The sequence below is a fragment of the Anopheles nili genome, unplaced genomic scaffold (genome assembly GCF_943737925.1).
Source record: "Anopheles nili unplaced genomic scaffold, idAnoNiliSN_F5_01 scaffold_11, whole genome shotgun sequence".
NCBI lineage: Eukaryota > Metazoa > Arthropoda > Insecta > Diptera > Culicidae > Anopheles > Anopheles nili.
In genome coordinates this window covers 713,294-848,425 of record NW_026525528.1, presented here as the reverse complement: position 1 = coordinate 848,425, position 135,132 = coordinate 713,294, and the positions used below count along the sequence as shown (strand labels likewise).

Here is a 135,132-nt window from a genome sequence, read left to right as displayed (position 1 = left end):
TGTGGGCTTCCAAATGACCCCATGTATTAACTTATAGCAGCTTCGCTATCTGGTTTTGGATTGGGAACGTTGTTGCCATATTCATCAAACGTCTTTATGACGACATAAATGTGATTTAAAATCAGTAGCAAATGTTTGAGAAATGGTTCACGGATTTAGTTTCTGATGAAATCAACACCACACTGTTTAAGTTTGTACGTGTGCGTCGATTTCATAAAATGTCTTACTGAATTTATCGATCATTACAGTTAATTGATCTGATAGTGAAATGATATGACATTTGAATTCTGCTGTCTTGAACATTTCAATTAAGATTGAATGAAAATGTTCTACGTTGCTAGTTGCATTAGATTTTCATGCAGACTATATTTTAATCCAAGATCATTCAAACAATCCGATCAAATCGATTGATCTACATGTTGGTTTTAAATAATAAACCTTTGTTTGTGGGCTTCTAAATGATCTCATGATTTCAGTGAAAAAAGCCTCGCAATCTGGCTTTGAATTAGGAACGATGTTGCGATATCCATTAAAAGTCCTTGTGACGATATAAATAAGCTTTTAATCTTTAGCAAATGTTTCAGCAACGGTTTTACTTTTTACTTTTGTTTGTTGGCTTCTAACTGAATGGCAAATGCTTCAGAAACGGTTTAACCTTTTACTTTTGTTGGTGGGCTTCCAAATGACCCCATGTATTAACTTATAGCAGCTTCGCTATCTGGTTTTGGATTGGGAACGGTGTTTCCATATCCATCAAACGTCTTTATGACGATATAAATTGTGATTTAAATCATTAGCAAATGTTTGAAAAATGATTCACGGATTTGGTTTCTGATCAAATTAACACCAAATTGATAAAGTTTGTACGTGTGCGTCGATTTCATAAAATGTCTTACTGAATTTATCGATCATTACAGTTAATTGATCTGATGGTGAAATGATATGACATTTGAATTCTGCTGTCTTGAACATTTCAATTAAGATTGAATGAAAATGTTCTACGTTGCTAGTTGCATTAGATTTTCAATGCAGACTGCATTTTAAATCCAAGATCATTCAACAATCCGATCAAATCGATTGATCTACATGTTGGTTTTAAATATAAATCCTTTGTTTGTGGGCTTCTAAATGATCCCATGATTTCAGTAATAAAAGCCTCGCTATCTGGCTTTGAATTAGGAACGATGTTGCGATATCCATTAAAAGTCCTTGTGACGATATAAATGTGATTTCAATCCTTAGCAAATGTTTCAAAAACGGTTTTACCTTTTACTTTTGTTTGTGGGCTTCCAAATGACCCCATGTATTAACTTATAGCAGCTTCGCTATCTGGTTTTGGATTGGGAACGGTGTTTCCATATCTATCAAACGTCCTTATGAGGATATAAATGTGATTTTCATCATTAGCAAATGTTTGAGAAATGGTTCACGGATTTAGTTTCTGATTAAATTAACACCAAACTGTTTAAGTTTGTTTGTGTGCGTCGGTTTCATAAACTGTCTAACTGAATTTATCGATCATTATAGTTAATTGATCTGATGGTGAAATGATATGACATTTGAGTTCTGCTGTCTTGAACATTTCAATTAAGATTGAATGAAAATGTTCTACGTTGCTAGTTGCATTAGATTTTCACGCAGACTGCATTTTAAATCCAAGATCATTCAACAATCCGATCAAATCGATTGATCTACATGTTGGTTTTAAATGTTATACTTTTGTATGTGGGCTTCTAAACGATCCCATGATTTCAGTAATAAAAGCCTCGCTATCTGGCTTTAAATTAGGAACGATGTTGCGATATCCATTAAAAGTCCTTGTGACGATATAAATAAGCTTTTAATCTTTAGCAAATGTTTCAGCAACGGTTTTACCTTTTACTTTTGTTTGTTGGCTTCTAACTGAATGGCAAATGCTTCAGAAACGGTTTAACCTTTTACTTTTGTTGGTGGGCTTCCAAATGACCCCATGTATTAACTTATAGCAGCTTCGCTATCTGGTTTTGGATTGGGAACGGTGTTTCCATATCTATCAAACGTCCTTATGAGGATATAAATGTGATTTTTATAATAAGCAAATGTTTGTGAAAAGGTTCACGGATTTAGTTTCTGATGAACTCAAACCACACTGTTTAAGATTGTACGTGTGCGACGATTTCATAAAATGTTTTACTGAATTTATCGATCATTACAGTTAATTGATCTGATGGTGAAATGATATGACATTTGAATTCTGCTGTCTTGAACATTTCAATTAAGATTGAATGAAAATGTTCTACGTTGCTAGTTGCATTAGATTTTTCATGCAGACTGGATTTTGAATCCAAGACCATTCAACAATCCGATCAAATCGATTGATCTACATATTGGTTTTTAATATAAAACCTTTGTTTGTGGGCTTCTAAATGATCCCATGATTTCAGTAATAAAAGCCTCGCTATCTCGCTTTGAATTAGGAACGATGTTGCGATATCCATTAAAAGTCCTTGTGACGATATAAATGTGATTTTAATCCTTAGCAAATGTTTCAAAAACGGTTTAACCTTTTACTTTTGTTTGTGGGCTTCCAAATGACCCAATGTATTAACTTATAGCAGCTTCGCTATCTGGTTTTGGATTGGGAACGGTGTTTCCATATCTATCAAACGTCCTTATGAGGATATAAATGTGATTTTCATCATTAGCAAATGTTTGAGAAATGGTTCACGGATTTAGTTTCTGATTAAATTAACACCAAACTGTTTAAGTTTGTTTGTGTGCGTCGGTTTCATAAACTGTCTAACTGAATTTATCGATCATTATAGTTAATTGATCTGATGGTGAAATGATATGACATTTGAGTTCTGCTGTCTTGAACATTTCAATTAAGATTGAATGAAAATGTTCTACGTTGCTAGTTGCATTAGATTTTCATGCAGACTGGATTTTAAATCCAAGAACATTCAACAATCCGATCAAATCGATTGATCTACATGTTGGTTTTAAATATAATACTTTTGTTTGTTGGCTTCTTAATGATCCCATGATTTCAGTAATAAAAGCCTCGCTATCTGGCTTTGAATTAGGAACGATGTTGCGATATCCATTAAAAGTCCTTGTGACGATATAAATGTGCTTTTAATCCTTAGCAAATGTTACAGCAACGGTTTTACCTTTTACTTTTGTTTGTGGGCTTCTAGCTGAATGGCAAATGCTTCAGAAACGGTTTAACCTTTTACTTTTGTTGGTGGGCTTCCAAATGACCCCATGTATTAACTTATAGCAGCTTCGCTATCTGGTTTTGGATTGGGAACGGTGTTTCCATATCTATCAAACGTCCTTATGAGGATATAAATGTGATTTTCATCATTAGCAAATGTTTGAGAAATGGTTCACGGATTTAGTTTCTGATTAAATTAACACCAAACTGTTTAAGTTTGTTTGTGTGCGTCGGTTTCATAAACTGTCTAACTGAATTTATCGATCATTATAGTTAATTGATCTGATGGTGAAATGATATGACATTTGAGTTCTGCTGTCTTGAACATTTCAATTAAGATTGAATGAAAATGTTCTACGTTGCTAGTTGCATTAGATTTTCACGCAGACTGCATTTTAAATCCAAGATCATTCAACAATCCGATCAAATCGATTGATCTACATGTTGGTTTTTAAATGTTATACTTTTGTATGTGGGCTTCTAAACGATCCCATGATTTCAGTAATAAAAGCCTCGCTATCTGGCTTTAAATTAGGAACGATGTTGCGATATCCATTAAAAGTCCTTGTGACGATATAAATAAGCTTTTAATCTTTAGCAAATGTTTCAGCAACGGTTTTACCTTTTACTTTTGTTTGTTGGCTTCTAACTGAATGGCAAATGCTTCAGAAACGGTTTAACCTTTTACTTTTGTTGGTGGGCTTCCAAATGACCCCATGTATTAACTTATAGCAGCTTCGCTATCTGGTTTTGGATTGGGAACGGTGTTTCCATATCTATCAAACGTCCTTATGAGGATATAAATGTGATTTTTATAATAAGCAAATGTTTGTGAAAAGGTTCACGGATTTAGTTTCTGATGAACTCAAAACCACACTGTTTAAGATTGTACGTGTGCGACGATTTCATAAAATGTTTTACTGAATTTATCGATCATTACAGTTAATTGATCTGATGGTGAAATGATATGACATTTGAATTCTGCTGTCTTGAACATTTCAATTAAGATTGAATGAAAATGTTCTACGTTGCTAGTTGCATTAGATTTTCATGCAGACTGGATTTTGAATCCAAGACCATTCAACAATCCGATCAAATCGATTGATCTACATATTGGTTTTTAATATAAAACCTTTGTTTGTGGGCTTCTAAATGATCCCATGATTTCAGTAATAAAAGCCTCGCTATCTCGCTTTGAATTAGGAACGATGTTGCGATATCCATTAAAAGTCCTTGTGACGATATAAATGTGATTTTAATCCTTAGCAAATGTTTCAAAAACGGTTTAACCTTTTACTTTTGTTTGTGGGCTTCCAAATGACCCAATGTATTAACTTATAGCAGCTTCGCTATCTGGTTTTGGATTGGGAACGGTGTTTCCATATCTATCAAACGTCCTTATGAGGATATAAATGTGATTTTCATCATTAGCAAATGTTTGAGAAATGGTTCACGGATTTAGTTTCTGATTAAATTAACACCAAACTGTTTAAGTTTGTTTGTGTGCGTCGGTTTCATAAACTGTCTAACTGAATTTATCGATCATTATAGTTAATTGATCTGATGGTGAAATGATATGACATTTGAGTTCTGCTGTCTTGAACATTTCAATTAAGATTGAATGAAAATGTTCTACGTTGCTAGTTGCATTAGATTTTCATGCAGACTGGATTTTAAATCCAAGAACATTCAACAATCCGATCAAATCGATTGATCTACATGTTGGTTTTAAATATAATACTTTTGTTTGTTGGCTTCTTAATGATCCCATGATTTCAGTAATAAAAGCCTCGCTATCTGGCTTTGAATTAGGAACGATGTTGCGATATCCATTAAAAGTCCTTGTGACGATATAAATGTGCTTTTAATCCTTAGCAAATGTTACAGCAACGGTTTTACCTTTTACTTTTGTTTGTGGGCTTCTAGCTGAATGGCAAATGCTTCAGAAACGGTTTAACCTTTTACTTTTGTTGGTGGGCTTCCAAATGACCCCATGTATTAACTTATAGCAGCTTCGCTATCTGGTTTTGGATTGGGAACGGTGTTGCCATATCCATCAAAAGTCCTTATGACGATATAAATGTGATTTTTATCAGTAGCAAATGTTTGTGAAATGGTTCACGGACTTAGTTTCTGATAAAATTACCACCAAATTGTTTAAGTTTGTTTGTGTGCGTCGATTTCATAAAATGTCTTACTGAATTTATCGATCATTACAGTTAATTGATCTGATGGTGAAATGATATGACATTTGAATTCTGCTGTCTTGAACATTTCAATTAAAATTGAATGAAAATGTTCTACGTTGCTAGTTGCATTAGATTTTCATGCAGACTGGATTTTAAATCCAAGATCATTCAACAATCCGATCAAATCGATTGATCTACATGTTGGTTTTAAATGTTATACTTTTGTATGTGGGCTTCTAAATGATCCCATGATTTCAGTAATAAAAGCCTCGCTATCTGGCTTTGAATTAGGAACGATGTTGCGATATCCATTAAAAAGTCCTTGTGACGATATAAATGTGATTTTAATCCTTAGCAAATGTTTCAAAAACGGTTTAACCTTTTACTTTTGTTTGTGGGCTTTCAAATGACCCCATGTATTAACTTATAGCAGCTTCGCTATCTGGTTTTGGATTGGGAACGTTGTTGCCATATTCATCAAACGTCCTTATGACGACATAAATGTGATTCAAATCATTAGCAAATGTTTGAAAAATGATTCACGGATTAGGTTTCTGATCAAATTAACACCAAATTGTTAAAGTTTGTACGTGTGCGTCGATTTCATAAAATGTCTTACTGAATTTATCGATCATTACAGTTAATTGATCTGATAGTGAAATGATATGACATTTGAATTCTGCTTAAACATTTCAATTAAAATTGAATGAAAATGTTCAACGTTGCTAGTTGCATTAGATTTTCATGCAGACTGGATTTTGAATCCAAGACCATTCAACAATCCGATCAAATCGATTGATCTACATGTTGGTTTTAAATGTTATACTTTTGTATGTGGGCTTCTAAATGATCCCATGATTTCAGTAATAAAAGCCTCGCTATCTGGCTTTGAATTAGGAACGATGTTGCGATATCCATTAAAAGTCCTTGTGATGATATAAATGTGATTTCTATCGTTAGTTAGTGTTTCAGAAATGGTTTAACCTTTAACTTTTGTTTGTGGGCTTCTAAATGAATGGCAAATGCTTCAGAAATGGTTTAACCTTTTACTTTTGTTTTGGGCTTCTAAATGACCCCATTTATTGAGATATAGCAGCTCCGCTATCTGGTTTTGGATTGGAAACGTTGTTGCCATATCCATCAAGAGACCTTATGACGATAAAAATGTGTTTTTATCATTAGCAAATGTTTGAGAAATGGTTCACGGATTGAGTTTCTGATTAAAGTAACACCAATTGTTTAAGTTTGTTTGTGGGCGTCGATTTCATAAAATGTCTTACTGAATTTATCGATCATTACAGTTAATTGATCTGATGGTGAAATGATATGACATTTGAATTCTGCTTGAACATTTCAATTAAGATTGAATGAAAATGTTCTACGTTGCAAATTGCATTAGATTTTCATGCAGACTGGATTTTAAATCCAAGATCATTCAACAATCCGATCAAATCGATTGATCTACATGTTGGTTTTAAATATAAAACTTTTGTTTGTGGGCTTCTAAATGATCCCATGATTTCAGTAATAAAAGCCTCGCTATCTGGCTTTGAATTAGGAACGATGTTGCGATATCCATTAAAAGTCCTTGTGACGATATAAATGTGCTTTCAATCCTTAGCAAATGTTTCAAAAACGGTTTTACCTTTTATTTTTGTTTGTGGGCTTCCAAATGACCCCATGTATTAACTTATAGCAACTTCGCTATCTGATTTTGGATTGGGAACGGTGTTGCCATATCCATCAAAAGTCCTTATGACGATATAAATGTGATTTTTATCAGTAGCAAATGTTTGAGAAATGGTTCACGGATTTAGTTTCTGATAAAATTAACACCAAATTGTTTAAGTTTGTTTGTGTGCGTCGATTTTATACAATTTTTTACTGAATTTATCGATCATTACAGTTAATTGATCTGATGGTGAAATGATATGACATTTGAATTCTGCTTGAACATTTCAATTAGGATTGAATGAAAATGTTCTACGTTGCAAATTGCATTAGATTTTCATGCAGACTGGATTTTAAATCCAAGATCATTCAACAATCCGATCAAATCGATTGATCTACATGTTGGTTTTAAATATAAAACTTTTGTTTGTGGGCTTCTTAATGATCCCATGATTTCAGTAATAAAAGCCTCGCTATCTGGCTTTGAATTAGGAACGATGTTGCGATATCCATTAAAAGTCCTTGTGACGATATAAATGTTATTTTAATCCTTAGCAAATGTTTCAAAAACGGTTTAACCTTTTACTTTTGTTTGTGGGCTTCCAAATGACCCCATGTATTAACTTATAGCAGCTTCGCTATCTGGTTTTGGATTGGGAACGGTGTTTCCATATCTATCAAACGTCCTTATGAGGATATAAATGTGATTTTCATCATTAGCAAATGTTTGAGAAATGGTTCACGGATTTAGTTTCTGATTAAATTAACACCAAACTGTTTAAGTTTGTTTGTGTGCGACGATTTCATAAAATGTCTTACTGAATTTATCGATCATTACAGTTAATTGATCTGATAGTGAAATGATATGACATTTGAATTCTGCTGTCTTGAACAATTCAATTAAGATTGAATGAAAATGTTCTACGTTGCTAGTTGCATTAGATTTTCACGCAGACTGGATTTTAAATCCAAGACCATTCAACAATCCGATCAAATCGATTGATCTATATGTTGGTTTTAAATCTAATACTTTTGTTTGTGGGCTTCTAAATGATCCCATGATTTCAGTAATAAAAGCCTCGCTATCTGGCTTTGAATTAGGAACGATGTTGCGATATCCATTAAAAGTCCTTGTGACGATATAAATGTGCTTTTAATCCTTAGCTAATGTTTCAGCAACGGTTTTACCTTTTACTTTTGTTTGTGGGCTTCCAAATGACCCCATGTATTAACTTATAGCAGCTTCGCTATCTGGTTTTGGATTGGGAACGGTGTTGCCATATCCATCAAAAGTCCTTATGACGATATAAATGTGATTTTTATCAGTAGCAAATGTTTGAGAAATGGTTCACGAATTTAGTTTCTGATCAATTTAACACCTCACTGTTCAAGTTTGTACGTGTGCGTCGATTTCATAAAATGTCTTACTGAATTTATCGATCATTACAGTTAATTAATCTGATGGTGAAATTATATGACATTTGAGTTCTGCTGTCTTGAACATTTCAATTAAGATTGAATGAAAATGTTCTACGTTGCTAGTTGCATTAGATTTTCATGCAGACTGGATTTTAAATCCAAGACCATTCAACAATCCGATCAAATCGATTGATCTACATGTTGGTTTTAAATCTAATATTTTTGTTTGTTGGCTTCTAAATGATCCCATGATTTCAGTAATAAAAGTCTCGCTATCCGGCTTTGAATTGGGAACGATGGTGCGATATCCATAAAAAGTCCTTGTGACGATATAAATGTGATTTTAATCCTTAGCAAATGTTTCAAAAACGGTTTTACCTTTTACTTTTGTTTGTGGGCTTCTAACTGAATGGCAAATGCTTCAAAAACGGTTTTACCTTTTACTTTTGTTGGTGGACTTCCAAATGACCCCATGTATTAACTTATAGCAGCTTCGCTATCTGGTTTTGGATTGGGAACGGTGTTGCCATATCCATCAAACGTCCTTATGACGATATAAATGTGATTTTCATCAGAAAAAAATGTTTGAGAAATGGTTCACGGATTTAGTTTCTGATAAAATTAACACCAAATTGTTTAAGTTTGTTTGTGTGCGTCGATTTCATAAAATGTCTTACTGAATTTATCCATCATTACAGTTAATTGATCTGATGATGAAATGATATGACATTTGAATTCTGCTGTCTTGAACAATTCAATTAAGATTGAATGAAAATGTTCTACGTTGCTAGTTGCATTAGATTTTCACGCAGACTGGATTTTAAATCCAATACCATTCAACAATCCGATCAAATCGATTGATCTATATGTTGGTTTTAAATCTAATACTTTTGTTTGTGGCCTTCTAAATGATCCCATGATTTTAGTTATTAAGGCCTCGCTTTCTGGCTTTGGATTAGGAACGATGTTGCGATATCCATTAAAAGTCCTTGTGATGTTATAAATGTTATTTCTATCCTTAGTAAGTGTTTCAGAAATGGTTTGACCTTTTACTTTTGTTTGTGGGCTTCCAAATGACCCCATGTATTAACTTATAGCAGCTTCGCTATGTGGTTTTGGATTGGGAACGTTGTTGCCATATTTATCAAACGTCCTTATGACGACATAAATGTGATTCAAATCATTGGCAAATGTTTGAAAAATGATTCACGGATTAGGTTTCTGATCAAATTAACACCAAATTGTTAAAGTTTGTACGTGTGCGTCAATTTCATAAAATGTCTTACTGAATTTATCGATCATTACAGTTAATTGATCTGATAATGAAATGATATGACATTTGAATTCTGCTGTCTTGAACATTTCAATTAAAATTGAATGAAAATGTTCTACGTTGCTAGTTGCATTAGATTTTCATGCAGACTGGATTTTGAATCCAAGATCATTCAACAATCCGATCAAATCGATTGATCTACATGTTGGTTTTAAATGTTATACTTTTGTATGTGGGCTTCTAAATGATCCCATGATTTCAGTAATAAAAGCCTCGCTATCTGGCTTTGAATTAGGAACGATGTTGCGATATCCATTAAAAGTCCTTGTGACGATATAAATGTGATTTTAATCCTTAGCAAATGTTTCAAAAACGGTTTAACCTTTTACTTTTGTTTGTGGGCTTTCAAATGACCCCATGTATTAACTTATAGCAGCTTCGCTATCTGGTTTTGGATTGGGAACGTTGTTGCCATATTCATCAAACGTCCTTATGACGACATAAATGTGATTCAAATCATTAGCAAATGTTTGAAAAATGATTCACGGATTAGGTTTCTGATCAAATTAACACCAAATTGTTAAAGTTTGTACGTGTGCGTCAATTTCATAAAATGTCTTACTGAATTTATCGATCATTACAGTTAATTGATCTGATAGTGAAATGATATGACATTTGAATTCTGCTTAAACATTTCAATTAAAATTGAATGAAAATGTTCAACGTTGCTAGTTGCATTAGATTTTCATGCAGACTGGATTTTGAATCCAAGACCATTCAACAATCCGATCAAATCGATTGATCTACATGTTGGTTTTAAATGTTATACTTTTGTATGTGGGCTTCTAAATGATCCCATGATTTCAGTAATAAAAGCCTCGCTATCTGGCTTTGAATTAGGAACGATGTTGCGATATCCATTAAAAGTCCTTGTGATGATATAAATGTGATTTCTATCGTTAGTTAGTGTTTCAGAAATGGTTTAACCTTTAACTTTTGTTTGTGGGCTTCTAAATGAATGGCAAATGCTTCAGAAATGGTTTAACCTTTTACTTTTGTTTTGGGCTTCTAAATGACCCCATTTATTGAGATATAGCAGCTCCGCTATCTGGTTTTGGATTGGAAACGTTGTTGCCATATCCATCAAGAGACCTTATGACGATAAAAATGTGTTTTTATCATTAGCAAATGTTTGAGAAATGGTTCACGGATTGAGTTTCTGATTAAAGTAACACCAAATTGTTTAAGTTTGTTTGTGGGCGTCGATTTCATAAAATGTCTTACTGAATTTATCGATCATTACAGTTAATTGATCTGATGGTGAAATGATATGACATTTGAATTCTGCTTGAACATTTCAATTAAGATTGAATGAAAATGTTCTACGTTGCAAATTGCATTAGATTTTCATGCAGACTGGATTTTAAATCCAAGATCATTCAACAATCCGATCAAATCGATTGATCTACATGTTGGTTTTAAATATAAAACTTTTGTTTGTGGGCTTCTAAATGATCCCATGATTTCAGTAATAAAAGCCTCGCTATCTGGCTTTGAATTAGGAACGATGTTGCGATATCCATTAAAAGTCTTTGTGACGATATAAATGTGCTTTCAATCCTTAGCAAATGTTTCAAAAACGGTTTTACCTTTTATTTTTGTTTGTGGGCTTCCAAATGACCCCATGTATTACCTTATAGCAACTTCGCTATCTGATTTTGGATTGGGAACGGTGTTGCCATATCCATCAAAAGTCCTTATGACGATATAAATGTGATTTTTATCAGTAGCAAATGTTTGAGAAATGGTTCACGGATTTAGTTTCTGATGAACTCAAAACCACACTGTTTAAGATTGTACGTGTGTGTCGATTTCATAAAATGTCTTACTGAATTTATCGATCATTACAGTTAATTGATCTGATGGTGAAATGATATGACATTTGAATTCTGCTGTCTTGAACATTTCAATTAAGATTGAATGAAAATGTTCTACGTTGCTAGTTGCATTAGATTTTCATGCAGACTGGATTTTAAATCCGAGATCATTCAACAATCCGATTGTTAACACTTATGACAGGCAAAGCGACACTTCGTTAAGTATACGCCGTCATTTAGTGAGTGCCAGGAGCCCTCAAATTACGGCGCTCAAGCACTCACAATGCACCAGGGGCTATAAATACCACTAGCGAATAATAAATCGCGCTCTTCTGCTAAAAAATCTTAAAACGACTTCAGGTAAATAACCAAGCCACATCCGAAATCCGTAAGTTTGTACATATGGTGCCGTGACCAGGATAAGCCGAATTGCTGGTTATTTTAATTTACGGATTCTCGTGAACACAGTGCAATTTTGACGCGAAAACGTACGTTGTAACACAGCAACTATTCCCGTCTATTCACCGCGAACGAAACTACAACATAACCGATCATGCCGGCATCTACTGTTATATTGTCATCTCGAAGGGCAATTTTGCTTGTCTCGCTAGATCGACATGAAAAATTCCTTATCGACTTTATATCGGAACGAGACACGATAGAGATTGAGACGCGCATATCGAAATTCGATCAACTGTCGGCTGATTTGGAAAAAATTCAGTGCCAGTTAGAAGATTCGGCAACCACCGAGGAAGAGGCTCTACACAACGCTGCTTTACGCGATGATTTTGAGCCACGTCTCATACGCGTTCACTCGCAGTTAAAGGCTAAAAGGATGGAAGCTCCTCGAAACATCAACGCAGCACAAAGCTTTGGCACTAGCCCGCTGGTTGGCATCAAACTCCCCACCATCGCGCTTCCCGAATTCGATGGTGATTACATGCAATGGCTTACATTTAGGGACACTTTTGAGGGTTTGATTCATGACAACCCTGAATTGCCGTCCATCCAAAAATTCCATTACTTGCGAGCATCATTGAAAAGGGAAGCCGCTAGGATAATCGAGTCGATCACCATAAGTGCCGCGAATTATGAGATCGCATGGAAAATATTAACAGATCGGTACTCCAACGAGTATCTGTTGAAGAAGCGTCACTTGCAGGCTCTGTTCGGAATGGCTACCGTTAAGCGGGAAAGCGCGTCGACCCCTCATCAGCTAGTGGATGAATTCGAGCGCCACAAAAAAACTTTAAGACATTTGGGTGAAAATACAGAAGCTTGGAGTAGTTTGTTAGAGCATTTACTATGCACAAAACTACCCGCCACAACGCTACGCGATTGGGAGGAACTTGCTTCCACCAATGAAAACCCCAGCTACGAAAGCTTAGTGGCATTTTTGCAACGCCGAATGCGAGTGCTCGAAACTCTGATGGTAAATAATACCGAAGCGCCACCTAGCGGAAACCCTTCATACTTCGTACCAAAGCAAACGACACTCACTCGAGTGACTAGTGTTCCATCCATCCCTCGTGATACACGCAACTGCCTCATATGCCAACATGAGCATAATATCACGAAATGCCCACGATTCATTACTATGAGTCCCGAAGATCGGTATCAACAAGTAATGTCTAAAAGGTTATGCCTGAATTGTTTGCGGGACAATCACCGAGCGCGCGATTGCTCTTCGCAATATAAGTGTCGACACTGCAATTTATCTCACCACACACTGTTGCACACGTCACACAATACGCCCGGCACATTTCCCACTGCATCCTCTACGCCAGCTGCGCGAAATGTTCCGGCACACCCATCACACAACGCAGACGATCACACGGCAAATACACAAAGACACTACGTAGCAGCACACGCAAGCAAGCACACCTATGATAACGTGTTTCTGCAAACTGCCGTGGTACACATTCTTGATGCACATGGCATCATGCATCCAGCACGAGCGCTATTGGATAGTGCCTCTCAGCCTGACCTGATGAGCACCCGGCTCGCTCATCGACTAGGTCTAAAACAAAACCCGATCAACATCACACTTATCGGTGCGGGTCAGTCTTCCACATCGGTGAAGAAATCGGTGCAGGCGAAAATCTCCTCTCGAACGAACCCGTACGAACTGAATGCTGACTTTTTGATCGTGGACAAATTGATCGGTAATTTGCCAGCACATGACGTGCATATGGACAAATGGCAACTACCGTCTAATTTTATGCTTGCCGACCCCCAATTTAGTAAGTCGGCACCGCTCGATCTTATCCTCGGTGCCCGGCATTACCACACGTTTTTCCAAAGCGGGGCGCAATATAAAATCTCGTCGAGCCTTCCTGTCCTCATCGAAAGTGTATTTGGGTGGATAGTGAGCGGCTCCGCATCCTCCTCGAATAGCAATCCTGAAATATGTAACGCGTCTTCCGTCATTTGCATGAGCACGCTTGAAGAATCACTCGAGCGATTCTGGAAAGTGGAAGAGTTACATGGTAGAGATGGTTACTCAACTGAAGAACGGTACTGTGAAAAACTATACCGTGAAACAACGCAACGAGACGATACTGGTCGTTATATTGTCCGCTTACCAAAGCAGCCTGATTTTGAAGAGAAACTGGGATTGTCCAAAGCATCAGCTCTACGGCGTTTCACAATGCTTGAAAAACGACTAGAACGCAATCCTGATGTGAAAACAGCATATCATGACTTCATGCGCGAGTATTTGGACTTAGGTCACATGACGCCAATTAATGTTCCCAGCGATCACGAATCAGGATACTATCTGCCACACCACCCTGTATTCAAGGCGTCTAGCTCTACAACGAAAACTAGAGTAGTATTTGATGGTTCCTCAAAAACATCCACTGGATACTCAATCAACGAAATCTTATGTGTTGGCCCAACAGTTCAGGATGAATTGCTGGACATCATCCTTCAATTTCGCACATACAAGGTAGCCCTTGTAGGAGACATCACTAAAATGTATCGCCAAATACTGCTGCATCCAGATGACCGAAAATATGCCCGCATTTGCTTCCGGTTCACTCCGCATTCACCGATCCAATATTATGAACTGAACACTGTAACATATGGATTATCGCCATCGTCTTTCCTTGCAACTCGAACCTTACTGCAGCTTGCAACCGATGAAGGAACCGCATATCCTGTTGCAGCAACCGCGTTGAAACGAAATTTCTACGTGGACGATTTCATCGGTGGTGCAGATTCCGTCGAGGATGCTCGTCGCCTACGAGTAGGACTAGGCGAATTACTTCGCAAGGGCGGATTTGAGCTACGAAAATGGACGTCAAATCGGTTAGATGTGCTCAAAGGATTAACCGCAGATTAGATCGGAACACAGTCAGCGCTGCAGTTTGTACCAGCCGAAACCGTGAAGACTCTTGGGATTTCGTGGGAGCCAGAACATGATGTATTGTCCTTCAAATCCACCATCGATACTGACACATCAAACCTCACCAAACGGAGCATACTTTCCAACATAGCACGAATGTTCGATCCGCTTGGCTTGATCTCTCCGATTATTGTGCGAGCCAAAATTATGATGCAGGAGTTGTGGTTGCAGAAAACCGGCTGGGACGATCCTGTCTCTGCCTCCATCGGTAAAAAGTGGAAGGATATTCAGCAAGACTGGCCACTTCTTTCCAGTTTTAAGATTAATCGCTATGCATTGTTAACTGACACCAGAGTGCAGCTACATACCTTTTGTGATGCGTCAGAAGCAGCTTACGGAGTCTGTATTTATGCTCGATGCGAAAGTCAAAAAGGAGAAGTTCACATTACTCTACTATCGTCCAAATCGCGAGTCGCACCACTTAAACGTGTCACACTCCCTCGACTTGAACTGTGTGCTGCAGTGTTAGGCGGCCAGCTTTGCAACCGAGTCAAGAAGGCGATGGGACTAGACGCAGCAGAATCATTCTTTTGGTCTGATTCTACCATCACCTTAAAGTGGATTAGCGCGGCACCAAACACCTGGGCCACATTCGTGGGTAACCGAGTATCTGAAGTACAGCACTATACACACCCGCGACAGTGGCGACATGTACCCGGCACATCGAATCCCGCAGATTTAGTATCACGTGGCATGTCAGCGGTAGACTTTCTAAAGAGCAAGCTGTGGGCCTATGGTCCAGAGTGGTTGGCACTACCCTCTTCCCACTGGCCCAACTTCATCCCTGACCCTGATGAAGATATAAATCTCGAGATTCGCCACACAAGCGCTGCACCTATTAATACAATTAGCGATCATCCTTGGTTCACGTTATGTTCAAGCTACACGCGACTGTTGCGTATAGTTGCATACTGCATTCGCTTCACGCGTAACTCCAAGGATAAGGTCAGAACTCAACGCACACCATTACACATGACTACACCTTCAGTCATCACTCCGGATTAAATGGAAGCTGCTAAAACTGTGCTATGTCGTTTGGCACAGCAAGACGCATTTTCAACCGAGCTACGACAACTGATGAAGGGCGAGGCCTTGATAAAACAATCTCCGTTACGAAGACTGAATCCGTTCCTCGACAGTCATGGAATATTGCGAGTAGGGGGACGATTGAAGCTCTCCCAACTTCCATATCAAGCCCAACATCCCATTGTGCTTCCCAAAAATCACAGATTCGCTCACCTCATCGCAATTCATTACCACGAGAAACTCATGCATGGAGGTGGACGATTACTACTCTCTCAGATACGGGAAACGTATTGGCCACTTGATGGTAGACATCTAGTAAAAAAAATCGTTCGAAATTGCTTCCGGTGCATACGCCAAGAACCGAAAGTTGAACATCAGCAAATCGGCCAGCTCCCATCGGCACGCATCACCCCCAGTCGACCGTTTTCCGTAACTGGAGTGGACTACGCTGGTCCATTTTACCTAAAACCAGTGCATCGCCGTGCGGCTGCAATGAAAAGTTACTTGTGCATTTTTGTGTGTTTTGCAACGAAGGCAGTTCATCTAGAACTCGTTGGAGACCTCACCACAGCCGGATTTCTAGCGGCATTGCAACGCTTCACATCCCGGCGCGGATTACCAGCGCATATACACTCTGACAACGGCAAAAACTTCGAAGGCGCAGCGCACGAGCTTAGTGAACTTTTTGAAATGTTCCACGATGAACAACAAAACAAAATTATTGGCACAGACTGTGCTAGCAAAGGCATCACCTGGCATTTCGCTCCTCCTAAGGCTCCTCACTTCGGCGGATTGTGGGAGGCAGCTGTGAAGACAGCCAAGCGACATATTTACCGTCATCTTGGCAGCTCGAGGCTGTCATATGAAGGATATTGCACTATCCTTCATCAAATAGAGGCTGCCATGAATTCACGTCCGCTGTTGCCCATGTCTGACGACCCAAATGATTTGGCCGCTCTTACGCCAGCCCACTTTCTCATCGGTTCCTCAATGCACGCAGTTCCTGTTCCGGACTATACTGGGCTGAAAACATACACGCTCGACGATCTTCAGCGGTGGCAACTAGTGGTGCAACGCTTCTGGAAGCATTGGGCGACGGAATACTTGCAGGAAATGCAGAGAGACACCATGAGTTACCAGCCAGCCAACGATATACTACCTGGTAGATTGGTAATCCTTATCGATGAATCTTTACCAACCACACAATGGCCCCTCGCACGTATCGTCGAGATTCATCCGGGAGAAGATCATCTCACAAGGGTAGAAAAACTAAAAACAACAAAGGGCATCATTCTCCGTCCAATTTGTAAAATTTGCATACTACCTTTAGCCGCTGAATGACCAACCATGTGCTCAACCACGCGTTAATTGTTTTCGATATGACATTCTGTCATGGGGGGGAGTATGTTTACACTTATGACAGGCAAAGCGACACTTCGTTAAGTATACGCCGTCATTTAGTGAGTGCCAGGAGCCCTCAAATAACGGCGCTCAAGCACTCACAATGCACCAGGGGCTATAAATACCACTAGCGAATAATAAATCGCGCTCTTCTGCTAAAAAATCTTAAAACGACTTCAGGTAAATAACCAAGCCACATCCGAAATCCGTAAGTTTGTACACCGATCAATTCGATTGATCTACATGTCGGTTTTAAATCTAATACTTTTGTTTGTTGGCTTCTTAATGATCCCATGTTTTCAGTAATAAAAGCCTCGCTATCTGGCTTTGAATTAGGAACGATGTTGCGATATCCATTAAAAGTCCTTGTGACGATATAAATGTGATTTTAATCCTTAGCAAATGTTTCAAAAACGGTTTTACCTTTTACTTTTGTTTGTGGGCTTCCAAATGACCCCATGTATTAACTTATAGCAGCTTCGCTATCTGGTTTTGGATTGGGAACGTTGTTGCCATATTCATCAAACGTCCTTATGACGACATAAATGTGATATAAATCATTAGCAAATGTTTGAGAAATGATTCACGGATTAGGTTTCTGATCAAATTAACACCAAATTGTTTAAGTTTGTACGTGTGCGTCCATTTCATAAAATGTCTTACTGAATTTATCGATCATTACAGTTAATTGATCTGATAATGAAATGATATGACATTTGAATTCTGCTGTCTTGAACATTTCAATTAAGATTGAATGAAAATGTTCTACGTTGCTAGTTGCATTAGATTTTCATGCAGACTATATTTTTAATCCAAGATCATTCAACAATCCGATCAAATCGATTGATCTACATGTTGGTTTTAAATAATAAACCTTTGTTTGTGGGCTTCTAAATGATCCCATGATTTCAGTAATAAAAGCCTCGCAATCTGGCTTTGAATTAGGAACGATGTTGCGATATCCATTAAAAGTCCTTGTGACGATATAAATAAGCTTTTAATCTTTAGCAAATGTTTCAGCAACGGTTTTACCTTTTACTTTTGTTTGTTGGCTTCTAACTGAATGGCAAATGCTTCAGAAACGGTTTAACCTTTTACTTTTGTTGGTGGGCTTCCAAATGACCCCATGTATTAACTTATAGCAGCTTCGCTATCTGGTTTTGGATTGGGAACGTTGTTGCCATATTCATCAAACGTCCTTATGACGACATAAATGTGATTTAAATCATTAGCAAATGTTTGAAAAATGATTCACGGATTAGGTTTCTGATCAAATTAACACCAAATTGTTTAAGTTTGTACGTGTGCGTCGATTTCATAAAATGTCTTACTGAATTTATCGATCAATACAGTTAATTGATCTGATGGTGAAATGATATGACATTTGAATTCTGCTGTCTTGAACATTTCAATTAAGATTGAATGAAAATGTTCTACGTTGCTAGTTGCATTAGATTTTCATGCAGACTATATTTTTAATCCAAGATCATTCAACAATCCGATCAAATCGATTGATCTACATGTTGGTTTTAAATAATAAACCTTTGTTTGTGGGCTTCTAAATGATCCCATGATTTCAGTAAAAAAAAGCCTCGCAATCTGGCTTTGAATTAGGAACGATGTTGCGATATCCATTAAAAGTCCTTGTGACGACATAAATGTGATTTTAATCCTTAGCAAATGTTTCAAAAACGGTTTAACCTTTTACTTTTGTTTGTGGGCTTCCAAATGATCCCATGTATTAACTTATAGCAGCTTCGCTATCTGGTTTTGGATTGGGAACGTTGTTGCCATATTCATCAAACGTCCTTATGACGACATAAATGTGATAAAAATCATTAGCAAATGTTTGAAAAATGATTCACGGATTAGGTTTCTGATCAAATTAACACCAAATTGTTTAAGTTTGTACGTGTGCGTCGATTTCATAAAATGTCTTACTGAATTTATCGATCAATACAGTTAATTGATCTGATGGTGAAATGATATGACATTTGAATTCTGCTGTCTTGAACATTTCAATTAAGATTGAATGAAAATGTTCTACGTTGCTAGTTGCATTAGATTTTCATGCAGACTATATTTTTAATCCAAGATCATTCAACAATCCGATCAAATCGATTGATCTACATGTTGGTTTTAAATGTTATACTTTTGTATGTGGGCTTCTAAATGATCCCATGATTTCAGTAATAAAAGCCTCGCTATCTGGCTTTGAATTAGGAACGATGTTGCGATATCCATTAAAAGTCCTTGTGACGACATAAATGTGATTTTAATCCTTAGCAAATGTTTCAAAAACGGTTTAACCTTTTACTTTTGTTTGTGGGCTTCCAAATGACCCCATGTATTAACTTATAGCAGCTTCGCTATCTGGTTTTGGATTGGGAACGTTGTTGCCATATTCATCAAACGTCCTTATGACGACATAAATGTGATTTAAATCAGTAGCAAATGTTTGAGAAATGATTCATGGATTTAGTTTCTGATGAAATCAACACCACACTGTTTAAGTTTGTACGTGTGCGTCGATTTCATAAAATGTCTTACTGAATTTATCGATCATTACAGTTAATTGATCTGATGGTGAAATGATATGACGTTTGAATTCTGCTGTCTTGAACATTTCAATTAAGATTGAATGAAAATGTTCTACGTTGCAAAATGCATTAGATTTTCATGCAGACTGGATTTTAAATCCAAGAACATTCAACAATCCGATCAAATCGATTGATCTATATGTTGGTTTTAAATCTAATACTTTTGTTTGTGGCCTTCTAAATGATCCCATGATTTTAGTTATAAAAGACTCGCTTTCTGGCTTTGGATTAGGCACGATGTTGCGATATCCATTAAAAGTCCTTGTGATGATATAAATGTGATTTCTATCCTTAGTAAGTGTTTCAGAAATGGTTTAACCTTTTACTTTTGTTTGTGGGCTTCTTAATGAATGGCAAATGCTTCTGAAATGGTTTAACCTTTTACTTTTGTTTGTGGGTTTCTAAATGACCCCATGTATTGAGTTATAGAAGCTTCGCTATCTGGTTTTGGATTGGAAACGGTGTTGCCATATCCATCAAAAGTCTTTATGACGATATAAATGTGATTTTAATCAGTAGCAAATGTTTGAGAAATGGTTCACAGGATTTAGTTTCTGATGAAATCAAAACCACACTGTTTAAGATTGTACGTGTGCGACGATTTCATAAAATGTCTTACTGAATTTATCGATCATTACAGTTAATTGATCTGATGGTGAAATGATATGACATTTGAATTCTGCTGTCTTGAACATTTCAATTAAGATTGAATGAAAATGTTCTACGTTGCTAGTTGCATTAGATTTTCACGCAGACTGGATTTTAAATCCAAGATCATTCAACAATCCGATCAAATCGATTGATCTACATGTTGGTTTTAAATGTTATACTTTTGTATGTGGGCTTCTAAATGATCCCATGATTTCAGTAATAAAAACCTCGCTATCTGGCTTTGAATTAGGAACGATGTTGCGATATCCATTAAAAGTCCTTGTGACGACATAAATGTGATTTTAATCCTTAGCAAATGTTTCAAAAACGGTTTAACCTTTTACTTTTGTTTGTGGGCTTCCAAATGACCCCATGTATTAACTTATAGCAGCTTCGCTATCTGGTTTTGGATTGGGAACGGTGTTGCCATATCCATCAAAAGTCCTTATGACGATATAAATGAAATTTAAATCAGAAGCAAATGTTTGAGAAATGGTTCACGGATTTAGTTTATGATGAAATCAACACCGCACTGTTTAAGTTTGTACGTGTGCGTCGATTTCACAAAATGTCTTACTGAATTTATCGATCATTACAGTTAATTGATCTGATAGTGAAATGATATGACATTTGAATTCTGTTGTCTTGATCAATTCAATTAAGATTGGATTAAAATGTTCTACGTTGCTAGTTGCATTAGATTTTCATGCAGACTGGATTTTAAATCCAAGAACATTCAACAATCCGATCAAATCGATTGATCTATATGTTGGTTTTAAATCTAATACTTTTGTTTGTGGCCTTCTAAATGATCCCATGATTTTAGTTATAAAAGACTCGCTTTCTGGCTTTGGATTAGGCACGATGTTGCGATATCCATTAAAAGTCCTTGTGATGATATAAATGTGATTTCTATCCTTAGTAAGTGTTTCAGAAATGGTTTAACCTTTTACTTTTGTTTGTGGGCTTCTTAATGAATGGCAAATGCTTCTGAAATGGTTTAACCTTTTACTTTTGTTTGTGGGTTTCTAAATGACCCCATGTATTGAGTTATAGAAGCTTCGCTATCTGGTTTTGGATTGGGAACGGTGTTGCCATATCCATCAAAAGTCCTTATGACGATATAAATGTGATTTGTATCATTAGCAAATGTTTGAGAAATGGTTCACGGATATAGTTTCTGTTGAAAATAACACTAAACTGTTTAAGTTTGTTTGTGTGCGTCGATTTCATAAAATGTCTTACTGAATTTATCGATCATTACAGTTAATTGATCTGATAATGAAATGATATGACATTTGAATTCTGCTGTCTTGAACATTTCAATTAAGATTGAATGAAAATGTTCTACGTTGCCAGTTGCATTAGATTTTCATGCAGACTGGATTTTAAATCCAAGATCATTCAACAATCCGATCAAATCGATTGATCTACATGTTGGTTTTAACTATAAAACCTTTGTTTGTGGGCTTCTAAATGATCCCATGATTTCAGTAATAAAAGCCTCGCTATCTGGCTTTGAATTAGGAACGATGTTGCGATATCCATTAAAAGTCCTTGTGACGATATAAATGTGATTTTAATCCTTAGCAAATGTTTCAAAAACGGTTTTACCTTTTACTTTTGTTTGTGGGCTTCCAAATGACCCCATGTATTAACTTATAGCAGCTTCGCTATCTGGTTTTGGATTGGAAACGGTGTTGCCATATCCATCAAAAGTCTTTATGACGATATAAATGTGATTTTAATCAGTAGCAAATGTTTGAGAAATGGTTCACAGGATTTAGTTTCTGATCAAATTAACACGACACTGTTTAAGTTTGTTTGTGTGCGTCGATTTCATAAAATGTCTTACTGAATTCATCGATCATTACAGTTAATTGATCTGATGGTGAAATGATATGACATTTGAATCCTGCTGTCTTGAACATTTCAATTAAGATTGAATGAAAATGTTCTACGTTGCTAGTTGCATTAGATTTTCATGCAGACTGGATTTTAAATCCAAGAACATTCAACAATCCGATCAAATCGATTGATCTACATGTTGGTTTTAAATCTAATACTTTTGTTTGTTGGCTTCTAAATGATCCCATGGTTTCAGTAATAAAAGCCTCGCTATCTGGCTTTGGATTAGGCACGATGTTGCGATATCCATTAAAAGTCCTTGTGATGATATAAATGTGATTTCTATCCTTAGTAAGTGTTTCAGAAATGGTTTAACCTTTTACTTTTGTTTGTGGGCTTCTTAATGAATGGCATATGCTTCTGAAATGGTTTAACCTTTTACTTTTGTTTGTGGGTTTCTAAATGACCCCATGTATTGAGTTATAGAAGCTTCGCTATCTGGTTTTGGATTGGGAACGGTGTTGCCATATCCATCAAAAGTCCTTATGACGATATAAATGTGATTTGTATCATTAGCAAATGTTTGAGAAATGGTTCACGGATATAGTTTCTGTTGAAAATAACACTAAACTGTTTAAGTTTGTTTGTGTGCGTCGAATTCATAAAATGTCTTACTGAATTTATCGATCATTACAGTTAATTGATCTGATAATGAAATGATATGACATTTGAATTCTGCTGTCTTGAACATTTCAATTAAGATTGAATGAAAATGTTCTACGTTGCCAGTTGCATTAGATTTTCATGCAGACTGGATTTTAAATCCAAGATCATTCAACAATCCGATCAAATCGAATGATCTACATGTTGGTTTTAACTATAAAACCTTTGTTTGTGGGCTTCTAAATGATCCCATGATTTCAGTAATAAAAGCCTCGCTATCTGGCTTTGAATTAGGAACGATGTTGCGATATCCATTAAAAGTCCTTGTGACGATATAAATGTGATTTTAATCCTTAGCAAATGTTTCAAAAACGGTTTTACCTTTTACTTTTGTTTGTGGGCTTCCAAATGACCCCATGTATTAACTTATAGCAGCTTCGCTATCTGGTTTTGGATTGGAAACGGTGTTGCCATATCCATCAAAAGTCCTTATGACGATATAAATGTGATTTTAATCAGTAGCAAATGTTTGAGAAATGGTTCACAGGATTTAGTTTCTGATCAAATTAACACGACACTGTTTAAGTTTGTTTGTGTGCGTCGATTTCATAAAATGTCTTACTGAATTCATCGATCATTACAGTTAATTGATCTGATGGTGAAATGATATGACATTTGAATCCTGCTGTCTTGAACATTTCAATTAAGATTGAATGAAAATGTTCTACGTTGCTAGTTGCATTAGATTTTCATGCAGACTGGATTTTAAATCCAAGAACATTCAACAATCCGATCAAATCGATTGATCTACATGTTGGTTTTAAATCTAATACTTTTGTTTGTTGGCTTCTAAATGATCCCATGATTTCAGTAATAAAAGCCTCGCTATCTGGCTTTGAATTAGGAACGATGTTGCGATATCCATTAAAAGTCCTTGTGACGATATAAATGTGCTTTTAATCTTTAGCAAATGTTTCAGCAACGGTTTTACCTTTTACTTTTGTTTGTAGGCTTCTAACTGAATGCCAAATGCTTCAGAAACGGTTTAACCTTTTACTTTTGTTGGTGGGCTTCCAAATGACCCCAAGTTTTAACTTATAGCAGCTTCGCTATCTGGTTTTGGATTGGGAACGGTATTTCCATATCTATCAAACGTCCTTATGAGGATATAAATGTGATTTTTAAAATTAGCAAATGTTTGTGAAATGGTTCACGGATTTAGTTTCTGATGAAATCAAAACCACACTGTTTAAGATTGTACGTGTGCGACGATTTCATAAAATGTCTTACTGAATTTATCGATCATTACAGTTAATTGATCTGATGGTGAAATGATATGACATTTGAATTCTGCTTAAACATTTCAATTAAGATTGAATGAAAATGTTCAACGTTGCTAGTTGCATTAGATTTTCATGCAGACTGGATTTTGAATCCAAGACCATTCAACAATCCGATCAAATCGATTGATCTACATGTTGGTTTTAAATCTAATACTTTTGTTTGTGGGCTTCTAAATGATCCCATGATTTCAGTAATAAAAGCCTCGCTATCTGGCTTTGAATTAGGAACGATGTTGCGATATCCATTAAAAGTCCTTGTGACGATATAAATGTGATTTTAATCCTTAGCAAATGTTTCAAAAACGGTTTAACCTTTTACTTTTGTTTGTGGGCTTCCAAATGACCCCATGTATTAACTTATAGCAGCTTCGCTATCTGGTTTTGGATTGGGAACGGTGTTGCCATATCCATCAAAAGTCCTTATGACGATATAAATGTGATTTGTATCATTAGCAAATGTTTGAGAAATGGTTCACGGATATAGTTTCTGTTGAAAATAACACCAAACTGTTTAAGTTTGTTTGTGTGCGTCGATTTCATAAAATGTCTTACTGAATTTATCGATCATTACAGTTAATTGATCTGATAGTGAAATGATATGACATTTGAATTCTGCTGTCTTGAACATTTCAATTAAGATTGAATGAAAATGTTCTACGTTGCTAGTTGCATTAGATTTTCATGCAGACTGGATTTTAAATCCAAGAACATTCAACAATCCGATCAAATCGATTGTTCTACATGTTGGTTTTAAATCTAATACTCTTGTTTGTGGGCTTCTAAATGATTCCATGATTTCATTTATAAAAGCCTCGCTATCTGGCTTTGAATTAGGAACGATGTTGCGATATCAATTAAAAGTCCTTGTGATGATATAAATGTGATTTCTATCCATAGCAAATGTTTCAAAAACGGTTTTACCTTTTACTTTTGTTTGTGGGCTTCCAAATGACCCCATGTATTAACTTATAGCAGCTTCGCTATCTGGTTTTGGATTGGGAACGGTGTTGCCATATCCATCAAACGTCCTTATGACGATATAAATGTGATTTAAATCAGTAGCAAATGTTTGTGAAATGGTTCACGGATTGAGTTTCTGATGAAAGTAACACCAAACTGTTTAAGTTTGTTTGTGTGCGTCGATTTCATAAAATTTCTTACTGAATTTATCGATCATTACAGTTAATTGATCTGATAATGAAATGATATGACATTTGAATTCTGCTGTCTTGAACATTTCAATTTAGATTGAATGAAAATGTTCTACGTTGCCAGTTGCATTAGATTTTCATGCAGACTGGATTTTAAATCCAAGATCATTCAACAATCCGATCAAATCGATTGATCTACATGTTGGTTTTAACTATTAAACCTTTGTTTGTGGGCTTCTAAATGATCCCATGATTTCAGTAATAAAAGCCTCGCAATCTGGCTTTGAATTAGGAACGATGTTGCGATATCCATTAAAAGTCCTTGTGACGATATAAATGTGATTTTAATCCTTAGCAAATGTTTCAAAAACGGTTTAACCTTTTACTTTTGTTTGTGGGCTTCCAAATGACCCCATGTATTAACTTATAGCAGCTTCGCTATCTGGTTTTGGATTGGGAACGGTGTTGCCATATCCATCAAAAGTCCTTATGACGATATAAATTTGATTTAAATCAGAAGCAAATGTTTGAGAAATGGTTCACGGATTTAGTTTATGATGAAATCAACACCACACTGTTTAAGTTTGTACGTGTGCGTCGATTTCATAAAATGTCTTACTGAATTTATCGATCATTACAGTTAATTGATCTGATAGTGAAATGATATGACATTTGAATTCTGCTGTCTTGAACAATTCAATGAAGATTGGATGAAAATGTACTACGTTGCTAGTTGCATTAGATTTTCATGCAGACTGGAATTTAAATCCAAGAACATTCAACAATCCGATCAAATCGATTGATCTATATGTTGGTTTTAAATCTAATACTTTTGTTTGTGGCCTTCTAAATGATCCCATGATTTTAGTTATAAAAGACTCGCTTTCTGGCTTTGGATTAGGAACGATGTTGCGATATCCATTAAAAGTCCTTGTGATGAAATAAATGTGATTTCTATCCTTAGTAAGTGTTTCAGAAATGGTTTAACCTTTTACTTTTGTTTGTGGGCTTCTTAATGAATGGCAAATGCTTCTGAAATGGTTTAACCTTTTACTTTTGTTTGTGGGTTTCTAAATGACCCCATGTATTGAGTTATAGAAGCTTCGCTATCTGGTTTTGGATTGGGAACGGTGTTGCCATATCCATCAAAAGTCCTTATGACGATATAAATGTGATTTGTATCATTAGCAAATGTTTGAGAAATGGTTCACGGATTTAGTTTCTGATGAAATCAACACCACACTGTTTAAGTTTGTAAGTGTGCGTCCATTTCATAAAATGTCTTACTGAATTTATCGATCATCACAGTTAATTGATCTGATGGTGAAATGATATGACATTTGAATTCTGCTGTCTTGAACATTTTAATTAAGATTGAATGAAAATGTTCTACGTTGCTAGTTGCATTAGATTTTCATGCAGACTGGATTTTAAATCCAAGACCATTCAACAATCTGATCAAATCGATTGATCTACATGTTGGTTTTAAATCTAATACTTTTGTATGTGGGCTTCTAAATGATCCCATGATTTCAGTATTAAAAGCCTCGCTATCTGGCTTTGAATTAGGAACGATGTTGCGATATCCATTAAAAGTCCTTGTGACGACATAAATGTGATTTCTATCCTTAGCAAATGTTTCAAAAACGGTTTTACCTTTTACTTTTGTTTGTGGGCTTCCAAATGACCCCATGTATTAACTTATAGCAGCTTCGCTATCTGGTTTTGGATTGGGAACGGTGTTGCCATATCCATCAAAAGTCCTTATGACGATATAAATGTGATTTTCATCATTAGCAAATGTTTGAGAAATGGTTCACGGATTTAGTTTCTGATAAAATTAACACCAAACTGTTTAAGTTTGTTTGTGTTCGTCGGTTTCATAAACTGTCTAACTGAATTTATCGATCATTATAGTTAATTGATCTGATGGTGAAATGATATGACATTTGAGTTCTGCTGTCTTGAACATTTCAATTAAGATTGAATGAAAATGTTCTACGTTGCTAGTTGCATTAGATTTTCATGCAGACTGGATTTTAAATCCAAGAACATTCAACAATCCGATCAAATCGATTGATCTACATGTTGGTTTTAAATCTAATACTTTTGTTTGTTGGCTTCTAAATGATCCCATGATTTCAGTAATAAAAGCCTCGCTATCTGGCTTTGAATTAGGAACGATGTTGCGATATCCATTAAAAGTCCTTGTGACGATATAAATGTGCTTTTAATCCTTAGCAAATGTTTCGGCAACGGTTTTACCTTTTACTTTTGTTTGTGGGCTTCTAACTGAATGGCAAATGTTTCAGAAACGGTTTAACCTTTTACTTTTGTTGGTTGGCTTCCAAATGACCCCATGTATTAACTTATAGCAGCTTCGTCATCTGGTTTTGGATTGGGAACGGTGTTTCTATATCTATCAAACGTCCTTATGAGGATATAAATGTGATTTTTATAATCAGCAAATGTTTGTGAAATGGTTCACGGATTTAGTTTCTGATGAAATCAAAACCACACTGTTTAAGATTGTACGTGTGCGACGATTTCATAAAATGTCTTACTGAATTTATCGATCATTACAGTTAATTGATCTGATGGTGAAATGATATGACATTTGAATTCTGCTGTCTTGAACATTTCAATTAAGATTGAATGAAAATGTTCTACGTTGCTAGTTGCATTAGATTTTCATGCAGACTGGATTTTAAATCCAAGATCATTCAACAATCCGATCAAATCGATTGATCTACATGTTGGTTTTAAATGTTATACTTTTGTATGTGGGCTTCTAAATGATCCCATGATTTCAGTAATAAAAGCCTCGCTATCTGGCTTTGAATTAGGAACGATGTTGCGATATCCATTAAAAGTCCTTGTGATGATATAAATGTGATTTCTATCGTTAGTTAGTGTTTCAGAAATGGTTTAACCTTTTACTTTTGTTTGTGGGCTTCTAAATGAATGGCAAATGCTTCAGAAATGGTTTAACCTTTTACTTTTGTTTTGGGCTTCTAAATGACCCCATGTATTGAAATATAGCAGCTCCGCTATCTGGTTTTGGATTGGAAACGTTGTTGCCATATCCATCAAGAGACCTTATGACGATAAAAATGTGATTTTCATCATTAGCAAATGTTTGAGAAATGGTTCACGGATTGAGTTTCTGATGAAAGTAACAACAAACTGTTTAAGTTTGTTTGTGTACGTCGATTTCATAAAATGTCCTACTGAATTTATCGATCATTACAGTTAATTGATCTGATAATGAAATAATATGACATTTGAATTCTGCTGTCTTGAACATTTCAATTAAGATTGAATGAAAATGTTCTACGTTCCTAGTTGCATTAGATTTTCATGCAGACTGGATTTTAAATCCAAGATCATTCAACAATCCGATCAAATCGATTGATCTACATGTTGGTTTAAACTATAAAACCTTTGTTTGTGGGCTTCTAAATGATCCCATGATTTCAGTAATAAAAGCCTCGCAATCTGGCTTTGAATTAGGAACGATGTTGCGATATCCATTAAAAGTCCTTGTGACGATATAAATGTGATTTTAATCCTTAGCAAATGTTTCAAAAACGGTTTTACATTTTACTTTTGTTTGTGGGCTTCCCATGTATTATGACCCCATGTATTAACTTATAGCAGCTTCGCTATCTGGTCTTGGATTGGGAACGGTGTTGCCATATCCATCAAAAGTCTTTATGACGATATAAATGTGATTTTAATCAGTAGCAAATGTTTGAGAAATGGTTCACAGGATTTAGTTTCTGATCAAATTAACACGACACTGTTTAAGTTTGTTTGTGTGCGTCGATTTCATAAAATGTCTTACTGAATTCATCGATCATTACAGTTAATTGATCTGATGGTGTTACAGACAATTCGGCGCGTGTTTGTTTGTTTACCTGACGTAACGGCACTGACAGGTAGGAGACAGGATAAGAGTGCCGTTACCGAAGGGACAGGGAAACATCGCAGAGATGACGCGGTAAAAAACGGCCATCGCGAGGAGGCCATTGGATTTAAAGCGATTTCAACGGAAAAACGCCAGAGAGAGGACGTGAATTTTTTTAACACCATGGCACCATCGCACCATCGCACCGCGCGCGTTTAAAGAACGACCCAACCGAATTAACTTGAATAAAGTGTTAGTGGAATCAGTTAAAAGAACACGTCAGTAGAATTTATTATTACGAACTTTAAGTTGGAGCCGAACTCCAACATTTTAAAAAAATTCACTCGCTTTCTACTTGTGAATCGGTGAACACCAGACTGAGAATGAATCGCGAAAACGATGTACCAAACCCCACCGCGAATTCCACAGTGCGACAACCTTCCGCAGTTCAGCTAGTGGAAGACACTGTTTCGATTCAGGAGTTGGTACAGCAAGCCAGGGAAGCGAACGAAAGCTTCGTCAGGCTGACCGCGCAGATCGCTCAGTTGAGCCCAAGCGTGTCGAGAGGGCTCGGAGTGTCGCTGAACGAGCAACGTGTAGGCGCGATATCCCCGTGCATCCGCACAGGAACCGTCGAAGAAGTGACATTTCCTTCGGCCGCCACCCTGCCGCGGAGATCGACGCTTGGGACGCCTTACGTCGGCGGCACCGACCGTGAACCTGGGAGCGCATCGTCGCGACCGGCCATTGCGTTTCCAGATTTCCTTCGTTACGACGTGCAAGCCGGCCCGTCAGGAAGATCGACGCTAAGGACGCCATACAATACCGATACAGAGCGTGAAGCTGTTAACGCGTCGCCGCCACCGGCCTTTGCGTTTACCGACTCTTTGCGCTACGACGCGCAAGTCGGCCCGTCATCGGCTCAGCACAGCGAAGCAGAACGGCGTGGTACCACTGGGAGAAGGACAACCGTACCCTCCCAGGGTGAACGTGATCTTCGGCGTGCCCTGGAAGACATGGAGATCGAGCATCTTCGGGAGCGAAACCGCTTGATCCAATCCTTCGAAGCAACGGATCACCAGAGAAGGACTCACCCGCCATCACGTACCAACGCCACCGTGGACAAGGGTTGCGACGAACGGTGCCACTGCGAGGAGGACGGCAAATGGCGCTGCGAGGCCCGTTGCGGCCGGCCATTCGTGAAACGCGGCAAAACGGCTCTGGCAGCCGGTTGCTACGAGAATCCCTCCAAAACGGACGAGTGCTGTGCCACGCTAATCTGCCCTTCAGAGCGGTTCACCGATGGACGTGTCGAACCGACGCCCGTCTCGGAGGAACCGACCACCGCCAAGGCGATCGTGACGAGCTGCATCTACAAGAACCGCTCGTACGACATCAACGAACGGATGGAGATCGGTTGCGAGCAGATCTGTACCTGCAACAGCGATGGTGAGATGGAGTGTGCTCCACGCTGTGCTCCACTTAACTCGACCCGCCCAGAACAGTGCGTCGTCCTGCCTGACCCACACGATCCTTGCTGTAAGCGCGAGTTCTGCGATGTCACGCTGGACGACCACGAGCAGAGCAGCGGTGTGATGATGATGATGGCACCGGCTTCATCTTCATCGTCACCTTCGACGACGGTGGTGCCGGAACGGGATGGAAAAACACCCGGACCGGAAGCTGACCACCGGTCCACCGGATGTGAGTTCAAAGGCCGCACGTACCAGCTGAATGATCAGTTCCACGACGAGTGCAACGCGCTGTGTCTGTGTACGGAGGCTGGTGTGCACTGTGCCAAGATCGAGTGCCCGTCTGAGTTTGGGTTGGACGTGCTGGATCCGCACTGCCTCAAGTGGGGTCCGGATCCGGCCACATTCCGTGCGATCGCACCCCGCTGTTGCCCGGAGCGGATGCGTTGCATCGACAATGGGACGTGCGAGTATAAGGGTCAGTTCTTCGATAACTGGTCGGATATACCGAGCAATTTGACGGGTTGCGAGCAGCACTGTTACTGTGATACCGGCATCGTCGAATGTCGACCGGCGTGTCCTGCCGTGCCAGCGACGCCACCTTCTCATCTACCGTGTAGCCCACGGAACGCCCGGTTGATGCCGATTCCGGGTGAAGAATGCTGCCAGCACTGGACTTGCAGTGTCAACACCGATAACGGTCTGGCCAGCGGCAGCGACGTGTTGAAGCCGCTGCTTATGCCGGGCACGATCGGGCAATTCCTGCCAACGAAACCGCCTCGCACGGACGCGAAACCCCCACCGGACGCGCCCGGGAAGGAACCGACGCCCTTCTACCCGACGGTGGACGGAAAACCACCGAAGGTACCGCAGGACAAACCCCACAAAAAGTACACCAAGGAGGACGCCGGTAAGAAGGATCACTTCAACAACATCTTCGGTGGCGCCCAACCTGAGGAGCCCGAGCTGGACGATGGCAAGTACGATTACGGCAGCTACGAGGACGCGATGAAACCGGCCACGCTCGGTGTGCAACGTCCCGGTCCGCCCGGGTACTATGGGCCGGAAATCAAGCCCCACTACGGTGCTGATTTTCACCTGTATCTGCACCCGGCTTCGGCAGGCGTCCAACCGGCCGGACAACCCGTTCCGACGGCACCCGGTCAGCCGGGACTACATCCTGGCCAGCATCAGGCGAGTGCGCTCGATAAGCAGCTGTTGAACGTGCTGGGACCAAACGGACCGGGTAGTTTACCGCCCAACATCCGCATCGAGCAGCTGCTGCAGCACATCCACGGACAGGATCCGAATCTGCCACCGCAAGGACCTCCATTGTTGCATGGCCAGAGCCTCCCGAATGGGCCGCCCTTTGGGCCGGTTGGATCGCAACCATCGACGGGCAACGGCATCAACTACAACCAGTACGGTGCCGGCACACCCGCTGGTGGGCTAGCGTTCTCCGGACTGCAAGTCGACCTGAAAGTGCTCGCCCTGGACGCGATCGATGCGAACACTGTGCGTGTCATTTTCCTCGTGCCGCAGGTGTACGTGGGACTGCATGGTCGCGTTGAGCTGCGATACACGCGCACTCGCAACAACGACACCGCCACATGGCAATCGCAGGTGTTCGCACCACCGGACGATCTGATCGCGACACCACAGCTCGAGTTCGAGCTGCCAGGACTGAACGCCAACACGGAGTATCGCGTGAAGATCACGCTTATCCTGCGAGACGTCAACTCGCAACCGTCTAGTCAGATCTACACCGTCCGTACGCCCTCGGATCGCGTGATCACGCCACCACCCGCGATCGGTTCCGGACACTTCCCGCACATGAGCCACCCAACGAACTTTCTCAAGGAGATCATCCAGGATCCGGAGCTGCGAGCTGCCGAGGTGAACGCGACTTGGGCGAAGATCGCATGGCGCAAGCTGGATGATGAGGAGCTCGATTACGTGGACGGTATACAGCTACGGTACCGTGAGATCGACAGTGTCGTGTACCATGCGACCCCACTCATCCACCGGGCGTTGAGTGAATACACCGTGGAGGGTTTGCAGCCACAAACGCGTTACGAGGTGGGCATTTTCTTCATACCGTTTCCGGGTCACGGTGAAGAGGTGCGGGCTGGTGACATGCTACCGATCACCACCGCCGAGCGGATCGACGTGTACGGATTCGAGGTGGTGGTGAACGCCAGCAAGATCAAAGCCACCAGCGTCGAGGTGAGCTGGTTGGGTGTGCCCTACCCTGAGGACAAGTACATCAAAGGACCGAGCTTTCTATGGCAGACGGAAAAGGAATGGCCAACTTCATCGACGCTACCGCATGATACGACGGAAGAACTACGCCGCAACCTCCTGCATCATTCCAGCACTAAATCACTTATTCAGATCGACCGATTCTCTAATTGGAACAGGCTGCTCAGATCTGTTGGATACGTTATTCGGTTTTCGAATAATTGTATGCACAGAAGAAACGGGAAAAAGACCACGACAGGACCGCTCACACAGGGAGAGTTGAAAACAGCAGAACGCGTAATTATAAAACAAATTCAACGAGAAGCGTTTTTAGGCGAGATCTGTCGACTAGAGAGCCGCGTAGTAAAACAGCATCCGTGGTCGAAACCCGTCGAAAAAAGCAGCGTGCTGTATAAACTCTCACCCAAGATCGACGAAAATGGCGTGCTGAGAATAAGTGGGCGTTTCGAAAACTGCCCTGGAATAGATGAGTCACTGCAGAAGCCAGTAATTCTACCGAGACGACACACAGGAACTGACTTACTGATTCTTTACTACCACGTACGCTACCGACACTGTAATCATCAGACCGTTGTTAACGAACTGAGAGCCAGATACCACATACCGCGCTTGTTGACGGAATATAAGCGCGTCCGGAAAACCTGTCAATATTGTCGCATTAGAAAGGCGACTCCTGAACCGCCGTTAATGGGAGGCATTCCCCAACAAAGGACGGCCATTCATCAGCGTGCATTCACGTACACTGGAATTGACTATTTCGGCCCAATGAACGTAGTAGTTGGACGTCGCCAGGAGAAACGTTGGGGAGTGATTTTCACTTGCTTGACGACACGAGCAGTACACCTAGAAATCGCTCACTCACTAACAAGTTCGTCCTGCATCTTAGCGATCCGTCGTTTTATTGCTAGACGAGGAGTTCCGCGCGAAATCATCAGCGATAGAGGGACAAATTTCGTAGGCTCATCGAGAGAGTTGAGGGAAGCCCGGAGGAATGTTGATGAGGATAAGTTGATTGCCGAGTTTACTAGTCCTGAGTTGAAGTGGAGCTTCAACCCGCCAGCGGCTCCACATTTTGGAGGGTGTTGGGAACGCCTCGTTCAGTCGGTGAAAAAAGTACTTAGTCAGTTCGAGATGCCGCGTACGCCCAACGACGAAATATTGCAATCTACGCTGGCCGAAATAGAAATGATAGTGAACTCAAGACCCCTGACCTACGTACCTCTGGACGATGATTTCGCACCACCCATAACCCCCAACCAACTGCTTTTGGGTAGTTCTAACGGTAGCAAGCCGCCCGCGTCACTTGATGATACAGCAGGGGCCATAAAATCCTCATGGAAAGCGTCGCAGCGCAACGCGGATCTTTTTTGGCGAAAATGGGTAGCCGAGTACCTTCCGACGTTGACACGCAGAACCAAGTGGTTTCATCTGGCTCGTCCTATAGAGGAAGGTGAAATAGTTTTGATAGCAGACAACAACATGCCCAGAAATTGCTGGCCTAAGGGAAGAGTAGTGGCTGTCGTCAGAGCCGCCGACGGACAGGTAAGGCGAGCAACTGTGCAGACCGCTAGCGGATTGATGGAACGACCTGCAACAAAAATAGCGGTGTTGGAAGTACGGAAGTAGACCGAGGATAGGCACGGTACAGCCAAGCTTACCAAAGTAGACGGACTGATAAGGCGATAGGGAGTGCTGCCGAATTGTTTATCGAACAGATTGCGCACTTGAAATAGGGTAAATTGCCCATCCGAGCAAAGTACCGGGTGGGAGAATGTTACAGACAATTCGGCGCGTGTTTGTTTGTTTACCTGACGTAACGGCACTGACAGGTAGGAGACAGGATAAGAGTGCCGTTACCGAAGGGACAGGGAAACATCGCAGAGATGACGCGGGAAAAAACGGCCATCGCGAGGAGGCCATTGGATTTAAACCGTTTTCAACGGAAAAACGGCAGAGAGAAGACGTGAATTTTTTTAACACCATCGCACCATCGCACCGCGCGCGTTTAAAGAACGACCCAACCGAATTAACTTGAATAAAGTGTTAGTGGAATCAGTTAAAAGAACACGTCAGTAGAATTTATTATTACGAACTTTAAGTTGGAGCCGAACTCCAACAGATGGTGAAATGATATGACATTTGAATCCTGCTGTCTTGAACATTTCAATTAAGATTGAATGAAAATGTTTTACGTTGCTAGTTGCATTAGATTTTCATGCAGACTGGATTTTAAATCCAAGAACATTCAACAATCCGATCAAATCGATTGATCTACATGTTGGTTTTAAATATAAAACCTTTGTTTGTGGGCTTCTAAATGATCCCATGATTTCAGTAATAAATACCTCCCTATCTGGATTTGAATTAGGAACGATGTTGCGATATCCATTAAAAGTCCTTGTGACGATACAAATGTGATTTTAATCCTTAGCAAATGTTGCCAAAATGGTTTTAACTTTTACTTTTGTATGTGGGCTTCCAAATGACCCCATGTATTAACTTATAGCAGCTTCGCTATCTGGTTTTGGATTGGGAACGGTGGTTTCATATCCATCAAAAGTCCTTATGACGATATAAATGTGTTTTTTATCATTAGCAAATGTTTGAGAAATGGTTCACGGATTTAGTTTCTGATAAAATAAACACCAAACTGTTTAAGTTTGTTTGTGTTCGTCGGTTTCATAAACTGTCTAACTGAATTTATCGATCATTATAGTTAATTGATCTGATGGTGAAATGATATGACATTTGAGTTCTGCTGTCTTGAACATTTCAATTAAGATTGAATGAAAATGTTTTACGTTGCTAGTTGCATTAGATTTTCATGCAGACTGGATTTTAAATCCAAGAACATTCAACAATCCGATCAAATCGATTGATCTACATGTTGGTTTTAAATATAAAACCTTTGTTTGTGGGCTTCTAAATGATCCCATGATTTCAGTAATAAATACCTCCCTATCTGGATTTGAATTAGGAACGATGTTGCGATATCCATTAAAAGTCCTTGTGACGATACAAATGTGATTTTAATCCTTAGCAAATGTTGCCAAAACGGTTTTACCTTTTACTTTTGTTGGTGGACTTCCAAATGACCCCATGTATTAACTTATAGCAGCTTCGCTATCTGGTTTTGGATTGGGAACGGTGGTTCCATATCCATCAAAAGTCCTTATGACGATATAAATGTGTTTTTTATCATTAGCAAATGTTTGAGAAATGGTTCACGGATTTAGTTTCTGATAAAATAAACACCAAACTGTTTGTTTGTGTTCGTCGGTTTCATAAACTGTCTAACTGAATTTATCGATCATTATAGTTAATTGATCTGATGGTGAAATGATATGACATTTGAGTTCTGCTGTCTTGAACATTTCAATTAAGATTGAATGAAAATGGTTTACGTTGCTAGTTGCATTAGATTTTCATGCAGACTGGATTTTAAATCCAAGAACATTCAACAATCCGATCAAATCGATTGATCTACATGTTGGTTTTAAATATAAAACCTTTGTTTGTGGGCTTCTAAATGATCCCATGATTTCAGTAATAAATACCTCCCTATCTGGATTTGAATTAGGAACGATGTTGCGATATCCATTAAAAGTCCTTGTGACGATACAAATGTGATTTTAATCCTTAGCAAATGTTGCCAAAACGGTTTTACCTTTTACTTTTGTTGGTGGACTTCCAAATGACCCCATGTATTAACTTATAGCAGCTTCGCTATCTGGTTTTGGATTGGGAACGGTGTTGCCATATCCATCAAACGTCCTTATGACGATATAAATGTGATTTTTTTTATAAGCAAATGTTTGAGAAATGGTTCACGGATTTAGTTTCTGATAAAATTAACACCAAATTGTTTAAGTTTGTTTGTGTGCGTCGATTTCATAAAATGTCTTACTGAATTTATCGATCATTACAGTTAATTGATCTGATGGTGAAATGATATGACGTTTGAATTCTGCTGTCTTGAACATTTCAATTAAGATTGAATGAAAATGTTCTACGTTGCAAGTTGCATTAGATTTTCATGCAGACTGGATTTTAAATCCAAGACCATTCAACAATCTGATCAAATCGATTGATCTACATGTTGGTTTTAAATCTAATACTTTTGTTTGTTGGCTTCTAAATGATCCCATGATTTTAGTAATAAAAGTCTCGCTATCTGGCTTTGAATTGGGAACGATGGTGCGATATCCATAAAAAGTCCTTGTGACGATATAAATGTGATTTTAATCCTTAGCAAATGTTTCAAAAATGGTTTTACCTTTTACTTTTGTTTGTGGGCTTCTAACTGAATGGCAAATGCTTCAAAAACGGTTTTACCTTTTACTTTTGTTGGTGGACTTCCAAATGACCCCATGTATTAACTTATAGCAGCTTCGCTATCTGGTTTTGGATTGGGAACGGTGGTTTCATATCCATCAAAAGTCCTTATGACGATATAAATGTGTTTTTTATCATTAGCAAATGTTTGAGAAATGGTTCACGGATTTAGTTTATGATGAAATCAAAACCACACTGTTTAAGATTGTACGTGTGCGACGATTTCATAAAATGTCTTACTGAATTTATCGATCATTACAGTTAATTGATCTGATGGTGAAATGATATGACATTTGAATTCTGTTGTCTTGAACATTTCAATTAAGATTGAATGAAAATGTTCTACGTTGCTAGTTGCATTAGATTTTCATGCAGACTTAATTTAAAATCCAAGAACATTCAACAATCCGATCAAATCGATTGATCTACATGTTGGTTTTAAATCTAATACTTTTGTTTGTTGGCTTCTAAATGATCCCATGATTTCAGTAATAAAAGCCTCGCTATCTGGCTTTGAATTAGGAACGATGTTGCGATATCCATTAAAAGTCCTTGTGACGATATAAATGTGATTTCAATCCTTAGCAAATGTTTCAAAAACGGTTTTACCTTTTACTTTTGTTTGTGGGCTTCTAACTGAATGGCAAATGCTTCAGAAACGGTTTAACCTTTTACTTTTGTTGGTGGGCTTCCAAATGACCCCATGTATTAACTTATAGCAGCTTCGCTATCTGGTTTTGGATTGGGAACGGTGGTTCCATATCCATCAAAAGTCCTTATGACGATATAAATGTGATTTTCATCATTAGCAAATGTTTGAGAAATGGTTCACGGATTTAGTTTCTGATAAAATTAACACCAAACTGTTTAAGTTTGTTTGTGTGCGTCGGTTTCATAAACTGTCTAACTGAATTTATCGATCATTATAGTTAATTGATCTGATAATGAAATGATATCACATTTGAATTCTGCTGTCTTGAACATTTCAATTAAGATTGAATGAAAATGTTCTACGTTGCTAGTTGCATTAGATTTTCATGCAGACTATATTTTTAATCCAAGATCATTCAACAATCCGATCAAATCGATTGACCTACATGTTGGTTTTAAATATAATACTTTTGTTTGTGGCCTTCTAAATGATCCCATGATTTTAGTTATAAAAGACTCGCTTTCTGGCTTTGGATTAGGAACGATGTTGCGATATCCATTAAAAGTCCTTGTGATGATATAAATGTGATTTCTATCCTTAGTAAGTGTTTCAGAAATGGTTTAACCTTTTACTTTTGTTTGTGGGCTTCTTAATGAATGGAAAATGCTTCTGAAATGGTTTAACCTTTTACTTTTGTTTGTGGGTTTCTAAATGACCCCATGTATTGAGTTATAGCAGCTTCGCTATCTGGTTTTGGATTGGGAACGGTGTTGCCATATCCATCAAAAGTCCTTATGACGATATAAATGTGATTTGTATCATTAGCAAATGTTTGAGAAATGGTTCACGGATATAGTTTCTGTTGAAAATAACACCAAACTGGTTAAGTTTATACGTGTGTGTCGATTTCATAAAATGTCTTACTGAATTTATCAATCATTACAGTTAATTGATCTGATAATGAAATGATATGACATTTGAATTCTGCTGTCTTGAACATTTCAATTAAGATTGAATGAAAATGTTCTACGTTGCTAGTTGCATTAGATTTTCATGCAGACTAAATTTTTAATGAAAGATCATTCAACAATCCGATCAAATCGATTGATCTACATGTTGGTTTGAAATATTAAACCTTTGTTTGTAGGCTTCTAAATGATCCCATGATTTCAGTAATAAAAGCCTCGCTATCTGGCTTTGAATTAGGAACGATGTTGCGATATCCATTAAAAGTCCTTGTGACGATATAAATGCGATTTTAATCCTTAGCAAATGTTTCAAAAACGGTTTTACCTTTTACTTTTGTTTGTGGGCTTCCAAATGACCCCATGTATTAACCTATAGCAGCTTCGCTATCTAGTTTTGGATTGGGAACGGTGTTGCCATATCCATCAAAAGTCCTTATGACGATATAAATGTGATTTTTATCAGTAGCAAATGTTTGAGAAATGGTTCACGGATTTAGTTTCTGATAAAATTAACACCAAATTGTTTAAGTTTGTTTGTGTGCGTCGATTTCATAAAATGTCTTACTGAATTTATCGATCATTACAGTTAATTGATCTGATAGTGAAATGATATGACATTTGAATTCTGCTGTCTTGAACATTTCAATTAAGATTGAATGAAAATGTTATACGTTGCTAGTTGCATTAGATTTTCATGCAGACTGGATTTTAAATCCAAGACCATTCAACAATCTGATCAAATCGATTGATCTACATGTTTGTTTTAAATGTTATACTTTTGTATGTGGGCTTCTAAATGATCCCATGATTTCAGTTATAAAAGCCTCGCTATCTGGCTTTGAATTAGGAACGATGTTGCGATATCCATTAAAAGTCCTTGTGACGATATAAATGTGATTTTAATCCTTAGCAAATGTTTCAAAAACGGTTTAACCTTTTACTTTTGTATGTGGGCTTCCAAATGACCCCATGTATTAACTTATAGCAGCTTCGCTATCTGGTTTTGGATTGGGAACGTTGTTGCCATATCCATCAAACGTCCTTATGACGACATAAATGTGATTGAAATCATTAGCAAATGTTTGAGAAATGGTTCACGGATTTAGTTTCTGATAAAATTAACACCAAATTGTTTAAGTTTGTACGTGTGCGTCCATTTCATAAAATGTCATACTGAATTTATCGATCATTACAGTTAATTGATCTGATAATGAAATGATATGACATTTGAATTCTGCTGTCTTGAACATTTCAATTAAGATTGAATGAAAATGTTCTACGTTGCTAGTTGCATTAGATTTTCATGCAGACTGGATTTTAAATCCAAGAACATTCAACAATCCGATCAAATCGATTGATCTACATGTTGGTTTTAAATCTAATACTTTTGTTTGTTGGCTTCTAAATGATCCCATGATTTCAGTAATAAAAGCCTCGCTATCTGGCTTTGAATTAGGAACGATGTTGCGATATCCATTAAAAGTCCTTGTGACGATATAAATGTGATTTTAATCCTTAGCAAATGTTTCGGCAACGGTTTTACCTTTTACTTTTGTTTGTGGGCTTCTAACTGAATGGCAAATGTTTCAGAAACGGTTTATCCTTTTACTTTTGTTTGTGGGCTTCCAAATGACCCCATGTATTAACTTATAGCAGCTTCGTCATCTGGTTTTGGATTGGGAACGGTGTTTCCATATCTATCAAACGTCCTTATGAGGATATAAATGTGATTTTTATAATCAGCAAATGTTTGTGAAATGTTTCACGAATTTAGTTTCTGATGAAATCAAAACCACACTGTTTAAGATTGTACGTGTGCGACGATTTCATAAAATGTCTTACTGAATTTATCGATCATTACAGTTAATTGATCTGATGGTGAAATGATATGACATTTGAATTCTGCTGTCTTGAACATTTCAATTAAGATTGAATGAAAATGTTCTACGTTGCCAGTTGCATTAGATTTTCATGCAGACTGGATTTTAAATCCAAGACCATTCAACAATCTGATCAAATCGTTTGATCTACATGTTGGTTTTAGATCTAATACTTTTGTTTGTTGGCTTCTAAATGATCCCATGATTTCAGTAATAAAAGCCTCGCTATCTGGCTTTGAATTAGGAACGATGTTGCGATATCCATTAAAAGTCCTTGTGACGATATAAATGTGATTTTAATACTTAGCAAATGTTTCAAAAACGGTTTAACCTTTTACTTTTGTTTGTGGGCTTCCAAATGACCCCATGTATTAACTTATAGCAGCTTCGCTATCTGGTTTTGGATTGGGAACGGTGTTGCCATATCCATCAAAAGTCCTTATGACGATATAAATGTGATTTTGATCAGTAGCAAATGTTTGAGAAATGGTTCACGGATATAGTTTCTGATAAAATTAACACCAAATTGTTTAAGTTTGTTTGTGTGCGTCGATTGCATAAAATGTCTTACTGAATTTATCGATCATTACAGTTAATTGATCTGATAATGAAATGATATGACATTTGAATTCTGCTGTCTTGAACATTTCAATTAAGATTGAATGAAAATGTTCTACGTTGCTAGTTGCATTAGATTTTCATGCAGACTGGATTTTAAATCCAAGATCATTCAACATTCCGATCAAATCGATTGATCTACATGTTGGTTTTAAATCTAATACTTTTGTTTGTTGGCTTCTAAATGATCCCATGATTTCAGTAATAAAAGCCTCGCTATCTGGCTTTGAATTAGGAACGATTTTGCGATATCCATTAAAAGTCCTTGTGACGATATAAATGTGCTTTTAGTCTTTAGCAAATGTTTCAGCAACGGTTTTACCTTTTACTTTTGTTTGTAGGCTTCTAACTGAATGGCAAATGCTTCAGAAACGGTTTAACCTTTTACTTTTGTTGGTGGGCTTCCAAATGACCCCATGTATTAACTTATAGCAGCTTCGCTATCTGGTTTTGGATTGGGAACGGTGTTTCCATATCTATCAAACGTCCTTATTAGGATATAAATGTAATTTTTAAAATTAGCAAATGTTTGTGAAATGGTTCACGGATTTAGTTTCTGATGAAATCAAAACCACTTTGTTTAAGATTGTACGTGTGCGTCGATTTCATAAAATGTCTTACTGAATTTATCGATCATTACAGTTAATTGATCTGATGGTGAAATGATCTGACATTTGAATTCTGCTGTCTTGAACATTTCAATTAAGATTGAATGAAAATGTTCTACGTTGCTAGTTGCATTAGATTTTCACGCAGACTGGATTTTAAATCCAAGATCATTCAACAATCCGATCAAATCGATTGATCTACATGTTGGTTTTAAATCTAATACTTTTGTTTGTTGGCTTCTAAATGATCCCATGATTTCAGTAATAAAAGCCTCGCTATCTGGCTTTAAATTAGGAACGATGTTGCGATATCCATTAAAAGTCCTTATGACGATATAAATGTGATTTTAATCCTTAGCAAATGTTTCAAAAACGGTTTAACCTTTTACTTTTGTTTGTGGGCTTCCAAATGACCCCATGTATTAACTTATAGCAGCTTCGCTATCTGGTTTTGGATTAAAAGCCCTTGTGACGATATAAATGTGATTTTAATCCTTAGCAAATGTTTCAAAAACGGTTTAACCTTTAACTTTTGTTTGTGGGCTTCCAAATGACCCCATGTATTAACTTATAGCAGCTTCGCTATCTGGTTTTGGATTGGGAACGGTGTTGCCATATCCATCAAAAGTTCTTATGACGATATAAATGTGATTTTCATCATTAGCAAATGTTTGAGAAATGGTTCACGGATTTAGTTTCTGATTAAATTAACACCAAACTGTTTAAGTTTGTTTGTGTGCGTCGGTTTCATAAACTGTCTAACTGAATATATCGATCATTATAGTTAATTGATCTGATGGTGTAATGATATGACATTTGAGTTCTGCTGTCTTGAACATTTCGATTAAGATTGAATGAAAATGTTCTACGTTGCTAGTTGCATTAGATTTTCATGCAGACTGGATTTTAAATCCAAGATCATTCAACAATCCGATCAAATCGATTGATCTACATGTTGGTTTAAAATGTTATACTTTTGTATGTGGGCTTCTAAATGATCCCATGATTTCAGTAATAAAAGCCTCGCTATCTGGCTTTGAATTAGGAACGATGTTGCGATATCCATTAAAAGTGCTTGTGATGATATAAATGTGATTTCTATCGTTAGTTAGTGTTTCAGAAATGGTTTAACCTTTTACTTTTGTTTGTGGGCTTCTAAATGAATGGCAAATGCTTCAGAAATGGTTTAACCTTTTACTTTTGATTTGGACTTCTAAATGACCCCATGTATTGAGATATAGCAGCTCCGCTATCTGGTTTTGGATTGGAAACGTTGTTGCCATATCCATCAAGAGACCTTATGACGATAAAAATGTGATTTTTATCATTAGCAAATGTTTGAGAAATGGTTCACGGATTGAGTTTCTGATGAAAGTAACACCAAATTGTTTAAGTTTGTTTGTGTGCGTCGATTTCATAAAATGTCTTACTGAATTTATCGATCATTATAGTTAATTGATCTGATGGTGTAATGATATGACATTTGAGTTCTGCTGTCTTGAACATTTCAATTAAGATTGAATGAAAATGTTCTACGTTGCTAGTTGCATTAGATTTTCATGCAGACTGGATTTTAAATCCAAGATCATTCAACAATCCGATCAAATCGATTGATCTACATGTTGGTTTAAAATGTTATACTTTTGTATGTGGGCTTCTAAATGATCCCATGATTTCAGTAATAAAAGCCTCGCTATCTGGCTTTGAATTAGGAACGATGTTGCGATATCCATTAAAAGTGCTTGTGATGATATAAATGTGATTTCTATCGTTAGTTAGTGTTTCAGAAATGGTTTAACCTTTTACTTTTATTTGTGGGCTTCTAAATGAATGGCAAATGCTTCAGAAATGGTTTTACCTTTTACTTTTGATTTGGACTTCTAAATGACCCCATGTATTGAGATATAGCAGCTCCGCTATCTGGTTTTGGATTGGAAACGTTGTTGCCATATCCATCAAGAGACCTTATGACGATAAAAATGTGATTTTTATCATTAGCAAATGTTTGAGAAATGGTTCACGGATTGAGTTTCTGATGAAAGTAACACCAAATTGTTTAAGTTTGTTTGTGTGCGTCGATTTCATAAAATGTCTTACTGAATTTATCGATCATTACAGTTAATTGATCTGATGGTGAAATGATATGACATTTGAATTCTGTTGTCTTGAACATTTCAATTAAGATTGAATGAAAATGTTCTACGTTGCTAGTTGCATTAGATTTTCATGCAGACTGGATTTTAAATCCAAGATCATTCAACAATCCGATCAAATCGATTGATCTACATGTTGGTTTTAAATATAATACTTTTGTTTGTTGGCTTCTTAATGATCCCATGATTTCAGTAATAAAACCCTCGCTATCTGGCTTTGGATTAGGCACGATGTTGCGATATCCATTAAAAGTCCTTGTGATGATATAAATGTGATTTCTATCCTTAGTAAGTGTTTCAGAAATGGTTTAACCTTTTACTTTTGTTTGTGGGCTTCTTAATGTATGGCAAATGCTTCTGAAATGGTTTAACCTTTTACTTTTGTTTGTGGGTTTCTAAATGACCTCGTGTATTGAGTTATAGAAGCTTCGCTATCTGGTTTTGGATTGGGAACGGTGTTGCCATATCCATCAAAAGTCCTTATGACGATATAAATGTGATTTGTATCATTAGCAAATGTTTGAGAAATGGTTCACGGATTTAGTTTCTGATCAAATTAACACGACACTGTATAAGTTTGTTTGTGTGCGTCGATTTCATAAAATGTCTTACTGAATTTATCGATCATTACAGTCAATTTATCTGATGGTGAAATGATATGACATTTGAATTCTGCTGTCTTGAACATTTCAATTAAGATTGAATGAAAATGTTCTACGTTGCAAATTGCATAAGATTTTCATGCAGACTGTATTTTAAATCCAAGATCATTCAACAATCTGATCAAATTGATTGATCCACATGTTGGTTTTAAATATAAAACCTTTGTTTGTGGGCTTCTAAATGATCCCATGATTTCAGTAATAAAAGCCTCGCAATCTGGCTTTGAATTAGGAACGATGTTGCGATATTCATTAAAAGTCCTTGTGACGATATAAATGTGATTTTAATCCTTAGCAAATGTTTTAAAAACGGTTTTACATTTTACTTTTGTTTGTGGGCTTCCAAATGACCCCATGTATTAACTTATAGCAGCTTCGCTATCTGGTTTTGGATTGGGAACGGTGTTGCCATATCCATCAAAAGTCCTTATGACGATATAAATGTGATTTTGATCAGTAGCAAATGTTTGAGAAATGGTTCACGGATTTAGTTTCTGATCAAATTAACACGACACTGTTTAAGTTTGTATGTGGGCGTTGATTTCATAAAATGTCTTACTGAATTTAACGATCATTACAGTTAATTGATCTGATAATGAAATGATATGACATTTGAATTCTGCTGTCTTGAACATTTCAATTAAGATTGAATGAAAATGTTCTACGTTGCTAGTTGCATTAGATTTTCATGCAAACTATATTTTTAATCCAAGATCATTCAACAATCCGATCAAATCGATTGATCTACATGTTGGTTTTAAATAATAAACCTTTGTTTGTGGGCTTCTAAATGATCCTATGATTTCAGTAATAAAAGCCTCGCTATCTGGCTTTGAATTAGGAACGATGTTGCGATATCCATTAAAAGTCCTTGTGACGATATAAATGTGATTTTAATCCTTAGCAAATGTTTCAAAAACGGTTTTACATTTTACTTTTGTTTGTGGGCTTCCAAATGACCCCATGTATTAACTTATAGCAGCTTCGCTATCTGGTTTTGGATTGGAAACGTTGTTGCCATATCCATCAAGAGACCTTATGACGATAAAAATGTGATTTTTATCATTAGCAAATGTTTGAGAAATGGTTCACGGATTGAGTTTCTGATGAAAGTAACACCAAATTGTTTAAGTTTGTTTGTGTGCGTCGATTTCATAAAATGTCTTACTGAATTTATCGATCATTACAGTTAATTGATCTGATGGTGAAATGATATGACATTTGAGTTCTGCTGTCTTGAACATTTCAATTAAGATTGAATGAAAATGTTCTACGTTGCTAGTTGCATTAGATTTTCATGCAGACTGGATTTTAAATCCAAGATCATTCAACAATCCTATCAAATCGATTGATCTACATGTTGGTTTTAAATCTAATACTTTTGTTTGTGGGCTTCCAAATGACCCCATGTATTAACTTATAGCAGCTTCGCTATCTGGTTTTGGATTGGGAACGGTGTTGCCATATCCATCAAAAGTCCTTATGACGATATAAATGTGATTTTTATCATAAGCAAATGTTTGAAAAATGGTTCACGGAATTAGTTTCTGATAAAATTAACACCAAACTGTTTAAGTTAGTTTGTGTGCGTCGATTTCATAAAATGTCTTACTGAATTTATCGATCATTACAGTTAATTGATCTGATAATGAAATAATATGTCATTTGAATTCTGCTGTCTTGAACATTTCAATTTAGATTGAATGAAAATGTTCTACGTTGCTAGTTGCATCAGATTTTCATGCAGACTGGATTTTAAATCCAAGATCATTCAACAATCCGATCAAATCGATTGATCTACATGTTGGTTTTAAATATTAAACCTTTGTTTGTGGGCTTCTAAATGATCCCATGATTTCAGTAATAAAAGCCTCGCTAACTGGCTTTGAATTAGGAACGATGTTGCGATATCCATTAAAAGTCCTTGTGACGATATAAATGTGATTTCAATCCTTAGCAAATGTTTCAAAAACGGTTTAACCTTTTACTTTTGTTTGTGGGCTTCCAAATGACCCCATGTATTAACTTATAGCAGCTTCGCTATCTGGTTTTGGATTGGGAACGGTGTTGCCATATCCATCAAAAGTCCTTATGACGATATAAATGTGATTTAAATCAGTAGCAAATGTTTGAGAAATGGTTCACGGATTTAGTTTCTGATGAAATCAACACCACACTGTTTAAGTTTGTAAGTGTGCGTCGATTTAATAAAATGTCTTACTGAATTTATCGATCATCACAGTTAATTGATCTGATAGTGAAATGATATGACATTTGAATTCTGCTGTCTTGAACAATTCAATTAAGATTGAATGAAAATGTTCTTCGTTGCTAGTTGCATTAGATTTTCACGCAGACTGGATTTTATATCCAAGACCATTCAACAATCCGATCAAATCGATTGATCTATATGTTGGTTTTAAATCTAATACTTTTGTTTGTGGCCTTCTAAATGATACCATGATTTTAGTTAAAAAAGCCTCCCTTTCTGGCTTTGGATTAGGAACGATGTTGCGATATCCATTAAAAGTCCTTGTGATGATATAAATGTGATTTCTATCCTTAGTAAGTGTTTCAGAAATGGTTTAACCTTTTACTTTTGTTTGTGGGCTTCTTAATGAATGGCAAATGCTTCTGAAATGGTTTTACCTTTTACTTTTGTTTGTGGGTTTCTAAATGACCCCATGTATTGAGTTATAGAAGCTTCGCTATCTGGTTTTGGATTGGGAACGGTGTTGCCATATCCATCAAAAGTCCTTATGACGATATAAATGTGATTTGTATCATTAGCAAATGTTTGAGAAATGGTTCACGGATATAGTTTCTGTTGAAAATAACACCAAACTGTTTAAGTTTGCACGTGTGTGTCGATTTCATAAAATGTCTTACTGAATTTATCGATCATTACAGTTAATTGATCTGATAGTGAAATGATATGACATTTGAATTCTGCTGTCTTGAACATTTCAATGAAGATTGAATGAAAATGTTCTACGTTGCTAGTTGCATTAGATTTTCATGCAGACTAGATTTTAAATCCAAGATCATTCAACAATCCAATCAATTCGATTGATCTACATGTCGGTTTTAAATATAAAACCTTTGTTTGTTGGCTTCTAAATGATCCCATGATTTCAGTAATAAAAGCCTCGCTATCTGGCTTTGAATTAGGAACGATGTTGCGATATCCATTAAAAGTCCTTGTGACGATATAAATGTGATTTTAATCCTTAGCAAATGTTTCAAAAACGGTTTAACCTTTTACTTTTGTTTGTGGGCTTCCAAATGACCCCATGTATTAACTTATAGCAGCTTCGCTATCTGGTTTTGGATTGGGAACGGTGTTGCCATATCCATCAAAAGTCCTTATGACGAAATAAATGTGATTTAAATCAGAAGCAAATGTTTGAGAAATGGTTCACGGATTTAGTTTATGATGAAATCAACACCACACTGTTTAAGATTGTACGTGTGCGACGATTTCATAAAATGTCTTACTGAATTTATCGATCATTACAGTTAATTGATCTGATGGTGAAATGATATGACATTTGAATTCTGCTGTCTTGAACATTTCAATTAAGATTGAATGAAAATGTTCTACGTTGCTAGTTGCATTAGATTTTCATGCAGACTGGATTTTAAATCCAAGAACATTCAACAATCCGATCAAATCGATTGATCTACATGTTGGTTTTAAATCTAATACTTTTGTTTGTTGGCTTCTAAATGATCCCATGATTTCAGTAATAAAAGCCTCGCTATCTGGCTTTGAATTAGGAACGATGTTGCGATATCCATTAAAAGTCCTTGTGACGATATAAATGCGATTTTAATCCTTAGCAAATGTTTCAAAAACGGTTTTACCTTTTACTTTTGTTTGTGGGCTTCCAAATGACCCCATGTATTAACTTATAGCAGCTTCGCTATCTGGTTTTGGATTGGGAACGGTGTTGCCATATCCATCAAAAGTCCTTATGACGATATAAATGGGATTTTTATCATTAGCAAATGTTTGAGAAATGGTTCACGGATTTAGTTTCTGATGAACTCAAAACCACACTGTTTAAGATTGTACGTGTGCGACGATTTCATAAAATGTCTTACTGAATTTATCGATCATTACAGTTAATTGATCTGATGGTGAAATGATATGACATTTGAATTCTGCTGTCTTGAACATTTCAATTAAGATTGAATGAAAATGTTCTACGTTGCTAGTTGCATTAGATTTTCATGCAGACTGGATTTTAAATCCAAGATCATTCAACAATCCGATCAATTCGATTGATCTACATGTCGGTTTTAAATCTAATACTTTTGTTTGTTGGCTTCTTAATGATCCCATGTTTTCAGTAATAAAAGCCTCGCTATCTGGCTTTGAATTAGGAACGATGTTGCGATATCCTTTAAAAGTCCTTGTGACGATATAAATGTGATTTTAATCCTTAGCAAATGTTTCAAAAACGGTTTAACCTTTTACTTTTGTTGGTGGGCTTCCAAATGACCCCATGTATTAACTTATAGCAGCTTCGCTATCTGGTTTTGGATTGGGAACGGTGTTTCCATATCTATCAAACGTCCTTATGAGGATATAAATGTGATTTTTATTATAAGCAAATGTTTGTGAAATGGTTCACGGATTTAGTTTCTGATGAAATCAAAACCACACTGTTTAAGATTGTACGTGTGCGACGATTTCATAAAATGTCTTACTGAATTTATCGATCATTACAGTTAATTGATCTGATGGTGAAATGATATGACATTTGAATTCTGTTGTCTTGAACATTTCAATTAAGATTGAATGAAAATGTTCTACGTTGCTAGTTGCATTAGATTTTCATGCAGACTTAATTTAAAATCCAAGAACATTCAACAATCCGATCAAATCGATTGATCTACATGTTGGTTTGAAATATTAAACCTTTGTTTGTAGGCTTCTAAATGATCCCATGATTTCAGTAATAAAAGCCTCGCTATCTGGCTTTGAATTAGGAACGATGTTGCGATATCCATTAAAAGTCCTTGTGACGATATAAATGCGATTTTAATACTTAGCAAATGTTTCAAAAACGGTTTTACCTTTTACTTTTGTTTGTGGGCTTCCAAATGACCCCATGTATTAACTTATAGCAGCTTCGCTATCTGGTTTTGGATTGGGAACGGTGTTGCCATATCCATCAAAAGTCCTTATGACGATATAAATGGGATTTTTATCATTAGCAAATGTTTGAGAAATGGTTCACGGATTTAGTTTCTGATGAACTCAAAACCACACTGTTTAAGATTGTACGTGTGCGACGATTTCATAAAATGTCTTACTGAATTTATCGATCATTACAGTTAATTGATCTGATGGTGAAATGATATGACATTTGAATTCTGCTGTCTTGAACATTTCAATTAAGATTGAATGAAAATGTTCTACGTTGCTAGTTGCATTAGATTTTCATGCAGACTGGATTTTAAATCCAAGAACATTCAACAATCCGATCAAATCGATTGATCTACATGTTGGTTTTAAATCTAATACTTTTGTTTGTTGGCTTCTAAATGATCCCATGATTTCAGTAATAAAAGCCTCGCTATCTGGCTTTGAATTAGGAACGATGTTGCGATATCCATTAAAAGTCCTTGTGACGATATAAATGCGATTTTAATCCTTAGCAAATGTTTCAAAAACGGTTTTACCTTTTACTTTTGTTTGTGGGCTTCCAAATGACCCCATGTATTAACTTATAGCAGCTTCGCTTTCTGGTTTTGGATTGGGAACGGTGTTGCCATATCCATCAAAAGTCCTTATGACGATATAAATGTGATTTTTATCATAAGCAAATGTTTGAAAAATGGTTCACGGATATAGTTTCTGATAAAATTAACACCAAACTGTTTAAGTTAGTTTGTGTGCGTCGATTTCATAAAATGTCTTACTGAATTTATCGATCATTACAGTTAATTGATCTGATAATGAAATAATATGTCATTTGAATTCTGCTGTCTTGAACATTTCAATTTAGATTGAATGAAAATGTTCTACGTTGCTAGTTGCATTAGATTTTCATGCAGACTGGATTTTAAATCCAAGACCATTCAACAATCCGATCAAATCGATTGATCTACATGTTGGTTTTAAATATAAAACCTTTGTTTGTGGGCTTCTAAATGATCCCATGATTTCAGTAATAAAAGCCTCGCTATCTGGCTTTGAATTGGGAACGATGTTCCGATATCCATTAAAAGTCCTTGTGACGATATAAATGTGATTTCAATCCTAAGCAAATGTTTCAAAAACGGTTTTACCTTTTACTTTTGTTTGTGGGCTTCCAAATGACCCCATGTATTAACTTATAGCAGCATCGCTATCAGGTTTTGGATTGGGAACGGTGTTGCCACATCCATCAAAAGTCTTTGACGATATAAATGTGATTTTTCACAGTAGCAAATGTTTGAGAAATGGTTCACGAATTTAGTTTCTGATCAAATTAACACCAAATTGTTTAAGTTTGTTTGTGTGCGTCGATTTCATAAAATGTCTTACTGAATTTATCGATCATTACAGTTAATTGATCTGATGGTGAAATGATATGACGTTTGAATTCTGCTGTCTTGAACATTTCAATTAAGATTGAATGAAAATGTTCTACGTTGCAAGTTGCATTAGATTTTCATGCAGACTGGATTTTAAATCCAAGAACATTCAACAATCCGATCAAATCGATTGATCTTTATGTTGGTTTTAAATCTAATACTTTTGTATGTTGGCTTCTAAATGATCCCATGATTTCAGTAATAAAAGCCTCGCAATCTGGCTTTGAATTAGGAACGATGTTGCGATATCCATTAAAAGTCCTTGTGACGATATAAATGTGATTTCTATGCTTAGCAAATGTTTCAAAAACGGTTTTATCTTTTACTTTTGTTTGTGGGCTTCCAAATGACCCCATGTATTAACTTATAGCAGCTTCGCTATCTGGTTTTGGATTGGGAACGGTGTTGCCATATCCATCAAAAGTCCTTATGGCGATACAAATGTGATTTTTATAATTAGCAAATGTTTGAGAAATGTTTCACGGATTTAGTTTCTGATAAAATTAACACCAAATTGTTTAAGTTTGTTTGTGTGCGTCGATTTCATAAAATGTCTTACTGAATTTATCGATCATTACAGTTAATTGATCTGATAATGAAATGATATGACATTTGAATTCTGCTGTCTTGAACATTTCAATTAAGATTGAATGAAAATGTTCTACGTTGCTAGTTGCATTAGATTTTCATGCAGACTATATTTTTAATCCAAGATCATTCAACAATCCGATCAAATCGATTGATCTACATGTTGGTTTTAAATATTAAACCTTTGTTTGTGGGCTTCTAAATGATCCCATGATTTCAGTAATAAAAGCCTCGCTATCTGGCTTTGAATTAGGAACGATGTTGCGATATCCATTAAAAGTCCTTGTGACGATATAAATGTGATTTTAATCCTTAGCAAATGTTTCAAAAACGGTTTAACCTTTTACTTTTGTTTGTGGACTTCCAAATGACCCCATGTATTAACTTATAGCAGCTTCGCTATCTGGTTTTGGATTGGGAACGGTGTTTCCATATCTATCAAACGTCCTTATGAGGATATAAATGTGATTTTCATCATTAGCAAATGTTTGAGAAATGGTTCACGGATTTAGTTTCTGATTAAATTAACACCAAACTGTTTAAGTTTGTTTGTGTGCGTCGGTTTCATAAACTGTCTAACTGAATTTATCAATCATTATAGTTAACTGATCTGATGGTGAAATGACATGACATTTGAGTTCTGCTGTCTTGAACATTTCAATTAAGATTGAATGAAAATGTTCTACGTTGCTAGTTGCATTAGATTTTCATGCAGACTATATTTTTAATCCAAGATCATTCAACAATCCGATCAAATCGATTGATCTATATGTTGGTTTTAAATATTAAACCTTTGTTTGTGGGCTTCTAAATGATCCCATGATTTCAGTTATAAAAGCCTCGTTATCTGGCTTTGAATTAGGAACGATGTTGCGATATCCATTAAAAGTCCTTGTGACGATATAAATGTGATTTTAATCCTTAGCAAATGCTTCAGAAACGGTTTAACCTTTTACTTTTGTTGGTGGGCTTCCAAATGACCCCATGTATTAACTTATAGCAGCTTCGCTATCTGGTTTTGGATTGGGAACGGTGTTTCCATATCTATCAAACGTCCTTATGAGGATATAAATGTGATTTTGATAATAAGCAAATGTTTGTGAAATGGTTCACGGATTTAGTTTCTGATGAACTCAAAACCACACTGTTTAAGATTGTACGTGTGCGACGATTTCATAAAATGTCTTACTGAATTTATCGATCATTACAGTTAATTGATCTGATGGTGAAATGATATGACATTTGAATTCTGCTGTCTTGAACATTTCAATTAAGATTGAATGAAAATGTTCTACGTTGCTAGTTGCATTAGATTTTCATGCAGACTGGATTTTGAATCCAAGACCATTCAACAATCCGATCAAATCGATTGATCTACATGTTGGTTTTTAATATAAAACCTTTGTTTGTGGGCTTCTAAATGATCCCATGATTTCAGTAATAAAAGCCTCGCTATCTGGCTTTGAATTAGGAACGATGTTGCGATATCCATTAAAAGTCCTTGTGACGATATAAATGTGATTTTAATCCTTAGCAAATGTTTCAAAAACGGTTTAACCTTTTACTTTTGTTTGTGGGCTTCCAAATGACCCCATGTATTAACTTATAGCAGCTTCGCTATCTGGTTTTGGATTGGGAACGGTGTTTCCATATCTATCAAACGTCCTTATGAGGATAAAAATGTGATTTTTATAATAAGCAAATGTTTGTGAAATGGTTCACGGATTTAGTTTCTGATGAACTCAAAACCACACTGTTTAAGATTGTACGTGTGCGACGATTTCATAAAATGTCTTACTGAATTTATCGATCATTACAGTTAATTGATCTGATGGTGAAATGATATGACATTTGAGTTCTGCTATCTTGAACATTTCAATTAAGATTGAATGAAAATGTTCTACGTTGCTAGTTGCATTAGATTTTCATGCAGACTGGATTTTAAATCCAAGAACATTCAACAATCCGATCAAATCGATTGATCTACATGTTGGTTTTAAATCTAACACTTTTGTTTGTGGGCTTCTAAATGATCCCATGATTTCAGTTATAAAAGCCTCGCAATCTGGCTTTGAATTAGGAACGATGTTGCGATATCGATTAAAAGTCCTTGTGATGATATAAATGTGATTTCTATCCTTAGTAAGTGTTTCAGAAATGGTTTAACCTTTTACTTTTGTTTGTGGGCTTCTAAATGAATGGCAAATGCTTCAGAAATGGTGCAACCTTTTACTTTTGTTTGTGGGTTTCTAAATGATCCCATGTATTAACTTATAGCAGCTTCGCTATCTGGTTTTGGATTGGGAACGGTGTTTCCATATCTATCAAACGTCCTTATGAGGATATAAATGTGATTTTGATAATAAGCAAATGTTTGTGAAATGGTTCACGGATTTAGTTTCTGATGAACTCAAAACCACACTGTTTAAGATTGTACGTGTGCGACGATTTCATAAAATGTCTTACTGAATTTATCGATCATTACAGTTAATTGATCTGATGGTGAAATGATATGACATTTGAGTTCTGCTATCTTGAACATTTCAATTAAGATTGAATGAAAATGTTCTACGTTGCTAGTTGCATTAGATTTTCATGCAGACTGGATTTTAAATCCAAGAACATTCAACAATCCGATCAAATCGATTGATCTACATGTTGGTTTTAAATATAATACTTTTGTTTGTTGGCTTCTTAATGATCCCATGATTTCAGTAATAAAAGCCTTGCTATCTGGCTTTGAATCAGGAACGATGTTGCGATATCCATTAAAAGTCCTTGTGACGATATAAATGTGCTTTTAATCCTTAGCAAATGTTTCAGCAACGGTTTTACCTTTTACTTTTGTTTGTGGGCTTCTAACTGAATGGCAAATGCTTCAGAAACGGTTTAACCTTTAACTTTTGTTGGTGGGCTTCCAAATGACCCCATGTATTAACTTATAGCAGCTTCGCTATCTGGTTTTGGATTGGGAACGGTGTTGCCATATCCATCAAAAGTCCTTATGACGATATAAATGTGATTTTAATCAGTAGCAAATGTTTGAGAAATGGTTCACGGACTTAGTTTCTGATAAAATTAACACCAAATTGTTTAAGTTTGTTTGTGTGCGTCGATTTCATAAAATGTCTTACTGAATTTATCGATCATTACAGTTAATTGATCTGATGGTGAAATGATATGACATTTGAATTCTGCTGTCTTGAACATTTCAATTAAGATTGAATGAAAATGTTCTACGTTCTAATGCAACTATTAGGTTTTCATGCAGACTGGATTTTAAATCCAAGATCATTCAACAATCCGATCAAATCGATTGATCTACATGTCGGTTTTAAATATAAAACCTTTGTTTGTGGGCTTCTAAATGATCCCATGATTTCAGTAATAAAAGCCTCGCTATCTGGCTTTGAATTAGGAACGATGTTGCGATATCGATTGAAAGCCCTTGTGACGATATAAATGTGCTTTTAATCCTTAGCAAATGTTTCAAAAACGGTTTAACCTTTTACTTTTGTTTGTGGGCTTCCAAATGACCCCATGTATTAACTTATAGCAGCTTCGCTATCTGGTTTTGGATTGGGAACGTTGTTGCCATATTCATCAAACGTCCTTATGATGACATAAATGTGATTTAAATCATTAGCAAATGTTTGAAAAATGATTCACGGATTAGGTTTCTGATCAAATTAACACCAAATTGTTTAAGTTTGTACGTGTGCGTCCATTTCATAAAATGTCTTACTGAATTTATCGATCATTACAGTTAATTGATCTGATAATGAAATGATATGACATTTGAATTCTGCTGTCTTGAACATTTCAAATAACATTGAATGAAAATGTTCTACGTTGCTAGTTGCATTAGATTTTCATGCAGACTATATTTTTAATCCAAGATCATTCAACAATCCGATCAAATCGATTGATCTATATGTTGGTTTTAAATATTAAACCTTTGTTTGTGGCCTTCTAAATGATCCCATGATTTTAGTTATAAAAGACTCGCTTTCTGGCTTTGGATTAGGAACGATGTTGCGATATCCATTAAAAGTCCTTGTGATGATATAAATGTGATTTCTATCCTTAGTAAGTGTTTCAGAAATGGTTTAACCTTTTACTTTTGTTTGTGGGCTTCTAAATGAATGGCAAATGCTTCTGAAATGGTTTAACCTTTTACTTTTGTTTGTGGGTTTCTAAATGACCCCATGTATTGAGTTATAGAAGCTTCGCTATCTGGTTTTGGATTGGGAACGGTGTTGCCATATCCATCAAAAGTCCTTATGACGATATAAATGTGATTTTTATCAGTAGCAAATGTTTGAGAAATGGTTCACGGATTTAGTTTCTGATAAAATTAACACCAAATTGTTTAAGTTTGTTTGTGTGCGTCGATTTCATAAAATGTCTTACTGAATTTATCGATCATTACAGTTAATTGATCTGATGGTGAAATGATATGACATTTGAATTCTGCTGTCTTGAACATTTCAATTAAGATTGAATGAAAATGTTCTACGTTGCTAGTTGCATTAGATTTTCATGCAGACTGGATTTTAAATCCAAGAACATTCAACAATCCGATCAAATCGATTGATCTACATGTTGGTTTTAAATCTAATACTTTTGTTTGTTGGCTACTAAATGATCCCATGATTTCAGTAATAAAAGCCTCGCTATCTGGCTTTGAATTAGGAACGATGTTGCGATATCCATTAAAAGTCCTTGTGACGATATAAATGTGCTTTTAATCCTTAGCAAATGTTTCAGCAACGGTTTTACCTTTTACTTTTGTTTGTGGGCTTCTAACTGAATGGCAAATGCTTCAGAAACGGTTTAACCTTTTACTTTTGTTGGTGGGCTTCCAAATGACCCCATGTATTAACTTATAGCAGCTTCGCTATCTGGTTTTGGATTGGGAACGGTGTTTCCATATCTATCAAACGTCCTTATGAGGATATAAATGTGATTTTTATAATCAGCAAATGTTTGTGAAATGGTTCACGGATTTAGTTTCTGATGAAATCAAAACCACAATCTTTAAGATTGTACGTGTGCGACGATTTCATAAAATGTCTTACTGAATTTATCGATCATTACAGTTAATTGATCTGATGGTGAAATGATATGCCATTTGAATTCTGCTGTCTTGAACATTTCAATTAAGATTGAATGAAAATGTTCTACGTTGCTAGTTGCATAAGATTTTCATGCAGACTGTATTTTTAATCCAAGATCATTCAACAATCCGATCAAATCGATTGATCTACATGTTGGTTTTAAATATTAAACCTTTGTTTGTGGCCTTCTAAATGATCCCATGATTTCAGTAATAAAAGCCTCGCTATCTGGCTTTGAATTAGGAACGATGTTGCGATATCCATGAAAAGTCCTTGTGACGATATAAATGTGATTTTAATCCTTAGCAAATGCTTCAGAAACGGTTTAACCTTTTACTTTTGTTGGTGGGCTTCCAAATGACCCCATGTATTAACTTATAGCAGCTTCGCTATCTGGTTTTGGATTGAGAACGGTGTTTCCATATCTATCAAACGTCCTTATGAGGATATAAATGTGATTTTTATAATAAGCAAATGTTTGTGAAATGGTTCACGGATTTAGTTTCTGATGAACTCAAAACCACACTGTTTAAGATTGTACGTGTGCGACGATTTCATAAAATGTCTTACTGAATTTATCGATCATTACAGTTAATTGATCTGATGGTGAAATGATATGACATTTGAATTCTGCTGTCTTGAACATTTCAATTAAGATTGAATGAAAATGTTCTACGTTGCTAGTTGCATTAGATTTTCATGCAGACTGGATTTTGAATCCAAGACCATTCAACAATCCGATCAAATCGATTGATCTACATGTTGGTTTTTAATATAAAACCTTTGTTTGTTGGCTTCTAAATGATCCCATGATTTCAGTAATAAAAGCCTCGCTATCTGGCTTTGAATTAGGAACGATGTTGCGATATCCATTAAAAGTCCTTGTGACGATATAAATGTGATTTTAATCCTTAGCAAATGTTTCAAAAACGGTTTAACCTTTTACTTTTGTTTAAGGGCTTCCAAATGACCCCATGTATTAACTTATAGCAGCTTCGCTATCTGGTTTTGGATTGGGAACGGTGTTTCCATATCTATCAAACGTCCTTATGAGGATATAAATGTGATTTTTATAATAAGCAAATGTTTGTGAAATGGTTCACGGATTTAGTTTCTGATGAACTCAAAACCACACTGTTTAAGATTGTACGTGTGCGACGATTTCATAAAATGTCTTACTGAATTTATCGATCATTACAGTTAATTGATCTGATGGTGAAATGACATGACATTTGAGTTCTGCTGTCTTGAACATTTCAATTAAGATTGAATGAAAATGTTCTACGTTGCTAGTTGCATTAGATTTTCATGCAGACTATATTTTTAATCCAAGATCATTCAACAATCCGATCAAATCGATTGATCTACATGTTGGTTTTAAATAATAAACCTTTGTTTGTGGGCTTCTAAATGATCCCATGATTTCAGTGAAAAAAGCCTCGCAATCTGGCTCTGAATTAGGAACGATGTTGCGATATCCATTAAAAGTCCTTGTGACGATATAAATAAGCTTTTAATCTTTAGCAAATGATTCAGCAACGGTTTTACCTTTTACTTTTGTTTGTTGGCTTCTAACTGAATGGCAAATGCTTCAGAAACGGTTTAACCTTTTACTTTTGTTGGTGGGCTTCCAAGTGACCCCATGTATTAACTTATAGCAGCTTCGCTATCTGGTTTTGGATTGGGAACGGTGTTTCCATATCCATCAAACGTCCTTATGACGATATAAATGTGATTTAAATCATTAGCAAATGTTTGAAAAATGATTCACGGATTTGGTTTCTGATCAAATTAACACCAAATTGATTAAGTTTGTACGTGTGCGTCGATTTCATAAAATGTCTTACTGAATTTATCGATCATTACAGTTAATTGATCTGATAATGAAATGATATGACATTTGAATTCTGCTGTCTTGAACATTTCAATTAAGATTGAATGAAAATGTTCTACGTTGCTAGTTGCATTAGATTTTCATGCAGACTGGATTTTAAATCCAAGATCTTTCAACAATCCGATCAAATCGATTGATCTTCATGTTGGTTTAAACTATAAATCCTTTGTTTGTGGGCTTCTAAATGATCCCATGATTTCAGTAATAAAAGCCTCGCTATCTGGCTTTGAATTAGGAACGATGTTGCGATATCCATTAAAAGTCCTTGTGACGATATAAATGTGCTTTTAATCCTTAGCAAATGCTTCAGAAACGGTTTAACCTTTTACTTTTGTTGGTGGGCTTCCAAATGACCCTATGTATTATTTTATAGCAGCTTCGCTATCTGGTTTTGGATTGGGAACGGTGTTGCCATATCTATCAAACGTCCTTATGAGGATATAAATGTGATTTTTATAATTAGCAAATGTTTGTGAAATGGTTCACGGATTTAGTTTCTGATGAAATCAACACCACACTGTTTAAGTTTGTAAGTGTGCGTCGATTTCATAAAATGTCTTACTGAATTTATCGATCATTACAGTTAATTGATCTGATGGTGAAATGATATGACATTTGAATTCTGCTGTCTTGAACATTTCAATTAAGATTGAATGAAAATGTTCTACGTTGCTAGTTGCATTAGATTTTCATGCAGACTGGATTTTAAATCCAAGATCATTCAACAATCCGATCAAATCGATTGATCTTCATGTTGGTTTAAACTATAAATCCTTTGTTTGTGGGCTTCTAAATGATCCCATGATTTCAGTAATAAAAGCCTCGCTATCTGGCTTTGAATTAGGAACGATGTTGCGATATCCATTAAAAGTCCTTGTGACGATATAAATGTGCTTTTAATCCTTAGCAAATGCTTCAGAAACGGTTTAACCTTTTACTTTTGTTGGTGGGCTTCCAAATGACCCTATGTATTATTTTATAGCAGCTTCGCTATCTGGTTTTGGATTGGGAACGGTGTTGCCATATCTATCAAACGTCCTTATGAGGATATAAATGTGATTTTTATAATTAGCAAATGTTTGTGAAATGGTTCACGGAATTAGTTTCTGATGAAATCAAAACCACACTGTTTAAGTTTGTAAGTGTGCGTCGATTTCATAAAATGTCTTACTGAATTTATCGATCATTACAGTTAATTGATCTGATGGTGAAATGATATGACATTTGAATTCTGCTGTCTTGAACATTTCAATTAAGATTGAATGAAAATGTTCTACGTTGCTAGTTGCATTAGATTTTCATGCAGACTGGATTTTAAATCCAAGATCATTCAACAATCCTATCAAATCGATTGATCTACATGTTGGTTTTAAATGTTATACTTTTGTATGTGGGCTTCTAAATGATCCCATGATTTCAGTAATAAAAGCCTCGCTATCTGGCTTTGAATTAGGAACGATGTTGCGATATCCATTAAAAGTCCTTGTGACGATATAAATGTGATTTTAATCCTTAGCAAATGCTTCAGAAACGGTTTAACCTTTTACTTTTGTTGGTGGGCTTCCAAATGACCCCATGTATTAACTTATAGCAGCTTCGCTATCTGGTTTTGGATTGGGAACGGTGTTTCCATATCTATCAAACGTCCTTATGAGGATATAAATGTGATTTTGATAATAAGCAAATGTTTGTGAAATGGTTCACGGATTTAGTTTCTGATGAACTCAAAACCACACTGTTTAAGATTGTACGTGTGCGACGATTTCATAAAATGTCTTACTGAATTTATCGATCATTACAGTTAATTGATCTGATGGTGAAATGATATGACATTTGAGTTCTGCTATCTTGAACATTTCAATTAAGATTGAATGAAAATGTTCTACGTTGCTAGTTGCATTAGATTTTCATGCAGACTGGATTTTAAATCCAAGAACATTCAACAATCCGATCAAATCGATTGATCTACATGTTGGTTTTAAATGTTATACTTTTGTATGTGGGCTTCTAAATGATCCCATGATTTCAGTAATAAAAGCCTCGCTATCTGGCTTTGAATTAGGAACGATGTTGCGATATCCATTAAAAGTCCTTGTGACGACATAAATGTGATTTTAATCCTTAGCAAATGTTTCAAAAACGGTTTAACCTTTTACTTTTGTTGGTGGGCTTCCAAATGACCCCATGTATTAACTTATAGCAGCTTCGCTTTCTGGTTTTGGATTGGGAACGTTGTTGCCATATTCATCAAACGTCCTTATGACGACATAAATGTGATTTAAATCATTAGCAAATGTTTGAAAAATGATTCACGGATTAGGTTTCTGATCAAATTAACACCAAATTGTTTAAGTTTGTACGTGTGCGTCGATTTCATAAAATGTCTTACTGAATTTATCGATCATTACAGTTAATTGATCTGATGGTGAAATGATATGACATTTGAATTCTGCTGTCTTGAACATTTCAATTAAGATTGAATGAAAATGTTCTACGTTGCTAGTTGCATTAGATTTTCATGCAGACTGGATTTTAAATCCAAGATCATTCAACAATCCGATCAAATCGATTGATCTTCATGTTGGTTTAAACTATAAAACCTTTGTTTGTGGGCTTCTAAATGATCCCATGATTTCAGTAATAAAAGCCTCGCTATCTGGCTTTGAATTAGGAACGATGTTGCGATATCCATTAAAAGTCCTTGTGACGATATAAATGTGATTTCAATCCTTAGCAAATGTTTCAAAAACGGTTTTACCTTTTACTTTTGTTTGTGGGCTTCCAAATGACCCCATGTATTAACTTATAGCAGCTTCGCTATCTGGTTTTGGATTGGGAACGGTGTTTCCATATCTATCAAACGTCCTTATGAGGATATAAATGTGATTTTCATCATTAGCAAATGTTTGAGAAATGGTTCACGGATTGAGTTTCTGATTAAATTAACACCAAACTGTTTAAGTTTGTTTGTGTGCGTCGGTTTCATAAACTGTCTAACAGAATTCATCGATCATTATAGTTAATTGATCTGATGGTGAAATGATATGACATTTGAGTTCTGCTGTCTTGAACATTTCAATTAAGATTGAATGAAAATGTTCTACGTTGCTAGTTGCATTAGATTTTCATGCAGACTGGATTTTAAATCCAAGAACATTCAACAATCCGATCAAATCGATTGATCTACATGTTGGTTTTAAATCTAATACTCTTGTTTGTGGGCTTCTTAATGAATGGCAAATGCTTCTGAAATGGTTTAACCTTTTACTTTTGTTTGTGGGCTTCTAAATGACCCCATGTATTGAGTTATAGAAGCTTCGCTATCTGGTTTTGGATTGGGAACGGTGTTGCCATATCCATCAAAAGTCCTTATGACGATATAAATGTGATTTTTTTTATTAGCAAATGTTTGAGAAATGGTTCACGGATTTAGTTTATGATGAAATCAACACCACACTGTTTGAGTTTGTACGTGTGCGTCGATTTCATAAAATGTGTTACTGAATTTATCGATCATTACAGTTAATTGATCTGATAGTGAAATGATATGACATTTGAATTCTGCTGTCTTGAACAATTCAATTAAGATTGGATGAAAATGTTCTACGTTGCTAGTTGCATTAGATTTTCACGCAGACTGGATTTTAAATCCATGACCATGCAACAATCCGATCAAATCGATTGATCTACATGTTGGTTTTAAATCTAATACTTTTGTTTGTTGGCTTCTAAATGATTCCATGATTTCAGTTATAAAAGCCTCGCTATCTGGCTTTGAATTAGGAACGATGTTGCGATATCAATTAAAAGTCCTTGTGATGATATAAATGTGATTTCTATCCATAGCAAATGTTTCAAAAACGGTTTTATCTTTTACTTTTGTTTGTGGGCTTCCAAATGACCCCATGTATTAACTTATAGCAGCTTCGCTATCAGGTTTTGGATTGGGAACGGTGTTTCCATATCTATCAAACGTCCTTATGAGGATATAAATGTGATTTTTATAATTAGCAAATGTTTGAGAAATGGTTCACGGATTTAGTTTCTGATAAAATTCACACCAAATTGTGTAAGTTTGTTTGTGTTCGTCGGTTTCATAAACTGTCTAACTGAAATTATCGATCATTATAGTTAATTGATCTGATGGTGAAATGATATGACATTTGAATTCTGCTGTCTTGAACATTTCAATTAAGATTGAATGAAAATGTTCTACGTTGCTAGTTGCATTAGATTTTCATGCAGACTGGATTTTAAATCCAAGAACATTCAACAATCCGATCAAATCGATTGATCTACATGTTGGTTTTAAATCTTATACTTTTGTTTGTTGGCTTCTAAATGATTCCATGATTTCAGTTATAAAAGCCTCGCTATCTGGCTTTGAATTAGGAACGATGTTGCGATATCAATTAAAAGCCCTTGTGATGATATAAATGTGATTTCTATCCATAGCAAATGTTTCAAAAACGGTTTTATCTTTTACTTTTGTTTGTGGGCTTCCAAATGACCCCATGTATTAACTTATAGCAGCTTCGCTATCAGGTTTTGGATTGGGAACGGTGTTTCCATATCTATCAAACGTCCTTATGAGGATATAAATGTGATTTTTATAATTAGCAAATGTTTGAGAAATGGTTCACGGATTTAGTTTCTGATAAAATTCACACCAAATTGTTTAAGTTTGTTTGTGTGCGTCGATTTCATAAAATGTCTTACTGAATTTATCGATCATTACAGTTAATTGATCTGATGGTGAAATGATATGACATTTGAATTCTGCTGTCTTGAACATTTCAATTAAGATTGAATGAAAATGTTCTACGTTGCTAGTTGCATTAGATTTTCACGCAGACTGGATTTTAAATCCAAGAACATTCAACAATCCGATCAAATCGATTGATCTACATGTTGGTTTTAAATCTAATACTTTTGTTTGTTGGCTTCTAAATGATCCCATGATTTCAGTAATAAAAGCCTCGCTATCTGGCTTTGAATTAGGAACGATGTTGCGATATCCATTAAAAGTCCTTGTGACGATATAAATGTGCTTTTAATCCTTAGAAAATGTTTCAGCAACGGTTTTACCTTTTACTTTTGTTTGTGGGCTTCTAACTGAATGGCAAATGCTTCAGAAACGGTTTAACCTTTTACTTTTGTTGGTGGGCTTCCAAATGACCCCATGTATTAACTTATAGCAGCTTCGCTATCTGGTTTTGGATTGGGAACGGTGTTTCCATACCTATCAAACGTCCTTATGAGGATATAAATGTGATTTTTATAATTAGCAAATGTTTGTGAAATGGTTCACGGATTAAGTTTCTGATGAACTCAAAACCACTTTGTTTAAGATTGTACGTGTGCGACGATTTCATAAAATGTCTTACTGAATTTATCGATCATTACAGTTAATTGATCTGATGGTGAAATGATATGACATTTGAATTCTGCTGTCTTGAACATTTCAATTAAGATTGAATGAAAATGTTCTACGTTGCAAGTTGCATTAGATTTTCATGCAGACTGGATTTTAAATCCAAGACCATTCAACAATCTGATCAAATCGATTGATCTACATGTTGGTTTTAAATCTAATACTTTTGTTTGTGGGCTTCCAAATGACCCCATGTATTAACTTATAGCAGCTTCGCTATCTGGTTTTGGATTGGGAACGGTGTTGCCATATCCATCAAAAGTCCTTATGACGATATAAATGTGATTTTTATCATAAGCAAATGTTTGAAAAATGGTTCACGGAATTAGTTTCTGATAAAATTAACACCAAACTGTTTAAGTTAGTTTGTGTGCGTCGATTTCATAAAATGTCTTACTGAATTTATCGATCATTACAGTTAATTGATCTGATAATGAAATAATATGTCATTTGAATTCTGCTGTCTTGAACATTTCAATTTAGATTGAATGAAAATGTTCTACGTTGCTAGTTGCATCAGATTTTCATGCAGACTGGATTTTAAATCCAAGACCATTCAACAATCCGATCAAATCGATTGATCTACATGTTGGTTTTAAATGTTATACTTTTGTATGTGGGCTTCTAAATGATCCCATGATTTCAGTAATAAAAGCCTCGCTATCTGGCTTTGAATTAGGAACGATGTTGCGATATCCATTAAAAGTCCTTGTGACGACATAAATGTGATTTTAATCCTTAGCAAATGTTTCAAAAACGGTTTAACCTTTTACTTTTGTTGGTGGGCTTCCAAATGACCCCATGTATTAACTTATAGCAGCTTCGCTATCTGGTTTTGGATTGGGAACGTTGTTGCCATATTCATCAAACGTCCTTATGACGACATAAATGTGATTTAAATCAGTAGCAAATGTTTGAGAAATGGTTCACGGATTTAGTTTCTGATGAAATCAACACCACACTGTTTAAGTTTGTAAGTGTGCGCCGATTTCATAAAATGTCTTACTGAATTTATCGATCATCACAGTTAATTGATCTGATAGTGAAATGATATGACATTTGAATTCTGCTGTCTTGAACAATTCAATTAAGATTGAATGAAAATGTTCTTCGTTGCTAGTTGCATTAGATTTTCACGCAGACTGGATTTTATATCCAAGACCATTCAACAATCCGATCAAATCGATTGATCTATATGTTGGTTTTAAATCTAATACTCTTGTTTGTGGGCTTCTAAATGATCCCATGATTTCAGTTATAAAAGCCTCGCAATCTGGCTTTGAATTAGGAACGATGTTGCGATATCCATTAAAAGTCCTTGTGATGATATAAATGTGATTTCTATCCTTAGTAAGTGTTTCAGAAATGGTTTAACCTTTTACTTTTGTTTGTGGGCTTCTAAATGAATGGCAAATGCTTCAGAAATGGTGCAACCTTTTACTTTTGTTTGTGGGTTTCTAAATGATCCCATGTATTAACTTATAGCAGCTTCGCTATCTGGTTTTGGATTGGGAACGGTGTTGCCATATCCATCAAAAGTCCTTATGACGATATAAATGTGATTTAAATCAGAAGCAAATGTTTGAGAAATGGTTCACGGATTTAGTTTCTGTTGAAAATAACACCAAACTGTTTAAGTTTGTACGTGTGTGTCGATTTCATAAAATGTCTTACTGAATTCATCGATCATTACAGTTAATTGATCTGATAATGAAATGATATGACATTTGAATTCTGCTATCTTGAACATTTCAATTAAGATTGAATGAAAATGTTCTACGTTGCTAGTTGCATTAGATTTTCATGCAGACTGGATTTTAAATCCAAGATCATTCAACAATCCGATCAAATCGATTGATCTACATGTTGGTTTAAACTATAAAACCTTTGTTTGTGGGCTTCTAAATGATTCCATGATTTCAGTAATAAAAGCCTCGCAATCTGGCTTTGAATTAGGAACGATGTTGCGATATCCATTAACAGTCCTTGTGACGATATAAATGTGATTTTAATCCTTAGCAAATGCTTCAGAAACGGTTTAACCTTTTACTTTTGTTGGTGGGCTTCCAAATGACCCCATGTATTATTTTATAGCAGCTTCGCTATCTGGTTTTGGATTGGGAACGGTGTTTCCATATCTATCAAACGTCCTTATGAGGATATAAATGTGATTTTTATAATTAGCAAATGTTTGTGAAATGGTTCACGGATTTAGTTTCTGATGAAATCAACACCACACTGTTTAAGTTTGTAAGTGTGCGTCGATTTCATAAAATGTCTTACTGAATTTATCGATCATCACAGTTAATTGATCTGATAGTGAAGTGATATGACATTTGAATTCTGCTGTCTTGAACAATTCAATTAAGATTGAATGAAAATGTTCTACGTTGCTAGTTGCATTAGATTTTCAAGCAGACTGGTTTTTAAATCCAAGATCATTCAACAATCCGATCAAATCGATTGATCTACATGTTGGTTTCAAATCTAATACTGTTGTTTGTTGGCTTCTAAATGATCCCATGATTTTAGTTATAAAAGCCTCGCTTTCTGGCTTTGGATTAGGAACGATGTTGCGATATCCATTAAAAGTCCTTGTGATGATATAAATGTGATTTCTATCCTTAGTAAGTGTTTCAGAAATGGTTTAACATTTTACTTTTGTTTGTAGGCTTCTTAATGAATGGCAAATGCTTCTGAAATGGTTTAACCTTTTACTTTTGTTTGTGGATTTCTTAATGAACCCATGTATTGAGTTATAGAAGCTTCGCTATCTGGTTTTGGATTAAAAGTCCTTGTGACGATATAAATGTGATTTTAATCCTTAGCAAATGTTGCAAAAACGGTTTTACCTTTTATTTTTGTTTGTGGGCTTCCAAATGACCCCATGTATTAACTTATAGCAGCTTCGCTATCTGGTTTTGGATTGGGAACGGTGTTGCCATATCCATCAAAAGTCCTTATGACGATATAAATGTGATTTAAATCAGTAGCAAATGTTTGAGAAATGGTTCACGGATTTAGTTTCTGATGAAATCAACACCACACTGTTTAAGTTTGTAAGTGTGCGCCGATTTCATAAAATGTCTTACTGAATTTATCGATCATCACAGTTAATTGATCTGATAGTGAAATGATATGACATTTGAATTCTGCTGTCTTGAACAATTCAATTAAGATTGAATGAAAATGTTCTTCGTTGCTAGTTGCATTAGATTTTCACGCAGACTGGATTTTATATCCAAGACCATTCAACAATCCGATCAAATCGATTGATCTATATGTTGGTTTTAAATCTAATACTCTTGTTTGTGGGCTTCTAAATGATCCCATGATTTCAGTTATAAAAGCCTCGCAATCTGGCTTTGAATTAGGAACGATGTTGCGATATCCATTAAAAGTCCTTGTGATGATATAAATGTGATTTCTATCCTTAGTAAGTGTTTCAGAAATGGTTTAACCTTTTACTTTTGTTTGTGGGCTTCTAAATGAATGGCAAATGCTTCAGAAATGGTGCAACCTTTTACTTTTGTTTGTGGGTTTCTAAATGATCCCATGTATTAACTTATAGCAGCTTCGCTATCTGGTTTTCGATTGGGAACGGTGTTGCCATATCCATCAAAAGTCCTTATGACGATATAAATGTGATTTAAATCAGAAGCAAATGTTTGAGAAATGGTTCACGGATATAGTTTCTGTTGAAAATAACACCAAACTGTTTAAGTTTGTACGTGTGTGTCGATTTCATAAAATGTCTTACTGAATTTATCGATCATTACAGTTAATTGATCTGATAATGAAATGATATGACATTTGAATTCTGCTGTCTTGAACATTTCAATTAAGATTGAATGAAAATGTTCTACGTTGCTAGTTGCATTAGATTTTCATGCAGACTGGATTTTAAATCCATGACCATTCAACAATCCGATCAAATCGATTGATCTACATGTTGGTTTAAACTATAAAACCTTTGTTTGTGGGCTTCTAAATGATCCCATGATTTCAGTAATAAAAGCCTCGCAATCGGGCTTTGAATTAGGAACGATGTTGCGATATCCATTAAAAGTCCTTGTGACGATATAAATGTGATTTTAATCCTTAGCAAATGTTTCAAAAACGGTTTTACATTTTACTTTTGTTTGTGGGCTTCCAAATGACCCCATGTATTAACTTATAGCAGCTTCGCTATCTGGTTTTGGATTGGGAACGGTGTTGCCATATCCATCAAAAGTCTTTATGACGATATAAATGTGATTTTAATCAGTAGCAAATGTTTGAGAAATGGTTCACGGATTTAGTTTCTGATCAAATTAACACGACACTGTTAAAGTTTGTTTGTGTGCGTCGATTTCATAAAATGTCTTACTGAATTCATCGATCATTACAGTTAATTGATCTGATGGTGAAATGATATGACATTTGAGTTCTGCTGTCTTGAACATTTCAATTAAGATTGAATGAAAATGTTCTACGTTGCTAGTTGCATTAGATTTTCACGCAGACTGGTTTTTAAATCCAAGATCATTCAACAATCCGATCAAATCGATTGATCTACATGTTGGTTTTAAATCTAATACTGTTGTTTGTTGGCTTCTAAATGATCCCATGATTTTAGTTATAAAAGCCTCGCTTTCTGGCTTTGGATTAGGAACGATGTTGCGATATCCATTAAAAGTCCTTGTGATGATATAAATGTGATTTCTATCCTTAGTAAGTGTTTCAGAAATGGTTTAACATTTTACTTTTGTTTGTAGGCTTCTTATTGAATGGCAAATGCTTCTGAAATGGTTTAACCTTTTACTTTTGTTTGTGGATTTCTAAATGAACCCATGTATTGAGTTATAGAAGCTTCGCTATCTGGTTTTGGATTAAAAGTCCTTGTGACGATATAAATGTGATTTTAATCCTTAGCAAATGTTGCAAAAACGGTTTTACCTTTTACTTTTGTTTGTGGGCTTCCAAATGACCCCATGTATTAACTTATAGCAGCTTCGCTATCTGGTTTTGGATTGGGAACGGTGTTGCCATATCCATCAAAAGTCCTTATGACGATATAAATGTGATTTAAATCAGTAGCAAATGTTTGAGAAATGGTTCACGGATTTAGTTTCTGATGAAATCAACACCACACTGTTTAAGTTTGTAAGTGTGCGCCGATTTCATAAAATGTCTTACTGAATTTATCGATCATCACAGTTAATTGATCTGATAGTGAAATGATATGACATTTGAATTCTGCTGTCTTGAACAATTCAATTAAGATTGAATGAAAATGTTCTTCGTTGCTAGTTGCATTAGATTTTCACGCAGACTGGATTTTATATCCAAGACCATTCAACAATCCGATCAAATCGATTGATCTATATGTTGGTTTTAAATCTAATACTCTTGTTTGTGGGCTTCTAAATGATCCCATGATTTCAGTTATAAAAGCCTCGCAATCTGGCTTTGAATTAGGAACGATGTTGCGATATCCATTAAAAGTAGTTGTGATGATATAAATATGATTTCTATCCTTAGTAAGTGTTTCAGAAATGGTTTAACCTTTTACTTTTGTTTGTGGGCTTCTAAATGAATGGCAAATGCTTCAGAAATGGTGCAACCTTTTACTTTTGTTTGTGGGTTTCTAAATGATCCCATGTATTAACTTATAGCAGCTTCGCTATCTGGTTTTGGATTGGGAACGGTGTTGCCATATCCATCAAAAGTCCTTATGACGATATAAATGTGATTTTTATCATTAGCAAATGTTTGAGAAATGGTTCACGGATTTAGTTTCTGATAAAATTCACACCAAATTGTTTAAGTTTGTTTGTGTGCGTCGATTTCATAAAATGTCTTACTGAATTTATCGATCATTACAGTTAATTGATCTGATGGTGAAATGATATGACATTTGAATTCTGCTGTCTTGAACATTTCAATTAAGATTGAATGAAAATGTTCTACGTTGCTAGTTGCATTAGATTTTCATGCAGACTATATTTTTAATCCAAGATCATTCAACAATCCGATCAAATCGATTGATCTACATGTTGGTTTTAAATATTAAACCTTTGTTTGTGGGCTTCTAAATGATCCCATGATTTCAGTAATAAAAGCCTCGCTATCTGGCTTTGAATTAGGAACGATGTTGCGATATCCATTAAAAGTTCTTGTGACGATATAAATGTGATTTAAATCCTTAGCAAATGTTTCAAAAACGGTTTAACCTTTTACTTTTGTTTGTGGGCTTCCAAATGACCCCATGTATTAACTTATAGCAGCTTCGCTATCTGGTTTTGGATTGGGAACGGTGTTGCCATATCTATCAAACGTCCTTATGACGATATAAATGTGATTTAAATCAGTAGCAAATGTTTGAGAAATGGTTCACGGATTTAGTTTCTGATAAAATTAACACCAAATTGTTTAAGTTTGTTTGTGTGCGTCGATTTCATAAAATGTCTTACTGAATTTATCGATCATTACAGTTAATTGATCTGATGGTGAAATGATATGACATTTGAATTCTGCTGTCTTGAACATTTCAATTAAGATTGAATGAAAATGTTCTACGTTGCAAATTGCACTAGTTTTTCATGCAGACTGGATTTTAAATCCAAGATCATTCAACAATCCGATCAAATCGATTGATCTACATGTTGGTTTTAAATATAAAACTTTTGTTTGTGGGCTTCTAAATGATCCCATGATTTCAGTAATAAAAGCCTCGCTATCTGGCTTTGAATTAGAAACGATGTTGCGATATCCATTAAAAGTCCTTGTGACGATATAAATGTGATTTTAATCCTTAGCAAATGTTTCAAAAACGGTTTTACCTTTTACTTTTGTTTGTGGGCTTCCAAATGACCCCATGTATTAACTTATAGCAGCATCGCTATCAGGTTTTGGATTGGGAACGGTGTTGCCATATCCATCAAAAGTCCTTATGACGATATAAATGTGATTTTTATCAGTAGCAAATGTTTGAAAAATGGTTCACGGATTTAGTTTCTGATGAAAATAACACCAAAACCCTATGGAGTATCAGACACATAAACGACCCTTTCAAAATTTGGATTTCAAATCCAAGATCATTCAACAATCCGATCAAATCGATTGATCTACATGTTGGTTTTAAATCTAACACTTTTGTTTGTGGGCTTCTAAATGATCCCATGATTTCAGTTATAAAAGCCTCGCAATCTGGCTTTGAATTAGGAACGATGTTGCGATATCCATTAAAAGTCCTTGTGACGATATAAATGTGATTTTAATCCTTAGTAAGTGTTTCAGAAATGGTTTAACCTTTTACTTTTGTTTGTGGGCTTCCAAATGACCCCATGTATTAACTTATAGCAGCTTCGCTATCTGGTTTTGGATTGGGAACGGTGTTGCCATATCCATCAAAAGTCCTTATGACGATATAAATGTGATTTTTATCATTAGCAAATGTTTGAGAAATGGTTCACGGATTTAGTTTCTGATAAAATTAACACCAAATTGTTTAAGTTTGTACGTGTGCGTCCATTTCATAAAATGTCTTACTGAATTTATCGATCATTACAGTTAATTGATCTGATGGTGAAATGATATGACATTTGAATTCTGCTGTCTTGAACATTTCAATTAAGATTGAATGAAAATGTTCTACGTTGCAAGTTGCATAAGATTTTCATGCAGACTGAATTTTAAATCCAAGACCATTCAACAGTCTGATCAAATCGATTGATCTACATGTTGGTTTTAAATATAAAACCTTTGTTTGTGGGCTTCTAAATGATCTCATGATTTCAGTAATAAATACCTCCCTTTCTGGCTTTGAATTAGGAACGATGTTGGGATATCCATTAAAAATCCTTGTGACGATACAAATGTGATTTTAATCCTTAGCAAATGTTGCCAAAACGGTTTTACCTTTTACTTTTGTTTGTGGGCTTCCAAATGACCCCATGTATTAACTTATAGCAGCTTCGCTATCTGGTTTTGGATTGGGAACGGTGTTGCCATATCCATCAAAAGTCCTTATGACGATATAAATGTGATTTAAATCAGAAGCAAATGTTTGAGAAATGGTTCACGGATTAAGTTTCCGATAAAATTAACACCAAATTGTTTAAGTTTGTTAGTGTGCGTCGATTTCATAAAATGTCTTACTGAATTTATCGATCATTACAGTTAATTGATCTGATGGTGAAATGATATGACGTTTGAATTCTGCTGTCTTGAACATTTCAATTAAGATTGAATGAAAATGTTCTACGTTGCAAGTTGCATAAGATTTTCATGCAGACTGAATTTTAAATCCAAGACCATTCAACAGTCTGATCAAATCGATTGATCTACATGTTGGTTTTAAATCTAATACTTTTGTTTGTTGGCTTCTAAATGATCCCATGATTTCAGTAATAAAAGCCTCGCTATCTGGCTTTGAATTAGGAACGATGTTGCGGTATCCATTAAAAGTCCTTGTGACGATATAAATGTGATTTTAATCCTTAGCAAATGTTTCAAAAACGGTTTTACCTTTTACTTTTGTTTGTGGGCTTCCAAAAGACCATATGTATTAACTTATAGCAGCTTCGCTATCTGGTTTTGGATTGGGAACGGTGTTGCCATATCTATCAAACGTCCATATGACCATATAAAAGTGATTTAATCATTAGCAAATGTTTGAGAAATGGGTCACGGATTTAGTTTCTGATGAAAATAACACCAAAACCCTATGGAGTATCAGACACATAAACGACCCTTTCAAAATTTGGTTTTCAAATCCAAGATCATTCAACAATCGGATCAAATCGATTGATCTACATGTTGGTTTTAAATCTAACACTTTTGTTTGTGGGCTGCTAAACGATCCTATGATTTCAGTTTAAAAGCCTCGCAATCTGGCTTTGAATTAGGAACGATGTTGCGATATCCATTAAAAGTCCTTGTGATGATATAAATGTGATTTCTATCCTTAGTAAGTGTTTCAGAAATGGTTTAACCTTTTACTTTTGTTTGTGGGCTTCTAAATGAATGGCAAATGCTTCAGAAATGGTGCAACCTTTTACTTTTGTTTGTGGGTTTCTAAATGACCCCATGTATTAACTTATAGCAGCTTCGCTATCTGGTTTTGGATTGGGAACGGTGTTGCCATATCCATCAAGAGACCTTATGACGATATAAATGTGATTTAAATCAGAAGCAAATGTTTGAGAAATGGTTCACGGATTTAGTTTATGATGAAATCAACACCACACTGTTTAAGTTTGTACGTGTGCGTCGATTTCATAAAATGTGTTACTGAATTTATCGATCATTACAGTTAATTGATCTGATAGTGAAATGATATGACATTTGAATTCTGCTGTCTTGAACAATTCAATTAAGATTGGATGAAAATGTTCTACGTTGCTAGTTGCATTAGATTTTCACGCAGACTGGATTTTAAATCCATGACCATGCAAAAATCCGATCAAATCGATTGATCTACATGTTGGTTTTAAATCTAATACTTTTGTTTGTTGGCTTCTAAATGATCCCATGATTTCAATAATAAAAGCCTCGCTATCTGGCTTTGAATTAGGAACGATGTTGCGATATCCATTAAAAGCCCTTGTGACGATATAAATGTGCTTTTAATCCTTAGCAAATGTTTCAAAAACGGTTTAACCTTTTACTTTTGTTTGTGGGCTTCCAAATGACCCCATGTATTAACTTATAGCAGCTTCGCTATCTGGTTTTGGATTGGGAACGTTGTTGCCATATTCATCAAACGTCCTTATGACGACATAAATGTGATTTAAATCAGTAGCAAATGTTTGAGAAATGGTTCACGGATTTAGTTTCTGATAAAATTAACACCAAATTGTTTAAGTTTGTTTGTGTGCGTCGATTTCATAAAATGTCTTACTGAATTTATCGATCATTACAGTTAATTGATCTGATGGTGAAATGATATGACATTTGAATTCTGCTGTCTTGAACAATTCAATTAAGATTGAATGAAAATGTTCTACGTTGCTAGTTGCATTAGATTTTCATGCAGACTGGATTTTAAATCCAAGACCATTCAACAATCTGATCAAATCGTTTGATCTACATGTTGGTTTTAAATCTAATACTTTTGTTTGTTGGCTTCTAAATGATCCCATGATTTCAGTAATAAAAGCCTCGCTATCTGGCTTTGAATTAGGAACGATGTTGCGATATCCATTAAAAGTCCTTGTGACGATATAAATGTGATTTTAATCCTTAGCAAATGTTTCAAAAACGGTTTAACCTTTTACTTTTGTTTGTGGGCTTCCAAAAGACCCCATGTATTAACTTATAGCAGCTTCGCTATCTGGTTTTGGATTGGGAACGGTGTTGCCATATCTATCAAACATCCTTATGAGGATATAAATGTGATTTTTATAATTAGCAAATGTTTGTGAAATGGTTCACGGATTTAGTTTCTGATGAACTCAAAACCACACTGTTTAAGATTGTACGTGTGCGACGATTTCATAAAATGTCTTACTGAATTTATCGATCATTACAGTTAATTGATCTGATGGTGAAATGATATGACATTTGAATTCTGCTGTCTTGAACATTTCAATTAAGATTGAATGAAAATGTTCTACGTTGCTAGTTGCATTAGATTTTCATGCAGACTATATTTTTAATCCAAGATCATTCAACAATCCGATCAAATCGATTGATCTACATGTCGGTTTTAAATATAAAACCTTTGTTTGTGGGCTTCTAAATGATCCTATGATTTCAGTAATAAAAGCCTCGCTATCTGGCTTTGAATTAGGAACGATGTTGCGATATCCATTAAAAGTCCTTGTGACGATATAAATGTGCTTTTAATCCTTAGCAAATGTTTCAGCAACGATTTTACCTTTTACTTTTGTTTGTGGGCTTCCAAATGACCCCATGTATTAACTTATAGCAGCTTCGCTATCTGGTTTTGGATTGGAAACGTTGTTGCCATATTCATCAAACGTCCTTATGACGACATAAATGTGATTTAAATCAGTAGCAAATGTTTGAGAAATGGTTCACGGATTTAGTTTCTTATGAAATCAACACCACACTGTTTAAGTTTTTTGTGTGCGTCGATTTCATAAAATGTCTCACTGAATTTATCAATGATTACAGTTAATTAATCTGATGGTGAAATGATATGAGATTTGAATTCTGTTGTCTTGAACATTTCAATTTAGATTGAATGAAAATGTTCTACATTGCTAGCTGCACTAGATTTTCATGCAGACTTAATTTTAAATCCAAGAACATTCAACAATCCGATCAAATCGATTGATCTACATGTTGGTTTTAAATCTAATACTTTTGTTTGTTGGCTTCTAAATGATCCCATGATTTCAGTAATAAAAGCCTCGCTATCTGGCTTTGAATTAGGAACGATGTTGCGATATCCATTAAAAGTCCTTGTGACGATATAAATGTGCTTTTAATCTTTAGCAAATGTTTCAGCAACGGTTTTACCTTTTACTTTTGTTTGTGGGCTTCTAACTGAATGGCAAATGCTTCAGAAACGGTTTAACCTTTTACTTTTGTTGGTGGGCTGCCAAATGACCCCATGTATTATCTTATAGCAGCTTCGCTATCTGGTTTTGGATTGGGAACGGTGTTTCCATATCTATCAAACGTCCTTATGAGAATATAAATGTGATTTTTATAATAAGCAAATGTTTGTGAAATGGTTCACGGACTTAGTTTCTGATGAAATCAACACCACACTGTTTAAGTTTGTAAGTGTGCGTCGATTTCATAAAATGTCTTACTGAATTTATCGATCATTACAGTTAATTGATCTGATGGTGAAATGACATTTGAATTCTGTTGTCTTGAACATTTCAATTTAGATTGAATGAAAATGTTCTACGTTGCTAGTTGCATTAGATTTTCATGCAGACCTAATTTTAAATCCAAGAACATTCAACAATCCGATCAAATCGATTGATCTACATGTTGGTTTTAAATCTAATACTTTGGTTTGTTGGCTTCTAAATGATCCCATGATTACAGTAATAAAAGCCTCGCTATCTGGCTTTGAATTAGGAACGATGTTGCGATATCCATTAAAAGTCCTTGTGACGATATAAATGTGATTTCAATCCTTAGCAAATGTTTCAAAAACGGTTTTACCTTTTACTTTTGTTTGTGGGCTTCCAAATGACCCCATGTATTAACTTATAGCAGCTTCGCTATCTGGTTTTGGATTGGGAACGGTGTTGCCATATCCATCAAAAGTCCTTATGACGATATAAATGTGATTTTAATCCTTAACAAATGTTTTAAAACGGTTTAACCTTTTAATTTTGTTTGTGGGCTTCCAAATGACCCCATGTATTAACTTATAGCAGCTTCGCTATCTGGTTTTGGATTGGGAACGGTGGTTCCAAATCCATCAAAAGTCCTTATGACGATATAAATGTGATTTTCATCATTAGCAAATGTTTGAGAAATGGTTCACGGATTTAGTTTCTGATTAAATTAACACCAAACTGTTTAAGTTTGTTTGTGTGCGTCGGTTTCATAAACTGTCTAACTGAATTTATCGATCATTATAGTTAATTGATCTGATGGTGAAATGATATGACATTTGAGTTCTGCTGTCTTGAACATTTCAGTTAAGATTGAATGAAAATGTTCTACGTTGCTAGTTGCATTAGATTTTCATGCAGACTGGATTTTAAATCCAAGATCATTCAACAATCCGATCAAATCGATTGATCTACATGTTGGTTTAAAATGTTATACTTTTGTATGTGGGCTTCTAAATGATCCCATGATTTCAGTAAAAAAAGCCTCGCTATCTTGCTTTGAATCAGGAACGATATTGCGATATCCATTAAAAGTCCTTGTGACGATATAAATGTGATTTTAATCCTTGGCAAATGTTTCAAAAACGGTTTAACCTTTTACTTTTGTTTGTGGGCTTTCAAATGACCCCATGTATTAACTTATAGCAGCTTCGCTATCTGGTTTTGGATTGGGAACGGTGTTGCCATATCCATCAAACGTCCTTATGACGATATAAATGTGATTTTTTTTATTAGCAAATGTTTGAGAAATGGTTCACGGATTTAGTTTCTGATAAAATTAACACCAAATTGTTTAAGTTTTTTTGTGTGCGTCGATTTCATAAAATGTCTTACTGAATTTATCGATCATTACAGTTAATTGATCTGATGGTGAAATGATATGACGTTTGAATTCTGCTTAAACATTTCAATTAAGATTGAATGAAAATGTTCAACGTTGCTAGTTGCATTAGATTTTCATGCAGACTGGATTTTAAATCCAAGACCATTCAACAATCTGATCAAATCGACTGATCTTCATGTTGGTTTTAAATCTAATACTTTTGTTTGTTGGCTTCTAAATGATCCCATGATTTCAGTAATAAAAGCCTCGCTATCTGGCTTTGAGTTAGAAACGATGTTGCGATATCCATTAAAAGTCCTTGTGACGATATAAATGTGCTTTTAATCCTTAGCAAATGTTTCAGCAACGGTTTTAGCTTTTACTTTTGTTTGTGGGCTTCCAAATGACCCCATGTATTAGCTTATAGCAGCTTCGCTATCTGGTTTTGGATTGGGAACGGTGTTGCCATATCCATCAAAAGTCCTTATGACGATATAAATGTGATTTTTATCATTAGCAAATGTTTGAGAAATGGTTCACGGATTTAGTTTCTGATAAAATTAACACCAAATTGTTTAAGTTTGTTTGTGTCCGTCGATTTCATAAAATGTCTTACTGAATTTATCGATCATTACAGTTAATTGATCTGATGGTGAAATGATGTGACATTTGAATTCTGCTGTCTTGAACATTTCAATTAAGATTGAATGAAAATGTGCTACGTTGCTAGTTGCATTAGATTTTCATGCAGACTGGATTTTAAATCCAAGAACATTCAACAATCCGATCAAATCGATTGATCTACATGTTGGTTTTAAATCTAATACTTTTGTTTGTTGGCTTCTAAATGATCCCATGATTTCAGTAATAAAAGCCTCGCTATCTGGCTTTGAATTAGGAACGATGTTGCGATATCCATTAAAAGTCCTTGTGACGATATAAATGTGCTTTTAATCTTTAGCAAATGTTTCAGCAACGGTTTTACCTTTTACTTTTGTTTGTAGGCTTCTAACTGAATGGCAAATGCTTCAGAAACGGTTTAACCTTTTACTTTTGTTTGTGGGTTTCTAAATGACCCCATGTATTAACTTATAGCAGCTTCGCTATCTGGTTTTGGATTGGGAACGGTGTTGCCATATCCATCAAAAGTCCTTATGACGATATAAATGTGATTTAAATCAGAAGCAAATGTTTGAGAAATAGTTCACGGATTTAGTTTATGATAAAATCAACACCACACTGTTTAAGTTTGAACGTGTGCGTCGATTTCATTTAATGTCTTACTGAATTTATCGATCATTACAGTTAATTGATCTGATAGTGAAATGATATGACATTTGAATTCTGCTGTCTTGAACATTTCAATTAAGATTGAATGAAAATGTTCTACGTTGCTAGTTGCATTAGATTTTCATGCAGACTGGATTTTAAATCCAAGAACATTCAACAATCCGATCAAATCGATTGATCTACATGTTGGTTTTAAATCTAATACTTTTGTTTGTTGGCTTCTAAATGATCCCATGATTTCAGTAATAAAAGCCTCGCTATCTGGCTTTGAATTAGGAACGATGTTGCGATATCCATTAAAAGTCCTTGTGACGATATAAATGTGCTTTTAATCTTTAGCAAATGTTTCAGCAACGGTTTTACCTTTTACTTTTGTTTGTAGGCTTCTAACTGAATGGCAAATGCTTCAGAAACGGTTTAACCTTTTACTTTTGTTGGTGGGCTTCCAAATGACCCCCTGTATTAACTTATAGCAGCTTCGCTATTTGGTTTTGGATTGGGAACGGTGTTACCATATCTATCAAACGTCCTTATGAGAATATAAATGGGATTTTTATAATTAGCAAATGTTTGTGAAATGGTTCACGGATTTTGTTTCTGATGAACTCAAAACCACACTGTTTAAGATTGTACGTGTGCGTCGATTTCATAAAATGTCTTACTGAATTTATCGATCATTACAGTTAATTGATCTGATGGTGAAATGATATGACATTTGAATTCTGCTGTCTTGAACATTTCAATTAAGATTGAATGAAAATGTTCTACGTTGCTAGTTGCATTAGATTTTCATGCAGACTGGATTTTAAATTAAAGAACATTCAACAATCCGATCAAATCGATTGATCTATATTTTGGTTTTAAATCTAATACTTTTGTTTGTGGCCTCTTAAATGATCCCATGATTTTAGTTATAAAAGCCTCGCTATCTGGCTTTGAATTAGGAACGATGTTGCGATATCCATTAAAAGTCCTTGTGACGACATAAATGTGATTTTAATCCTTAGCAAATGTTTCAGCAACGGTTTAACCTTTTACTTTTGTTTGTGGGCTTCCAAATGACCCCATGTATTAACTTATAGCAGCTTCGCTATCTGGTTTTGCATTGGGAACGTTGTTGCCATATTCATCAAACGTCCTTATGACGACATAAATGTGATTTAAATCAGTAGCAAATGTTTGAGAAATGGTGCACGGATTTAGTTTCTGATGAAATCAACACCACACTGTTTAAGTTTGTAAGTGTGCGTCGATTTCATAAAATGTCTTACTGAATTTATCGATCATTACAGTTAATTGATCTGATGGTGAAATGACATTTGAATTCTGTTGTCTTGAACATTTCAATTTAGATTGAATGAAAATGTTCTACGTTGCTAGTTGCATTAGATTTTCATGCAGACCTAATTTTAAATCCAAGAACATTCAACAATCCGATCAAATCGATTGATCTACATGTTGGTTTTAAATCTAATACTTTGGTTTGTTGGCTTCTAAATGATCCCATGATTACAGTAATAAAAGCCTCGCTATCTGGCTTTGAATTAGGAACGATGTTGCGATATCCATTAAAAGTCCTTGTGACGATATAAATGTGATTTCAATCCTTAGCAAATGTTTCAAAAACGGTTTTACCTTTTACTTTTGTTTGTGGGCTTCCAAATGACCCCATGTATTAACTTATAGCAGCTTCGCTATCTGGTTTTGGATTGGGAACGGTGTTGCCATATCCATCAAAAGTCCTTATGACGATATAAATGTGATTTTAATCCTTAACAAATGTTTCAAAACGGTTTAACCTTTTAATTTTGTTTGTGGGCTTCCAAATGACCCCATGTATTAACTTATAGCAGCTTCGCTATCTGGTTTTGGATTGGGAACGGTGTTTCCATATCTATCAAACGTCCTTATGAGGATATAAGTGTGATTTTTATAATTAGCAAATGTTTGTGAAATGGTTCATGGATTTAGTTTCTGATGAAATCAAAACCATATTGTTTAAGATTGTACGTGTGCGACGATTTCATAAAATGTCTTACTGAATTTATCGATCATTACAGTTAATTGATCTGATGGTGAAATGATATGACATTTGAATTCTGCTGTCTTGAACATTTCAATTAAGATTGAATGAAAATGTTCTACGTTGCAAGTTGCATTAGATTTTCATGCAGACTGGATTTTAAATCCAAGACCATTCAACAATCTGATCAAATCGTTTGATCTACATGTTGGTTTTAAATCTAATACTTTTGTTTGTTGGCTTCTAAATGATCCCATGATTTCAGTAATAAAAGCCTCGCTATCTGGCTTTGAATTAGGAACGATGTTGCGATATCCATTAAAAGCCCTTGTGACGATATAAATGTGCTTTTAATCTTTAGCAAATGTTTCAGCAACGGTTTTACCTTTTACTTTTGTTTGTAGGCTTCTAACTGAATGGCAAATGCTTCAGAAACGGTTTAACCTTTTACTTTTGTTGGTGGGCTTCCAAATGACCCCCTGTATTAACTTATAGCAGCTTCGCTATTTGGTTTTGGATTGGGAACGGTGTTACCATATCTATCAAACGTCCTTATGAGGATATAAATGGGATTTTTATAATTAGCAAATGTTTGTGAAATGGTTCACGGATTTAGTTTCTGATGAACTCAAAACCACACTGTTTAAGATTGTACGTGTGCGTCGATTTCATAAAACGTCTTACTGAATTTATCGATCATTACAGTTAATTGATCTGATGGTGAAATGATATGACATTTGAATTCTGCTGTCTTGAACATTTCAATTAAGATTGAATGAAAATGTTCTACGTTGCTAGTTGCATTAGATTTTCATGCAGACTGGATTTTAAATCAAAGAACATTCAACTATCCGATCAAATCGATTGATCTACATGTTGGTTTTAAATCTAATACTTTTGTTTGTTGGCTTCTAAATGATCCCATGATTTCAGTAATAAAAGCCTCGCTATCTGGCTTTGAATTAGGAACGATGTTGCGATATCCATTAAAAGTCCTTGTGACGATATAAATGTGATTTCAATCGTTAGCAAATGTTTCAAAAACGGTTTTACCTTTCACTTTTGTTTGTGGGCTTCCAAATGACCCCATGTATTAACTTATAGCAGCTTCGCTATCTGGTTTTGGATTGGGAACGGTGTTGCCATATCCATCAAAAGACCTTATGACGATATAAATGTGATTTTAATCCTTAACAAATGTTTCAAAACGGTTTAACCTTTTAATTTTGTTTGTGGGCTTCCAAATGACCCCATGTATTAACTTATAGCAGCTTCGCTATCTGGTTTTGGATTGGGAACGGTGTTTCCATATCTATCAAACGTCCTTATGAGGATATAAATGTGAATTTTATAATTAGCAAATGTTTGTGAAATGGTTCACGGATTTAGTTTCTGATGAAATCAAAACCACATTGTTTAAGATTGTACGTGTGCGATGATTTCATAAAATGTCTAACTGAATTTATCGATCATTACAGTTAATTGATCTGATGGTGAAATGATATGACATTTGAATTCTGCTGTCTTGAACATTTCAATTAAGATTGAATGAAAATGTTCTACGTTGCTAGTTGCATTAGATTTTCATGCAGACTTGATTTTAAATCAAAGAACATTCAACAATCCGATCAAATCGATTGATCTACATGTTGGTTTTAAATCTAATACTTTTGTTTGTTGGCTTCTAAATGATCCCATGATTTCAGTAATAAAAGCCTCGCTATCTGGCTTTGAATTAGGAACGATGTTGCGATATCCATTAAAAGTCCTTGTGACGATATAAATGTGATTTCAATCCTTAGCAAATGTTTCAAAAACGGTTTTACCTTTTACTTTTGTTTGCGGGCTTCCAAATGACCCCATGTATTTACTTATAGCAGCTTCGCTATCTGGTTTTGGATTGGGAACGGTGTTGCCATATCCATCAAAAGTCCTTATGACGATATAAATGTGATTTTATTCCTTAACAAATGTTTCAAAAACGGTTTAACCTTTTAATTTTGTTTGTGGGCTTCCAAATGACCCCATGTATTAACTTATAGCAGCTTCGCTATCTGGTTTTGGATTGGGAACGGTGTTGCCATATCCATCAAACGTCCTTATGACGATATAAATGTGATTTTTTTTATTAGCAAATGTTTGAGAAATGGTTCACGGATTTAGTTTCTGATAAAATTCACACCAAATTGTTTAAGATTGTACGTGTGCGACGATTTCATAAAATGTCTTACTGAATTTATCGATCATTACAGTTAATTGATCTGATGGTGAAATGATATGACTTTTGAATTCTGCTGTCTTGAACATTTCAATTAAGATTGAATGAAAATGTTCTACGTTGCAAGTTGCATTAGATTTTCATGCAGACTGGATTTTAAATCCAAGACCATTCAACAGTCTGATCAAATCGTTTGATCTACATGTTGGTTTTAAATCTAATACTTTTGTTTGTTGGCTTCTAAATGATCCCATGATTTCAGTAATAAAAGCCTCGCTATCTGGCTTTGAATTAGGAACGATGTTGCGATATCCATTAAAAGCCCTTGTGACGATATAAATGTGCTTTTAATCCTTAGCAAATGTTTCAAAAACGGTTTAACCTTTTACTTTTGTTTGTGGGCTTCCAAATGACCCCATGTATTAACTTATAGCAGCTTCGCTATCTGGTTTTGGATTGGGAACGTTGTTGCCATATTCATCAAACGTCCTTATGACGACATTAATGTGATTTAAATCAGTAGCAAATGTTTGAGAAATGGTTCACGGATTTAGTTTCTGATAAAATTAACACCAAATTGTTTAAGTTTGTTTGTGTGCGTCGATTTCATAAAATGTCTTACTGAATTTATCGATCATTACAGTTAATTGATCTGATGGTGAAATGATATGACATTTGAATTCTGCTGTCTTGAACAATTCAATTAAGATTGAATGAAAATGTTCTACGTTGCTAGTTGCATTAGATTTTCATGCAGACTGGATTTTAAATCCAAGACCATTCAACAATCTGATCAAATCGTTTGATCTACATGTTGGTTTTAAATCTAATACTTTTGTTTGTTGGCTTCTAAATGATCCCATGATTTCAGTAATAAAAGCCTCGCTATCTGGCTTTGAATTAGGAACGATGTTGCGATATCCATTAAAAGTCCTTGTGACGATATAAATGTGATTTTAATCCTTAGCAAATGTTTCAAAAACGGTTTAACCTTTTACTTTTGTTTGTGGGCTTCCAAAAGACCCCATGTATTAACTTATAGCAGCTTCGCTATCTGGTTTTGGATTGGGAACGGTGTTGCCATATCTATCAAACATCCTTATGAGGATATAAATGTGATTTTTATAATTAGCAAATGTTTGTGAAATGGTTCACGGATTTAGTTTCTGATGAACTCAAAACCACACTGTTTAAGATTGTACGTGTGCGACGATTTCATAAAATGTCTTACTGAATTTATCGATCATTACAGTTAATTGATCTGATGGTGAAATGATATGACATTTGAATTCTGCTGTCTTGAACATTTCAATTAAGATTGAATGAAAATGTTCTACGTTGCTAGTTGCATTAGATTTTCATGCAGACTATATTTTTAATCCAAGATCATTCAACAATCCGATCAAATCGATTGATCTACATGTCGGTTTTAAATATAAAACCTTTGTTTGTGGGCTTCTAAATGATCCTATGATTTCAGTAATAAAAGCCTCGCTATCTGGCTTTGAATTAGGAACGATGTTGCGATATCCATTAAAAGTCCTTGTGACGATATAAATGTGCTTTTAATCCTTAGCAAATGTTTCAGCAACGATTTTACCTTTTACTTTTGTTTGTGGGCTTCCAAATGACCCCATGTATTAACTTATAGCAGCTTCGCTATCTGGTTTTGGATTGGAAACGTTGTTGCCATATTCATCAAACGTCCTTATGACGACATAAATGTGATTTAAATCAGTAGCAAATGTTTGAGAAATGGTTCACGGATTTAGTTTCTTATGAAATCAACACCACACTGTTTAAGTTTTTTGTGTGCGTCGATTTCATAAAATGTCTCACTGAATTTATCAATGATTACAGTTAATTAATCTGATGGTGAAATGATATGAGATTTGAATTCTGTTGTCTTGAACATTTCAATTTAGATTGAATGAAAATGTTCTACATTGCTAGCTGCACTAGATTTTCATGCAGACTTAATTTTAAATCCAAGAACATTCAACAATCCGATCAAATCGATTGATCTACATGTTGGTTTTAAATCTAATACTTTTGTTTGTTGGCTTCTAAATGATCCCATGATTTCAGTAATAAAAGCCTCGCTATCTGGCTTTGAATTAGGAACGATGTTGCGATATCCATTAAAAGTCCTTGTGACGATATAAATGTGCTTTTAATCTTTAGCAAATGTTTCAGCAACGGTTTTACCTTTTACTTTTGTTTGTGGGCTTCTAACTGAATGGCAAATGCTTCAGAAACGGTTTAACCTTTTACTTTTGTTGGTGGGCTGCCAAATGACCCCATGTATTATCTTATAGCAGCTTCGCTATCTGGTTTTGGATTGGGAACGGTGTTTCCATATCTATCAAACGTCCTTATGAGGATATAAATGTGATTTTTATAATAAGCAAATGTTTGTGAAATGGTTCACGGACTTAGTTTCTGATGAAATCAACACCACACTGTTTAAGTTTGTAAGTGTGCGTCGATTTCATAAAATGTCTTACTGAATTTATCGATCATCACAGTTAATTGATCTGATAGTGAAATGATATGACATTTGAATTCTGCTGTCTTGAACAATTCAATTAAGATTGAATGAAAATGTTCTACGTTGCTAGTTGCATTAGATTTTCACGCAGACTGGATTTTAAATCCAAGACCATTCAACAATCCGATCAAATCGATTGATCTATATGTTGGTTTTAAATCTAATACTTTTGTTTGTGGTCTCTTAAATGATCCCATGATTTTAGTTATAAAAGCCTCGCTTTCTGGCTTTGGATTAGGAACGATGTTGCGATATCCATTAAAAGTCCTTGTGACGACATAAATGTGATTTTAATCCTTAGCAAATGTTTCAGCAACGGTTTAACCTTTTACTTTTGTTTGTGGGCTTCCAAATGACCCCATGTATTAACTTATAGCAGCTTCGCTATCTGGTTTTGGATTGGGAACGTTGTTGCCATATTCATCAAACGTCCTTATGACGACATAAATGTGATTTAAATCAGTAGCAAATGTTTGAGAAATGGTGCACGGATTTAGTTTCTGATGAAATCAACACCACACTGTTTAAGTTTGTAAGTGTGCGTCGATTTCATAAAATGTCTTACTGAATTTATCGATCATTACAGTTAATTGATCTGATGGTGAAATGACATTTGAATTCTGTTGTCTTGAACATTTCAATTTAGATTGAATGAAAATGTTCTACGTTGCTAGTTGCATTAGATTTTCATGCAGACCTAATTTTAAATCCAAGAACATTCAACAATCCGATCAAATCGATTGATCTACATGTTGGTTTTAAATCTAATACTTTGGTTTGTTGGCTTCTAAATGATCCCATGATTACAGTAATAAAAGCCTCGCTATCTGGCTTTGAATTAGGAACGATGTTGCGATATCCATTAAAAGTCCTTGTGACGATATAAATGTGATTTCAATCCTTAGCAAATGTTTCAAAAACGGTTTTACCTTTTACTTTTGTTTGTGGGCTTCCAAATGACCCCATGTATTAACTTATAGCAGCTTCGCTATCTGGTTTTGGATTGGGAACGGTGTTGCCATATCCATCAAAAGTCCTTATGACGATATAAATGTGATTTTAATCCTTAACAAATGTTTTAAAACGGTTTAACCTTTTAATTTTGTTTGTGGGCTTCCAAATGACCCCATGTATTAACTTATAGCAGCTTCGCTATCTGGTTTTGGATTGGGAACGGTGGTTCCAAATCCATCAAAAGTCCTTATGACGATATAAATGTGATTTTCATCATTAGCAAATGTTTGAGAAATGGTTTACGGATTTAGTTTCTGATTAAATTAACACCAAACTGTTTAAGTTTGTTTGTGTGCGTCGGTTTCATAAACTGTCTAACTGAATTTATCGATCATTATAGTTAATTGATCTGATGGTGAAATGATATGACATTTGAGTTCTGCTGTCTTGAACATTTCAGTTAAGATTGAATGAAAATGTTCTACGTTGCTAGTTGCATTAGATTTTCATGCAGACTGGATTTTAAATCCAAGATCATTCAACAATCCGATCAAATCGATTGATCTACATGTTGGTTTAAAATGTTATACTTTTGTATGTGGGCTTCTAAATGATCCCATGATTTCAGTAAAAAAAGCCTCGCTATCTTGCTTTGAATCAGGAACGATATTGCGATATCCATTAAAAGTCCTTGTGACGATATAAATGTGATTTTAATCCTTGGCAAATGTTTCAAAAACGGTTTAACCTTTTACTTTTGTTTGTGGGCTTCCAAATGACCCCATGTATTAACTTATAGCAGCTTCGCTATCTGGTTTTGGATTGGGAACGGTGTTTCCATATCTATCAAACGTCCTTATGAGGATATAAATGGGATTTTTTTAATTAGCAAATGTTTGTGAAATGGTTCACGGATTTAGTTTCTGATAAAATTCACACCAAATTGTTTAAGTTTGTTTGTGTGCGTCGATTTCATAAAATGTCTTACTGAATTTATCGCTCATCACAGTTAATTGATCTGATAGTGAAATGATATGACATTTGAATTCTGCTGTCTTGAACAATTCAATTAAGATTGAATGAAAATGTTCTACGTTGCTAGTTGCATTAGATTTTCATGCAGACTGGATTTTAAATCCAAGACCATTCCACAATCTGATCAAATCGATTGATCTACATGTTGGTTTTAAATCTAATACTTTTGTTTGTGGGCTTCTAAATGATCCCATGATTTTAAATATAAAAGCCTCGCTTTATGGCTTTGGATTAGGAACGATGTTGCGATATCCATTAAAAGTCCTTGTGATGATATAAATGTGATTTCTATCCTTAGTAAGTGTTTCAGAAATGGTTTAACCTTTTACTTTTGTTTGTGGGCTTCTTAATGAATGGAAAATGCTTCTGAAATGGTTTAACCTTTTACTTTTGTTTGTGGGTTTCCAACTGACCCCATGTATTGAGTTATAGAAGCTTCGCTATCTGGTTTTGGATTGGGAACGGTGTTGCCATATCCATCAAAAGTCCTTATGACGATATAAATGTGATTTGTATCATTAGCAAATGTTTGAGAAATGGTTCACGGATTTAGTTTCTGATGAACTCAAAACCACACTGTTTAAGATTGTACGTGTGTGTCGATTTCATAAAATGTCTTACTGAATTTATCAATCATTACAGTTAATTGATCTGATGGTGAAATGATATGACATTTGAATTCTGCTGTCTTGAACATTTCAATTAAGATTGAATGAAAATGTTCTACGTTGCTAGTTGCATTAGATTTTCATGCAGACTGGATTTTAAATCCGAGATCATTCAACAATCCGATTGTTAACACTTATGACAGGCAAAGCGACACTTCGTTAAGTATACGCCGTCATTTAGTGAGTGCCAGGAGCCCTCAAATTACGGCGCTCAAGCACTCACAATGCACCAGGGGCTATAAATACCACTAGCGAATAATAAATCGCGCTCTTCTGCTAAAAAATCTTAAAACGACTTCAGGTAAATAACCAAGCCACATCCGAAATCCGTAAGTTTGTACATATGGTGCCGTGACCAGGATAAGCCGAATTGCTGGTTATTTTAATTTACGGATTCTCGTGAACACAGTGCAATTTTGACGCGAAAACGTACGTTGTAACACAGCAACTATTCCCGTCTATTCACCGCGAACGAAACTACAACATAACCGATCATGCCGGCATCTACTGTTATATTGTCATCTCGAAGGGCAATTTTGCTTGTCTCGCTAGATCGACATGAAAAATTCCTTATCGACTTTATATCGGAACGAGACACGATAGAGATTGAGACGCGCATATCGAAATTCGATCAACTGTCGGCTGATTTGGAAAAAATTCAGTGCCAGTTAGAAGATTCGGCAACCACCGAGGAAGAGGCTCTACACAACGCTGCTTTACGCGATGATTTTGAGCCACGTCTCATACGCGTTCACTCGCAGTTAAAGGCTAAAAGGATGGAAGCTCCTCGAAACATCAACGCAGCACAAAGCTTTGGCACTAGCCCGCTGGTTGGCATCAAACTCCCCACCATCGCGCTTCCCGAATTCGATGGTGATTACATGCAATGGCTTACATTTAGGGACACTTTTGAGGGTTTGATTCATGACAACCCTGAATTGCCGTCCATCCAAAAATTCCATTACTTGCGAGCATCATTGAAAAGGGAAGCCGCTAGGATAATCGAGTCGATCACCATAAGTGCCGCGAATTATGAGATCGCATGGAAAATATTAACAGATCGGTACTCCAACGAGTATCTGTTGAAGAAGCGTCACTTGCAGGCTCTGTTCGGAATGGCTACCGTTAAGCGGGAAAGCGCGTCGACCCCTCATCAGCTAGTGGATGAATTCGAGCGCCACAAAAAAACTTTAAGACATTTGGGTGAAAATACAGAAGCTTGGAGTAGTTTGTTAGAGCATTTACTATGCACAAAACTACCCGCCACAACGCTACGCGATTGGGAGGAACTTGCTTCCACCAATGAAAACCCCAGCTACGAAAGCTTAGTGGCATTTTTGCAACGCCGAATGCGAGTGCTCGAAACTCTGATGGTAAATAATACCGAAGCGCCACCTAGCGGAAACCCTTCATACTTCGTACCAAAGCAAACGACACTCACTCGAGTGACTAGTGTTCCATCCATCCCTCGTGATACACGCAACTGCCTCATATGCCAACATGAGCATAATATCACGAAATGCCCACGATTCATTACTATGAGTCCCGAAGATCGGTATCAACAAGTAATGTCTAAAAGGTTATGCCTGAATTGTTTGCGGGACAATCACCGAGCGCGCGATTGCGCTTCGCAATATAAGTGTCGACACTGCAATTTATCTCACCACACACTGTTGCACACGTCACACAATACGCCCGGCACATTTCCCACTGCATCCTCTACGCCAGCTGCGCGAAATGTTCCGGCACACCCATCACACAACGCAGACGATCACACGGCAAATACACAAAGACACTACGTAGCAGCACACGCAAGCAAGCACACCTATGATAACGTGTTTCTGCAAACTGCCGTGGTACACATTCTTGATGCACATGGCATCATGCATCCAGCACGAGCGCTATTGGATAGTGCCTCTCAGCCTGACCTGATGAGCACCCGGCTCGCTCATCGACTAGGTCTAAAACAAAACCCGATCAACATCACACTTATCGGTGCGGGTCAGTCTTCCACATCGGTGAAGAAATCGGTGCAGGCGAAAATCTCCTCTCGAACGAACCCGTACGAACTGAATGCTGACTTTTTGATCGTGGACAAATTGATCGGTAATTTGCCAGCACATGACGTGCATATGGACAAATGGCAACTACCGTCTAATTTTATGCTTGCCGACCCCCAATTTAGTAAGTCGGCACCGCTCGATCTTATCCTCGGTGCCCGGCATTACCACACGTTTTTCCAAAGCGGGGCGCAATATAAAATCTCGTCGAGCCTTCCTGTCCTCATCGAAAGTGTATTTGGGTGGATAGTGAGCGGCTCCGCATCCTCCTCGAATAGCAATCCTGAAATATGTAACGCGTCTTCCGTCATTTGCATGAGCACGCTTGAAGAATCACTCGAGCGATTCTGGAAAGTGGAAGAGTTACATGGTAGAGATGGTTACTCAACTGAAGAACGGTACTGTGAAAAACTATACCGTGAAACAACGCAACGAGACGATACTGGTCGTTATATTGTCCGCTTACCAAAGCAGCCTGATTTTGAAGAGAAACTGGGATTGTCCAAAGCATCAGATCTACGGCGTTTCACAATGCTTGAAAAACGACTAGAACGCAATCCTGATGTGAAAACAGCATATCATGACTTCATGCGCGAGTATTTGGACTTAGGTCACATGACGCCAATTAATGTTCCCAGCGATCACGAATCAGGATACTATCTGCCACACCACCCTGTATTCAAGGCGTCTAGCTCTACAACGAAAACTAGAGTAGTATTTGATGGTTCCTCAAAAACATCCACTGGATACTCAATCAACGAAATCTTATGTGTTGGCCCAACAGTTCAGGATGAATTGCTGGACATCATCCTTCAATTTCGCACATACAAGGTAGCCCTTGTAGGAGACATCACTAAAATGTATCGCCAAATACTGCTGCATCCAGATGACCGAAAATATGCCCGCATTTGCTTCCGGTTCACTCCGCATTCACCGATCCAATATTATGAACTGAACACTGTAACATATGGATTATCGCCATCGTCTTTCCTTGCAACTCGAACCTTACTGCAGCTTGCAACCGATGAAGGAACCGCATATCCTGTTGCAGCAACCGCGTTGAAACGAAATTTCTACGTGGACGATTTCATCGGTGGTGCAGATTCCGTCGAGGATGCTCGTCGCCTACGAGTAGGACTAGGCGAATTACTTCGCAAGGGCGGATTTGAGCTACGAAAATGGACGTCAAATCGGTTAGATGTGCTCAAAGGATTAACCGCAGATTAGATCGGAACACAGTCAGCGCTGCAGTTTGTACCAGCCGAAACCGTGAAGACTCTTGGGATTTCGTGGGAGCCAGAACATGATGTATTGTCCTTCAAATCCACCATCGATACTGACACATCAAACCTCACCAAACGGAGCATACTTTCCAACATAGCACGAATGTTCGATCCGCTTGGCTTGATCTCTCCGATTATTGTGCGAGCCAAAATTATGATGCAGGAGTTGTGGTTGCAGAAAACCGGCTGGGACGATCCTGTCTCTGCCTCCATCGGTAAAAAGTGGAAGGATATTCAGCAAGACTGGCCACTTCTTTCCAGTTTTAAGATTAATCGCTATGCATTGTTAACTGACACCAGAGTGCAGCTACATACCTTTTGTGATGCGTCAGAAGCAGCTTACGGAGTCTGTATTTATGCTCGATGCGAAAGTCAAAAAGGAGAAGTTCACATTACTCTACTATCGTCCAAATCGCGAGTCGCACCACTTAAACGTGTCACACTCCCTCGACTTGAACTGTGTGCTGCAGTGTTAGGCGGCCAGCTTTGCAACCGAGTCAAGAAGGCGATGGGACTAGACGCAGCAGAATCATTCTTTTGGTCTGATTCTACCATCACCTTAAAGTGGATTAGCGCGGCACCAAACACCTGGGCCACATTCGTGGGTAACCGAGTATCTGAAGTACAGCACTATACACACCCGCGACAGTGGCGACATGTACCCGGCACATCGAATCCCGCAGATTTAGTATCACGTGGCATGTCAGCGGTAGACTTTCTAAAGAGCAAGCTGTGGGCCTATGGTCCAGAGTGGTTGGCACTACCCTCTTCCCACTGGCCCAACTTCATCCCTGACCCTGATGAAGATATAAATCTCGAGATTCGCCACACAAGCGCTGCACCTATTAATACAATTAGCGATCATCCTTGGTTCACGTTATGTTCAAGCTACACGCGACTGTTGCGTATAGTTGCATACTGCATTCGCTTCACGCGTAACTCCAAGGATAAGGTCAGAACTCAACGCACACCATTACACATGACTACACCTTCAGTCATCACTCCGGATTAAATGGAAGCTGCTAAAACTGTGCTATGTCGTTTGGCACAGCAAGACGCATTTTCAACCGAGCTACGACAACTGATGAAGGGCGAGGCCTTGATAAAACAATCTCCGTTACGAAGACTGAATCCGTTCCTCGACAGTCATGGAATATTGCGAGTAGGGGGACGATTGAAGCTCTCCCAACTTCCATATCAAGCCCAACATCCCATTGTGCTTCCCAAAAATCACAGATTCGCTCACCTCATCGCAATTCATTACCACGAGAAACTCATGCATGGAGGTGGACGATTACTACTCTCTCAGATACGGGAAACGTATTGGCCACTTGATGGTAGACATCTAGTAAAAAAAATCGTTCGAAATTGCTTCCGGTGCATACGCCAAGAACCGAAAGTTGAACATCAGCAAATCGGCCAGCTCCCATCGGCACGCATCACCCCCAGTCGACCGTTTTCCGTAACTGGAGTGGACTACGCTGGTCCATTTTACCTAAAACCAGTGCATCGCCGTGCGGCTGCAATGAAAAGTTACTTATGCATTTTTGTGTGTTTTGCAACGAAGGCAGTTCATCTAGAACTCGTTGGAGACCTCACCACAGCCGGATTTCTAGCGGCATTGCAACGCTTCACATCCCGGCGCGGATTACCAGCGCATATACACTCTGACAACGGCAAAAACTTCGAAGGCGCAGCGCACGAGCTTAGTGAACTTTTTGAAATGTTCCACGATGAACAACAAAACAAAATTATTGGCACAGACTGTGCTAGCAAAGGCATCACCTGGCATTTCGCTCCTCCTAAGGCTCCTCACTTCGGCGGATTGTGGGAGGCAGCTGTGAAGACAGCCAAGCGACATATTTACCGTCATCTTGGCAGCTCGAGGCTGTCATATGAAGGATATTGCACTATCCTTCATCAAATAGAGGCTGCCATGAATTCACGTCCGCTGTTGCCCATGTCTGACGACCCAAATGATTTGGCCGCTCTTACGCCAGCCCACTTTCTCATCGGTTCCTCAATGCACGCAGTTCCTGTTCCGGACTATACTGGGCTGAAAACATACACGCTCGACGATCTTCAGCGGTGGCAACTAGTGGTGCAACGCTTCTGGAAGCATTGGGCGACGGAATACTTGCAGGAAATGCAGAGAGACACCATGAGTTACCAGCCAGCCAACGATATACTACCTGGTAGATTGGTAATCCTTATCGATGAATCTTTACCAACCACACAATGGCCCCTCGCACGTATCGTCGAGATTCATCCGGGAGAAGATCATCTCACAAGGGTAGAAAAACTAAAAACAACAAAGGGCATCATTCTCCGTCCAATTTGTAAAATTTGCATACTACCTTTAGCCGCTGAATGACCAACCATGTGCTCAACCACGCGTTAATTGTTTTCGATATGACATTCTGTCATGGGGGGGAGTATGTTTACACTTATGACAGGCAAAGCGACACTTCGTTAAGTATACGCCGTCATTTAGTGAGTGCCAGGAGCCCTCAAATAACGGCGCTCAAGCACTCACAATGCACCAGGGGCTATAAATACCACTAGCGAATAATAAATCGCGCTCTTCTGCTAAAAAATCTTAAAACGACTTCAGGTAAATAACCAAGCCACATCCGAAATCCGTAAGTTTGTACACCGATCAATTCGATTGATCTACATGTCGGTTTTAAATCTAATACTTTTGTTTGTTGGCTTCTTAATGATCCCATGTTTTCAGTAATAAAAGCCTCGCTATCTGGCTTTGAATTAGGAACGATGTTGCGATATCCATTAAAAGTCCTTGTGACGATATAAATGTGATTTTAATCCTTAGCAAATGTTTCAAAAACGGTTTTACCTTTTACTTTTGTTTGTGGGCTTCCAAATGACCCCATGTATTAACTTATAGCAGCTTCGCTATCTGGTTTTGGATTGGGAACGTTGTTGCCATATTCATCAAACGTCCTTATGACGACATAAATGTGATATAAATCATTAGCAAATGTTTGAGAAATGATTCACGGATTAGGTTTCTGATCAAATTAACACCAAATTGTTTAAGTTTGTACGTGTGCGTCCATTTCATAAAATGTCTTACTCAATTTATCGATCATTACAGTTAATTGATCTGATAATGAAATGATATGACATTTGAATTCTGCTGTCTTGAACATTTCAATTAAGATTGAATGAAAATGTTCTACGTTGCTAGTTGCATTAGATTTTCATGCAGACTATATTTTTAATCCAAGATCATTCAACAATCCGATCAAATCGATTGATCTACATGTTGGTTTTAAATAATAAACCTTTGTTTGTGGGCTTCTAAATGATCCCATGATTTCAGTAATAAAAGCCTCGCAATCTGGCTTTGAATTAGGAACGATGTTGCGATATCCATTAAAAGTCCTTGTGACGATATAAATAAGCTTTTAATCTTTAGCAAATGTTTCAGCAACGGTTTTACCTTTTACTTTTGTTTGTTGGCTTCTAACTGAATGGCAAATGCTTCAGAAACGGTTTAACCTTTTACTTTTGTTGGTGGGCTTCCAAATGACCCCATGTATTAACTTATAGCAGCTTCGCTATCTGGTTTTGGATTGGGAACGTTGTTGCCATATTCATCAAACGTCCTTATGACGACATAAATGTGATTTAAATCATTAGCAAATGTTTGAAAAATGATTCACGGATTAGGTTTCTGATCAAATTAACACCAAATTGTTTAAGTTTGTACGTGTGCGTCGATTTCATAAAATGTCTTACTGAATTTATCGATCAATACAGTTAATTGATCTGATGGTGAAATGATATGACATTTGAATTCTGCTGTCTTGAACATTTCAATTAAGATTGAATGAAAATGTTCTACGTTGCTAGTTGCATTAGATTTTCATGCAGACTATATTTTTAATCCAAGATCATTCAACAATCCGATCAAATCGATTGATCTACATGTTGGTTTTAAATAATAAACCTTTGTTTGTGGGCTTCTAAATGATCCCATGATTTCAGTAAAAAAAAGCCTCGCAATCTGGCTTTGAATTAGGAACGATGTTGCGATATCCATTAAAAGTCCTTGTGACGACATAAATGTGATTTTAATCCTTAGCAAATGTTTCAAAAACGGTTTAACCTTTTACTTTTGTTTGTGGGCTTCCAAATGACCCCATGTATTAACTTATAGCAGCTTCGCTATCTGGTTTTGGATTGGGAACGTTGTTGCCATATTCATCAAACGTCCTTATGACGACATAAATGTGATAAAAATCATTAGCAAATGTTTGAAAAATGATTCACGGATTAGGTTTCTGATCAAATTAACACCAAATTGTTTAAGTTTGTACGTGTGCGTCGATTTCATAAAATGTCTTACTGAATTTATCGATCAATACAGTTAATTGATCTGATGGTGAAATGATATGACATTTGAATTCTGCTGTCTTGAACATTTCAATTAAGATTGAATGAAAATGTTCTACGTTGCTAGTTGCATTAGATTTTCATGCAGACTATATTTTTAATCCAAGATCATTCAACAATCCGATCAAATCGATTGATCTACATGTTGGTTTTAAATGTTATACTTTTGTATGTGGGCTTCTAAATGATCCCATGATTTCAGTAATAAAAGCCTCGCTATCTGGCTTTGAATTAGGAACGATGTTGCGATATCCATTAAAAGTCCTTGTGACGACATAAATGTGATTTTAATCCTTAGCAAATGTTTCAAAAACGGTTTAACCTTTTACTTTTGTTTGTGGGCTTCCAAATGACCCCATGTATTAACTTATAGCAGCTTCGCTATCTGGTTTTGGATTGGGAACGTTGTTGCCATATTCATCAAACGTCCTTATGACGACATAAATGTGATTTAAATCAGTAGCAAATGTTTGAGAAATGGTTCATGGATTTAGTTTCTGATGAAATCAACACCACACTGTTTAAGTTTGTACGTGTGCGTCGATTTCATAAAATGTCTTACTGAATTTATCGATCATTACAGTTAATTGATCTGATGGTGAAATGATATGACGTTTGAATTCTGCTGTCTTGAACATTTCAATTAAGATTGAATGAAAATGTTCTACGTTGCAAAATGCATTAGATTTTCATGCAGACTGGATTTTAAATCCAAGAACATTCAACAATCCGATCAAATCGATTGATCTATATGTTGGTTTTAAATCTAATACTTTTGTTTGTGGCCTTCTAAATGATCCCATGATTTTAGTTATAAAAGACTCGCTTTCTGGCTTTGGATTAGGCACGATGTTGCGATATCCATTAAAAGTCCTTGTGATGATATAAATGTGATTTCTATCCTTAGTAAGTGTTTCAGAAATGGTTTAACCTTTTACTTTTGTTTGTGGGCTTCTTAATGAATGGCAAATGCTTCTGAAATGGTTTAACCTTTTACTTTTGTTTGTGGGTTTCTAAATGACCCCATGTATTGAGTTATAGAAGCTTCGCTATCTGGTTTTGGATTGGAAACGGTGTTGCCATATCCATCAAAAGTCTTTATGACGATATAAATGTGATTTTAATCAGAAGCAAATGTTTGAGAAATGGTTCACAGGATTTAGTTTCTGATGAAATCAAAACCACACTGTTTAAGATTGTACGTGTGCGACGATTTCATAAAATGTCTTACTGAATTTATCGATCATTACAGTTAATTGATCTGATGGTGAAATGATATGACATTTGAATTCTGCTGTCTTGAACATTTCAATTAAGATTGAATGAAAATGTTCTACGTTGCTAGTTGCATTAGATTTTCACGCAGACTGGATTTTAAATCCAAGATCATTCAACAATCCGATCAAATCGATTGATCTACATGTTGGTTTTAAATGTTATACTTTTGTATGTGGGCTTCTAAATGATCCCATGATTTCAGTAATAAAAACCTCGCTATCTGGCTTTGAATTAGGAACGATGTTGCGATATCCATTAAAAGTCCTTGTGACGACATAAATGTGATTTTAATCCTTAGCAAATGTTTCAAAAACGGTTTAACCTTTTACTTTTGTTTGTGGGCTTCCAAATGACCCCATGTATTAACTTATAGCAGCTTCGCTATCTGGTTTTGGATTGGGAACGGTGTTGCCATATCCATCAAAAGTCCTTATGACGATATAAATGAAATTTAAATCAGAAGCAAATGTTTGAGAAATGGTTCACGGATTTAGTTTATGATGAAATCAACACCGCACTGTTTAAGTTTGTACGTGTGCGTCGATTTCACAAAATGTCTTACTGAATTTATCGATCATTACAGTTAATTGATCTGATAGTGAAATGATATGACATTTGAATTCTGTTGTCTTGATCAATTCAATTAAGATTGGATTAAAATGTTCTACGTTGCTAGTTGCATTAGATTTTCATGCAGACTGGATTTTAAATCCAAGAACATTCAACAATCCGATCAAATCGATTGATCTATATGTTGGTTTTAAATCTAATACTTTTGTTTGTGGCCTTCTAAATGATCCCATGATTTTAGTTATAAAAGACTCGCTTTCTGGCTTTGGATTAGGAACGATGTTGCGATATCCATTAAAAGTCCTTGTGATGAAATAAATGTGATTTCTATCCTTAGTAAGTGTTTCAGAAATGGTTTAACCTTTTACTTTTGTTTGTGGGCTTCTTAATGAATGGCAAATGCTTCTGAAATGGTTTAACCTTTTACTTTTGTTTGTGGGTTTCTAAATGACCCCATGTATTGAGTTATAGAAGCTTCGCTATCTGGTTTTGGATTGGGAACGGTGTTGCCATATCCATCAAAAGTCCTTATGACGATATAAATGTAATTTGTATCATTAGCAAATGTTTGAGAAATGGTTCACGGATTTAGTTTCTGATGAAATCAACACCACACTGTTTAAGTTTGTAAGTGTGCGTCCATTTCATAAAATGTCTTACTGAATTTATCGATCATCACAGTTAATTGATCTGATGGTGAAATGATATGACATTTGAATTCTGCTGTCTTGAACATTTTAATTAAGATTGATTGAAAATGTTCTACGTTGCTAGTTGCATTAGATTTTCATGCAGACTGGATTTTAAATCCAAGACCATTCAACAATCTGATCAAATCGATTGATCTACATGTTGGTTTTAAATCTAATACTTTTGTATGTGGGCTTCTAAATGATCCCATGATTTCAGTATTAAAAGCCTCGCTATCTGGCTTTGAATTAGGAACGATGTTGCGATATCCATTAAAAGTCCTTGTGACGACATAAATGTGATTTCTATCCTTAGCAAATGTTTCAAAAACGGTTTTACCTTTTACTTTTGTTTGTGGGCTTCCAAATGACCCCATGTATTAACTTATAGCAGCTTCGCTATCTGGTTTTGGATTGGGAACGGTGTTGCCATATCCATCAAAAGTCCTTATGACGATATAAATGTGATTTTCATCATTAGCAAATGTTTGAGAAATGGTTCACGAATTTAGTTTCTGATAAAATTAACACCAAACTGTTTAAGTTTGTTTGTGTTCGTCGGTTTCATAAACTGTCTAACTGAATTTATCGATCATTATAGTTAATTGATCTGATGGTGAAATGATATGACATTTGAGTTCTGCTGTCTTGAACATTTCAATTAAGATTGAATGAAAATGTTCTACGTTGCTAGTTGCATTAGATTTTCATGCAGACTGGATTTTAAATCCAAGAACATTCAACAATCCGATCAAATCGATTGATCTACATGTTGGTTTTAAATCTAATACTTTTGTTTGTTGGCTTCTAAATGATCCCATGATTTCAGTAATAAAAGCCTCGCTATCTGGCTTTGAATTAGGAACGATGTTGCGATATCCATTAAAAGTCCTTGTGACGATATAAATGTGCTTTTAATCCTTAGCAAATGTTTCGGCAACGGTTTTACCTTTTACTTTTGTTTGTGGGCTTCTAACTGAATGGCAAATGTTTCAGAAACGGTTTAACCTTTTACTTTTGTTGGTGGGCTTCCAAATGACCCCATGTATTAACTTATAGCAGCTTCGTCATCTGGTTTTGGATTGGGAACGGTGTTTCTATATCTATCAAACGTCCTTATGAGGATATAAATGTGATTTTTATAATCAGCAAATGTTTGTGAAATGGTTCACGGATTTAGTTTCTGATGAAATCAAAACCACACTGTTTAAGATTGTGCGTGTGCGACGATTTCATAAAATGTCTTACTGAATTTATCGATCATTACAGTTAATTGATCTGATGGTGAAATGATATGACATTTGAATTCTGCTGTCTTGAACATTTCAATTAAGATTGAATGAAAATGTTCTACGTTGCTAGTTGCATTAGATTTTCATGCAGACTGGATTTTAAATCCAAGATCATTCAACAATCCGATCAAATCGATTGATCTACATGTTGGTTTTAAATGTTATACTTTTGTATGTGGGCTTCTAAATGATCCCATGATTTCAGTAATAAAAGCCTCGCTATCTGGCTTTGAATTAGGAACGATGTTGCGATATCCATTAAAAGTCCTTGTGATGATATAAATGTGATTTCTATCGTTAGTTAGTGTTTCAGAAATGGTTTAACCTTTTACTTTTGTTTGTGGGCTTCTAATTGAATGGCAAATGCTTCAGAAATGGTTTAACCTTTTACTTTTGTTTTGGGCTTCTAAATGACCCCATGTATTGAAATATAGCAGCTCCGCTATCTGGTTTTGGATTGGAAACGTTGTTGCCATATCCATCAAGAGACCTTATGACGATAAAAATGTGATTTTCATCATTAGCAAATGTTTGAGAAATGGTTCACGGATTGAGTTTCTGATGAAAGTAACAACAAACTGTTTAAGTTTGTTTGTGTACGTCGATTTCATAAAATGTCCTACTGAATTTATCGATCATTACAGTTAATTGATCTGATAATGAAATAATATGACATTTGAATTCTGCTGTCTTGAACATTTCAATTAAGATTGAATGAAAATGTTCTACGTTCCTAGTTGCATTAGATTTTCATGCAGACTGGATTTTAAATCCAAGATCATTCAACAATCCGATCAAATCGATTGATCTACATGTTGGTTTAAACTATAAAACCTTTGTTTGTGGGCTTCTAAATGATCCCATGATTTCAGTAATAAAAGCCTCGCAATCTGGCTTTGAATTAGGAACGATGTTGCGATATCCATTAAAAGTCCTTGTGACGATATAAATGTGATTTTAATCCATAGCAAATGTTTCAAAAACGGTTTTACCTTTTACTTTTGTTTGTGGGTTTCTAAATGACCCCATGTATTGAGTTATAGAAGCTTCGCTATCTGGTTTTGGATTGGGAACGGTGTTGCCATATCCATCAAAAGTCCTTATGACGATATAAATGTGATTTGTATCATTAGCAAATGTTTGAGAAATGGTTCACGGATATAGTTTCTGTTGAAAATAACACCAAACTGTTTAAGTTTGTACGTGTGTGTCGATTTCATAAAATGTCTTACTGAATTTATCGATCATTACAGTTAATTGATCTGATAGTGAAATGATATGACATTTGAATTCTGCTGTCTTGAACAATTCAATTAAGATTGAATGAAAATGTTCTACGTTGCTAGTTGCATTAGATTTTCATGCAGACTAGATTTTAAATCCAAGATCATTCAACAATCCAATCAATTCGATTGATCTACATGTCGGTTTTAAATATAAAACCTTTGTTTGTTGGCTTCTAAATGATCCCATGATTTCAGTAATAAAAGCCTCGCTATCTGGCTTTGAATTAGGAACGATGTTGCGATATCCATTAAAAGTCCTTGTGACGATATAAATGTGATTTTAATCCTTAGCAAATGTTTCAAAAACGGTTTAACCTTTTACTTTTGTTTGTGGGCTTCCAAATGACCCCATGTATTAACTTATAGCAGCTTCGCTATCTGGTTTTGGATTGGGAACGGTGTTGCCATATCCATCAAAAGTCCTTATGACGAAATAAATGTGATTTAAATCAGAAGCAAATGTTTGAGAAATGGTTCACGGATTTAGTTTATGATGAAATCAACACCACACTGTTTAAGTTTGTTTGTGTTCGTCGGTTTCATAAACTGTCTAACTGAATTTATCGATCAATACAGTTAATTGATCTGATGGTGAAATGATATGACATTTGAATTCTGCTGTCTTGAACATTTCAATTAAGATTGAATGAAAATGTTCTACGTTGCTAGTTGCATTAGATTTTCACGCAGACTGCATTTTAAATCCAAGATCATTCAACAATCCAATCAATTCGATTGATCTACATGTCGGTTTTAAATATAAAACCTTTGTTTGTTGGCTTCTAAATGATCCCATGATTTCAGTAATAAAAGCCTCGCTATCTGGCTTTGAATTAGGAACGATGTTGCGATATCCATTAAAAGTCCTTGTGACGATATAAATGTGATTTTAATCCTTAGCAAATGTTTCAAAAACGGTTTAACCTTTACTTTTGTTTGTGGGCTTCCAAATGACCCCATGTATTAACTTATAGCAGCTTCGCTATCTGGTTTTGGATTGGGAACGGTGTTGCCATATCCATCAAAAGCCTTTATGACGATATAAATGTGATTTTTATCAGTAGCAAATGTTTGAGAAATGGTTCACGGATGTAGTTTCTGATAAAATTAACACCAAATTGTTTAAGTTTGTACGTGTGCGTCGATTTCATACAATTCTTACTGAATTTATCGATCATTACAGTTAATTGATCTGATGGTGAAATGATATGACATTTGAATTCTGCTTGAACATTTCAATTAAGATTGAATGAAAATGTTCTACGTTGCAAATTGCATTAGATTTTCATGCAGACTGGATTTTAAATCCAAGATCATTCAACAATCCGATCAAATCGATTGATCTACATGTCGGTTTTAAATATAAAACTTTTGTTTGTGGGCTTCTAAATGATCCCATGATTTCAGTAATAAAAGCCTCGCTATCCGGCTTTGAATTAGAAACGATGTTGCGATATCCATTAAAAGTCCTTGTGACGATATAAATGTGTTTTTAATCCTTAGCAAATATGCCAGAAACGGTTTTACCTTTTACTTTTGTTTGTGGGCTTCTAAATGAATGGCAAATGCTTCAGAAATGGTTTAAACTTTTAATTTTGTGCCCAATGACCCCATGTATTAACTTATAGCAGCTTCGCTATCTGGTTTTGGATTGGGAACGGTGGTTCCATATCCATCAAAAGTCCTTATGACGATATAAATGTGATTTTCATCATTATCAAATGTTTGAGAAATGGTTCACGGATTTAGTTTCTGATAAAATAAACACCAATTTGTTTAAGTTTGTTTGTGTTCGTCGGTTTCATAAACTGTCTAACTGAAATTATCGATCATTATAGTTAATTGATCTGATGGTGAAATGATATGACATTTGAATTCTGCTGTCTTGAACATTTCAATTAAGATTGAATGAAAATGTTCTACGTTCTAATGCAACTATTAGGTTTTCATGCAGACTGGATTTTAAATCCAAGATCATTCAACAATCCGATCAAATCGATTGATCTACATGTTGGATTTAAATATAATACTTTTGTTTGTTGGCTTCTAAATGATCCCATGATTTCAGTAATAAAAGCCTCGCTATCTGGCTTTGAATTAGGAACGATGTTGCGATATCCTTTAAAAGTCCTTGTGACGATATAAATGTGATTTTAATCCTTAGCAAATGTTTCAAAAACGGTTTAACCTTTTACTTTTGTTGGTGGGCTTCCAAATGACCCCATGTATTAACTTATAGCAGCTTCGCTATCTGGTTTTGGATTGGGAACGGTGTTTCCATATCTATCAAACGTCCTTATGAGGATATAAATGTGATTTTTATTATAAGCAAATGTTTGTGAAATGGTTCACGGATTTAGTTTATGATGAAATCAAAACCACACTGTTTAAGATTGTACGTGTGCGACGATTTCATAAAATGTCTTACTGAATTTATCGATCATTACAGTTAATTGATCTGATGGTGAAATGATATGACATTTGAATTCTGTTGTCTTGAACATTTCAATTAAGATTGAATGAAAATGTTCTACGTTGCTAGTTGCATTAGATTTTCATGCAGACTTAATTTAAAATCCAAGAACATTCAACAATCCGATCAAATCGATTGATCTACATGTTGGTTTTAAATCTAATACTTTTGTTTGTTGGCTTCTAAATGATCCCATGATTTCAGTAATAAAAGCCTCGCTATCTGGCTTTGAATTAGGAACGATGTTGCGATATCCATTAAAAGTCCTTGTGACGATATAAATGTGATTTCAATCCTTAGCAAATGTTTCAAAAACGGTTTTACCTTTTACTTTTGTTTGTGGGCTTCTAACTGAATGGCAAATGCTTCAGAAACGGTTTAACCTTTTACTTTTGTTGGTGGGCTTCCAAATGACCCCATGTATTAACTTATAGCAGCTTCGCTATCTGGTTTTGGATTGGGAACGGTGGTTCCATATCCATCAAAAGTCCTTATGACGATATAAATGTGATTTTCATCATTAGCAAATGTTTGAGAAATGGTTCACGGATTTAGTTTCTGATAAAATTAACACCAAACTGTTTAAGTTTGTTTGTGTGCGTCGGTTTCATAAACTGTCTAACTGAATTTATCGATCATTATAGTTAATTGATCTGATAATGAAATGATATCACATTTGAATTCTGCTGTCTTGAACATTTCAATTAAGATTGAATGAAAATGTTCTACGTTGCTAGTTGCATTAGATTTTCATGCAGACTATATTTTTAATCCAAGATCATTCAACAATCCGATCAAATCGATTGACCTACATGTTGGTTTTAAATATAATACTTTTGTTTGTGGCCTTCTAAATGATCCCATGATTTTAGTTATAAACGACTCGCTTTCTGGCTTTGGATTAGGAACGATGTTGCGATATCCATTAAAAGTCCTTGTGATGATATAAATGTGATTTCTATCCTTAGTAAGTGTTTCAGAAATGGTTTAACCTTTTACTTTTGTTTGTGGGCTTCTTAATGAATGGAAAATGCTTCTGAAATGGTTTAACCTTTTACTTTTGTTTGTGGGTTTCTAAATGACCCCATGTATTGAGTTATAGCAGCTTCGCTATCTGGTTTTGGATTGGGAACGGTGTTGCCATATCCATCAAAAGTCCTTATGACGATATAAATGTGATTTGTATCATTAGCAAATGTTTGAGAAATGGTTCACGGATATAGTTTCTGTTGAAAATAACACCAAACTGGTTAAGTTTATACGTGTGTGTCGATTTCATAAAATGTCTTACTGAATTTATCAATCATTACAGTTAATTGATCTGATAATGAAATGATATGACATTTGAATTCTGCTGTCTTGAACATTTCAATTAAGATTGAATGAAAATGTTCTACGTTGCTAGTTGCATTAGATTTTCATGCAGACTAAATTTTTAATGAAAGATCATTCAACAATCCGATCAAATCGATTGATCTACATGTTGGTTTGAAATATTAAACCTTTGTTTGTAGGCTTCTAAATGATCCCATGATTTCAGTAATAAAAGCCTCGCTATCTGGCTTTGAATTAGGAACGATGTTGCGATATCCATTAAAAGTCCTTGTGACGATATAAATGCGATTTTAATCCTTAGCAAATGTTTCAAAAACGGTTTTACCTTTTACTTTTGTTTGTGGGCTTCCAAATGACCCCATGTATTAACCTATAGCAGCTTCGCTATCTAGTTTTGGATTGGGAACGGTGTTGCCATATCCATCAAAAGTCCTTATGACGATATAAATGTGATTTTTATCAGTAGCAAATGTTTGAGAAATGGTTCACGGATTTAGTTTCTGATAAAATTAACACCAAATTGTTTAAGTTTGTTTGTGTGCGTCGATTTCATAAAATGTCTTACTGAATTTATCGATCATTACAGTTAATTGATCTGATAGTGAAATGATATGACATTTGAATTCTGCTGTCTTGAACATTTCAATTAAGATTGAATGAAAATGTTATACGTTGCTAGTTGCATTAGATTTTCATGCAGACTGGATTTTAAATCCAAGAACATTCAACAATCCGATCAAATCGATTGATCTACATGTTGGTTTTAAATCTAATACTTTTGTTTGTTGGCTTCTAAATGATCCCATGATTTCAGTAATAAAAGCCTCGCTATCTGGCTTTGAATTAGGAACGATGTTGCGATATCCATTAAAAGTCCTTGTGACGATATAAATGCGATTTTAATCCTTAGCAAATGTTTCAAAAACGGTTTTACCTTTTACTTTTGTTTGTGGGCTTCCAAATGACCCCATGTATTAACTTATAGCAGCTTCGCTATCTGGTTTTGGATTGGGAACGGTGTTGCCATATCCATCAAAAGTCCTTATGACGATATAAATGGGATTTTTATCATTAGCAAATGTTTGAGAAATGGTTCACGGATTTAGTTTCTGATGAACTCAAAACCACACTGTTTAAGATTGTACGTGTGCGACGATTTCATAAAATGTCTTACTGAATTTATCGATCATTACAGTTAATTGATCTGATAATGAAATGATATGACATTTGAATTCTGCTGTCTTGAACATTTCAATTAAGATTGAATGAAAATGTTCTACGTTGCTAGTTGCATTAGATTTTCATGCAGACTGGATTTTAAATCCAAGATCATTCAACAATCCGATCAATTCGATTGATCTACATGTCGGTTTTAAATCTAATACTTTTGTTTGTGGGCTTCTTAATGATCCCATGTTTTCAGTAATAAAAGCCTCGCTATCTGGCTTTGAATTAGGAACGATGTTGCGATATCCTTTAAAAGTCCTTGTGACGATATAAATGTGATTTTAATCCTTAGCAAATGTTTCAAAAACGGTTTAACCTTTTACTTTTGTTGGTGGGCTTCCAAATGACCCCATGTATTAACTTATAGCAGCTTCGCTATCTGGTTTTGGATTGGGAACGGTGTTTCCATATCTATCAAACGTCCTTATGAGGATATAAATGTGATTTTTATTATAAGCAAATGTTTGTGAAATGGTTCACGGATTTAGTTTATGATGAAATCAAAACCACACTGTTTAAGATTGTACGTGTGCGACGATTTCATAAAATGTCTTACTGAATTTATCGATCATTACAGTTAATTGATCTGATGGTGAAATGATATGACATTTGAATTCTGTTGTCTTGAACATTTCAATTAAGATTGAATGAAAATGTTCTACGTTGCTAGTTGCATTAGATTTTCATGCAGACTTAATTTAAAATCCAAGAACATTCAACAATCCGATCAAATCGATTGATCTACATGTTGGTTTGAAATATTAAACCTTTGTTTGTAGGCTTCTAAATGATCCCATGATTTCAGTAATAAAAGCCTCGCTATCTGGCTTTGAATTAGGAACGATGTTGCGATATCCATTAAAAGTCCTTGTGACGATATAAATGCGATTTTAATACTTAGCAAATGTTTCAAAAACGGTTTTACCTTTTACTTTTGTTTGTGGGCTTCCAAATGACCCCATGTATTAACTTATAGCAGCTTCGCTATCTGGTTTTGGATTGGGAACGGTGTTGCCATATCCATCAAAAGTCCTTATGACGATATAAATGGGATTTTTATCATTAGCAAATGTTTGAGAAATGGTTCACGGATTTAGTTTCTGATGAACTCAAAACCACACTGTTTAAGATTGTACGTGTGCGACGATTTCATAAAATGTCTTACTGAATTTATCGATCATTACAGTTAATTGATCTGATGGTGAAATGATATGACATTTGAATTCTGCTGTCTTGAACATTTCAATTAAGATTGAATGAAAATGTTCTACGTTGCTAGTTGCATTAGATTTTCATGCAGACTGGATTTTAAATCCAAGAACATTCAACAATCCGATCAAATCGATTGATCTACATGTTGGTTTTAAATCTAATACTTTTGTTTGTTGGCTTCTAAATGATCCCATGATTTCAGTAATAAAAGCCTCGCTATCTGGCTTTGAATTAGGAACGATGTTGCGATATCCATTAAAAGTCCTTGTGACGATAAAAATGCGATTTTAATCCTTAGCAAATGTTTCAAAAACGGTTTTACCTTTTACTTTTGTTTGTGGGCTTCCAAATGACCCCATGTATTAACTTATAGCAGCTTCGCTATCTGGTTTTGGATTGGGAACGGTGTTGCCATATCCATCAAAAGTCCTTATGACGATATAAATGTGATTTTTATCATAAGCAAATGTTTGAAAAATGGTTCACGGATATAGTTTCTGATAAAATTAACACCAAACTGTTTAAGTTAGTTTGTGTGCGTCGATTTCATAAAATGTCTTACTGAATTTATCGATCATTACAGTTAATTGATCTGATAATGAAATAATATGTCATTTGAATTCTGCTGTCTTGAACATTTCAATTTAGATTGAATGAAAATGTTCTACGTTGCTAGTTGCATTAGATTTTCATGCAGACTGGATTTTAAATCCAAGACCATTCAACAATCCGATCAAATCGATTGATCTACATGTTGGTTTTAAATATAAAACCTTTGTTTGTGGGCTTCTAAATGATCCCATGATTTCAGTAATAAAAGCCTCGCTATCTGGCTTTGAATTGGGAACGATGTTCCGATATCCATTAAAAGTCCTTGTGACGATATAAATGTGATTTCAATCCTAAGCAAATGTTTCAAAAACGGTTTTACCTTTTACTTTTGTTTGTGGGCTTCCAAATGACCCCATGTATTAACTTATAGCAGCATCGCTATCAGGTTTTGGATTGGGAACGGTGTTGCCACATCCATCAAAAGTCTTTGACGATATAAATGTGATTTTTCACAGTAGCAAATGTTTGAGAAATGGTTCACGAATTTAGTTTCTGATCAAATTAACACCAAATTGTTTAAGTTTGTTTGTGTGCGTCGATTTCATAAAATGTCTTACTGAATTTATCGATCATTACAGTTAATTGATCTGATGGTGAAATGATATGACGTTTGAATTCTGCTGTCTTGAACATTTCAATTAAGATTGAATGAAAATGTTCTACGTTGCAAGTTGCATTAGATTTTCATGCAGACTGGATTTTAAATCCAAGAACATTCAACAATCCGATCAAATCGATTGATCTTTATGTTGGTTTTAAATCTAATACTTTTGTATGTTGGCTTCTAAATGATCCCATGATTTCAGTAATAAAAGCCTCGCAATCTGGCTTTGAATTAGGAGCGATGTTGCGATATCCATTAAAAGTCCTTGTGACGATATAAATGTGATTTCTATGCTTAGCAAATGTTTCAAAAACGGTTTTATCTTTTACTTTTGTTTGTGGGCTTCCAAATGACCCCATGTATTAACTTATAGCAGCTTCGCTATCTGGTTTTGGATTGGGAACGGTGTTGCCATATCCATCAAAAGTCCTTATGGCGATACAAATGTGATTTTTATAATTAGCAAATGTTTGAGAAATGTTTCACGGATTTAGTTTCTGATAAAATTAACACCAAATTGTTTAAGTTTGTTTGTGTGCGTCGATTTCATAAAATGTCTTACTGAATTTATCGATCATTACAGTTAATTGATCTGATAATGAAATGATATGACATTTGAATTCTGCTGTCTTGAACATTTCAATTAAGATTGAATGAAAATGTTCTACGTTGCTAGTTGCATTAGATTTTCATGCAGACTGTATTTTTAATCCAAGATCATTCAACAATCCGATCAAATCGATTGATCTACATGTTGGTTTTAAATCTAATACTTTTGTTTGTTGGCTTCTAAATGATCCCATGATTTCAGTAATAAAAGCCTCGCTATCTGGCTTTGAATTAGGAACGATGTTGCGATATCCATTAAAAGTCCTTGTGACGATATAAATGCGATTTTAATCCTTAGCAAATGTTTCAAAAACGGTTTTACCTTTTACTTTTGTTTGTGGGCTTCCAAATGACCCCATGTATTAACTTATAGCAGCTTCGCTATCTGGTTTTGGATTGGGAACGGTGTTGCCATATCCATCAAAAGTCCTTATGACGATATAAATGTGATTTTTATCATAAGCAAATGTTTGAAAAATGGTTCACGGATATAGTTTCTGATAAAATTAACACCAAACTGTTTAAGTTAGTTTGTGTGCGTCGATTTCATAAAATGTCTTACTGAATTTATCGATCATTACAGTTAATTGATCTGATAATGAAATAATATGTCATTTGAATTCTGCTGTCTTGAACATTTCAATTTAGATTGAATGAAAATGTTCTACGTTGCTAGTTGCATTAGATTTTCATGCAGACTGGATTTTAAATCCAAGACCATTCAACAATCCGATCAAATCGATTGATCTACATGTTGGTTTTAAATATAAAACCTTTGTTTGTGGGCTTCTAAATGATCCCATGATTTCAGTAATAAAAGCCTCGCTATCTGGCTTTGAATTGGGAACGATGTTCCGATATCCATTAAAAGTCCTTGTGACGATATAAATGTGATTTCAATCCTAAGCAAATGTTTCAAAAACGGTTTTACCTTTTACTTTTGTTTGTGGGCTTCCAAATGACCCCATGTATTAACTTATAGCAGCATCGCTATCAGGTTTTGGATTGGGAACGGTGTTGCCACATCCATCAAAAGTCTTTGACGATATAAATGTGATTTTTCACAGTAGCAAATGTTTGAGAAATGGTTCACGAATTTAGTTTCTGATCAAATTAACACCAAATTGTTTAAGTTTGTTTGTGTGCGTCGATTTCATAAAATGTCTTACTTAATTTATCGATCATTACAGTTAATTGATCTGATGGTGAAATGATATGACGTTTGAATTCTGCTGTCTTGAACATTTCAATTAAGATTGAATGAAAATGTTCTACGTTGCAAGTTGCATTAGATTTTCATGCAGACTGGATTTTAAATCCAAGAACATTCAACAATCCGATCAAATCGATTGATCTTTATGTTGGTTTTAAATCTAATACTTTTGTATGTTGGCTTCTAAATGATCCCATGATTTCAGTAATAAAAGCCTCGCAATCTGGCTTTGAATTAGGAACGATGTTGCGATATCCATTAAAAGTCCTTGTGACGATATAAATGTGATTTCTATGCTTAGCAAATGTTTCAAAAACGGTTTTATCTTTTACTTTTGTTTGTGGGCTTCCAAATGACCCCATGTATTAACTTATAGCAGCTTCGCTATCTGGTTTTGGATTGGGAACGGTGTTGCCATATCCATCAAAAGTCCTTATGGCGATACAAATGTGATTTTTATAATTAGCAAATGTTTGAGAAATGTTTCACGGATTTAGTTTCTGATAAAATTAACACCAAATTGTTTAAGTTTGTTTGTGTGCGTCGATTTCATAAAATGTCTTACTGAATTTATCGATCATTACAGTTAATTGATCTGATAATGAAATGATATGACATTTGAATTCTGCTGTCTTGAACATTTCAATTAAGATTGAATGAAAATGTTCTACGTTGCTAGTTGCATTAGATTTTCATGCAGACTGTATTTTTAATCCAAGATCATTCAACAATCCGATCAAATCGATTGATCTACATGTTGGTTTTAAATCTAATACTCTTGTTTGTATGCTTCTAAATGATTCCATGATTTCAGTTATAAAAGCCTCGCTATCTGGCTTTGAATTAGGAACGATGTTGCGATATCCATTAAAAGTCCTTGTGATGATATAAATGTGATTTCTATCCATAGCAAATGTTTTAAAAACGGTTTTACCTTTTACTTTTGTTTGTGGGCTTCCAAATGACCCCATGTATTAACTTATAGCAGCTTCGCTATCTGGTTTTGGATTGGGAACGGTGTTGCCATATCCATCAAAAGTCCTTATGACGATATAAATGGGATTTTTATCATTAGCAAATGTTTGAGAAATGGTTCACGGATTTAGTTTCTGATGAACTCAAAACCACACTGTTTAAGATTGTACGTGTGCGACGATTTCATAAAATGTCTTACTGAATTTATCGATCATTACAGTTAATTGATCTGATGGTGAAATGATATGACATTTGAATTCTGCTGTCTTGAACATTTCAATTAAGATTGAATGAAAATGTTCTACGTTCTAATGCAACTATTAGGTTTTCATGCAGACTGGATTTTAAATCCAAGATCATTCAACAATCCGATCAAATCGATTGATCTACATGTTGGATTTAAATATAATACTTTTGTTTGTTGGCTTCTAAATGATCCCATGATTTCAGTAATAAAAGCCTCGCAATCTGGCTTTGAATTAGGAACGATGTTGCGATATCCATTAAAAGTCCTTGTGACGACATAAATGTGATTTTAATCCTTAGCAAATGTTTCAAAAACGGTTTAACCTTTTACTTTTGTTTGTGGGCTTCCAAATGACCCCATGTATTATCTTATAGCAGCTTCGCTATCTGGTTTTGGATTGGGAACGGTGTTGCCATATCCATCAAACGTCCTTATGACGATATAAATGTGATTTTTTTTATTAGCAAATGTTTGAGAAATGGTTCACGGATTTAGTTTCTGATGAAATCAACACCACACTGTTTAAGTTTGTTTGTGTGCGTCGATTTCATAAAATGTCTTACTGAATTTATCGATCATTACAGTTAATTGATCTGATGGTGAAATGATATGACGTTTGAATTCTGCTGTCTTGAACATTTCAATTAAGATTGAATGAAAATGTTCTACGTTGCAAGTTGCATTAGATTTTCATGCAGACTGGATTTTAAATCCAAGACCATTCAACAATCTGATCAAATCGATTGATCTACATGTTGGTTTTAAATCTAATACTTTTGTTTGTTGGCTTCTAAATGATCCCATGATTTCAGTAATAAAAGCCTCGCTATCTGGCTTTGATTTAGGAACGTGTTGCGATATCCATTAAAAGTCCTTGTGACGATATAAATGTGCTTTTAATCCTTAGCAAATGTTTCAGCAACGGTTTTACCTTTTACTTTTGTTTGTGGGCTTCCAAATGACCCCATGTATTAACTTATAGCAGCTTCGCTATCTGGTTTTGGATTGGGAACGGTGTTGCCATATCCATCAAGAGACCTTTCGACGATATAAATGTGATTTTTATCATTAGCAAATGTTTGAGAAATGGTTCACAGATTTAGTTTCTGATAAAATTAACACCAAATTGTTTAAGTTTGTTTGTGTGCGTCGATTTCATAAAATGTCTTACTGAATTTATCGATCATTACAGTTAATTGATCTGATAATGAAATGATATGACATTTGAATTCTGCTGTCTTGAACATTTCAATTAAGATTGAATGAAAATGTTCTACGTTGCTAGTTGCATTAGATTTTCATGCAGACTGTATTTTTAATCCAAGATCATTCAACAATCCGATCAAATCGATTGATCTTTATGTTGGTTTTAAATCTAATACTTTTGTATGTTGGCTTCTAAATGATCCCATGATTTCAGTAATAAAAGCCTCGCAATCTGGCTTTGAATTAGGAACGATGTTGCGATATCCATTAAAAGTCCTTGTGACGATATAAATGTGATTTCTATGCTTAGCAAATGTTTCAAAAACGGTTTTATCTTTTACTTTTGTTTGTGGGCTTCCAAATGACCCCATGTATTAACTTATAGCAGCTTCGCTATCTGGTTTTGGATTGGGAACGGTGTTGCCATATCCATCAAAAGTCCTTATGGCGATACAAATGTGATTTTTATAATTAGCAAATGTTTGAGAAATGGTTCACGGATTTAGTTTCTGATGAAATCAACACCACACTGTTTAAGTTTGTACGTGTGCGTCGATTTCATAAAATGTCTTACTGAATTTATCGATCATTACAGTTAATTGATCTGATAGTGAAATGATATGACATTTGAATTCTGCTGTCTTGAACATTTCAATTAAGATTGAATGAAAATGTTCTACGTTGCTAGTTGCATTAGATTTTCATGCAGACTATATTTTTAATCCAAGATCATGCAACAATCCGATCAAATCGATTGATCTACATGTTGGTTTTAAATCTAATACTTTTGTTTGTTGGCTTCTAAATGATCCCATGATTTCAGTAATAAAAGCCTCGCTATCTGGCTTTGAATTAGGAACGATGTTGCGATATCCATTAAAAGTCCTTGTGACGATATAAATGCGATTTTAATCCTTAGCAAATGTTTCAAAAACGGTTTTACCTTTTACTTTTGTTTGTGGGCTTCCAAATGACCCCATGTATTAACTTATAGCAGCTTCGCTATCTGGTTTTGGATTGGGAACGGTGTTGCCATATCCATCAAAAGTCCTTATGACGATATAAATGGGATTTTTATCATTAGCAAATGTTTGAGAAATGGTTCACGGATTTAGTTTCTGATGAACTCAAAACCACACTGTTTAAGATGGTACGTGTGCGACGATTTCATAAAATGTCTTACTGAATTTATCGATCATTACAGTTAATTGATCTGATGGTGAAATGATATGACATTTGAATTCTGCTGTCTTGAACATTTCAATTAAGATTGAATGAAAATGTTCTACGTTGCTAGTTGCATTAGATTTTCATGCAGACTGGATTTTAAATCCAAGACCATTCAACAATCCGATCAAATCGATTGATCTACATGTTGGTTTTAAATGTTAAACTTTTGTATGTGGGCTTCTAAATGATCCCATGATTTCAGTAATAAAAGCCTCGCTATCTGGCTTTGAATTAGGAACGATGTTGCGATATCAATTAAAAGTCCTTGTGACGATATAAATGTGATTTCAATCCTAAGCAAATGTTTCAAAAACGGTTTTATCTTTTACTTTTGTTTGTGGGCTTCCAAATGACCCCATGTATTAACTTATAGCAGCTTCGCTATCTGGTTTTGGATTGGGAACGGTGTTGCCATATCCATCAAAAGTCCTTATGGCGATACAAATGTGATTTTTATAATTAGCAAATGTTTGAGAAATGTTTCACGGATTTAGTTTCTGATAAAATTAACACCAAATTGTTTAAGTTTGTTTGTGTGCGTCGATTTCATAAAATGTCTTACTGAATTTATCGATCATTACAGTTAATTGATCTGATGGTGAAATGATATGACATTTGAATTCTGCTGTCTTGAACAATTCAATTAAGATTGAATGAAAATGTTCTACGTTGCTAGTTGCATTAGATTTTCACGCAGACTGGATTTTAAATCCAAGACCATTCAACAATCCGATCAAATCGATTGATCTACATGTTGGATTTAAATATAATACTTTTGTTTGTTGGCTTCTAAATGATCCCATGATTTCAGTAATAAAAGCCTCGCAATCTGGCTTTGAATTAGGAACGATGTTGCGATATCCATTAAAAGTCCTTGTGACGACATAAATGTGATTTTAATCCTTAGCAAATGTTTCAAAAACGGTTTAACCTTTTACTTTTGTTTGTGGGCTTCCAAATGACCCCATGTATTATCTTATAGCAGCTTCGCTATCTGGTTTTGGATTGGGAACGGTGTTGCCATATCCATCAAACGTCCTTATGACGATATAAATGTGATTTTTTTTATTAGCAAATGTTTGAGAAATGGTTCACGGATTTAGTTTCTGATGAAATCAACACCACACTGTTTAAGTTTGTTTGTGTGCGTCGATTTCATAAAATGTCTTACTGAATTTATCGATCATTACAGTTAATTGATCTGATGGTGAAATGATATGACGTTTGAATTCTGCTGTCTTGAACATTTCAATTAAGATTGAATGAAAATGTTCTACGTTGCAAGTTGCATTAGATTTTCATGCAGACTGGATTTTAAATCCAAGACCATTCAACAATCTGATCAAATCGATTGATCTACATGTTGGTTTTAAATCTAATACTTTTGTTTGTTGGCTTCTAAATGATCCCATGATTTCAGTAATAAAAGCCTCGCTATCTGGCTTTGAATTAGGAACGATGTTGCGATATCCATTAAAAGTCCTTATGACGATATAAATGTGATTTTAATCAGTAGCAAATGTTTCAAAAACGGTTTAACCTTTTACTTTTGTTTGTGGGCTTCCAAATGACCCCATGTATTAACTTATAGCAGCTTCGCTATCTGGTTTTGGATTGGGAACGGTGTTGCCATATCCATCAAAAGTCCTTATGACGATATAAATGTGATTTTAATCAGTAGCAAATGTTTGAGAAATGGTTCACGGATTTAGTTTCTGATCAAATTAACACGGCACTGTTTTAGTTTGTTTGTGTGCGTCGATTTCATAAAATGTCTTACTGAATTTATCGATCATTACAGTTAATTGATCTGATGGTGAAATGATATGACATTTGAATTCTGTTGTCTTGAACATTTCAATTTAGATTGAATGAAAATGTTCTACGTTGCTAGTTGCATTAGATTTTCATGCAGACTTAATTTAAAATCCAAGAACATTCAACAATCCGATCAAATCGATTGATCTACATGTTGGTTTTAAATCTAATACTTTTGTTTGTTGGCTTCTTAATGATCCCATGATTTTAGTTATAAAAGCCTCGCTTTCTGGATTTGGATTTGGATTGGAGTGTTTCAGAAATGGTTTAACCTTTTACTTTTGTTTGTGGGCTTCTTAATGAATGGCAAATGCTTCTGAAATGGTTTAACCTTTTACTTTTGTTTGTGGGTTTCTAAATGACCCCATGTATTGAGTTATAGAAGCTTCGCTATCTGGTTTTGGATTGGGAACGTTGTTGCCATATTCATCAAACGTCCTTATGACGACATAAATGTGATTTAAATCATTAGCAAATGTTTGAAAAATGATTCACGGATCAGGTTTCTGATCAAATTAACACCAAATTGTTTAAGTTTGTACGTGTGCGTCCATTTCATAAAATGTCTTACTGAATTTATCGATCATTACAGTTAATTGATTTGATGGTGAAATGATATGACATTTGAATTCTGCTGTCTTGAACATTTCAATTAAGATTGAATGAAAATGTTCTACGTTGCTAGTTGCATTAGATTTTCATGCAGACTATATTTTTAATCCAAGATCATTCAACAATCCGATCAAATCGATTGATCTACATGTTGGTTTTAAATATTAAACCTTTGTTTGTGGGCTTCTAAATGATCCCATGATTTCTCAGTAATAAAAGCCTCGCTATCTGGCTTTGAATTAGGAACGATGTTGCGATATCCATTAAAAGTCCTTGTGACGATATAAATGTGATTTTAATCCTTAGCAAATGTTTCAAAAACGGTTTAACCTTTTACTTTTGTTTGTGGGCTTCCAAATGACCCCATGTATTAACTTATAGCAGCTTCGCTATCTGATTTTGGAATGGGAACGGTGTTGCCATATCTATCAAACGTCCTTATGAGGATATAAATGTGATTTTTATAATTAGCAAATGTTTGTGAAATGGTTCACGATTTAGTTTCTGATGAAATCAAAACCACACTGTTGAAGATTGTACGTGTGCGTCGATTTCATAAAATGTCTTACTGAATTTATCGATCATTACAGTTAATTGATCTGATGGTGAAATGATATGACATTTGAATTCTGTTGTCTTGAACAATTCAATTAAGATTGGATGAAAATGTTCTACGTTGCTAGTTGTATTAGATTTTCACGCAGACTGGATTTTAAATCCATGACCATTCAACAATCCGATCAAACCGATTGATCTACATGTTGGTTTTAAATCTAATACTCTTGTTTGTGGGCTTCTAAATGATCCCATGATTTCAGTAATAAAAGCCTCGCTTTCTGGTTTTGGATTAGGAACGATGTTGCGATATCCATTAAAAGTCCTTGTGATGATATAAATGTGATTTCTATCCTTAGTAAGTGTTTCAGAAATGGTTTAACCTTTTACTTTTGTTTGTGGGCTTCTAAATGAATGGCAAATGCTTCAGAAATGGTTTAACCTTTTACTTTTGTTTGTGGGTTTCTAAATGACCCCATGTATTGAGTTATAGAAGCTTCGCTATCTTGTTTTGGATTGGGAACGGTGTTGCCATATCCATCAAAAGTCCTTATGACGACATAAATGTGATTTGTATCATTAGCAAATGTTTGAGAAATGGTTCACGGATATAGTTTCTGTTGAAAATAACACCAAACTGTTTAAGTTTCTACGTGTGTGTCGATTTCATAAAATGTCTTACTGAATTTATCGATCATTACAGTTAATTGATTTGATGGTGAAATGATATGACATTTGAATTCTGCTGTCTTGAACATTTCAATTAAGATTGAATGAAAATGTTCTACGTTGCTAGTTGCATTAGATTTTCATGCAGACTATATTTTTAATCCAAGATCATTCAACAATCCGATCAAATCGATTGATCTACATGTTGGTTTTAAATATTAAACCTTTGTTTGTGGGCTTCTAAATGATCCCATGATTTCAGTAATAAAAGCCTCGCTATCTGGCTTTGAATTAGGAACGATGTTGCGATATCCATTAAAAGTCCTTATGACGATATAAATGTGATTTTAATCAGTAGCAAATGTTTCAAAAACGGTTTAACCTTTTACTTTTGTTTGTGGGCTTCCAAATGACCCCATGTATTAACTTATAGCAGCTTCGCTATCTGGTTTTGGATTGGGAACGGTGTTGCCATATCCATCAAAAGTCCTTATGACGATATAAATGTGATTTTAATCAGTAGCAAATGTTTGAGAAATGGTTCACGGATTTAGTTTCTGATCAAATTAACACGGCACTGTTTTAGTTTGTTTGTGTGCGTCGATTTCATAAAATGTCTTACTGAATTTATCGATCATTACAGTTAATTGATCTGATGGTGAAATGATATGACATTTGAATTCTGTTGTCTTGAACATTTCAATTTAGATTGAATGAAAATGTTCTACGTTGCTAGTTGCATTAGATTTTCATGCAGACTTAATTTAAAATCCAAGAACATTCAACAATCCGATCAAATCGATTGATCTACATGTTGGTTTTAAATCTAATACTTTTGTTTGTTGGCTTCTTAATGATCCCATGATTTTAGTTATAAAAGCCTCGCTTTCTGGATTTGGATTTGGATTGGAGTGTTTCAGAAATGGTTTAACCTTTTACTTTTGTTTGTGGGCTTCTTAATGAATGGCAAATGCTTCTGAAATGGTTTAACCTTTTACTTTTGTTTGTGGGTTTCTAAATGACCCCATGTATTGAGTTATAGAAGCTTCGCTATCTGGTTTTGGATTGGGAACGTTGTTGCCATATTCATCAAACGTCCTTATGACGACATAAATGTGATTTAAATCATTAGCAAATGTTTGAAAAATGATTCACGGATCAGGTTTCTGATCAAATTAACACCAAATTGTTTAAGTTTGTACGTGTGCGTCCATTTCATAAAATGTCTTACTGAATTTATCGATCATTACAGTTAATTGATTTGATGGTGAAATGATATGACATTTGAATTCTGCTGTCTTGAACATTTCAATTAAGATTGAATGAAAATGTTCTACGTTGCTAGTTGCATTAGATTTTCATGCAGACTATATTTTTAATCCAAGATCATTCAACAATCCGATCAAATCGATTGATCTACATGTTGGTTTTAAATATTAAACCTTTGTTTGTGGGCTTCTAAATGATCCCATGATTTCAGTAATAAAAGCCTCGCTATCTGGCTTTGAATTAGGAACGATGTTGCGATATCCATTAAAAGTCCTTGTGACGATATAAATGTGATTTTAATCCTTAGCAAATGTTTCAAAAACGGTTTAACCTTTTACTTTTGTTTGTGGGCTTCCAAATGACCCCATGTATTAACTTATAGCAGCTTCGCTATCTGATTTTGGAATGGGAACGGTGTTGCCATATCTATCAAACGTCCTTATGAGGATATAAATGTGATTTTTATAATTAGCAAATGTTTGTGAAATGGTTCACGATTTAGTTTCTGATGAAATCAAAACCACACTGTTGAAGATTGTACGTGTGCGTCGATTTCATAAAATGTCTTACTGAATTTATCGATCATTACAGTTAATTGATCTGATGGTGAAATGATATGACATTTGAATTCTGTTGTCTTGAACAATTCAATTAAGATTGGATGAAAATGTTCTACGTTGCTAGTTGTATTAGATTTTCACGCAGACTGGATTTTAAATCCATGACCATTCAACAATCCGATCAAACCGATTGATCTACATGTTGGTTTTAAATCTAATACTCTTGTTTGTGGGCTTCTAAATGATCCCATGATTTCAGTAATAAAAGCCTCGCTTTCTGGTTTTGGATTAGGAACGATGTTGCGATATCCATTAAAAGTCCTTGTGATGATATAAATGTGATTTTAATCCTTAGCAAATGTTACAGCAACGGTTTTACCTTTTACTTTTGTTTGTGGGCTTCCAAATGACCCCATGTATTAACTTATAGCAGCTTCGCTATCTGGTTTTGGATTGGGAACGTTGTTGCCATATTCATCAAACGTCCTTATGACGACATAAATGTGATTTAAATCAGTAGCAAATGTTTGAGAAATGGTTCACGGATTTAGTTTCTGATGAAATCAACACCACACTGTTTAAGTTTGTAAGTGTGCGTCGATTTCATAAAATGTCTTACTGAATTTATCGATCATTACAGTTAATTGATCTGATGGTGAAATGACATTTGAATTCTGTTGTCTTGAACATTTCAATTTAGATTGAATGAAAATGTTCTACGTTGCTAGTTGCATTAGATTTTCATGCAGACTTAATTTTAAATCCAAGAACATTCAACAATCCGATCAAATCGATTGATCTACATGTTGGTTTTAAATCTAATACTTTTGTTTGTTGGCTTCTAAATGATCCCATGATTTCAGTAATAAAAGCCTCGCTATCTGGCTTTGAATTAGGAACGATGTTGCGATATCCATTCAAAGTCCTTGTGACGATATAAATGTGCTTTTAATCCTTAGCAAATGTTTCAAAAACGGTTTTACCTTTCACTTTTGTTTGTGGGCTTCTAACTGAATGGCAAATGCTTCAGAAACGGTTTAACCTTTTACTTTTGTTGGTGGGCTTCCAAATGACCCCATGTATTAACTTATAGCAGCTTCGCTATCTGGTTTTGGATTGGGAACGGTGGTTCCATATCCATCAAAAGTCCTTATGACGATATAAATGTGATTTTCATCATTAGCAAATGTTTGAGAAATGGTTCACGGATTTATTTTCTGATAAAATTAACACCAAACTGTTTAAGTTTGTTCGGTTTTATTAACTGTCAAGCTGAATTTATCGATCATTATAGTTAATTGACCTGATGGTGAAATGATATGACATTTGAGTTCTGCTGTCTTGAACATTTCAATTAAGATTGAATGAAAATGTTCTACGTTGCTAGTTGCATTAGATTTTCATGCAGACTGGATTTTAAATCCAAGAACATTCAACAATCCGATCAAATCGATTGATCTACATGTTGGTTTTAAATCTAATACTTTTGTTTGTTGGCTTCTAAATGATCCCATGATTTCAGTAATAAAAGCCTCGCTATCTGGCTTTGAATTAGGAACGATGTTGCGATATCGATTGAAAGCCCTTGTGACGATATAAATGTGATTTTAATCCTTAGCAAATGTTTCAAAAACGGTTTAACCTTTTACTTTTGTTTGTGGGCTTCCAAATGACCCCATGTATTAACTTATAGCAGCTTCGCTATCTGGTTTTGGATTGGGAACGGTGTTTCCATATCTATCAAACGTCCTTATGAGGATATAAATGTGATTTTTATAATAAGCAAATGTTTGTGAAATGGTTCACGGATTTAGTTTCTGATGAACTCAAAACCACACTGTTTAAGATTGTACGTGTGCGACGATTTCATAAAATGTCTTACTGAATTTATCGATCATTACAGTTAATTGATCTGATGGTGAAATGATATGACATTTGAGTTCTGCTATCTTGAACATTTCAATTAAGATTGAATGAAAATGTTCTACGTTGCTAGTTGCATTAGATTTTCATGCAGACTGGATTTTAAATCCAAGATCATTCAACAATCCGATCAAATCGATTGATCTACATGTTGGTTTTAAATATAAAACCTTTGTTTGTGGGCTTCTAAATGATCCCATGATTTCAGTAATAAAAGCCTCGCTATCTGGCTTTGAATTAGGAACGATGTTGCGATATCCATTAAAAGTCTTTGTGACGATATAATTGTGATTTTAATCCTTAGCAAATGCTTCAGAAACGGTTTAACCTTTTACTTTTGTTGGTGGGCTTCCAAATGACCCCATGTATTAACTTATAGCAGCTTCGCTATCTGGTTTTGGATTGGGAACGGTGTTTCCATATCTATCAAACGTCCTTATGAGGATATAAATGTGATTTTTATAATAAGCAAATGTTTGTGAAATGGTTCACGGATTTAGTTTCTGATGAACTCAAAACCACACTGTTTAAGATTGTACGTGTGCGACGATTTCATAAACTGTCTTACTGAATTTATCGATCATTACAGTTAATTGATCTGATGGTGAAATGATATGACATTTGAATTCTGCTTAAACATTTCAATTAAGATTGAATGAAAATGTTCTACGTTGCTAGTTGCATTAGATTTTCATGCAGACTGGATGTTCGCCCAAGATGTTCAACCTTAACGAACAATTGGTTTCGTTAAGGAGTTATTTGTTTGACAGTCCAGCGAGTGATGATTTGAGTTAATAGTGAGTTGCCACTCCCGTGAGTGGCACTCAAAAATTGTATAAAAACTAAGAAAATTAAAGGAATGGCCTCTCTTTGCTATCTTTGCCTTTCGACACCACTAGCAGCGAAATTATTGATAAAGTGATCCGAAACTTACGCGAACGTTCATGGTGCCGTGACCAGGATCATCTTACGCGTGTGGTAAAACTAAAAACGACAAAAGGAATAGTAACGCGTCCAATTACCAAAATATGTTTACTCCCCTTTACGAAGCCATCAGATTAGTAGTACGTGCATCCTGTTTTGGCTTTATTATGACGTTTTGTCATGGGGGGGAGTATGTTCGCCCAAGATGTTCAACCTTAACGAACAATTGGTTTCGTTAAGGAGTTATTTGTTTGACAGTCCAGCGAGTGATGATTTGAGTGAATAGTGAGTTGCCACTCCCGTGAGTGGCACTCAAAAATTGTATAAAAACTAAGAAAATTAAAGGAATGGCCCCTCTTTGCTATCTTTGCCTTTCGACACCACTAGCAGCGAAAATATTGATAAAGTGATCCGAAACTTACGCGAACGTTCACTGGATTTTGAATCCAAGACCATTCAACAATCCGATCAAATCGATTGATCTACATGTTGGTTTTAAATATTAAACCTTTGTTTGTGGGCTTCTAAATGATCCCATGATTTCAGTAATAAAAGCCTCGCTATCTGGCTTTGAATTAGGAACGATGTTGCGATATCCATTAAAAGTCCTTGTGACGATATAAATGTGATTTTAATCCTTAGCAAATGTTTCAAAAACGGTTTAACCTTTTACTTTTGTTTGTGGGCTTCCAAATGACCCCATGTATTAACTTATAGCAGCTTCGCTATCTGGTTTTGGATTGGGAACGGTGTTTCCATATCTATCAAACGTCCTTATGAGGATATAAATGTGATTTTCATCATTAGCAAATGTTTGAGAAATGGTTCACGGATTTAGTTTCTGATTAAATTAACACCAAATTGTTTAAGTTTGTTTGTGTGCGTCGATTTCATAAAATGTCTTACTGAATTTATCGATCATTACAGTTAATTGATCTGATGGTGAAATGATATGACATTTGAATTCTGCTGTCTTGAACATTTCAATTAAGATTGAATGAAAATGTTCTACGTTCTAATGCAACTATTAGGTTTTCATGCAGACTGGATTTTAAATCCAAGATCATTCAACAATCCGATCAAATCGATTGATCTACATGTTGGATTTAAATATAATACTTTTGTTTGTTGGCTTCTAAATGATCCCATGATTTCAGTAATAAAAGCCTCGCAATCTGGCTTTAAATTAGGAACGATGTTGCGATATCCATTAAAAGTCCTTGTGACGACATAAATGTGATTTTAATCCTTAGCAAATGTTTCAAAAACGGTTTAACCTTTTACTTTTGTTTGTGGGCTTCCAAATGACCCCATGTATTATCTTATAGCAGCTTCGCTATCTGGTTTTGGATTGGGAACGGTGTTGCCATATCCATCAAACGTCCTTATGACGATATAAATGTGATTTTTTTTATTAGCAAATGTTTGAGAAATGGTTCACGGATTTAGTTTCTGATGAAATCAACACCACACTGTTTAAGTTTGTTTGTGTGCGTCGATTTCATAAAATGTCTTACTGAATTTATCGATCATTACAGTTAATTGATCTGATGGTGAAATGATATGACGTTTGAATTCTGCTGTCTTGAACATTTCAATTAAGATTGAATGAAAATGTTCTACGTTGCAAGTTGCATTAGATTTTCATGCAGACTGGATTTTAAATCCAAGACCATTCAACAATCTGATCAAATCGATTGATCTACATGTTGGTTTTAAATCTAATACTTTTGTTTGTTGGCTTCTAAATGATCCCATGATTTCAGTAATAAAAGCCTCGCTATCTGGCTTTGATTTAGGAACGTGTTGCGATATCCATTAAAAGTCCTTGTGACGATATAAATGTGCTTTTAATCCTTAGCAAATGTTTCAGCAACGGTTTTACCTTTTACTTTTGTTTGTGGGCTTCCAAATGACCCCATGTATTAACTTATAGCAGCTTCGCTATCTGGTTTTGGATTGGGAACGGTGTTGCCATATCCATCAAGAGACCTTTCGACGATATAAATGTGATTTTTATCATTAGCAAATGTTTGAGAAATGGTTCACAGATTTAGTTTCTGATAAAATAACCACCAAATTGTTTAAGTTTGTTTGTGTGCGTCGATTTCATAAAATGTCTTACTGAATTTATCGATCATTACAGTTAATTGATCTGATAATGAAATGATATGACATTTGAATTCTGCTGTCTTGAACATTTCAATTAAGATTGAATGAAAATGTTCTACGTTGCTAGTTGCATTAGATTTTCATGCAGACTGTATTTTTAATCCAAGATCATTCAACAATCCGATCAAATCGATTGATCTTTATGTTGGTTTTAAATCTAATACTTTTGTATGTTGGCTTCTAAATGATCCCATGATTTCAGTAATAAAAGCCTCGCAATCTGGCTTTGAATTAGGAACGATGTTGCGATATCCATTAAAAGTCCTTGTGACGATATAAATGTGATTTCTATGCTTAGCAAATGTTTCAAAAACGGTTTTATCTTTTACTTTTGTTTGTGGGCTTCCAAATGACCCCATGTATTAACTTATAGCAGCTTCGCTATCTGGTTTTGGATTGGGAACGGTGTTGCCATATCCATCAAAAGTCCTTATGGCGATACAAATGTGATTTTTATAATTAGCAAATGTTTGAGAAATGTTTCACGGATTTAGTTTCTGATAAAATTAACACCAAATTGTTTAAGTTTGTTTGTGTGCGTCGATTTCATAAAATGTCTTACTGAATTTATCGATCATTACAGTTAATTGATCTGATAATGAAATGATATGACATTTGAATTCTGCTGTCTTGAACATTTCAATTAAGATTGAATGAAAATGTTCTACGTTGCTAGTTGCATTAGATTTTCATGCAGACTGTATTTTTAATCCAAGATCATTCAACAATCCGATCAAATCGATTGATCTACATGTTGGTTTTAAATCTAATACTTTTGTTTGTTGGCTTCTAAATGATCCCATGATTTCAGTAATAAAAGCCTCGCTATCTGGCTTTGAATTAGGAACGATGTTGCGATATCCATTAAAAGTCCTTGTGACGATATAAATGTGATTTCTATGCTTAGCAAATGTTTCAAAAACGGTTTTATCTTTTACTTTTGTTTGTGGGCTTCCAAATGACCCCATGTATTAACTTATAGCAGCTTCGCTATCTGGTTTTGGATTGGGAACGGTGTTGCCATATCCATCAAAAGTCCTTATGGCGATACAAATGTGATTTTTATAATTAGCAAATGTTTGAGAAATGGTTCACGGATTTAGTTTCTGATGAAATCAACACCACACTGTTTAAGTTTGTACGTGTGCGTCGATTTCATAAAATGTCTTACTGAATTTATCGATCATTACAGTTAATTGATCTGATAGTGAAATGATATGACATTTGAATTCTGCTGTCTTGAACATTTCAATTAAGATTGAATGAAAATGTTCTACGTTGCTAGTTGCATTAGATTTTCATGCAGACTATATTTTTAATCCAAGATCATGCAACAATCCGATCAAATCGATTGATCTACATGTTGGTTTTAAATCTAATACTTTTGTTTGTTGGCTTCTAAATGATCCCATGATTTCAGTAATAAAAGCCTCGCTATCTGGCTTTGAATTAGGAACGATGTTGCGATATCCATTAAAAGTCCTTGTGACGATATAAATGCGATTTTAATCCTTAGCAAATGTTTCAAAAACGGTTTTACCTTTTACTTTTGTTTGTGGGCTTCCAAATGACCCCATGTATTAACTTATAGCAGCTTCGCTATCTGGTTTTGGATTGGGAACGGTGTTGCCATATCCATCAAAAGTCCTTATGACGATATAAATGGGATTTTTATCATTAGCAAATGTTTGAGAAATGGTTCACGGATTTAGTTTCTGATGAACTCAAAACCACACTGTTTAAGATGGTACGTGTGCGACGATTTCATAAAATGTCTTACTGAATTTATCGATCATTACAGTTAATTGATCTGATGGTGAAATGATATGACATTTGAATTCTGCTGTCTTGAACATTTCAATTAAGATTGAATGAAAATGTTCTACGTTGCTAGTTGCATTAGATTTTCATGCAGACTGGATTTTAAATCCAAGATCATTCAACAATCCGATCAATTCGATTGATCTACATGTCGGTTTTAAATCTAATACTTTTGTTTGTTGGCTTCTTAATGATCCCATGTTTTCAGTAATAAAAGCCTCGCTATCTGGCTTTGAATTAGGAACGATGTTGCGATATCCTTTAAAAGTCCTTGTGACGATATAAATGTGATTTTAATCCTTAGCAAATGTTTCAAAAACGGTTTAACCTTTTACTTTTGTTGGTGGGCTTCCAAATGACCCCATGTATTAACTTATAGCAGCTTCGCTATCTGGTTTTGGATTGGGAACGGTGTTTCCATATCTATCAAACGTCCTTATGAGGATATAAATGTGATTTTTATTATAAGCAAATGTTTGTGAAATGGTTCACGGATTTAGTTTATGATGAAATCAAAACCACACTGTTTAAGATTGTACGTGTGCGACGATTTCATAAAATGTCTTACTGAATTTATCGATCATTACAGTTAATTGATCTGATGGTGAAATGATATGACATTTGAATTCTGTTGTCTTGAACATTTCAATTAAGATTGAATGAAAATGTTCTACGTTGCTAGTTGCATTAGATTTTCATGCAGACTTAATTTAAAATCCAAGAACATTCAACAATCCGATCAAATCGATTGATCTACATGTTGGTTTGAAATATTAAACCTTTGTTTGTAGGCTTCTAAATGATCCCATGATTTCAGTAATAAAAGCCTCGCTATCTGGCTTTGAATTAGGAACGATGTTGCGATATCCATTAAAAGTCCTTGTGACGATATAAATGCGATTTTAATACTTAGCAAATGTTTCAAAAACGGTTTTACCTTTTACTTTTGTTTGTGGGCTTCCAAATGACCCCATGTATTAACTTATAGCAGCTTCGCTATCTGGTTTTGGATTGGGAACGGTGTTGCCATATCCATCAAAAGTCCTTATGACGATATAAATGGGATTTTTATCATTAGCAAATGTTTGAGAAATGGTTCACGGATTTAGTTTCTGATGAACTCAAAACCACACTGTTTAAGATTGTACGTGTGCGACGATTTCATAAAATGTCTTACTGAATTTATCGATCATTACAGTTAATTGATCTGATGGTGAAATGATATGACATTTGAATTCTGCTGTCTTGAACATTTCAATTAAGATTGAATGAAAATGTTCTACGTTGCTAGTTGCATTAGATTTTCATGCAGACTGGATTTTAAATCCAAGAACATTCAACAATCCGATCAAATCGATTGATCTACATGTTGGTTTTAAATCTAATACTTTTGTTTGTTGGCTTCTAAATGATCCCATGATTTCAGTAATAAAAGCCTCGCTATCTGGCTTTGAATTAGGAACGATGTTGCGATATCCATTAAAAGTCCTTGTGACGATATAAATGCGATTTTAATCCTTAGCAAATGTTTCAAAAACGGTTTTACCTTTTACTTTTGTTTGTGGGCTTCCAAATGACCCCATGTATTAACTTATAGCAGCTTCGCTATCTGGTTTTGGATTGGGAACGGTGTTGCCATATCCATCAAAAGTCCTTATGACGATATAAATGTGATTTTTATCATAAGCAAATGTTTGAAAAATGGTTCACGGATATAGTTTCTGATAAAATTAACACCAAACTGTTTAAGTTAGTTTGTGTGCGTCGATTTCATAAAATGTCTTACTGAATTTATCGATCATTACAGTTAATTGATCTGATAATGAAATAATATGTCATTTGAATTCTGCTGTCTTGAACATTTCAATTAAGATTGAATGAAAATGTTCTACGTTGCTAGTTGCATTAGATTTTCATGCAGACTGGATTTTAAATCCAAGACCATTCAACAATCCGATCAAATCGATTGATCTACATGTTGGTTTTAAATATAAAACCTTTGTTTGTGGGCTTCTAAATGATCCCATGATTTCAGTAATAAAAGCCTCGCTATCTGGCTTTGAATTGGGAACGATGTTCCGATATCCATTAAAAGTCCTTGTGACGATATAAATGTGATTTCAATCCTAAGCAAATGTTTCAAAAACGGTTTTACCTTTTACTTTTGTTTGTGGGCTTCCAAATGACCCCATGTATTAACTTATAGCAGCATCGCTATCAGGTTTTGGATTGGGAACGGTGTTGCCACATCCATCAAAAGTCTTTGACGATATAAATGTGATTTTTCACAGTAGCAAATGTTTGAGAAATGGTTCACGAATTTAGTTTCTGATCAAATTAACACCAAATTGTTTAAGTTTGTTTGTGTGCGTCGATTTCATAAAATGTCTTACTGAATTTATCGATCATTACAGTTAATTGATCTGATGGTGAAATGATATGACGTTTGAATTCTGCTGTCTTGAACATTTCAATTAAGATTGAATGAAAATGTTCTACGTTGCAAGTTGCATTAGATTTTCATGCAGACTGGATTTTAAATCCAAGAACATTCAACAATCCGATCAAATCGATTGATCTTTATGTTGGTTTTAAATCTAATACTTTTGTATGTTGGCTTCTAAATGATCCCATGATTTCAGTAATAAAAGCCTCGCAATCTGGCTTTGAATTAGGAACGATGTTGCGATATCCATTAAAAGTCCTTGTGACGATATAAATGTGATTTCTATGCTTAGCAAATGTTTCAAAAACGGTTTTATCTTTTACTTTTGTTTGTGGGCTTCCAAATGACCCCATGTATTAACTTATAGCAGCTTCGCTATCTGGTTTTGGATTGGGAACGGTGTTGCCATATCCATCAAAAGTCCTTATGGCGATACAAATGTGATTTTTATAATTAGCAAATGTTTGAGAAATGTTTCACGGATTTAGTTTCTGATAAAATTAACACCAAATTGTTTAAGTTTGTTTGTGTGCGTCGATTTCATAAAATGTCTTACTGAATTTATCGATCATTACAGTTAATTGATCTGATAATGAAATGATATGACATTTGAATTCTGCTGTCTTGAACATTTCAATTAAGATTGAATGAAAATGTTCTACGTTGCTAGTTGCATTAGATTTTCATGCAGACTGTATTTTTAATCCAAGATCATTCAACAATCCGATCAAATCGATTGATCTACATGTTGGTTTTAAATCTAATACTTTTGTTTGTTGGCTTCTAAATGATCCCATGATTTCAGTAATAAAAGCCTCGCTATCTGGCTTTGAATTAGGAACGATGTTGCGATATCCATTAAAAGTCCTTGTGACGATATAAATGCGATTTTAATCCTTAGCAAATGTTTCAAAAACGGTTTTACCTTTTACTTTTGTTTGTGGGCTTCCAAATGACCCCATGTATTAACTTATAGCAGCTTCGCTATCTGGTTTTGGATTGGGAACGGTGTTGCCATATCCATCAAAAGTCCTTATGACGATATAAATGTGATTTTTATCATAAGCAAATGTTTGAAAAATGGTTCACGGATATAGTTTCTGATAAAATTAACACCAAACTGTTTAAGTTAGTTTGTGTGCGTCGATTTCATAAAATGTCTTACTGAATTTATCGATCATTACAGTTAATTGATCTGATAATGAAATAATATGTCATTTGAATTCTGCTGTCTTGAACATTTCAATTTAGATTGAATGAAAATGTTCTACGTTGCTAGTTGCATTAGATTTTCATGCAGACTGGATTTTAAATCCAAGACCATTCAACAATCCGATCAAATCGATTGATCTACATGTTGGTTTTAAATATAAAACCTTTGTTTGTGGGCTTCTAAATGATCCCATGATTTCAGTAATAAAAGCCTCGCTATCTGGCTTTGAATTGGGAACGATGTTCCGATATCCATTAAAAGTCCTTGTGACGATATAAATGTGATTTCAATCCTAAGCAAATGTTTCAAAAACGGTTTTACCTTTTACTTTTGTTTGTGGGCTTCCAAATGACCCCATGTATTAACTTATAGCAGCATCGCTATCAGGTTTTGGATTGGGAACGGTGTTGCCACATCCATCAAAAGTCTTTGACGATATAAATGTGATTTTTCACAGTAGCAAATGTTTGAGAAATGGTTCACGAATTTAGTTTCTGATCAAATTAACACCAAATTGTTTAAGTTTGTTTGTGTGCGTCGATTTCATAAAATGTCTTACTGAATTTATCGATCATTACAGTTAATTGATCTGATGGTGAAATGATATGACGTTTGAATTCTGCTGTCTTGAACATTTCAATTAAGATTGAATGAAAATGTTCTACGTTGCAAGTTGCATTAGATTCTCATGCAGACTGGATTTTAAATCCAAGAACATTCAACAATCCGATCAAATCGATTGATCTTTATGTTGGTTTTAAATCTAATACTTTTGTTTGTTGGCTTCTAAATGATCCCATGATTTCAGTAATAAAAGCCTCGCAATCTGGCTTTGAATTAGGAACGATGTTGCGATATCCATTAAAAGTCCTTGTGACGATATAAATGTGATTTCTATGCTTAGCAAATGTTTCAAAAACGGTTTTATCTTTTACTTTTGTTTGTGGGCTTCCAAATGACCCCATGTATTAACTTATAGCAGCTTCGCTATCTGGTTTTGGATTGGGAACGGTGTTGCCATATCCATCAAAAGTCCTTATGGCGATACAAATGTGATTTTTATAATTAGCAAATGTTTGAGAAATGTTTCACGGATTTAGTTTCTGATAAAATTAACACCAAATTGTTTAAGTTTGTTTGTGTGCGTCGATTTCATAAAATGTCTTACTGAATTTATCGATCATTACAGTTAATTGATCTGATAATGAAATGATATGACATTTGAATTCTGCTGTCTTGAACATTTCAATTAAGATTGAATGAAAATGTTCTACGTTGCTAGTTGCATTAGATTTTCATGCAGACTGTATTTTTAATCCAAGATCATTCAACAATCCGATCAAATCGATTGATCTACATGTTGGTTTTAAATCTAATACTCTTGTTTGTATGCTTCTAAATGATTCCATGATTTCAGTTATAAAAGCCTCGCTATCTGGCTTTGAATTAGGAACGATGTTGCGATATCCATTAAAAGTCCTTGTGATGATATAAATGTGATTTCTATCCATAGCAAATGTTTTAAAAACGGTTTTACCTTTTACTTTTGTTTGTGGGCTTCCAAATGACCCCATGTATTAACTTATAGCAGCTTCGCTATCTGGTTTTGGATTGGGAACGGTGTTGCCATATCCATCAGAAGTCCTTATGACGATATAAATGTGATTTAAATAAGTAGCAAATGTTTGAGAAATGGTTCACGGATTAGGTTTCTGATGAAATCAACACCACACTGTTTAAGTTTGTAAGTGTGCGTCGATTTCATAAACTGTCTTACTGAATTTATCGATCATCACAGTTAATTGATCTGATAGTGAAATGATATGACATTTGAATTCTGCTGTCTTGAACAATTCAATTAAGATTGAATGAAAATGTTCTACGTTGCTAGTTGCATTAGATTTTCACGCAGACTGGATTTTAAATCCAAGACCATTCAACAATCCGATCAAATCGATTGATCTACATGTTGGTTTTAAATCTAATACTTTTGTTTGTGGCCTTCTAAATGATCCCATGATTTTAATAATAAAAGCCTCGCTTTCTGGCTTTGGATTAGGAACGATGTTGCGATATCCATTAAAAGTCCTTGTGATGATATAAATGTGATTTCTATCCTTAGCAAATGTTTCAAAAACGGTTTTATCTTTTACTTTTGTTTGTGGGCTTTCAAATGACCCCATGTATTAACTTATAGCAGCTTCGCTATCTGGTTTTGGATTGGGAACGGTGTTTCCATATCTATCAAACGTTCTTATGAGGATATAAATGTGATTTTTATAATTAACAAATGTTTGTCAAATGGTTCACGGATTAAGTTTCTGATGAGCTCAAAACCACACTGTTTAAGATTGTACGTGTGCGACGATTTCATCGTCTTACTGTCTTACTGAATTTATCGATCATTACAGTTAATTGATCTGATGGTGAAATGATATGACATTTGAATTCTGCTGTCTTGAACATTTCAATTAAGATTGAATGAAAATGTTCTACGTTGCTAGTTGCATTAGATTTTCATGCAGACTGGATTTTAAATCCAAGACCATTCAACAATCTGATCAAATCGATTAATCTACATGTTGGTTTTAAATCTAATACTTTTGTTTGTGGGCTTCTAAATGATCCCATGATTTCAGTAATATCAATAATTCATGTTGCGATATCCATTAAAAGTCCTTGTGACGATATAAATGTGATTTTAATCCTTAGCAAATGTTTCAAAAACGGTTTAACCTTTTACTTTTGTTTGTGGGCTTCCAAATGACCCCATGTATTAACTTATAGCAGCTTCGCTATCTGGTTTTGGATTGGGAACGGTGTTGCCATATCTATCAAACGTCCTTGTTGGAGTTCGGCTCCAACTTAAAGTTCGTAATAATAAATTCTACTGACGTGTTCTTTTAACTGATTCCACTAACACTTTATTCAAGTTAATTCGGTTGGGTCGTTCTTTAAACGCGCGCGGTGCGATGGTGCGATGGTGTTAAAAAAATTCACGTCTTCTCTCTGCCGTTTTTCCGTTGAAAACGGTTTAAATCCAATGGCCTCCTCGCGATGGCCGTTTTTTTCCCGCGTCATCTCTGCGATGTTTCCCTGTCCCTTCGGTAACGGCACTCTTATCCTGTCTCCTAACTGTCAGTGCCGTTACGTCAGGTAAACAAACAAACACGCGCCGAATTGTCTGTAACATTCTCCCACCCGGTACTTTGCTCGGATGGGCAATTTACCCTATTTCAAGTGCGCAATCTGTTCGATAAACAATTCGGCAGCACTCCCTATCGCCTTATCAGTCCGTCTACTTTGGTAAGCTTGGCTGTACCGTGCCTATCCTCGGTCTACTTCCGTACTTCCAACACCGCTATTTTTGTTGCAGGTCGTTCCATCAATCCGCTAGCGGTCTGCACAGTTGCTCGCCTTACCTGTCCGTCGGCGGCTCTGACGACAGCCACTACTCTTCCCTTAGGCCAGCAATTTCTGGGCATGTTGTTGTCTGCTATCAAAACTATTTCACCTTCCTCTATAGGACGAGCCAGATGAAACCACTTGGTTCTGCGTGTCAACGTCGGAAGGTACTCGGCTACCCATTTTCGCCAAAAAAGATCCGCGTTGCGCTGCGACGCTTTCCATGAGGATTTTATGGCCCTGCTGTATCATCAAGTGACGCGGGCGGCTTGCTACCGTTAGAACTACCCAAAAGCAGTTGGTTGGGGGTTATGGGTGGTGCGAAATCATCGTCCAGAGGTACGTAGGTCAGGGGTCTTGAGTTCACTATCATTTCTATTTCGGCCAGCGTAGATTGCAATATTTCGTCGTTGGGCGTACGCGGCATCTCGAACTGACTAAGTACTTTTTTCACCGACTGAACGAGGCGTTCCCAACACCCTCCAAAATGTGGAGCCGCTGGCGGGTTGAAGCTCCACTTCAACTCAGGACTAGTAAACTCGGCAATCAACTTATCCTCATCAACATTCCTCCGGGCTTCCCTCAACTCTCTCGATGAGCCTACGAAATTTGTCCCTCTATCGCTGATGATTTCGCGCGGAACTCCTCGTCTAGCAATAAAACGACGGATCGCTAAGATGCAGGACGAACTTGTTAGTGAGTGAGCGATTTCTAGGTGTACTGCTCGTGTCGTCAAGCAAGTGAAAATCACTCCCCAACGTTTCTCCTGGCGACGTCCAACTACTACGTTCATTGGGCCGAAATAGTCAATTCCAGTGTACGTGAATGCACGCTGATGAATGGCCGTCCTTTGTTGGGGAATGCCTCCCATTAACGGCGGTTCAGGAGTCGCCTTTCTAATGCGACAATATTGACAGGTTTTCCGGACGCGCTTATATTCCGTCAACAAGCGCGGTATGTGGTATCTGGCTCTCAGTTCGTTAACAACGGTCTGATGATTACAGTGTCGGTAGCGTACGTGGTAGTAAAGTATCAGTAAGTCAGTTCCTGTGTGTCGTCTCGATAGAATTACTGGCTTCTGCAGTGACTCATCTATTCCAGGGCAGTTTTCGAAACGCCCACTTATTCTCAGCACGCCATTTTCGTCGATCTTGGGTGAGAGTTTATACAGCACGCTGC

At 35.6% G+C, this 135,132-nt stretch overlaps 2 protein-coding genes across 2 annotated transcripts; both read left to right on the top strand.

Annotated features, from left to right (window-relative positions):
• The first annotated feature begins 13,570 nt into the window (after nucleotides 1-13,570).
• On the top strand, nucleotides 13,571-14,974 carry LOC128730038 (uncharacterized). Its single transcript, XM_053823116.1, has one exon. The coding sequence runs from the start codon at nucleotides 13,571-13,573 to the stop codon at nucleotides 14,972-14,974; it is 1,404 nt and encodes a 467-aa protein (XP_053679091.1).
• Nucleotides 14,975-30,646: 15,672 nt separating this feature from the next.
• On the top strand, nucleotides 30,647-92,030 carry LOC128730036 (putative epidermal cell surface receptor). Its single transcript, XM_053823115.1, has 3 exons — nucleotides 30,647-33,390; nucleotides 89,273-89,616; nucleotides 90,511-92,030. The coding sequence occupies exons 1-3, from the start codon at nucleotides 30,647-30,649 to the stop codon at nucleotides 92,028-92,030; spliced, it is 4,608 nt and encodes a 1,535-aa protein (XP_053679090.1).
• The last annotated feature ends 43,102 nt before the right edge of the window (nucleotides 92,031-135,132 follow it).

What these genes read in the sequence shown, in the direction of transcription:
- LOC128730038 (XM_053823116.1), top strand. Translation starts at nt 13,571, where the DNA reads ATGCATCCAGCACGAGCGCTATTGGATAGTGCCTCTCAGCCTGACCTG.
- LOC128730036 (XM_053823115.1), top strand. Translation starts at nt 30,647, where the DNA reads ATGGAGATCGAGCATCTTCGGGAGCGAAACCGCTTGATCCAATCCTTC. An exon ending in AAAGGACCGAGCTTTCTATG is followed by an intron (nt 33,391 to 89,272) that starts GCAGACGGAAAA and finishes GTCATCTCGAAG; the next exon opens with GGCAATTTTGCTTGTCTCGC. An exon ending in CGCGCTTCCCGAATTCGATG is followed by an intron (nt 89,617 to 90,510) that starts GTGATTACATGC and finishes CACACAACGCAG; the next exon opens with ACGATCACACGGCAAATACA.